Source organism: Urocampus carinirostris, chromosome 1 (assembly GCF_059441175.1).
Source record: "Urocampus carinirostris isolate Australia breed hairy pipefish chromosome 1, RoL_Ucar_1.0, whole genome shotgun sequence".
Taxonomy (NCBI): domain Eukaryota; kingdom Metazoa; phylum Chordata; class Actinopteri; order Syngnathiformes; family Syngnathidae; genus Urocampus; species Urocampus carinirostris.
Window position 1 is genome coordinate 9,224,227 of NC_142349.1, and position 112,643 is coordinate 9,336,869.

The 112,643-nt window shown below is 40.2% G+C and overlaps 7 protein-coding genes and 4 pseudogenes across 13 annotated transcripts; 6 read left to right on the forward strand and 5 right to left on the reverse strand.

The window, feature by feature from the left end:
• Positions 1-358: 358 nt before the first annotated feature.
• tufm (Tu translation elongation factor, mitochondrial) lies at positions 359-10,322 on the reverse strand. Its single transcript, XM_088323325.1, has 10 exons — positions 10,103-10,322; positions 9,146-9,192; positions 8,912-9,050; positions 8,584-8,750; positions 6,425-6,694; positions 6,206-6,338; positions 4,950-5,054; positions 2,879-3,030; positions 874-993; positions 359-772 (listed from the first exon to the last, which is right to left on the reverse strand). Exons 1-10 carry the CDS (start codon positions 10,137-10,139, stop codon positions 605-607), a joined length of 1,338 nt encoding a protein of 445 aa, XP_088179451.1. The 5' UTR covers positions 10,140-10,322; the 3' UTR covers positions 359-604.
• On the reverse strand, positions 9,647-9,763 carry LOC148373444 (U2 spliceosomal RNA; annotated as a pseudogene).
• A 3,501-nt stretch (positions 10,323-13,823) lies between the features above and the next one.
• hspbp1 (HSPA (heat shock 70kDa) binding protein, cytoplasmic cochaperone 1) lies at positions 13,824-28,182 on the forward strand. Its single transcript, XM_088353216.1, has 8 exons — positions 13,824-14,018; positions 16,755-16,878; positions 18,119-18,317; positions 18,398-18,622; positions 20,730-20,885; positions 21,725-21,821; positions 23,253-23,364; positions 27,779-28,182. Exons 2-8 carry the CDS (start codon positions 16,759-16,761, stop codon positions 27,857-27,859), a joined length of 990 nt encoding a protein of 329 aa, XP_088209342.1. The 5' UTR covers positions 13,824-14,018; positions 16,755-16,758; the 3' UTR covers positions 27,860-28,182.
• LOC148373446 (U2 spliceosomal RNA) lies at positions 19,432-19,548 on the forward strand (annotated as a pseudogene).
• On the forward strand, positions 19,709-19,865 carry LOC148373447 (U2 spliceosomal RNA; annotated as a pseudogene).
• Positions 28,183-32,025: 3,843 nt separating the features above from the next.
• On the reverse strand, positions 32,026-45,082 carry tmem86b (transmembrane protein 86B). Of its 5 annotated transcripts, XM_088323618.1 has the most exons (5): positions 44,935-45,082; positions 44,143-44,229; positions 33,951-34,040; positions 33,635-33,878; positions 32,026-32,632 (listed from the first exon to the last, which is right to left on the reverse strand). In XM_088323618.1, exons 3-5 carry the CDS (start codon positions 33,999-34,001, stop codon positions 32,184-32,186), a joined length of 744 nt encoding a protein of 247 aa, XP_088179744.1. In that variant the 5' UTR covers positions 34,002-34,040; positions 44,143-44,229; positions 44,935-45,082; the 3' UTR covers positions 32,026-32,183. The 5 variants fall into 5 exon arrangements, with proteins under 5 accessions (XP_088179744.1, XP_088179669.1, XP_088179817.1 ...); XM_088323543.1 differs by lacking the exon at positions 44,143-44,229; XM_088323691.1 differs by lacking the exon at positions 44,935-45,082 and having other exon boundaries at positions 44,143-44,341.
• aspdh (aspartate dehydrogenase domain containing) lies at positions 36,606-47,299 on the forward strand. Its single transcript, XM_088323439.1, has 8 exons — positions 36,606-36,687; positions 36,750-36,838; positions 36,940-37,084; positions 37,163-37,247; positions 38,489-38,638; positions 41,279-41,502; positions 43,056-43,195; positions 47,181-47,299. Exons 2-8 carry the CDS (start codon positions 36,784-36,786, stop codon positions 47,216-47,218), a joined length of 837 nt encoding a protein of 278 aa, XP_088179565.1. The 5' UTR covers positions 36,606-36,687; positions 36,750-36,783; the 3' UTR covers positions 47,219-47,299.
• A 1,504-nt stretch (positions 47,300-48,803) lies between these two features.
• LOC148373450 (U2 spliceosomal RNA) lies at positions 48,804-48,894 on the forward strand (annotated as a pseudogene).
• A 1,082-nt stretch (positions 48,895-49,976) lies between these two features.
• Positions 49,977-81,122, reverse strand: gys1 (glycogen synthase 1 (muscle)). Its single transcript, XM_088323956.1, has 16 exons — positions 80,950-81,122; positions 72,179-72,297; positions 71,919-72,100; positions 67,926-68,117; positions 65,936-66,121; positions 60,265-60,409; positions 56,838-56,955; positions 56,630-56,750; positions 56,429-56,535; positions 55,674-55,733; positions 55,399-55,591; positions 54,268-54,394; positions 54,088-54,183; positions 53,855-54,018; positions 53,709-53,789; positions 49,977-51,711 (listed from the first exon to the last, which is right to left on the reverse strand). The coding sequence occupies exons 2-16, from the start codon at positions 72,294-72,296 to the stop codon at positions 51,463-51,465; spliced, it is 2,139 nt and encodes a 712-aa protein (XP_088180082.1). The 5' UTR covers position 72,297; positions 80,950-81,122; the 3' UTR covers positions 49,977-51,462.
• Positions 81,123-82,714: 1,592 nt separating this feature from the next.
• Positions 82,715-84,519, reverse strand: znhit1 (zinc finger, HIT-type containing 1). Its single transcript, XM_088324068.1, has one exon. It carries the CDS (start codon positions 84,458-84,460, stop codon positions 83,990-83,992), a length of 471 nt encoding a protein of 156 aa, XP_088180194.1. The 5' UTR covers positions 84,461-84,519; the 3' UTR covers positions 82,715-83,989.
• A 3,797-nt stretch (positions 84,520-88,316) lies between these two features.
• On the forward strand, positions 88,317-104,524 carry pold1 (polymerase (DNA directed), delta 1, catalytic subunit). 3 transcript variants are annotated; one of them, XM_088353228.1, is made up of 27 exons: positions 88,317-88,414; positions 88,949-89,143; positions 89,221-89,334; positions 91,536-91,676; positions 91,756-91,881; positions 91,978-92,146; positions 92,446-92,560; positions 92,626-92,755; positions 93,392-93,558; positions 93,629-93,733; positions 94,633-94,773; positions 94,834-94,944; positions 95,022-95,213; positions 95,296-95,384; positions 96,642-96,758; positions 96,849-96,962; positions 97,048-97,195; positions 97,798-97,893; positions 97,975-98,112; positions 99,847-100,022; positions 100,097-100,249; positions 100,328-100,430; positions 101,460-101,592; positions 102,646-102,759; positions 102,836-102,888; positions 104,201-104,298; positions 104,366-104,524. In XM_088353228.1, exons 2-27 carry the CDS (start codon positions 88,957-88,959, stop codon positions 104,451-104,453), a joined length of 3,318 nt encoding a protein of 1,105 aa, XP_088209354.1. In that variant the 5' UTR covers positions 88,317-88,414; positions 88,949-88,956; the 3' UTR covers positions 104,454-104,524. The 3 variants fall into 3 exon arrangements, with proteins under 3 accessions (XP_088209354.1, XP_088209370.1, XP_088209361.1); XM_088353244.1 differs by having other exon boundaries at positions 88,323-88,409; XM_088353235.1 differs by lacking the exon at positions 88,317-88,414 and adding an exon at positions 88,442-88,587.
• The last annotated feature ends 8,119 nt before the right edge of the window (positions 104,525-112,643 follow it).

Genomic DNA, 112,643 nt, shown 5'->3' on the forward strand with positions numbered 1-112,643 from the left:
AGCCCGATCACGCCCGCCGCCTTTTCTCGCATTGCGCCGTGTGACGCCGCGTCCGCCGAACTCGCTCAGTCGCGCGGCCCGGGAGTGACCCCTGCCCCCCCCCTCTCCCGTCCCATCCCATCCAGCCGGCCGCCTTATCCCGCGTCCGCTGACGTTTCGCCGAAAAACCCCGCAAAAAGTGCCAATCTGCGAAGTAGCGACGCCCCTTCAAAAGAACAAAAACAAACAAAAAAAAATTGTTTTTCTTTTTAACCATTACAGACCGCGAAGCTCTGAAGCCGCGAACGTTGAACCGCGAAGTAGCGAGGTCCCACTGTATTGTGCTGTATAATGTTTTCGAAGAAGGAAAACTCATAACGAGAGTTGTTAAATACATTTTATTACACAGCTAACAGGGAGCCGTCTTGCGCGTTACCAAAATGACAGATTCGGTGACTTTACAAATATTTTTGTTTGGATGGAAAATTGCAACAAAATGGAGAATGCTGTGGGTCGTTTATCTTGCCATTTTGTACGAGGACAATATTTCATACAGATTTTACCTGCCCATAGACCCCGACCATGCGTGTCCAGCCCAGCCAATACCGGTTTTCCATTGAATTTCTTATGTGGTCCAATGATCTTCCTCTGTCATAGTAAGGATGTCTGTCACCAGGCCGGTGCCGATGGTTCTGTTGCCGTCTCGCAGCGTGAACCTCTGACCTTTTTCTAGGACCATCGGTTGTCGGAGGGTAAGGGTCAACGAGGTGTCCTCGCCCGGCATCACCATTTCCTGGTTGGAACAAAAATAGAGACAATTCAATTCAAATGTGCTTAATGGTCATCATGAAGTACAGCAGAGTGTTTAGTTTTCAAAATAATCAAGGGACACACCTTCTCAGAGGGAAGAGTGATCCTGCAGGCCATGTCCCATGTAAGGGAAAACATAACCGGCATGAAGTTGTTGACAAAGGGCTTGTGTCGTCCTCCTTCCTCTTTACTCAGAATATAAACCTGCAATAATCAAAGCATACATGACTTAGGCCAGCGTTTTTAAACCCGTAATGTACCGTGAGACTTTGTGTAGTGTGTTGTAGGAAATTAGGTAATTTGCCATTGTTCAGTATAAATGCTTTATTCAACTGATCACCCAAAGAACTAACATTCATCCATAGCAGTATACGGCAGCATATTACTATGTTTTTATACACTATTCAACTGCTCATGAGGTAGTGCAGTATATTAGATAACCAATTTTGTTTGAGAAAGGGGTTAAAGATTGCCAAGAGAAAAAAAAAAATCAGTAAAAAATCCTGGATACAATTTTGCTCATCTAATTTTTCATTTTATTTTTTTACCCCAAAAAAAGATAGAATATGGTTAATGTTTTTGTTCCATTGGCAGATCTTTTTATGTATCATTGTTATTTTTAGACGTAAACCAGAAGTAAAAATCTTGCACATAAATTTGATGATTTTTATTACAGCCGCTCCCTTACTTACGACCATTCAACTTACGAAAAGCGGGCGATACAATCATTTTTTTCGGGATGTCGAAAAATATCCGGACATTACTGTTAGTTAAATTCTGTATTGTGTGCACATTTTTCAGAGTACAGGACATTACTGTAGTGCTTCTTTCCGCCGCTACCTTCGTGTGGTGGCGCGGTGAGAGGTCACCCAACATCCACCCCAAAAGAGAAATCCACTTCGTCTTCCTAGGTCGTGTGTAAACATTCTATACTGCATCTCCAGTGCGCTAAGAACCAATTTTATTGTTTAATATCTCGTGCATCCATTTAATAAGATTGGTGTGAAGTGTAAAGAAGAGGCGAGCCGTTTCATTTTAAATGAAAGTGGAATATGGAAGCTTGATGCGGTTGAGAATATGGTCGCAATGCTTTTTTTTCCAGCCACTTTTTTACCACGGAGGACCTCTTGTAGCCCATCTTCCTAAAGTTAAACTTAACTTCATTTATCTTTATGGAGCATATTATTTTATGAAATGTTTATTTGTTAGTACGGAACAGTAAAGGTTACTTATACGAGCCTTGAACATACTTATAAAAACCTTGAACATACAAAATATAGCACTGAAGCAACTTACGGACAAATTCAACTTACAAACGATCATCTCATTCGTAAGTAGGGCAGTATCCAAATTACCTTATTTCGCCAAAAAAGGGGGAAAAATATCAGGAAATTATTTGGTTCAACTGTCGAAATTTTTTCGCTCATTTTAAGTAAAACTTTGTCATTTTTCCAGGAAAGCAAAAAGTAAAAATCGAGCACATGGTTATGCTAATTTCAATTGTTATTTCGTCCTAAAATTGAAAAAATTAGGAACGTAGTCAAAATTTATTTTGTTCCACTGGCAAATATTTTTTGTTAATTTAAAGCATTACTTTATTTATTATTGTATTCTTTTGCCAATATCTCCCAGAATCTGGCACATAATTTTGCTGAATTTAATTATTTTCTTATTTCAAATAAAATTGAAAATATAGGAACATACTAAAAACCTTTTTTTGTTCATCTGGAAGACGATTTTCTTCATTTAAATAATTATTTTGATTATTTTTCTGGAAAAGATGACAAAATCTTGCTTTTTTTTGACGATTATAATTATTATTGACCACAAATGTTTAAAAAGAATGGACTGTAAATTTAGGCAACATGAGAATTTGAGATTTAAAAAATTTAAATGATGAGGAGAATTAATTTTTGAAGATTTTAGACTGAAAACAAGTGTTGCATAGGCTTGAAAAAGGTTGGGAAACACTGCCTTTAATAGGCAGTCCAAGTGAGCGCGCGCATTGCTGGTGAAAATGGAGAACTGAAGAGTATCTGCATACAATATGTGTGTGTGTATCACTTGGGATTAGCTATATGATCCGAACCTGCGTCTTGACTTTTTGGTGTGGCTTAATGGATCCCGGCTTGCACATGATCATCCCTCTCTTCATTTCCTCCCTCTTCAGGCCTCGCACCAGAGCGCCCAGGTTGTCGCCGGCCTCGGCCCGCTCCAGAGACTTGTGGAACATCTCGATACCTGTGGGCGTAGGACAGCACCAGAATACTTTTAATCTCATCACAAAGTTTTTAGAACTGGAATTGTCTTTATTGTCATTTGATAAGTGATGATTTATAACAGGCAGCACGGCGGCGCAGTGGTTAGCACTTGTGCAGCACAGTTCATGTCATGGGAGCCTCCTGCGTGGGTTCAAATCCAGCACCAGACTTCCTGTGCGGAGTTTGTATGTTCTCCCCGTGCTTGCGTGGGTTTCCTCCGGGCACTCCGGTTTCCTCCCATGTTCCAAAAACATGCATTTCAGGTGAATTGGCCGGTCCAAATTGTCCCTAGGTGTGAATGAGCGAGTGAGTTGTCTGTCCCCGTGTGCCCTGCGATTGGCTGGCAACCAGTTCAGGGTGTCCCCTGCCACTGCCCGGAGATGGCTGGGATGGGCTCCAGCCCCCCGCGACCCTAATGAGGATAAGCGGTACGGCTAATGAGATGAGATGATTTATACCAGCTCAGTAGCCTAGATGGTAAGGCGCCCGCTTTGAGACTGGGAGGTCGGTGGTTCGCGCCCCGGCCGAGTCATTCCTAAGACTTAAAAAGTGGTCGGCGGCGCCCTCTGTTGGCTGCGGCTGCATCGGCTCGCTACAACGGGTCAGGTGCAATCGACATTTCGTTCTGTGTACATTGTTACACAGAATGACAATACAAGGAAATTATTATTATTATTATAACAGGCGTAGTAAAACGTTTTGAGTCGCGGACCGCATTGCGTTAAGACAAAATTGGGGTTTGAAAAAAAAAAACAGCTGATTGACACATATAATTTTTTTTCTATGCCAATCGTCTTAAATCTCATACTTTGGCAATACATGAGAAAAAAACGATAGCATGAGCCGTTGCATTTTTTCTTGTTTGAATCTATCCTGCACAAATTGGATTGTCTGTTTATAAAGGGTTTCATCCAACTGGTTTTAAAACACTCAAAATATACAAGTTAAAACATTCATTTAGGATATAAAAACTTAAATTAAAAGTACTAATAAAGTTGTATAATCCTTGTTTAAGCACTAAATTTGATCATTTGCCTTGAAAAACAACGCAATAGGGCTTAAGTGAAGTTTTATTGCATGAAAAAAAATATCTTGATAAACAAAATCATTAAAAAAAAAAAAAAAAAAAAAAGCAAGTAAAGAAAAATACAACGAGCAAGGGACACAACCCCCAAAAATCCAAGTGAGTGCAACTATATTGCATCAAACAACAACTTGTATTTTAGATAAAATAACATCATGATGGAAGTTTCCTCTGGTTGATAAATGGTAGTCAGTATAAAACACTTTCATTACTTGTGTTTTTTTTTTTCAATTTATTACTACCCATGTTTTTTGTTTATTACCTATGTTTCCCATTGATGGTGACTAAGTTTTACGTATTGTTACCCAACTCAACATCTATTGCTGCCTGGTCATCCTGGATGGGGGATTACTACTTGTGTGGTCACTTCTCAAAGTTTCCTATTTTCCTCATGCTGAGGTTTTTGAGTTTTTCCTTGCCCGCACGTCAGTTTCAGATCAGGTTATGCTGTAATTGTGGCCTGTAAAGTCCTTTGAGATATTATGTGATTAAGGGCTATACAAGTGAATGCAACTTTACTTTCTCATGCTTCTCTAAGCATCTTCTCGCAGGCCGGATTAGATCAATTGGCGGCGTAATCCGACCCATGGGCCGCAGTTTGCCAACCCCTTATTTATAAAGAGACTTGATGTGGAACCCCAAGATAAACATGTAATTAAAAAAACTTAAAAGAAAAAAATGTGTAAAAATAGGCAATATTTACAAGTTAGTACTTGTATAATGGCCTAAAATAAAGAGCTTGATGAGTTTAGGATGAAATAAAGCGTTCAAATCCAATTTGGGAACTTCAATGTGCTTCCCTTTCTCAGACTCACCTGTCACAACAGATTTGAAGCTGCGATTGTGACCCACAAACTCACAGTCGTCCCCTTTTTTAATGACTCCCCTCTCCATTGTGCCAGTCACCACCGTCCCCCTCCCTAAGCGTAAAAAATGAAATTAAAAAACATTAAAGATAGAATGGAAATAACTGACATCATATTTTAGTTAGTATAATAACACTAGATATTTTCTTCAAAAATATGTTCCGTGTATTAAGTACAACCCAATGCAATAAAAGCATTGTATCAAATATTTTTCTGTATGAGAAGTGGAGTATTTTTGCTGCATGAACATACAGTAGATGAAAACCTAACCACTGTACATGCAAAAACAGCCCAACATGAATGTTTTTGGAAGGTGGCTAAAACTAAGGGGAAGATACATGAAACATTATTAACAAACACCAAAAATACTGAAAAATACTGGTTGATACAAGAGCAGACAGACAGATTCCAAGCTGATAAGAAAGGGAAATAAGGATACTAAATCTAGATCTCATGAAGAATGTTTGCCGTGAATTAAAGAATACAAGAAAATTGAAAAGAAAGTTTGGGGTGTTTTTTTTCTTACTTCATGTGCTCAAGACTAGGCATTGGCCAGTTTGAGAGTCTGACAGTGTCCGAATATTATTAAGATTCACTTATTTTTACAACAAATATACACAGTGACCATATTGAAGATATTACTTGATTTTATATGCAACTTTAGTCATCACTATTTATTTTTAATCATATATTGTATTCCAAATAATTCTGAAAAAAGGTATTACTTTTATTTGAATATCCACCTAATACCTTTTTGTGACTTGGTTGGAAAAATACAAGAATCAACAAGACAAGACAAAAAAGTTGCACTGACTTGCGAAACATTGTTACTGCAAGGTGGCCCGTTTGTCTAATTCAGAGCTAAATCAAGCATCTATTAGATAGGAACCATAATTTGAGTATAAATATTCCTCAGTTACACTCTTAGTCTGTGGCATAACTCGAATTGATTGCAATGTCTGACTCTGCCCAGCGAGAGGTAAGGCTATGAACCCTTTGAAAAAAGAAAAAATTTCCAGCGCAATTCTATTTAAAAAATGAACACCCTCAAAGCAAGTCTATCCTGCTCAATAAAAAAGGAAAAACAGCGAAAAGATTTCCTCTAGTTCTGGATCAATTAAACTTCCAAACGGCTGATCATCGTGATTGACCTCAACTTAAATAAATAGCACCCCAGCCCAAGGTTTTTACTCCGTAATCCATACCAGGAATTGAATAAACTCCCTCAACAGGCAGAAGGAACGGCTTTTCCAGTTCTCTCTTTGGTAACGGGACGTAAGAATCCACTATCTCCAGCAGTTTCATGACCGCATTGATGCCAAGTTCTGGCTCCCGACCCTAACAAGAAGCATCACAAATATTGACTGAAGAATTTGAAGATTCCGGCATGTGATCAAATTCAGCTACGTGCTTCATTTACTCACCTCCAGAGCACAAAGGGCGGAGCCTATCACCACCGGCGCGTTGTCGCCATCGTAGCCGAGCTCCGTGAGAAGCTCCCGGATCTCCATCTCCACCAGCTCCACCATCTCCTTGTCCTCCACTACGTCGGCCTTGTTGATAAACACCACCACGTGCTCGACGCCGATCTGCCTCGCCAGAAGGAGGTGCTCCCGTGTTTGGGGCATCTGGCCGTCGGTAGCCGCCACCACCAGGATGCAGCCGTCCATCTGAGCTGTGCCGATGATCATGTTCTGAAAAAGAACATCTTCAAAATGTTACCACTAAAATCAATTTCATACCGCAAGCGTTTCCATTTTGAATTAGTGTTTGTCCTGTTCAAATAAAGACTTATTTTGTGGGGGGGGGTCATTTTTAATCTGACGATGAAATTACTGGTTTAATTAGGAAGGAATGCTCTATAATATCAGAAAATAAGGAGCCCCCTCCCTTATATTTAAAATGCGCTTTGCCGGTTTGTAAAATTAGTGAAAAGGGGATAATGGATGCAGCTGCACTGGTGCTGTCATTTTAGGCAGAATGAACAGAAAAGGGAGCCAACATGTATGGCACAAATATGCTCTCTGAGCCCTTGCTAGCAGAAATAGTCATAACAAAAGGATTGCAGTCAAAACAGTGCAGTTAATTTTAAGTGGGCAGTAATGGCACGCTTTTGCGGTCCAAACTGACAAAAATACGCTCTGCTAGCCCCTGCTGTCCGCAATAATTGACCCAGGATAATGGATCGCAGCTGAAACCTCGCATTTCATTTAAGGCGCGCTAGAACGGGAAAAACTCTTGACAAAAGTGCCTTCTGCCAGTCACCACTCACAGAAATATGGGATTGCAGAAACATTGGTGCTGTTCATTTTGGGGATAAAGAACAGAAAAAATAGCCACGCATGACAAACATTTGCACTCTCGACCCCTGCTCTAAGCATGAGTCTACTGGGGAAAATGGATCGCAGCCAATACAGTGCACGCACAATTGCACACTTTAACAGCCATAACCAAATAAAATCCCACCAATAAGATGAGAGAGGCCTGTAATTGCTTTTTTATCTAAAACCCGAAATAACGAGCGCACTTGATAATCTTAAACAGGTGGTAAATACGGCCAAACCGACGACTTGCCGGTTTCCAGGTTTGCCAATTAAAGGTTTTTTTGGGGTCCTTGGACCTTCAGTTCTAATTATTATAAACATATCACTCTCCCCAAGTGTAGTTCCAGCGGCTTTTAAGTCCGCTGTTATTAAATATACACTGAAACGACCCAACCTTGATCCAGAAAGCTTATGTAATTATAGACCAGCGTCAAACCTACCGTTTCTTTCTAAAGTACTTGAAAAAGTGGTGGCACAGCAGCGGAATGATTTTATATCAGAGAACTATCTTTTTGAATCAATGCAGTCAGGATTCAGGGCTAACCACTCTTCTGAGTTTTTCCTTGCCCTCGGGTTGGTTTTAGATCAGGGGAGGGTGTAATAATAGTCTGTACAATAACCTGTGCAGCCATCTCATCTCATCTCATCAGCCGTACCGCTTATCCTCATTAGGGTCGCGGGGGGGGGGGGCTGGAGCCCATCCCAGCCATCTCCGGGCAGTGGGCAGGGGACACCCTGAACTGGTTGCCAGCCAATCGCAGGGCACACAGGGACAGACAACTCATTCGCTCATTCACACCTAGGGACAATTTGGACCGGCCAATTCACCTGAAATGCATGTTTTTGGAACGTGGGAGGAAACCGGAGTGCCCGGAGGAAACCCACGCAAGCACGGGGAGAACATACAAACTCCGCACAGGATGTCTGGAGCTGGATTTGAACCCACGACAGGTTCCCATGACATGAACTGTGCCGCCGTGCCTGTGCAGCCATTTGAGACACTTAGTGATTAAGGGCTATACAAATACTTTACTCTATATAACACGCTACAGTGGGCATTTGCACGTCACACTGGGTATTTGTATATTGTATTCTTTTGGCTTTATTATTGTACTGTTCTCAGCTCAGGGATGCTGCTGGAAATGTGAATTTCCCTTAGGGGATGAATAAAGTATCTATCTATCTATCTATCTAATAAAAATAACTTGACTTAACACTTGTGGCTTGCCCTCTCCGACGGGTATAAAATAAAAGCTTACCTTGACGTAATCCGCATGGCCAGGGCAATCCGTGTGAGCGTAATGTCTGTTGGCTGTCGTATATTCAACATGAGAGGCGTTGATGGTAATTCCTCGGGCCTTCTCCTCTGGCGCATTGTCAATTTCCTCATATTTTTTAAAGTTGGCACCACCGGCATCGGACAGTACTGAGGATTTAAAGTATTAGGATGTGTTTATTGTTTATGGTTCAACTTTTATTAGAGGAAAAAAGATATCTACTAATTATTCCTTTAATTTCTATTAGAATTTTCGGACCTGCACTTTACTAACACATGCCAGCAAAATAATTGATGTTATGCACACTTACCTTTTGTAATAGCCGCAGTTAGCGTGGTCTTGCCATGATCGACGTGTCCAATGGTCCCGACGTTGACATGGGGCTTGTCTCTGCTGTAAGTCTTCTTAGCCTCTGCTGCAAAGGTCCGGTGACTCAGAGGTACAGCGCACTGTTACATCAAAGATTAATGATTACAATTGATAATAAATATACACAGTATTTGTTACATCTTCCCCATACAGAGTGTTTGGAGTGCAAACTCACTAGTTTAAATGAGCTTTGCAACAGGCTCGATGGGGTCAAATGAAGTGCTGGATACAAAAAACAACAAGAGATGAAATATTGTAAGCTAAACAAGTCAGTAAAACATAATATAATGTAGGTCTCATCATTGCAGGAGCAAAATGATACATTTATTCAGCCTTTTAGCAGAAAGCATTCGCGCATTTAACTCAAAGCAAACCTTAAAAAGTCATTGATAGTCCAAATACACTAAAACGTAAAGTATAGACTACTCGGAAGCCCAGGTCCTGTATAGGACCATTGTCTGACCAATTCAAAAAGCAAGTTCTTCTTTAGGGAGAAAATATTGAATGATATGGGGTTTGGGGGTTTTTAAGGGTTATTGTTCTATCTTCGTTATTCATTATCCATTATCTGTTATCGGTCAGTTCATAATACGCTACAAAGCCTAGGAGCCGGGACACATACTCTCAGTCAAAAGGCCAAGCTAAGGTCCTATCCCTAAAGCCTTGCTGCGATCATTGCGAATGCACCGTTCCCGGAGGTACTGCAATACCGGGCCGATGCGTGGAGTGGACAGAGCAAGCTCTTATTCCATCTCCGGATTGCAAAAATCAACTTAGCCAAAGGCCAAGCTAAGGACCTAGCATCAAAGCCTTTCTACGACCATTGTTAATGCACCGAAAGATTTATTCGAAATGAAGAGAAACTACGCTGACGGTGATCCATGTTCACCCCCTTGACGTCACGAGCACAATATTGAATGATATATTAAGTGTATTTAGCTGTGTTGTTAGCTTACATTCAGCGGAACGTGACCTTGCTCTGCTATGTATCTAGACAGCATCAATCCCATTTACTAATGTTTGCATTCACACACAAATTTTGCTCATGAACATACAAATAATATATAAATACAACATATAAATACAACTACGGTATAACCTCCTTTGACAATTTTAATAAAACACATTTTACCGGATACACAAGCACGCAGTCCCAAAAGCGCTGCCATGTTGGTCGGTCTGAATTTCCAAAGACGACCACTTTATCAAGATGTCATCTCAAGCACATCGTATACGTCGCTGGATTACGAACTACTTTTCTTCTACCCCTCTTTCTAGTTATAGTGTAGTCATTAAATACCTTTCACATTAAAAAAATAAAGTGGTATAGGCTACTCTTTCTGGTAGAAATTGTGTTTATTTAGAAAATATTGTCAAATGTTGGGCAACGTCGAACCTACAATTGCTCTCGTTTTAACTTTTACTCTCTGTGCGGTCCTGGTCCTTACGTCAGGAATTTACCCTAATGCTGCTAGTAGACCGCTCAACATTTTTTTTATAAACGCGAATCAATCGAAAACTAAACTAAAAACCCTCTCGTGAATCTTCCCTCAGAAACCCAAAACACCTAATAAACAGACACACACAAATGTTAAAGTACGATGAGAACGAGACAAATTGTACTGGAAAAAAATATGATAATGGCCAAAGACAGACTAATGTCGACCTATTAATTGCATACCCGTCAATCCCAAGTGACTATACAAAAACCATACATAACAATAATGAGTACAGGTCAAGCTAAAAAAAATGGTAACATATACTCCCCAAAAATACTCTTTTTGTGATTAACATGTGCAAAAATACTAAATGAGCACTGACAATGTTGAAAACAACTTCTCTTGTCCCTATTGTTTGGGTTCCATTTTTACGTGAAATATTCTTACAAGGACTGCAAGGTGAAATACACTTTTCTTGACATTTCCATGACTTGATTACACCTTTATACTCATCAATCCATTTCTCGAGACATTCTCCAGTTCTACAAGATGTAGATCTACTCGTTGTCTTTCTCTTTTTATGTCATGTTTCAAATAATGAGTCTTAAACGTTGTCCAAATCAGCGCCACAAATAATCACAGTAACAAGCCAATGCAAAGGTCACGTACCAGATATTTTAAACCAGGGGTTTCAAACTTATTTTTCTTGGGGGCTTTCGGAACGAGGGTCTGGGTGGTACGGGGCCAAATGAAAATCTCTGATAAATGCATTCCCCTGTTCTCTAATACAGTGATGCCTCGTACAAGGGTTAAGTCCCAAAGCGATCCAGTGATGGGCAAAATCAGTGAAATAGAAACTTTTATTTTTTATAATTTTTGTACGATTAAGTACTCTACAATGCGTTAAAATCAAAATACAAAACCTATTTACAGGAACAAGCATCCATTTTGTTAGATTGAAGGTATTATCACGATACCAAAATTGATAATCTGACTCCAAATTATTGGACATAAATTTACCTTTCAAACCGGTATAGACCTTAGCTTCACCTTTTCTAACAATTATGCGTGCTCGTTCTGTAAGAGAGAAGACCAAGAAACCAATAAAATTTTAATCCTAACAGCAAAGCACTAATACAGTATCGGGAGCTCGGCTCCCTCTCAATACAGTCTGTGCTTCCCTGTGGCCATCAGGGAGAGACACTTTTCCCCGATGAGCCCCTAATAGTTATCCATACAATAATCAAATCAAGACAGCAAAAACACGACCTACTCCTATTTTATTTTTTACATGACATTTGCAATCTGTTTATTAACATCTCTCACGTTCTCAGATGACACACTGTCTTGCGTACATGACTGTGTTGCAGTTCCGGGAAACTCTTTACCAACTGGATTCCCAGGAACGGGGATTCTTCGGTCAATCTTGGGTTCCCACCTCGTCAGTTCAAAAACAACTTTAGAACACCACTATTCAACCTATTTACAATACAGCTTTGAATTATTGAAAAACAGTTAGCATTAGCCCTATATGTCTGCACAAAATAAGTGCCATAAAAACCATAAAAAGTAGCATTGAATCACTGTATCCCCCCGCACAAAATAAGTCTTAAAAATAAAGTAAAATGCATTAGTGTCACAAACCAGAACGGACACAATTGCATGCGTTTCTCAGATTTCATTGAAGGAGAGTGACAGTAAGGCTTGCTTGATCCGAGGACTGGCGGAGTGCGGGATCGAGCAAGGCGGCGGTGACACTTATGTGTTGGAAGAAGGCAGGCGGGAATGGCTCGTCGTTTGACCAGGGCTGGAGATCAGAGGCGATGCAAAGTTCTTAATAGTGGTCGTAGGCAGGCGGCAGGCAAAACAGGCGTAGTCAGGTTCGGAAACGGGTCGAAAAACGGGAATCAGGCAGGAAACAGGTTTTAACAGGGACAAAGTCGGACGGTAACGCTCACTGAGTGAAACACAACAGCTCGCAACGATCTGACAAAGTTTGAACTGAAGTCGGGGGCTTAAGAAGGGTGGGGCCACCAATACGCTTGTCCGGGCTGTTGGTTATTGTCGTTGTTGTTGTTGAGTCACTCAAGGTGCCTAAGGTAATCCTTAGTAGCGCTAGACTCGCTTGTGGGAGGCTCCGTAGTTCTCCGAAGGAGAGGGGGCTGCGACTGTCCTGTGCCGCAAGGCCTGACGAGGTGTGACCCAAGCAAACCAAGCATACGAAGCCTCTGAAGTCCTTAGTACGTTCGGACAGGCCGGTGCATGATTTACGGAAGCCCCGTGGGCAGGTAGTACAGGTGATTGGGGTGTGGTCGCAGCGAATGGTTCGAAAGCACCACTGGCATTTGGACTGGGGGCCAGGGTTGCTCTCGATGTCGCCCACTCTAAGAAGAACAGAGAGAGGAGAGTAGAAGAGAGAGAAAGAGAGGGACAGATAGAACGAGAGAAAGACAGACAGAGTAAAATGCAAAAAGAGGAAAAGAGAGTGAGAGGTGGGGAGAGAGTAGGAAAGAGAGGGATAGAGAAAATGAGCGACAAGACTGTAAAGGGGGAAGAGAGAAAAGGAGAGACAAAGAAGGAGAGAGGACCAAGAAAGAAAGAGAGAGCGAGTCTGAGTGGATTGAGTTGGATTCGTAAGGCTCCCCCTCGAGAGAGCCCTTCGCAGGACACCACGAGAAGGTTCCTAGTCTTTGTCCTGCTCCGGGCTGTTGGCTCCAATCAAACTGCCACAGGTGTTCCAAATAGGGCAATTATGACAATTAGAATTTGTAAAAAAATAATTAAGTCAGTAACACGCTGTCTGTCAATGTTGAGGTTGGGCTCATCTCTGAAGAGCGGGATGGCACTTTACACAGAAAAACAACAGCAACCATTTGCTGAAGTTGCTATATCTGAGTCCGATCAGAAGGCATCTCTTGCTACCGTTAACCATGGAAACTAATACTATCTATTTCATATGAGGGGAACAAACCCCTGATACCCCCCACCCCTAAAAAATGCCTGGAGAGGAATGGGTGCTGCCAGACTGTACTTGCCCAAGACACACCACAGGAAAAGGTGCCCCGACAACACTTGCTAATAATGGATCCATGAACAAAGACATACTAAGAATAGGCATAATCTTAGAAAAATCAGACTTCTGAGTTATGGTGGAAAAGGCTCCACGGCTGTGTATTCAATCTTACCGGTATCTTGTAAATAGTTAAATGAGATTATGCAGTCTCCCAGTTCGTATTTCTAATATAGTATATAAAAGACAATACAATTGTATTGGTTAATGGGTGTGTGAATGTGAAAATAGAGACCAGATTTTATTAATGCGTGCGATTTCTTTACAAAAACAAAAAATTGAACTTTACCAGACCACACGGCGAATGCAAAAACTGTTGTCGGTCGAGCCGCCTAGCCATGCCTCACGGAGGCACTTGCGTTTTTACTTTTGCATTTACGGTAAAAGATGGCAGCTCACGCAACTCTCATGCGTCTGCTTTAGCTGGAACGTTCTCGCACTTATTCGACTCTTCTGGTTGGGAGAGGCGTCATCTTTCCTGCCATCATAAAACAGCCCGTCTTTACATTTCTTCTGTATAATTTCCTGATCGTTTGAATGTAAGTTGAATTTAATTGTTTTCTTGTTGCTCACGTAATCTTGCTGCTATGCTATGCTCACTGTACATAATTTTGTTGGTCCCTTAACTAGTGGTTCAGTGGAAGGGTGTTGCGCACAAATCCTGTACTATTATGCCGAAAATCTTTGAATACGATGAGAAAGGTCACCAGACTATGCACTACTTTTTGCCTCCAGGACGTTTAAAAGGAAGCTCCGTAATGCAGCAGCAATGGCTGGTAAATTAAATTATTTCTTAAAATGATTATAGTGTTTATTTTTCTCTAGTTATAATTTCATATATACACACCAACTAACTAGTATGACTTTGCTGCAATGCGATGGCATTTTGCAATTTGTATCCTAGATCACATGGAGATTGGGGTCTCCAACTGTGTCCACTAAGGACAGCTGAAGTGCCCGCGAACTTGTTCTGAAAATAGCCCACTAGTGCTGGGTCATTGTTATTTCCTGGTGAAATATTTTATTTTGTGGTTGACAGAGACTTTCTTACTGTACTTAAAAAAACCTGGTTGTAACATAGTAACAACATGGTAATAACATAATAAATTGTTGTTTTAGACATGGATATCAAACTGGGTGCATTTTGCGTTTATAATGACAAAAAGTAGCTCTCAGTTTGAAAAAAAGTTGGAAACGCCTGTCCTAGATACTGTAAGTAACATGTGCATAATGTATATGATTTAATCCAGGCATGTCAAACATACGGCCTGCCGTAAATTTCTGAGTATGTCAACAAAAAAAGAAGCAAGTCTCTAGCTCATTTCTTTAAAAGTTATGACTTATCTTTCATAAATACGAAACAAGTTCTCCCTCTCGCTGCTAGGCGGCAGAAAATGTGTAAAAGAGCTTACGTTCAACAAAGGTCCTATCCATGTTTGGGAATACTTTGTCGATAGGTGTTCTCTGTGATGAACAACAGTAAAACAAAGAAGCGCTCAAGGTTAAAAACTTGAATTGATATTGACGCACTTGTAAATGCAAAAACATGCCATTATTTCAGAAGCCAGCGGCAGAAGGGATGCAATAAGAAGGGGGAAACATGTGATGGAACAACATTTGTTTGAACATATTATTAAAAGTAAGATTTATGTGGTTTCAAAGACAATATTGGTCTGTATTTTCTCAGCCTGGTTGTTGTATCTTATGTTATTGCCCGCTTTCTGCTAAAACTCTTATTTTGTAATCTCTTCATTGCCACTTTGTCACTGATTTCACTTTTCAAATATCACTGTTTTTCTGCAATATGACATATTTACCTGAAATTTCAGACACGAATAACCAATAATTTACAAAGGAAAATCTTGAAAATGAACAAGGGTGCTCAAACTTTTTCATACAGTGTTCATTTTACCTCTGAAAAGTGATGGGGACTCGCATGCTCAAAAATCTATGGGTCCCAACAGAGATCTATGGGTCCCCAAAATTTAGTGTTATCGAGGTTGAAATTGTAAATCGGCTACAAATATGTAATATAAATCTATATATTCATTCCGTTTTAATCATCACAGTTTATTGGTAATACAAATCAGTTACCTCTTCAAGATTTTTCAGTTCACAACAATATTGTAAATTATACAAAATAATAGTGCTGAAATAATTATATAAATTTATATTTTCATTCAGTTTTAATCATCACAGTTGATTGGTAATACAAAGCAGTTATCGCTTCAGATTTTTCTGTTCACAATATTGTACATTATACAAAATACTGAAAATACTGCCATCCAATTAACTATCTTTAGCAGTGAAAGCATGGCCAAGTCTTCTTTTTGATGTCGTATCCGTTCATACTTGACTCTCTCTTCGTGCAACAACAGAATTTGCATAGCTAATTTGTGGTTTTCATTGTCGTTGTGTCCAATGTGCTTTTCTGAAAGTTCGTATTGCAAGATGATTTATGCAATCCAGTTTTTTTTGTCACGCTGGGTACACTCATCACAGAACATGTAGCCTCCATTATCATCCTCCTCATAGCGTAACCAGGAACATACTTTAGCCCATTTTGGCAGAAAAGTCCTTTTCTTGCTAGGTGTATTCTTTTATTTTCTTTCGTCGAATCGTTCGCTTCAACGCACGTGTTTTCCTTGCCTTCGCGATCTTCTGAAGAATTTCTCCACCGTTTTTTCGTGCCGGAATTATTGCCGTTGTTTTCACTTTCTGCATTATGTTTCGACTTATTACCGACACCGAAGAAATGACCAATTTTTTGTTGATTTGCACCCAATACCAACTGTTTTTACGGAGGGATAATTCTCTTTCACTCGACAACCACCAAAACAATTACGTCATCTCGAAACAACGAGATCTCGTTTGCTGAGATCAGCGCGAGACCAAAACAACAATGGCGGATCTGCCTGACGAAAAGTTTGGAGTACGGTAAATATTTGTTTAAAAAAAAAAAGAAAAAGTAATCGGGTAATAAGGACAATTTGGTGTCATAAAAGTTGCGTCCCAGGGACGCACGTTGATTTGACACAATGCATCCCCAGCAAAAATGATGCGTCTAGGACGCAGGGACGCGGGCAAACAAGAACACTGCATACAACTTTAACTCTGAGTCGATTGTGAACCGACTATGAAATAATTATAATCTGTTTTTAAACATGGACCTGCTGTAAATGCAGAATATATTCAATTATGTATTTATTCACGAGTGTATGTACTAGTACCTTGTTTTATTTAGACATAAATCAATCATATTTTGCCTCTTTAAGAAAAATGACAGAGGACAGACAAAACCGAAGATACCCCCAGAATCTTCAGGGGATCTTGCAGTTGGCAATGGATGCTGGCTCTGGTGCAGAGGGATCTTCTCCTGCGGAACCTATTTCAGAGGAGGTTGGTCTTAACAAAAGTTGATTTTGGAAGACTTTGGCCGTCCGAACAACTACATTTTCCACTTTGAAGATTTTGCAAGACAATGCGTTTCTTCAGTCAAATCCATGGTTAATCTTGGAGATACGAGATACTTAACCAGTAGAATTAGCTCAAGAGGTAGAGCGCTCGTCTTGGGAGCAAGAGGTTTCAGGTTCGATTCCTGGCTCCTTCGTGTTATGTCGAAGTGTCCTTGGGCAAGACACTGAATCCCTAACGCCACCGATAGCAGGTAGTTGCCTTGCATGGCTGACACTGCTTGGTTAGTTTGTAAAAGCGAAAAGTGTGAAGCATATGTAAAAAGCGCTTTGGGATGTCTTGCTATATAAATGCAGACCATTTACATTCAAATAATCAAAGAGGCGGCATACTGTTATAGCAGTAATCACTAGTGCAGCTCTATTGAAATTTATTACTGCAATTTACCATATCACCGATATGAGCACAGTATTACATGTAATGCCTTTATCAGTCCTTTGGTCTGTATACTCGCCAACACGATACTTAACTATAGTACAGCATCGAAACAACACGAGTTATTTTTAGTGTGATTAGATGACGGGCGGCAGCACGGCGCGCAGTGGTTAGCACGTGTGCGGCACAGTTCTGAGGTCATGAGGTCGAACCTCCTGTGTGGAGTTTGCATTTTCTCCCCGTGCTTGCGGGGATTCCTCCGGGCACTCCGGTTTCCTCCCACATTCCAAAAACATGCATGTCAGGTTAATTGGCCGGTCCAAATTGTCCCTAGGTGTGAATGAGCAAGTGAGTTGTCTGTCCCTGTGTGCCCTGCGACTGGCTGGCAACCAGTTCAGGGTGTCCCCTGCACCCCCTTCGACCCTACTGAGGATATGGGGTGCAGAAAATGGGTGGATGGATAGATGACGGGCAGATTTTTTTTTCTTATCAAACTCCTGTAATGTTACCATGCTTTGTGGGTGTTACTATTTTGCTGGGCCATTGCCTTTCATAACTAGTGTATTTTTGATTCAATAGTTTACAAGGGCACACATGATTTGGCTCTAAAAATGCCCCTGATTGATGCATTCAAATCTAAAATGTATAAAACCTCTTCCGGGGAATTATGCCCACAGATCCCTCTGAGACTGTCCATCCACCTGGATCCCACAAGATTCTATTCTATTATTTTTAACCAGCACAATAGTGCATTAATGTCTAACAGTGATTCTGTTTCCTTTTTCTTTAGCGGAGCGTGTGGCTAAGGGAGGCACTCGCAGATGCCTGTAAAGGGCAGATGGATGAAGTAGAACAGATGAAGCAATGCTTGGCTGTCTTGAACAAGGAGGAGGTTAACATAGAAGGGGATAGGGATGAGGATGAAGACGAGCGAGAGGCTGTCTTTGAGTTACTGTCAGATTTGTGTGAGAATCTCGACAATGCTCGAGGTGGGTATACTAATATGAATCGAGCGGGAGCGTATAAAGCAACAGACCGTAACCCAATTGTGTCTTCAAACTTTTCACAGACCTTATGGTCCTGGGAGGCCTGGATTTGTGCGTCTCCAAGTATTTGTGTCATGCGCAAAGTCGACTAAGGTGGAGCGCTGCTCAGCTGATTGGTACCTGTGCCCAGAACATGCCGCAAGTCCAGAATCACTTGCTCAAGATCAGCGCTTTGCCAAAGCTTCTACAGTTGACGGACTCAGACCCCCACCTCACAGTGAGAGTCAAAGCCCTTTTTGCTGTCTCATGTGAGTACCATGCATCAGTGGTGACTTGATTGCTCAATAGGGCTGCAACAATTAGTCAACATTGTTAACAAAAAAAACGATAATAAAATTAGTCGACAATGACTTATTGTTGCCGGACTCGTTTTTCTAACAGCATCCCTACATGAACGTAATCTTTGCTAAGAGTTGCTTGTGCGCAGTATGGTTTGGAGGGGTAACATAAGCCTAGAGAAATGGCGGCGTCAACATCTAGCACACAAACCAAAACTTTTCTTTGGAAGCATTTTAGCCTGGATATGGTGAAATAAAATGACTACTTTCGAAGTTTGCAAAGGAGCCTTTGCGATTAATGGCTGTAGCTCGGTGATAAACATTTAGAAAAGCATGTCAACAGTTGAATGAAACTGATAAAATTCAGGTAACGTTCAAGCCTATATGGTTTTCATAACATGCATTGAAAATGTTATACGCGTATATTTTCGCTATAAAAGAGCTTGAGCGTTATGCCAGACTATTCCTGACAAACATACTGTTAGCCCCTCAATGTGATCAATGATGCACTCAGTGTCTGATTAAGTCTTGTCGCCTATTTAACAACAAAAAACCATAAGTATAAACATTCGCACAAGAGCTACTGTTGGTCGTAACTCACACTGTTCACGTGCACACACAGACTAACTTCAAAGCACAAAATTTCAGCTTCTAGTAAGTGTCCCGGCTCCTAGGCTTTGTAGCGTATTAAGAACTGACCGATAACGGATAATGGATAATGAATAACGAAGATAGAACAATAACCCTTAAACCCCCCCCCCCTCTTTGATGCTAGGTCCTTAGCTTGGCCTTTGGTTAAGTTGATTTTTGCAATCCGGAGATGGAATAAGAGCTTGCTCTGTCCACTCCACGCATCGGCCCGGTATTGCAGTACCTCCGGGAACGGTGCATTCGCAATGATCGCAGCAAGGCTTTAGGGATAGGACTTTAGTTTGGCCTTTTGGCTGAGAGTAAGTGTCCCGGCTCCTAGGCTTTGTAGCGTATTATGAACTGACCGATAACAGATAATGGATAATGAATAACGAAGATAGAACAATAACCCTTAAAAACCCCAAAACCCCCCTCTCGGCCTTTTGGCTAAGATCGAGGAATTTACAGCATGGCCTATAATGTAGAATTGATTTTTGCAATCCGGAGTTGGAATAAGAGCTTGCTCTGTCCACTCCACGCATCGGCCCGGTATTGCAGTACCTCCAGGAACGGTGCCTTCGCAATGATCGCAGCAAGGCTTTAGGGCTAGGACCTTAGCTTAGCCTCTTGGCTGAGAGTAAGTGTCCCGGCTCCTAGGCTTTGTAGCGTATTATGAACTGACCGATAACGGATAATGAATAACAAAGATAGAACAATAACCCTTAAAAATCCATCCCTCTCTCGCCTCCCCACTCCCTCATGTCATGTCCTATCTTAAAGGGACTGTGTGTGAACACAAACAACAGAAGCAAAAGTAACAGACATGACAATACTTAAAATAAATGCATACAGTCCAAAGAATAAACATCAGTTGTTAAAACGTTGAAAAGGACATACATCAGTTGGTAAAAGCCTTTGATTTCAAACTGTTGAGAATCTATTTGTATTTTTTAGATATTTTGAGGTTGACCACTGAATACTACTTCACGAAATGCACGACATTTGTTTTGTTTACTGTGTGTTCTTTTGCTGCTAAAGAGCCTGTTCTTGGTTTTCAGGGATAAAAAATGTTTACTTGATTTCAATTTATTATTTATTTGCCTGTCCCTAAAAAATGAACAGAGGTTTAATTATGGATTTATGTCACTACTGACCGAGCACGGCACTTAATTGATTTTACATAGTGCTTTTTTTTTCTACACAAATTCACAGTATGTTTAATTAAAGATGCATTTTTCACTGGACACATTTTTCTTGTTAACATTATCATATTCCTCATAAATAATCAACTTCATGCTAAATTTAAACAAATAATAACAATTTTCTGAATATTTGAGTTATCGTTTTGAGTTTCTGTGACTAGACGACTATTGAAATGGTCACGAAATCAGTTGCAGCCCTATTGCTTAATGTAAAAATATGCAAATGTATTATGTCACGAATGCAGGTCTGGTCCGGGAGCAGGACGCAGGACTGGAGGCCTTTCTCTGCCATGACGGCTTCTCAGTTCTCATGAGGGGCATGCAATCAGAACACGAGAAGCTCCAGACAAAGTCAGCATTCCTCCTTCTCAGTCTTCTGACATCACACCCTGAACACAAAGGTACAAAACCCGATGAATCATTGTTGGCTGCCTTTTCTCCAAATAGGTCACCTAAAATTGTTGACAGGTCTCAAATATTCCATTTGTGAATATTGTTACCCTCTTGCGAAAATGGCACTACACCATTTGATCCCTCGACTACAAGGCGCCGTGTCTACACTACTCAATCCTCATACTCTGTGTCATTTGGAAGCGGAATGTAAACAAAACACTCACATCACTGCTCGTTATTGTAATGTAGGTGCAATTGCACTTCATTCTTTGGAATTGAAAAATATGAGTTCCCCAAGGTCAAACGCGCCAGTGCCCATCACGCCTTCCCCAGGGGCCTTCACAATTTTAGCACCACTGCACTACACAAATATTATTATCATATCAAAATGAATTTTATAAAATACTCATAGGTTGAAAATTTTGCATTTATTGTACTTAACTTGAGCCTCACCTAATGAGAGCTGACTTTTTTGTCCGCCATCTTGCTCTTATCGGTACTTAGAAACTTTTAAAAGGCTGGGCTAAAAAACAACAATTCAAAAGGTGTATTTTGATCACATTCAGTTTCCGTATTATGTATTTTCTTTTTGATATTTACCACTCATTTTCACTTGCATGACACAATACAGTGACTTCTAGTGGTCTAAAAATACTCAGTATTTCTTCAAAGGAATGACAAATTGCCATTAATTAAATGCAGTATTAAGGAAAAATGTTATGTTGTTATTTTGAGGTATTTCTTACCAGTCAAGGGAAATTACTTTTATGTATAAGTATCAAGGACCACTAAATAAAATGGTATCTGTCTAATACAACGTGTAATTTACTTTGTATTTTTCCCACAGACACAGTGGTCTCCATGGGGATGGTACAGCAGCTTGTCTCTGTGCTGCGTGCTCCTCACTCACCTTTTCACGAACACGTCCTTGGCGCCCTTTGCTGGTAAGACAGTTTGTAAAAGTCTTTCCTCAGCATATAACAGCCCATAGGAAATACAGTATTCCCTTGTTTTTCGCAGGGTTTGCGTTCCAAAAATGACCCGCAATACTCAAGACCTGCAAAATGAAAATATTTTTTTATTTGTTAGATACTCAAGAACAAACCCAATATTTGTTTAACAAATACAAATAGTGAACTTAATAAGCGTTTTTTTTTTTAATATTAACTTTTTACAGTCAGATTATATTTTTAAAAACGATACTGCTGTTTTATTGCACAACTCTGCATAGGATCTACAAGATACTTTTTGCCGTCATGTGGAAATTGTTGAAAACTGCATTTACCCTCCAGTCGGCAACCAAAACAGCCATATCAGTCCCCCCAAAAAAGCAAAAACTTAAGATCCTTACATAGGCCTTTTAAAAAAATTAAAAGCATATTGTAACCATCTATACAAATTGGAAAACGTTCAGGAACCATGTATTTTTCCCATTATAAAACATTTTTGAAAAAGCGCTGGATAGCCACAAGGGGGCGCACAAGAGCAACTTTAGCAGGTCAAGAAGTCCAAATTGGTGGCGATGGAAAGCATATTTTTGGTGCTTTTGTGGGTCCAGAGCATTTTGTTGACTTGATGGCTTTTGGAAAAACTTTAAAATGAAAAAGACTTGAGTTTACATAATGTAGGCAAAAAAAAGGTCTATCGACAAGGACCTACAACTTAGGGCAGCATTGGGTACAACTGGAATTGATCTCAACGCCAGTCATGGCTGGTTTGATAAATTCAAAAATAAGACTGCCTCTCTGACTCTGTGGTTTGACATTAGGGAGCGGTGAGTGCAGGTTACAAAGCCACGGAGGAGTTATGGCAGTGCTTCGCTTTAATATAATGGACGAAAGAACGTAAAAACAGCATGCTGAAAAAGTGTGTGTACATTCATGGAGCAACTTAATTTTAGGTGTACAGTAAGTGCTTACGCATTATCTACAGTCTCTTGTGTTCCGTCACTCTTACCGCACCCCTCGCATACACCGATATGTTAGCAAACGCCCACTCCCACCATGGTAATTGCTGCTAATAAACTCTCGCTTTATTTTGTTGATATCCTCTTACTTATGTTATTATTCTATTTTTAAGTTGAATTACTTTTTAAACTTGATTTAAGGGATCAATATTGTGTGCTTTATGGCTATTTAGGGTTAGCTTGGATGCTTTTGAAAACCCAGAACTGATTAATTAATTTTCAAGTATTTCACATTGGGAAAATTTGCTCATTACATGAGCAATTCGAGACATGAGTAGGATCTTGGAACGAATTAATCCCTTGTGTAGAATTTCCACCGTACTCCCTTTCAGGAGCTAAGTAACGTCATAACATTAAAAGAAAAGCAGTGTAAAAACACTAAATTTCTGTGCCTCTTGTATTTTCCCAGCTTGGTGGAAGACTGCATAAAGGGGATCAACGATTGCAGGGATCCGTCTCTCAAACTTAAAGAGTTACTGGAACGACGAGCCAGAGAGCTCCGAGGGAAAGAGGAAAGTCAGGTGGGGAGCGATTTGACTCAAAATTTTAACAGTGATTACGTTTACATGCAGGGATTAACCGCATTGGAATCGAAATACTGGATTTCTGGAACAATCTGAATGTATCATTTACATGCCTAAAGACAAACAAATATCTCTACATAGTGTTTTGCAGTATTTCGATCGCAAGGGCGGCATTTTGACGCTAATGGACTTACGTTGCTACATTTATTTTTGACATTTAATATAGATTATTTCATTTATGTCACTGTCGGGGATAGACATTATTAAAACTATTTAGTGGCTATATTTGCACAGATAAAATACATGTATATAGTTTAATCCTACATGATGGTGGAAGCAAAGACCACGTCCTTCTTGGCTGAGGTCCCGAACAGAGAGAGGGAGTGTTTATTAACGTCAGAGGAATAAGTACAGACAAGAACACGACTGCAAAATTAAAGAATACAAGATTGATAAAAGTACAAGAGATATAATTACACTCATTGTTGAAACGTTACTTTATGTGTGTGTTTGTATGAGAAACATTGTTTTTATATTTATAGGGACCAGAATTTTCCGCGGATCCGCGGATTTCCGCTGTTTTTGAACCCCAAAGGTCATTCCCGTAAATCGTCTAAATTCGATGAGAAAATATTTTGGGGGGGTGAGGTATGATACGTGACTGTTTCATCACCCCAAGTTAGCAGTTAGAGATCGCGAGAAAAATCGGCAAAAAGAAGCGCAGCGCATTAGATCTATAACACACAACAAATAGATCGACTCCTACCATTGGTCGATAGGTTCGCTGATAACCAATCAGCGGAGCTTTTGTTCAGAGCATTGGCTTTCTCAAACATGGCGCTCGTTCCGGTCTTTTCAAACGGTGAAATGAGTGTTTGAAAAAGTAAATATGAAAATACTAAGAAAAGAAGACGAGGCTTTTGTCTCCGAGATTGATAAAGGAATCAAGAATAAATTTAAGTGGTCATGGCTGGAGAAGACTGTCACAGACTGACATGTATTTTCTTTAAGCATGTTCAGTTTGTGCATTCTATTTTCAAATTAATGATGAATGGTTATTAATGTATATATTTTCATATATATTGTTGATTAGTAGCTAAATACAAGGTCCATGTTCATCATCAAAACACAACAACAATGGTGATGGTTGTAACATTGTAATCCCCCAATTGTTTTAAACATCTTAAAACTGAAAAAAATACATGGTTTCTGTTTTGTTGGATTTAATTCATTCTAGTGCAATTTTCACATAGCAAATAAGATAAATGCAGTTGGCTTCGGGTGGGTTTGCCCCCCTGAGCCCCCCACCGGGCTCCGCCCTGGACCTGGCCGGGGCCTGCGGCCCCTGGACCCTGGCTATTTCAGCTGAAAATGAAAATCTCCATTCTGATCCCTGTATTTAGTAATATAAAAACAAGCTAATTACCTTGAGACAGAAAATCAAGAGATTTACATTGAAAACCTGACAGTCACTCACACAAATTTAACAAAGCGCAATGTTTGTTTAAAAATGAAACAACGCTATTCTGTTTAACCTCACCTTGTCTCAGATGGATTGGTTCTAAATGCCGCTATCAAATTATGACATGACACAAGACAAGAATAGTTTTGAGAAATGTCCAAATTTCTCTGATGGGCACATTCAAAGGTGGGGTGCATCGTTTAAGGTCTCCTTAAAAAAGTTGAAAGTTAAATGTTTTCTCTATTAAGTATGTGTTAACAACAGAGTTTTGAGCCCTTATGCTTAATTTTCCAAACGTGCTTATCTGCTTTTATCATAGCTGTCTGGGTCAGAACACAATAGGTAGGAGGAATCGGGTTAGTCCTAAAGAGTGATGTGATGCTCGTCCTTGCGGGTCTTTTGTTGTTGCTTATATTTCTTAGTGTAGCGCAAAAAAATGTTATAAGAGGGCTTCTTCAAGTACAGTCCAAACGTCAACCCAAACCCCAAGAAAGATGAAAAAATGATTTTTTTTAGCACATCTAAGAAATGCGCGTACTTGCACACACATGAGCGAGCTGACAAAGGCTGCAATGATAACACAAACAAGGAGCTATAGATTTTTATTTTTTTACCAAACACACGCAATTTAGTTTTTTTTGATAACTTTCTCAAAAGTTTCAAGTATTACAGAAATAATCAATTTAATGACAAAATTGTAAATAGTTGATATACTGGCTGCTGAAAAATGGTTAACAGTCCTGTTGGTCGGTAAACTTTAGACTCGTAAACGTGCGGTTGAGGGCTTTGGAAAAGTTTATGATTCCAAAATATTAATAATCGTATACATAGAGGGGTTCAACTGACTTGAAAAACAATTGTAATTGAAAAAGCTCTGTGTGGCACAGATCTGAGGTCATGGGATCGAACCTTTCTGTGTGGAGTTTGCATGTTCTCCCTGTGCTTGTGTGGGTTTACTCCGGGCAATGGTTTGGATACTGACCTTAAAATACCCTTAGTAAATATATATTGTATAAAAAATTGTATACCGATACTATACATCCATCCAATGGCTTATCCTCAGTAGGGTCGCGGGGGTGCTGGAGCCCATCCCAGCCATGGGCAGGGGACACCCCGAACTGGTTGCCAGCTAGTCGCAGGGCACACAGAGACACACAATTCACTCAAGACAGCCAAGCATTGCTTCATCTGTTCTACTTCATCCATCTGCCCTTTACAGGCATCTGCTAGTGCCTCCCTTAGCCACACGCTCCGCTAAAGAAAAAGGAAACAGAATCACTGTTAGACATTAATGCACTATTGTGCTGGTTAAAAATAATAGAATAGAATCTTGTGGGATCCAGGTGGATGGACAGTCTCAGAGGGATCTGTGGGCATGCTTTCCCGGAAGAGGTTTTATACATTTTAGATTCGAACGCATCAATCAGGGGCATTTTTAGAGCCAAATCATGTGTGCCCTTGTAAACAATTGAATCATAAATACACTAGTTATGAAAGGCAATGGCCCAGCAAAATAGTCACACCCACAAAGCATGGTGACATTACAGGAGTTTAATAAGAAAAAAAAATCTGCCCGTCACCTATCCATCCACCCATTTTCTGCACTTCTTATCCTCAGTAGGGTCGAAGGGGGTGCAGGGGACACCCTGAACTGGTTGCCAGCCAGTCGCAGGGCACACAGGGACAGACAACTCACTTGCTCATTCACACCTAGGGACAATTTGGACCGTCCAACAATGTGACGTGCATATTTTTGGAATGTGAGAGGAAACCGGAGTGCCAGGAGGAAACCCATGCAAGCACAGGGAGAACATGCAAACTCCACACAGGAGGTTCGATCTCATGACCTCAGAACTGTGCCGCACAAGCGCTAACGACTGCCCCGCCGTGCTGCCCCGATACTATACATATTTTTAATAATTATTCTAAGAGGGTTCATATATCAACAATTTATTTCGGTATTAGATGTTACAGGAGAGGCTGCACGGCAGATGAGTTGTTAGCGGGTCTGCAGCACAGTGCTAAGGTCATGGCTTCAAATCCAGCTACCAGCCTTTCCATGCTGAGTTTGCATGTTCTTCCTGTGCATGGGTTGTTTTCCTCCAGGCATTCGGGTTTCCTCCCACATTCCAAAAACATGCATGTCAGGTTGATTGGTCGCTCCAAATTGTCCCTAGATCTGAGCGAGTGAGTTGTCCGTCTCTGTGTGCCCTGCGACTGGCTGGCAACCAGTTCATGGTGTCCCCTGCCCACTGCTTGGAGGTGCAGATAATGGCCGGCTAATGACTAGAAAAAGCTCATTTACAAGTTTGGTGATAACTTTTATCTTCTAAACACTGTTAAAAACTAAGATTGCTATTTAGGTACATATGCAGGGTTCCCACAGATCCTTGAAAAGCCTTAAGGCATTGAATTCATTGTTGTAGAAGTAAGGTCTAATTGGCGTCATAATGTTTTCAATCCGATTTTCAAGAGTCTTAAAATGTGAGCACATCCGGAAGATTTATATTTTTTCTGAACTCAAAAGATTTAGTACCATTTATTAATTGTGTTTTTTAATAATTCACAGATTTACAAAATCGTATGACCAAAATAACAGAACTATCAAAACAATACACATAAAAACTTTGGACCACGTTAAAGTGTACATTTAATGAGACGTTTTTCGTTATGGCTAAAAGCTGTGCCAGGTAATGTGTATGAGGAAAGATGTACTGTGTGCAAGAAAAATTTGTGGTTTTGTTTTGTTTGTTTCAGTGGTGGGTTTTTCTCGGCTTGGTCGTAAATTTAAACTCAAAGGGCATTAAAAAGTCTTAAAAATTATTGAAATTCACCGGCCCTAAGCCGTAGGAAGCCTGGTATGGCACATCTAGTATTTTTAATCTATTTGCTTCAGATGTGTGGCAAATGAGTTAACCCTGAACTCGCATGTTTTCTGTCTCGTTACAGGAAGAACTGGAATTCTGTGAGCGCTTGAGGGCAGCCTGTTTTTGTGGAATCCAGCCAGACGACCACGGGATGGATCGTTGACAACATGCTAACGGACATTCCGTGTCAGGAAATTATCTTTGTAAATGTTTGAACTGTCGTTTTTTTCCATGTCATTCAACATTATTCTTTGTAAGGATTAGTTTTGATAAAATTACCAAAAATTAAAATCGGCATCTTCATCTGACTTTCAAACTGTCTCACGATTCAGATGCTGTTTTAAGTAGATTACATCTTTTTTTGGACACTAATTATTGAAAAGATCATGACAAATTACATTTTTTACCCGGTTCACATAAACTACTTTTGCTTAACTGAATGGTATTCAGTGCCCTATAAAATGCAAATTAAATTATTCTGAAACACTTTTGGTATCATTTATTACTGTGTAACATTTACAATAAAACATATATTGTCTTGTCTTCAGGTGAAAAGTTCCTGTCACTTTGTTAAACCAAGGTAAGTCCAAATGACAATCCAGGCCCCAACTAAGATGAAAAAATAAGTTAATTCGAGCGAGTCTAAGAAATGCACATACTTGCCCATGCAGAGGCTGCGATGAAGACACAAGCCAGGAGATGGTAGACAGGAGTAAAAAAACGTCCAAAATATGTCCAGTTCATTTAACCCCTTCAGACTGTTGATAAGCGGACGTGTCTTCACTACTTCACCAGATACCGAAATACGTCATGCCACACAACATTGAAAAGCCTAAACTCTTGGGATTCAAGATATGATGACCGTTTTCAAAATGTACTTTATCGCAACAAACAACATACCAGAAAACTATAAAGCCGGCTTAGCTCACCAAAATGTTTCTCTTTTAGCTGATATAACGGTTCTTTGATACATGGTCTTGTTACATTTAGAATAGTCCAGTAAATCCAACGGTGTCAAATGTTCACTCCAAAACACATGATAATGCCGACAGATATGAAAAATAATCCACCTAAAAGATCCTTGTTGTAATCTGTCTTTTTCGCCATCATAATTTTATTTTGCAAATTTGTGAGATCATTACAAATATGGCCTCTGACCTTTGGATTTACTCCAATTTTCCAGTTTTTTTTTCACAGTCCTTAGCCTCCTATAGCCTATGAATGCCTGTATTGAGAAATCGGACATGACATACTTGGGCTTCAAAAATCTTCAGCCAATAGTGCCCCATTTAAATTATGATTGACACATTGTTTGGCCAATGAAATTCCCAACATATATTTATTTATATTTACATTGTGTATTCAAATCAGAGGCAAAATTAAATATGCGTTCTGGAACTCTGGATATTTTTCTTTTCACACGACTTTATTGAACAGGGAATTGCAAATCGGTGTTTGCCAATTAAGACATTTATTTCACTATATATTTCAGTTGTATAATCAAACGTTTACTACAATGTGTTTCCTATTTAAATGTAAAATTATTGTGTTTTTTTTTTTCTAACTCACTTTTTAACTCGGGTTACATCCTCCCCTCGTTTTTGAATGTACATCCTTGTCGTGTCTAAAATATCTTTATTTACAAAACCTTAAATGGGTTCAAAGCTTCCGTAAATGCCGTAGTTTAACCTTGAAATAAGGACCGCACTGCAGTTAAGGACGGGTTGTCCAGTCCTTGGTGGGCCAATCGCTTAGAGATGGAATCATCCTCAGAAACCTTAGTTGTGCCAGCTTTCATGGTCATGTCATTGAACGTTGACTTATTAAGATCTTTAGAAGTTTAAGTTAATCGGATCTTACCTCAGAGGTCAAGGTTTTATTCTGATTTAAGTCTTTTACATTGCATTCATTGTTGTCACAGCATGGCCTGTTGCAAATATATCCTGATCAGGCAAGATTTACTCTTCAGGTTGTATCTCGGGCAGTGACTGTCAAAATCTGATGAAGGGTTTCCTGTAATGGGTTCAGCCGATACTGGAAGTCTTGCTTACCTGTAGGTTTAGTCTTGTTGTTCGTTGAGGTCTGAGTGAAATGGGTTTCCACTACTGTCTTGATAATTGTAAAAATAGTTGGAGTCATGACAGTCAGACTCTGCTTCAGCTAAATTGTCTAAACTTCCTGATTGCAGACGTGTTTTAGTTGTCATGGTTAGTCTTTTGTTGCCTTTTCATCATTAATTGTCGCTGAAAAGAAACCTCATGGCAATACCAAATCCTGGCAAGGCGTTATTAGGGACCTTAGGGAGATCATTTACACATTAACATAAATATCCGATTCCCAGTTGTCAGCTAGTTTGTATTTCCCCTTAAGTTTAATATATTTGTCAAATCTGGCTTTATTGCGCTTAGCAGACATTCTTTCCATAGCTGTGGCTATATTGAAGCCTGACTCATGGTTTAATCTAAAGGGACAGTGTGTAACACTTTAATGTCTTCTAGTGGTACAAAAAACCTTCATTCACAAAAAAAAACGTTTTTTAATTATAGCAAAAAATACATGAACATTGAAAATGTTAATTTTTATTAATATTGGTAGAGAAATAAGTATTTCTTTCACATAGCGGAATCCATACCTAGTAGGGATTTTGTAGGGTTTATTGTTCTATATTCTTTATCAATTATCCATTATCGGTCAAATCATAATGCGCTACAAAGCCAAGTGGCCGAGACACTTGCTCTCAGCCAAGAGGCTGAGTCAAGGTCCTAGCCACAGAGCCAAGCAGCGATCATTGCGAATGCACCGTTCCCGGAGGTACTGCAATACCGGGCCAATGCGTGGAGTGGACAGAGCTTATCCCATCTCCCGATTGCAAAAATCAAATAGACAGTAAAGAATGCTAAAACCAGTCAAAAACTATAGAAATGATCCCTAAGAGTATATTATGCAAATTCAGAACCACAGTGGGGTTATGGGGTTATTAAGGGTTATTGTTCTATCTTCGTTATTCATTATCCATTATCCGTTATCGGTCAGTTCATAATACGCTACAAAGCCAAGGAGCCGGGACTCTTACTCTCAGCCAAAAGGCTAAGTTAAGGTCCTAGCCCTAAAGCCTTGCTGCGATCATTGCGAAAGCACCGTTCCCGGAGGTACTGCAATACCGGGCCGATGCGTGGAGTGGGCAGAGCAAGCTCTTATTCCATCTAGGTGATACTGCAAGATTGGGCCATATCGGTCAGTAGTACACAATCCTAGAACCACAATCGTCGTCGCCATGTTTGTCTGCATTAGACAATACAGTGCATTCTAGTGGTCAAATATTACACAATGTACCTTTGAGGTCACGAATATACTGAGAGTAGGAACTTGATGGATGGTCAACTTGAAAACAGGCGTGTACTAATGGCCGAACATGTACATGCTAGTGTGCCTTTTTGTTTTTTGTTGTTTTCAGTGTGCCTAACATATTAAGGAGAGTTCTGTCATAACATTCAACTGCATTGCCTCTTGGGTGATATGGTGTGGTCTGTATCTATTTAATACCAGCCATTTGACAAAGCTCTTTTATTGTGTGGCATCTAGGTCTGGTCCTTGATCACTAAGGAGACTTTCGGGAGACTTTCATTTTCCTCATCATCTCCGTCTCGCCCCGCCTGTCTCCTCATTCACGTTATTTTTTCATGGAGACACTTGAGGATCTGCAACACTTCACATCTGCAGACACTCTGGCAATGAGGGCATCACTGCCTCCTAGCGTAGTGGAGTTGCAATTTCACTTTTTTCTAGGACAGTAAAAAACAAAGTTCCCATTGTCAAATGAGACCCCTTTTGGAGGCGCACCCAACTACTTCAGAATCACTGCTTTAAAGCAACACTGCGTAATATTTTATGTGGCTGTCTTGTGTAGTGCAAGCAAAAACGAGTACAACGAGAACAATACAAACATTTTAAGTGTTATTATCATCCAGGAGATAATATATTAGGCAGTCGTGTGTTTTAAAAGTTGGGGTGAATCATTTGAGGTGTCCCTAAATAAGATGTTAGTCAAGTATTTTCTCTGTTAAGTATGTTTTAACAAAGCCCAACTGATTTCAAAGAGCCCTAATGCTATATTTTCCACTTCACCTATATGCTTTTCATCTTACTTTTAGCAAAGCTGGTTGGGGCAGAACACATCAGGTATAGGAATGGGTGATGGGAGTATTGCTGGAGAGTCACGTCATACTCGACCCGTGTTGTTTTTGTTTTGTTAATATTTGTTAGTGTAGCATAAAAATGCTGAAAGTGATAAGTGGCCTGCTTCAAATAAAGTCAAACCCAAACCCCCAAAAGGATGAAAAAAAGGAGTTTATTTGAGTGTATTATGCACGTACTTGCACGCACGTCATGAACGAGCTGACAGAGGTTGCAACGATGACACAAGCCAGGAGATGTGGGCCGCAAGTAAACAAATTCCAAATTCCGTCCAGCTCTTGCAGAAAAAAAATCTAAGCCCGCTTCCATTTCGCAAAATCATTTTTGCACTCCGCCGCTGTCATGTCTCCAACACTTATTAGTAGCTGTGCCGAGTAATAGGTCACCATGACAACAGTGTTGCCGTGTTGTACAGGCATGGCCTTAAACTGTTGCACAGCCAATGCAAGGTCAGACAGCACGAAGAACAAACTTCCCAAGACCGAGAAAGTGCGTCGGGTCCTGATGGCTAAAATAGCCATTAGCGTGATAAGAAAAATGTAGACCCCGACAGCAGGCGTTATGATCTCTGAGTTGGGGTCCTTCCGCAAAAACGGGAACAAGTAGGTGAAAAAACATCCCGCAGTCATGACCAGGATCAGATAGAGGAGGCTGGGCTTCCAGGAAGACACTTGGGCCTCGTAACGAGATGAGAGGAAGGTCAGCGAGTAGAGGAGATGAGCCAGGGCAAAGGCAGCCATACCTACAACAACAACATAAAATACCGCAGAGGTTACCAATCATTTAAGATATTGGTACTTGTTTTTTGCAGAAAATCTATATATTTCATCTGTACATTCCAGTTATTTTCCAAGATAATGTATTTTCAAGGCAGAAAATCTAGTTTTTGTCATTCTGAGCTGTGACATCATCGGAAGAACATGAGCACCCTTTGCGTGTGAACTAGTGGAGGCTAAGAGTGTTTTAGGCAAAGTGTTTTAGGACCAAGGCATTTAGTCAAAGGTGGATGCAGTATTGGTACAACAAAGGGAGAGCAGCCGGAAAGGGGCTAACTGGCAAAAAAAAACAAAAACAAGGAGAGTTGCCAACGGGGAAGTTAACTGGGACCGATCAATGAAAGATGGTCACAACCTTGGCGGAAATAGGCAAGGCTGGCCGACCAAAAACCAAGCGGTGAGTAGAAAGGCTAACTTGGAACAAACAAATAACAACGGCAACGGCTACGGCTATAAAGGGAAGCCAGCTGGGAATACACCAATGGGCATGGCAAAACCAATGCTAACGCCAGGCTAGCCGGCCAAACAATACACAGGGGGCAGTCAATGAGCGTTAACCGGAAACAAAACAGGAATGCCTTCCGCAGCTCCACAGGAGCTCGTTGTACAAAGTTATACCAACAGCAACACATGCGGCTAAAAACACATCCAAAAGGCCACAATCACCTGAGCGGTATGCAATCACTATTTACCACAATCGCTGTCTGTTTTTGGGACTGCCTCACATGTTGTGTTAATGCATTCCGCCATTTTGAAGGCGTTTTGTTCCTTCAATGACATCCCAGCTTTACAGCCAGATGGGTCATCTTTTGAAGATGCATTTCTCGAGTCCCCTAGAACATGGAATATTTTTCAACATATTTGCATAATTGTGGGGAGGAACACTGCACATTCTGTGCCTTATTGCTTAAAAGAAAATATTTAGGGGAATACCTTCAAAAGGTTAAAATCCCTCCAAAATGAATTACCGTGGAGGAAATGCTCAGGCCACACCAGGCAGTAGTCGCCCACGGCAGAAAGGACAAGTCCTCCGGCCACACCCAACACACTCCGACCTCCGTTCCAACTCAGCACCGCCAAGGCCAGCATGAGAGCCGGCACTGATTTGACGGCCGCCAACGTGATGGACGCGGGGGAATCTGAAGTACATAAGTGGAAGAAGGCGGCCGTGGCCAAGAAGAAAGGTGTGAGGGACAAGAAGAGGGCGCAGGACTGCAAGATAAGCAAATTAAGTTATTTCCAGGGTTGTAAAAATGAAAAAAGTGCCGACGAGAAAATATGTACCATATTTCTTCTCTGCCGTCTGTCGTAGGCATCGGTCTCAAGGATGTCCATGTTGTCCAGTGAGCAGAGTTCTACCTACTGTTTTGCGGCCTTCAGCGACCCCAACAAAAAAGTCCAAAATGAAAAAAGACTTTCTATAGTCCTGCAGTGCCTGTCAGACCGAAATCTGTCCACTGTCTGAGCGTGAACTTTAGACTGATCCTTGCCGTGATTATGCTGTGATTATCAACCTTCTCCCTGTTTTGAGTTATTGAGAAAGGAAATTTGACCTTTGACCTGTCCATGGGGGAATACATTGCTGATATCAACACGGTGCAAAGTTGAAGAGACTTGTTGCTTAAAATTATTGCCTGTTTTTTTAATATTAAAAAGGAGAGAGAAATATGTATGTGGGTCTGCCTGAAAAGTTTGAAGTCCATATCGGTCGACCTCAGCCAATCGCTCCCCTTATTGATGGTTGCAATAAATAAACTTGCAAACACAATGCAGGACCTAATTACTCACAGACAGACTATGTATAGGGGTTTCAGATCAGGAGGTGTTGTCATTGTTAGCTGTGCAGTCCTTTGAGACCTTTTGTGATTAAGGGCTTTACCAATACAGTAAATGTAACTTGTGACTTGACTTGACCATGTCAATTAAAATCAGTATTTGTGTAAACAATACACACGCAATATAAATACTTGATCATGGATAACATTTGCTAGTGCAGAGTTTTTCAACCAGTTGGTGCATATTTCTTTGCAGCCTATGAAATTATTGGTAATGAAATGCCTCAAGCCAACGGTGTCAAATGTGCATCCCCCCGGACTGATTTAATCCGGCCGGCAATGCTAAAAGAAGCACAAGAGAAAAATGAGCTTCCACTTGTGAAGCAGTGTCCTGTAGTTTTAAATATGTCCACTGGATGTTGCCAAAGCCACGCACCACTCCCAAAGCAAATTGTAGCTGTGTTTGCTGACTAACATTCATCAACCGAAGATCATTTGAGGAAATACCCTCCACAGTTGAAATAATAGTCGTGGACATGCTATTAAAGGCAATACGATTGCACCCGTGTGGTGCAAGGATTTTTCTCTTGATCACAGCATTTGCTACTAAAATACGCTTTTATATCCCCAGTGGTTAGAAATGATCAGATGATAGAGATTGAAAAATAGCTTAAAGAAGAAGTTTTAAAAAGCTTTAGCTCCTTTCTAAAATAGATATGAAATCTATGCGCATGGTTCTCAAATTAAGTACCGTACACATTTTCATTTGAAAAAAAGTAAAAAATACTTTCAAATCATTACATCACTTATTTAAATAATTTGCACTTAAATTAGTGTTTGTTTGTTATTTTCTAGTTTGCATGAGTTAAGTAAATTTTAGTGGAACTGAATTAATTCTCAATATGTTTTTTTGACAAATTCACATTTGATAATCACCACAAGGGATTGAATGTTAGCAAAGGAAAAACATTATTGAGTGGAAAAAAACTCAATAATCGTTTTTTACTGTCATGATTACTGATTAGCATCACCCGTGCCCGCTCATTTGGCACCAGCCGCTGTGGGCTACCTGATTGGTTCCCTGTCCCTTTTTTAGCCCAGTTCTGTCACTCTCCGGTTGTCAGTCCGTCAGCGAACCTCTGTTGTTACGAGGCAAGCATTTTGACCCTGACTCCCGCCTGTCCTTTTTTTGCACCTGTTTTTGCACCCGTCCGTTCCTGAACTCCCCGTTTGTCTCCGGGTCCAACCAGTTTTTGATTCTGACCACGTTTGCTCTCCCGTCCCGGCTTACGACCCGTTTTTGATCCCGACCACGTTTTTGCTCTTCTGTCCCGCCTATCGACCTGTTTTTCCGTCCTTGACACTGCCATCTCTCACTCCGGAAGATCCACTTCTGTATTCGGATCACAATTCGATTGCGTGAGCGGCTTGCTTCCCCGTCCAGCGAGCACTGGATCGCGGGCGCTGCCCTTCCTCTTTCTATTAATAAACTTGTGGTTAACGCTACGCATTTGGGTCCAGATTCCGTTCTGGTCGTGACATATACACTAATCGAATCTTACCTTCTGGATCATGATCTTAATTCAATTGTGAACCTCTGAAATATCCCCAGGCCCACAGGTAAGGCACACTTTTTATGCCATTAATTTAGTAGTCCAACCCCCGTGAGGGTGTTTTTCTCCTCTTCTCTGTGGTCCCTGATCTAAAATGAGTTTGTCACCCCTGCCTCAATCATTTACTTAATAAGAGCACTGCTTGGTTTGGATGATAGAGAGAATAAGACAAGAGTAGATGGGTTTTCATCCCGCCCTCACATTTTTACAAAATATCTAAAAAAGTAAAAGATGTCAAACTGTTGGAAACAGATGTTATGTTAAAAATACAGGAAAAATATAATCCTTCCCTGTAAAAATAAAGAACAAAAAGAAGCATCGTCAGCTGTTATTAAATAGAAAGAATTGAGTAGTTGCATTACAAACCCATGCAAATCAAAAAACAATATGTGAAAATAAAAACTCCCTTCTAAAAGTCTGAAACAGAAGTAATACATATAAACCAAAGCAGTTTTGTTACACTATAATACCTTAATCATTTGAAGGTATGGGTATTCAACTTGAATCGTCAACAAGCTAACAATAATTAACTTTGGCCTTTCCAGGTCAAACTTTGTACCATGCGCTCTCCCACAATTCCTATTTTTGGATTTGCTTCAGTTTGGGAGACTCAGAAAAGCTTTGTGACTATCGGTGAGTGGAGTTATAAACACTGATTCTGATATCATAAAAATGATGTTTGTTTAAATACGCAGGTGAATGTCCTGAACTCGGCGTCCATTTGGGAAAATGGCATCAAGGGCCCCTTCCCTGCGTGTTGGAGTTGTCGGATTTGGGCATCTAGGTGCCAAATTTCAACACTCTTTGCCATGCATGCTTTGCTCTATCTTTCAGGGTAATTGTATATGATGATGCCCCTGTCATCTTCATTTTGATGCCCCGCAGGTCAATATTTAGTGGAAAGAATCAATAAAGATAGCGCCAACGGCGGATTAACTTTGGCTTTTGTTTGGAACCGAAATCGTGAAAAGCTCAAAGGTTTTGTTCCAGATGAGCTGCTATTGGATAATCTGGCGTCGTTAGCAGAAAGGTGCACACATAAATATGAATTCCCCGGGAAATAGTCATCACCACAAAATGTCAGCATTATCTAACTGTTTTTTTCCAGGGAGTGTGACGTCATCGTGGAGGTGTGCCATCCTCAGGTGGTGAAAGAATTTGGGGTCCACTTCCTGTCTCACTCGCATCTTATGGTGAGATCTATTTCCTTTGAAGGGACAGTGTGTGTTTTTTTTCCCCTCTTAGTGGTAATAAAAACTGAATTAATTAGAAAATAACCCAATATTCAATTGAACTAGAATGCTCTGTTTGCCACCCGCATTGAGACACGAAACCATTTTTGGGTGGCATTACTTGGCCGCGTCATTTACCTTTAGGGTGACCTGCCAGATTGCTTGTAATATATCGTGATCCTGACCAAACTTGTTCCTGTCTTAGAGAGTAGAATGCATTTCTTGAAAGCTGCTGAGTCAGCAAAAACAAAGGTTTGTTTTGGGGGGATTTTTCACATCGAGGCTAACCTATCTGACTGCCTGTCAAATATGGTGTTGATATTCAATTTCATTCTGGGGGAGTGGAATGTCTTTCTGGGGAAAAAAATGCTGAGTCAGAAAAAAACAAAAGTGTTGAGTCGATTTTAGCCCACTTTTGCTGAAATATCGAATACCGGCTACTGAAGGGTGCCTGACTAATACAGGCTTCTTTCATTTAATGTTCATGAATTGGGAATTTATGTGCATGTTGAAAATTAAAGATTTTTTTTTTACAAAGCCATAACAGAATATGTTTTATTTATCTGGTCATATGAAATATATTAGTTAGCTTTTTAGCAAGTTCAATTAGGATCACTAGATTATATTGTTCCTTTTGGTCATTTTCAACATTCTGTCAGTCCGGTGCCTGGCTTTTAGCTGTTTTATTTGGCAATATCAGAAAGTTATGAATTACGTACCAATTTCCAAAACAGTAGGGTGCATCTGTTGAAAAGGCAAGGTTGTATTCAATCAGTGGATTTATAGTTCCCTCCAGTGGCGTTCAATTTGGATTAGGAAGGTTTTGTCACTGCTGAAATTTAGACTCACAAAAATCAGTCATATAGCAGATATTCTTAAACACCCCACATCTAAAAAATGTTACTTTACAACAGCTGTAATTTCTTTTTGTTCATGCATTATTTTTTATATTTATTTTTAAATATTTTTCCTGACAGCATTCTTTTTCTAAAGCTCAATAGTACTGCCAACTTTGCTTAACAGTCCAACTCCGGCTAATCGTTAGAATTTTAACCTCCATGTGAGTAGGCGGCTAAGAAAAGGGAAGACATAAATGAATAGATTTTAAAATCATAGATATTTTGTTTCAATCCCTTCATTGGGTTATTTTTCCCCATTAAATAGAGTTGTGTTTCAGTGTGTTGTGTTCCCACTTCCGGCAGGTTGGCTCCCCTTCCGCCCTCGCTGATCGGGACCTTAATGAGAAACTTCGTCAGGCAGCGCGGCAGAGTGGGAAAACCCTCTACATTCCTGGTGGTGCCTTATGGGGAGGTCAAGACATCCAGAGGCTCAACGATTGCGGGGCCTTGCAGGTAAAGCATTCAGGCCTGGATTCAGGGGAGTCCAAAATACAGTCTGTGGTGTAATATTTATTTCAGAAGAACGTTGCATGGACTTGGGCAGCACGGCGCGCAGTGGTTAGCGCGTGTGCAGCACAGTTCTGAGGTCATGAGGTCGAACCTCCCGTGTGGAGTTCGCTTGTTCTCCCCGTGCTTGTCTGGATTTCCTCCGAGCATATCCGGTTTTCTCCCATATTCCAAAAAATTGCATGTCAGGTTAGTTGGCCGGTCCAAATTGTCCCTGGGTGTGTATGAGCGAGCGAGTGACTTGTCTGTCTCTGTGTGCCCTGCGAATGGCTGGCAACCGGTTCAGGGTGTCCCCTACCCACTGCCCGAAGATTGCTCCAGCACCCCCGCGACCCTACTGAGGATAAGCGGTGCAGACAATTGATAGATGGGTTGCATGGACTTAAAGCAAAACTAGAAAAGGAGTTTTAAGTTGTTTGAACAAAAAAATACATTAATTAATAATAATTTGATTAAGAAATTACCGAATATTTTAAGGGAATGACAAAAATGTAAAGTATATATTTTTACGGCAGCCTAGTGGTTAGTGCATCTGCAGCACAGTTCTGACAAATATAATCCTCCTGTGCGAGTTTGCATGTTTCCCCGTGCTTGTGTGGGCTACCTCCAGGTACTCCGGTTCCCTCCCACATTCCAAAAACATGCATGTCAGGTTAATTGGCAGGTCTAAATTGTTGCTAGGTGTGAATGAGTGAGTGAGTCTCTGTGGGCCTAGCGACAGGCTGCCAACCATTTCGGGTGTCCCCTGCTGGGATTGGCGACCCCACTGAGGATAAGCGGTGCAGATGATGGATGGATGGATGGATTTTTAAAATATTAAAAAATATTCGTTAATTTGTCAATTTTCCACCCACAAAATGGTGCTGGAACCCTACCAGCTGACGTGGGCAATGGGCAGGGGACAACCTCGACTGGTTTCTAGCCTGTGGCAGACAGCTAGGTACAATTTGAACTCCCCAGTTGACCTGCCATTCGTGATTTTAGGATATGGGATGTAACAAACATTGAGGCATGAGGAGAGTATGTAAACTTCACGCAGAAAAGCCATTAATAGGAATTGACCCTCAGACCTCCGGGGTAGATGTGCTGAGACACCCTCTGTCACAATTGACAACTAAAGTAATAAAATTAACAAATATACATAGATTTCAAACCATGTATTAGATTTAAAAACAATGTAAATAATACAGGAGATCTTCAAATAAAATATTTACCAAATAATTAATTTTAAAGCAAAAGTCAACCAAACTAAATTACCATTACAAAAACATGTTTTATACTTACCCACTAGTCTAAATAAGATACAAAATCTACCTGCTTTATCCATCTCTGGAGGTGGTCATTTGACAAGTTTTGTCCATGGAAACTAACATCACAGTTGCTCAACCCTCAGCTAAAACCCCATGGTCTTTACTTGAGCTCTGGCCAACTTTGATGTTAGTTTCAGTTGATAGGAAGGTACAAAATAGAAGCTGCAAGATCACTTAAAACTTTTTTTCTCTAACTCATTTGCTACAAACGAGTGGTGGACCGCCAGGGCACCAAGGCCTTCTCTGCTGGGCTAAAAATATCAGAATCATGTGATTTTATATTGTCCATCGATACTTATTAATAATTCCAAATGTTCTGTCAGCAATCTTTCATTGCTTTTCCTCAGTAGCGCTGCTTCCGGATGTGTGCTTTCAAATTTAAGCATTCATTCGATCACATTTCAGCTATTACTTGTTGCTCTGCCCAGGGGCTCTCAGAAAATATCCTGAAGGCCCTGTATCCTTACACCAGTCTTCAAGAATGCTGTGGTTTAGCCAATAAGATTCCAGGTTTGCTTCAAAGCTCCTGCTAGTAGGCGTTGGTTAAACGTCACCGGTTTTACAAACTATTATTGGCTAAGTATAATTCACCAAAGCGATCGTGCCAACAGCTGTTAAACTTGAAGACACTTAGCAGCATAAGGGAATATATTGTTATGTTTAATGTAATATCGAAACATCAGACAAGCTTTTTGCAAGTAAGAGAAGGTTTGGTCTGCCACTTTCATCAAAGAAATAAGATCTTAAACCCGAGCCCAAGCCTAAAATGTCAATCATTCTCTTCGGGTCAGGTCGAGCTTCTCTCACGCTGATTTTTCTCTTTGTTATTATCCACCCCTCATTGTTCTTTTTTGTTGCCGGTTATACATTCTTGTTCAACTTAGATTTAATTTAAAAAGACAAGCTTCATGTGTGTGGTGTCAACTGACACTGAGGCAGGAGAGCCCAGCCAATTGAGCGCCATAGCAACCATGACACCTCGTTGCTGGCTAATTCAGACGGAACCTGAAGGCCTAGGTATAAAATGCAAGGCCCGCCATTTCTAAAAACTCAGTTTTATTCCAAATTTTAGTGAGGGTCTATACAACATATTATTGTTAGAATATTATTTGAGTTGACTTCCGCTTTACGGAAATTTGGGCAAAATGTGATGTATCAAAAGTACATTGGGGTGGCTGACTGGTTAGCACATTTGCCTCACAGTTCAGTGGTCCCAGGTTTGATTTCAGTCTCTGGCCAGAGTCAAAGATTAAAGGCTCCTTGTGTCTTGTCTTAGGCCTTATTCCTAAGAATGTCCAAGCATCCGTCCTGCTTTCGACTGACGGGGGATGTCCCCTACAAGTGGACAGAAGAGGAGGGCAGGCGAGTTCTATTGAGGGGCTCCGTGGCCGAGCTTTGTCCACTGGCCCCCAACAATGTCAACACCATGGCGGCAGCGGCTGTGGCTGCGGGGCAGCTCGGTTTTGACGGCGTCCAGGGAGAGATCGTCTCCGACACGGCGTGAGTCACCCTTGCAGTATTTTTTTTTTTTATCAAGTTGGTCTTCAGGTAATATAGGGGGTTTCTGACCTTTTTGAAGCTGAGCGCTACTTTTTGTTACTAATTAGCAGGAAGGGTCTAACAGTTTGATATGCAATTCTAAAATAACATGCTACCATATTTTTACTATGTTTTTACCAGGTTGTCTATATTAGAGGTTCATAAAATAGGCTTAGTCAACCACCAAACATCATGCCAAATAGAAATAACACTTCTGAGAAAATCACAATGACCCATGATATACAGGGTGTTTAAAAAAGGGATGTCCTTTGGGAAATAAATATCACAGAAACTACATCATTCAAGCTGAGGTGCGTCGTTGAGATGTCCTTAAACTTGGTGTAGCACGTTCAACGTTGGGTCAGAATTCAGTTTTGCAATGTCAAGGAAAATGATGAGACAATTTTGGATCATGTGAACTGAATACTATGCTTTAATTCAATGTTTCACAGTGACCAAGTCATGTGATCACACTGGGGCGTAAGCTTTGTTTTCTGAATGTGTGCTCGTGGGGCGTTATCTCACATCGGAGTTCGACGTGACAACTTCCCCCATGGGGCCAGCCAAACCGGGGCAAAAAGCTAGGACGCCAGAGAAACTGCAATTCAGTTTGACAGAGGCCAGCGAACTGACAAGAAGCAAAATAAAGTTATCTGAAGCCAACCAAACAAACAGCACAGAACCAAATCATGTCCCCCACGCAACAAAAAACGTTCTGACCCAGTCCCGGTTTATCAAGAAACCATAGAACCTTGCTGGCCAGCTTCTAAGCCTGATCGAGACAGTAGTCAACTGGTGGGACACAGCCAGTGAACTCAAAGAATTCTCCAGCCACTCACAGCCAACGACGGCTTTTAAGCACTGCATTGCATGGTCCTCGTTCCAACTTTAGCGTCCCTCACCGCACAACCGCCAGGACATCCTGACTGTGCTTTCATCGACCAATAAACACAGTATCTCATGGTACTAGGTATCGGTATTGGTGGGACGTAAGGGAGAATTCTATCAAGTTACAATAACGGAATAATTAGGCCATTGTTATATTCTATCTAATCGGTGCCAGCATCCGACTTCTATCTTTCTTTGTTTTATTTTTTTATTCTTGTTTTGTTTTGGGTTCTGTTCATGGTTCTTCTGTAGATGACTGGTAAAATTAAACTCCCAAAATCCGAAAGTGTTTGCGTCTTGATTAGAGTATATTGAACTATCAAAAACCGTAAAAAAAAAAGTTGTGTGTAGCCAATCCTTCAAATTATGAGACTGAAAAGGATTTTTATTCTGTTTCCCTAATATAATTATCTTATGATTTTTAACATTGATACTTTTTAAATTTCATTTGCCTTAATCATGTGCTTTCTGTGATATTTACATCACAGACGATATTGAATATTTTAAAACACCCTGTATTTTCAGAACCAGTCCGAGGGCTACTCAGGTGTTCTCAGGGGGCTACCTAGCGCCTGCGGGCACCACGTTGGAGATCCCTGATGTAATAAATCTTGTTGTTGGTCCAGGTTGCGAGACTATCACGTGGTGGAGGTGCAGGTTACGGGGCCTAATGGCTTCTCAGTGACGACAGTGAGGAGGAATCCCGCACGACTCGGCGCCGTAACCGGTCGTGCAACATATGACTCGTTTTGGAATAGTTTACTTGGTAAGTATTGGAAATGATCAGGGTTGACAATAAACCAAACACATAGTATCCATTTAATCTCGTCAACGTTGTGGGGTTGGGAACCTAAGGCTTTCAAGCCACATATGGGTCATTTCATGAGTACACCTGGCTCGGAGATGAAATAGAAAGTGCGCTCTAATACCTGTAATTTTCCTGGCAAGCCAAGAGACTGTAGGTAGAAGTTAGGTTCGCTCCAGTATATATAGGTCACAATTTTAACTACAGTTTACAGTCTGTGTCACACAGCAGACCCCATTTTGGCTGGAAATTGCTAAATAATATTTTATGCAGAAGCTCATTAAACAATCTATGTTAATTGTTGTGACACATTTTGATGAAAACCCACAGAAAAAACTATGAAAACCCCAAAACTCCAACAAAGCACTCTGAGCAGTAAGAAGTCATGCAGACAGTGCACACAGTTCTTCTCCGCTTGCCCAGCACCCTTTTCACCAAAAGTAAATACGTTGGTAACCTCATTTGCAGTATTTTGTCACATTTTTTACAAAATAACTTTGCCTGCACCTTGTTTTGAAACTATTATTCTGGTCAAAAATGTCAAGCGAGCCTCAACACTCTTAAGTAACTGCGGAAGGGAGACAAATTTGAAGTGGTATATTTATATCTATTTGGATCACAGGCTCTGGCATTATTATAATTTCATAGATTTCATCAAACACTCAAACATCACACAGTGAAATACAATGTGCTGAAGACTTAGATTTTGTTGTAGGAGCGGGTTCGGCAGTTTTGATTAATTTTGTCTTAAAATATTTGGTGTGGCTCTCTCTCAAAAAAAAAAAAGATAGTTTTGCTTTATAGCTCTTTAGGTCAAAATGGTTCCCGACCTCTAGTGTCTGGTGTTCGAACTTGAACGCAGCTTATTATTGTAACGGCTTTCCAAACCACGGTACCAATCAACTAACCTGCACGAGGCCATTGTAATTTAAATCCAGTCATTCTTCAAGATCCCCGCACATTTGCCATGATGGTGTAAAAGGATTCAAGAGTCACTAAAGAAAAAAAAACGCACGCAAAAGTGTGCTTGTTACAAGTATGTCCAAGTCTGTGCCTGCATCATCAAGGTTAGAAATATCGTCACTCACCTGTTAGCAAGGCAACGCAGGAAAATCTCTCAATCTCTGACCCCAAATGAAAATTGAAACAAGGCGGAATTCGATGGCCATATGCTTGTGAAACTACAGTAAGAACGTATTTCTTGGAACATAAATATTAGGAAATCTGTTTTTTTTCAACTAAGCTGACTTATTCATAAATGGTTAGCCTATGTAGGAGCATTTTATTGAAGTCACACATTTCCGATTTTATTGACTGTATTTCCGGTCTATAAGGGCGCACGTTTGAATTTTTGGCCCATTTTTCAGGTTTTGGTTCACTTTTTAAGGAAATCAGGCTTAGCCTGAGCCTGATGGTTTATTAGTGACGACAGTGAGGAAGAATCCAGCACGACTTGGTGCCGTAACCGGACTTACGACTTGTTTTGAAATAGTTTCCATGGTAAGTTTTCAAAACGATCAGGGTTGACATTAAACTTTGGTTTTTGAAACAGTACCGGTTTAATCTAGTAACTATTTTACGTAAAATAAATTCCACATGCATTGTTACTGCGAGTATTGCGTACCAATTCTGCTTTCAACATTCTTGATTGTAGCTAATTACCGTCACAACGTTCCAACACACAGCAGTGGTCAATTTACCTGCATGGCGCCATCGCAAATTAAATCCAGGCATTATTTATTCCAAACCTTGCACGCTCAGCATGATGTGGTGACAGGTTTCAAAGAGCTCCAAAGACGAAGAAAAAACACACACACAAAAGTGTGCTTGTGACAGGTAAGTCCAAGGCTGTGCTTGCATCATCAAGGTTATAAATATCTTCACTCACCTGTTAGCAAAACAACTCAACCCTCAGTCAAGATTGAAACAAGGTGGAATTTCACGGCTATTCATCAGGGTTATGTCAGGCTCTGCATCTCCCATGAGAACGCTTTCTTTGTTGAAAAGAAAATTCAATGGCCTCCTCCTTCCAGTTGTCCACGTTGCCGTCCTGGGGCCTACCTATCGGTATACCTATTGGCATACCTATTCCATCTCCTTCCATGTTCTACTCTGTCATTACAAATACATTTAGAATACTGGATGTGAGATGCTTCTGGGGTAGTCTGATTGTAATCCACGGTGTATAAGGCCACGGAAGCAGACAACGGATTAGCAAATTGGCTGAAAAATTCTTTAAAAATAATATTTGGCAAATTGAGCAACTTCCCCTACTGGCCAAACAGGAATCAATACATAAAAGGGCAGCCAGCCATGTTTTATCTATGGTTATAATCTGAATTGGCAGAAACTTCCAACTACAAATGTAGCCTGGGCTTGATTTACGCTAAATATTCAAAGTGATGAAGTACAAAGTGGGATACTGCAAGTCATTTAGGCCTTTTAAAAGTAACAAAACGAACCAATTTTTTACTGCAAACACAATTTGCTTTATTGTTTTGGTTGTAAATTAACTGCAACGACAAATTTACAAATGTCCAGGATTGAACCTCAAACAAATACAAAATAGAATATAGAAATGCTCAGAGGTACCTGAAACTTGGTAAAAGAAATGCTTTTTGTTTTTGTTAGCTGCAACAACAAACTAACAGCTCTTTTTCCTTTTTTCAGCACCTGAAAGGTATATCCTTCTTTTTTTGCGACATTGTGTCGTTTGTTGGATGCGCAGTCCACACTGCACGTCTGAACACAGATGTTTCTGGTGAAGCTCAGATTGAGAAGCTATAGGAAACTACTCTCTGTTAAGATATTTTTTTTGTAAATTTGCATATATTTGTTAGTATATATAAATAATTATACGTAGGGCCAGATAGGACCTATTTTTTAGCCCGGGAGTTTTCTACCCAAAGCCAGCCCACTTAACTATGGAGGAGAAATCTGAATGAATGGAACTGCAGCGAGCTCTTATGATGCAGGTTTCAAGTATACGTTGATAAGGTAACATAAAAGATTAAACCATTTTAAATCAAAATGAAAATGAAGAAAACTTAAGAAGGGGCCACACATGAGGTTTTAGTCACTGTACCTATTCCTTCATATCTCTTCTTGGATGACCAGACTGCAAAAGATGTTGCAAGGGCATCAATAGATAATCCACTGACTTCATCAACATTATTATTTTAAAGCAGTTTTAAAGAAAAGCTAACACAGCTCATGCAGAAATCAGCTACGCATTATTTGTTTCTTAATACTTTGAATAATCTTCATCGGCATTGATTAATTCAAATTAAACTCTTAAGCTCTCAATTAACCTGAAAAGAAGAACCCAGTTGTCTTGATTGCACTTTTGTACATTATCACGACGCTGACTGAGAATTTGAAGACAGTGAACCCTTGCTTTTACGCGGTTTACTTTTCACACTCTCACTACTTCACTGATTTACATAATGCATTTGTAAAACAGCTTGCCAAATTCTCGTTTTGTACATTCAAATTCTCTCGCAACTTTTTCTAAAACCCGTGTCGACAAAAGGTTTTGCATTGAAAAAAATATTTATTATGTTCCAGATAATTGGTAAGATATAGTGAAATAGAGACAAAATGCTTCAAAAACGAGAACAGATTTTTATTCCATTTTGGGAATTTGCAGACGTGATGTGCTTTGAATTTTCTCTTTTTATACTTCCTAAATAAAAATTTGAAATAGTGTAAGTCTATGCTTTTGGCTTGCCATGTTTGAGCACATCTTGGAAATACACAGGGCACAACTACTGTGCTCCCTTTTGGATGAACAAGCACAGTACTTACCGGTAATTGAAGTTTGTGAGTGATGTGAATGAAATCATCATATCACGCTTCCTTTTTGGAATGCAACCCTCGCAATAAACTAGGGTTCACTGAATTTACAAACACCTCATTTCAAACCGTGTTCATTTTTGCTTTTCAGTCTGCAAAGGTCACGGGGGGCGAGTTTATTTGTGCTGACTCAATGAAGGTCCAAGAAAACGTCCTGCAAGTGGAGGTGAACATATTGAGTCTCAATAAAACATATAATAAACAAACAAATGCATGGGTCGTTTGTAAACATTTAACAGATCCTCAAGATCACATCTGTCAAACTCCCGGCCCGCCGTGTAATCCCGGCACGCAAGACCATTTTACATTGCTGTATTGTTATTAATGGCCCGTCAATATGAACAACGCCGTCTCATCCCTGGACATCATATTCTGACGTCTAAGTCACTGTACCTATTCCTTCATATATGACGTATACTATTCTATATACCAGGAGTCGGGAACCTATGGCTCAGGGACAAATTTAATCGCATGCAAATTTTCTCCATCTCGTTCAAAACTTGAGCTATTGAATTCTGATCAGATACACGCAAAGCCAAACCAATTCTGAAATATCGAGCAGATCCTTTCAGAATATATAGGGCACGTTTTCACTACAGTTTACAGTCAAGGTGTCACACAAGAAAAACTTGTTTTGGCTGTACAACGCTAAAGAATCCTTTATATAAAAGTTCACTATATAATCTGTGTTCAGTGTTCAGATACTTTTTGATGAATCCACGGAACAAATTGTAAATACGCCAAAACACCGGAAGAGAACTTAAAGTTATTTGATTGGGTGGAGCTATGCAAAAAGTGCAAGCACTCCCTCCCATCTCTCACCCTACTCCGTCTGCACCAAAGGTAAGCACATCAGGCTCCCTGTTCTCAGAATGTTGTGACGATTTTACAAAATAATTTGTGTGGCATTTTCACATTTCTACTTTTGACAGGAGATATATTAATGAGAGCAAAATCTTTTGGGATATTTAATTTTCTTTTTAATATATACATTGACATAGGAGCAAATGAATTTGAATGTTATTTTAATGTTAAGTTGTTTAAGTTAAGTTCTAAGTTGTATAATTTAACAAGATATTTTTATTTACAGCAAAATAATAAATACTGTATAAGTGATTTAAGGTTTAAATTTAATATTCTTGTCTGTTTTTATTCGTATTTATGTTCCAAAAACATTCAGTTTAAGTGTGTTCAATAAATGTTTATCCTGGTTGGCCCGCGACCTTAAGTGTGTTTTGAATTTTGGCCCCTTGTGCAATTAAGTTTAACATCCCTGCTCTGGATCAAGGATATCAAACTCAGTTTGGCTCTGTGGCCGAAACCATACTAAACCAGACTAAGTTGTCAGGTTGGCCGGATCCATAAAAGAATGTCAGCTACAAATATTTAGCTTAAATTTTTCTGTACTACGCTTTATCATTCATTCTACATTAGTAGCCTACCCTACATATTATAATCACTGAAGACAAGAGATATTTTCTAAACACAACACATTTAGTCACAAACAATAGGAAATTGTTCTTTCATGTTTGGCATTGAATGTGTTAACTGTGTTAACAGTGAGTAAATGCAGTTTTACACCTGGACCAACTCACCACACTATACAAACTCAAGTTGGAGCTATGTAAAGAATACATTTTTTGCCTCAATTGTTGTGCTGCTTTGAAATAAACACCTCGGGGAAATGCCTATTAATTAGGATTTGGTGACGCATAACTGATTTTTGCAATCCGGAGATGGAATAAGAGCTTGCTCTGTCCACTACACGCATCGGCCCGGTATTGCAGTACCTCCGGGAACAGTGCATTCGCAATGATCGCAGCAAGGCTTTAAGGCTAGGACCTTAGCTTGGCCTTTTGGCTGAGAGTAAGAGTCCCGGCTCCTAGGCTTTGTAGCGTATTATGAACTGACCGATAACGGATAATGGATAATGAATCAAGAAGATAGAACAATAACCCTTAAACCCCCCCATCTTTTGTCTGACCACGATAGCAACCATGTCCCACCTTAGTCCCCAGCCAGTCCCCCCTCGGTGTCTTCGTAGTCCAGTTGCTCTCAGACCTAAACCCAGTGGTTCCATAAGTGCGGGACGAGACGCCATGTTTTTAGATGGACGCATAGAGTTGCAAATGTCTTTATGCTGGTACTAACACATTTAGTCCGCATGCAAGGCGGCAGTTTTTTACACATTTACTGCATTTATTTACAAAAAAATCATAACCTTTTGCAAAAATGACCAAGAGACGCACTTCTTTTTTTGGCATACTTAGAAATGTATAGAATGTTTTATTAAATCATCCAGCGTACCATGATTGATGTCCTGCTCTATATAAAATCGTTATTACATGGGCATATGGTGCAAGATTACATGCTTGTCAACGTATACGTTTTACCAGTATTTCCTTACCTTCCTTCATGTGAATTTCCCTTCGGGGATGAACAAAGTATCTATCTATCTATCTATCATTTTAAATTGCGTATGCTGTATAAAACATTTTGAACAAGGGAAATTAAATTAAAAAAAAAAAAAAAAAAAAGCAAAATACTGCACTGCTGCATATAAGCAACATTACATTTACTCCAAATGGGGAAAGAACTGAGAAATATGCTGAAAGAATTGTGTTGTTCATTTGTTAAATAAACTTGTTAACGAGAATTATCCTTGTTTTTATTCTACATAGTCCGTCTTTCTGTGAGTATGTGTTGCCGTGTTGTGTTTCTAAAGTTCTTGATTAGATGAATTGCAATCATTAAGAGGAGAAATTGGCTGAGGTTGACAGGTATGAGACTGGAAGAAATTATAAAACTCTTGCAAAATGCTTTACCATCTCCAATGTCATCCTCTCAGCTCGCCGCAGTTGGGCAAACACACTTGCAATCACTTGGACACATTCACATTTGGATTTTATTTTGTAATGCAGCAGTCTCACTCACCCTTTTCCCACTTAACAATAAATAATTGTCCATAAACGAGCTGAGAAGTGAGAGTGTGAGGTCTTTCACAGTAATCAGCAGAAAATGTGTTAAGGCTTGGAAATAATACTAAACACAAAAGTGTTGGAGGCCTCTGAGCTTAATGATGCAATTGTTTAGTGTTGTTTTTTGTCCACACTGCTGTTCCATAAGAAACAAGGCATTTTCAAAGACAGAAAACGTGCTACAGTTGAATGTGAGCAGCACAACGAGCTGGGAGCTTCACAGCAAAGCATGTTATGTCTTTGTTTCAATTGAACAAAAAAGGAATGGTACCCCCTACAAGTCAACAATACTCAAGACATGAACGTAAGAACAAAACAAAAAACACAATTACTAATTCATGTTATCTTATCATTAAAGAGAAGTCAACCATAACAATTTCCACCGCTGATCCAAAACACCATATTCAGATTTTTAGATTTAGTTATTATATATAAATTCTTATTTTTAAATTTTGTTATGTTTCCTCACAGATATACATTTTTTTATCGTGTAATGGGAGATCATCAAAATAAATCCCTTTTCAACCAAGACAGTGGCCATTTTGTCCTTTCTGTGTTCTTTGAAAATGAGATCATAGTGGCTCAGGTAACAGACAAATCCCTGCTCACCGTTTTTCTTGATTGGTCATTACCCGAACAACTCGTATCGTCATTTTCATTTAGTATCAAATTAGGTGAACATGCAGTCTAAGCAAAAACCGGGATGTAAATTATTATGGATGCACTAAAAACTGTAGAGAATGAATAGATGTTATTAACACCCAAGCGAAGAAATGTATAAAAAAATTGCATATTTGTAAGACAAATTTATTTTCCATAGAACTTATTTTTATCATTTAATCGCCCTGTTTTATTTGAGGTCGGTAAAAATAGTCAACACTGTTGTTTTGGAAAAAAACAAAACAAAAACAAAACGTTTTAGTTCCTAAGATAAAACTTAGTAGTGTGGTTCATACTAAGACCAAAACGTCAATGCTTTGGCTTTTACTGATCACAAAAATGGTCACTTGCAGGTGGATTTTACTGACGTTTTAGAAAGATGATTATTAATGATTTATTTAGACAAATGAGAATGCACAGAACCCATTATTTTTTTTAAAAATCAGGCCGGTTGATTTCCTTTTTAATCCAGTGTGAGTAAAATGCTGCAAGTATGAGTCAGTATGTTTTTTGTTTATTTTTAGAACTATCTGGGAAGCCCTTTAATCACTCTGATCCTTCTTTCAATGCTGTAATGTTTTATATAAGAAATATATATATATCTTTAAATAGTTTTATATACTTTATTCATATAGTTTATCTATACGCTTTCACTATATATTAGAAGTTTTCTCAGAATACGGGGCAATTATTAGTCATTAGAATTCTCCATTTGTCCTGGTGTGTTTGCGTGCGTCAGTTTTTCTCGCTTTCAGCCCCATTGCCATTCCCATTGGCCCTAGAGACAGCCGAAATCTTGTTTTTAAACGGTAAGGTGAAGGGCTGGCGAATGTTCACTCGGTCCTTTTCCGCCTCCAGATCTTCGTCGTAGCGTTCGTCATCTTCGTCGTTGTCTTCCACGTCGCTGTGGTGAGGAGACGAGTGGCGGGAGAGGGAAGGAGATGGCGGCACGGAGGCTGGGCGGGGATAACGGAAACCGGACGTCTGCGGGAAAACAGGGGTTCAGACTCATCGGAGAATATAGGATGGGTTAGTCAAAGATTGAGAAGATTACCATAATTTTGGGACTAAAAGGCGCATTGGATTATAAGGCTTGAGAAAAAAAAAAAAAAAAAAAAAAAAAAAAAAAAAGTCTTTTGTCATATATCTTTCATATATCATGACTATAAAGTGCATAAAATTAGGACTACTCTAAGAGCTACCATGTTTGAGTGTTCCTTCGTGTCTAACCCTTGGGCTATGATTAATCAATCGAGGGAGTCGAACTCTGATCACAGCAGTGTGGGCGCCGACACTACTACTAGATTACCAGTGGTACGGATGGCATATCACACTTCGTTTACTCAGGGGCATATTATTATTATTTTTTTTACATTGTATTTATTTTGCATAGTGTTTTCTAATAGGATGGCATAATTGTAACCTGTGCAGTCCTTTGAGACATCTTGTGACTAAGGGCAATGCAATTTGAGAATGCCTTGAACTCGCATATATCCCGAATAATTACAGCCGGCTAGATAAAGCCGCGCCACTGATTTTCATCGTAGTTCGGCAAATGTGCGACCGATGAAGCCAAAATGCGCTGGCCGGACTAGTTCAAGCTCTGCTTAATCTGTTAACACGGATTTCTTTAATACACTTTTGTACAATTCTCCCTATTGGTAATCAAGCCCCAAATCACTGCAACACACTCGCTATAGTAACGTCGTCACATCGATCAGTGCGCCGAGAGATTAAAAATACAAACTCACAAAATAGATCACCAAAATGTGTTGGTGTTTGTCCCGAGGTGTCGGAGAGACCCAAACGCGAGGCAAAAGGGATGTGGCCTAACCCCACGAGAAGGAACGTTTATTTAAACAGGCACAAAAACAGTTGCCGGTGGGAAGGGGGTGTTGGATCGGGATTGCAGACGAGGTGCTCCTGAAAGGGAGGCTTGTGAGGGAAACCAGAGAGGGGGTTTTGGGGTGAAGAAAAATCTTGAGGTAAGAATTTGGGAATACCAATAAGGACGATTGTGGGACAAGGAGGGAACCGGAGGAGGAATTCTTGGAGTGGCGAAAACTGGAACGTGAAAGGCAAAGGTTTGACTTTTTGGAGGGTGAATGGCTTCAGGAATCAAAACATTTGAAAGGTTTCAGGAATCCAGGACTGTTCAGCAAAGAAAGGAGGGAGTCCGGGGTATTTAAAGTGGAGCTGGCTGTCAAATTGAAAACACCGGGCAGAGGAAGATTAAAGTGGATTGAAAAATGGGGAAGAGCAGCTATCTTTTGGGGAATAGCGGGACTGCAGGAAACAAACAGTAACCGTGTTCTAGTTATCGATGTAGGGTTTACATGAACTGCAATAATCGATTTTAGCAATTATCATCGTTCGAGTTTGTTTACGTTCTAATCTATGAATCACAACGTATGGGCTGCAGTTGGCCGTTCTCCACCCATATTGGCTAGAAACAGAAATGTGGTTTGTTTTGTTAATCGCTTTATCTTCCACAGGCAGTGATCCTCCCTTTTGAAGTAACAGTTGCACTGCCCAACAGGCAATCACTCCTACCTGCGCGAACGACACTGATTTTAATACAAACGCATCACCTCGAACACCTCTCCTGATACCCCTCAAAAATGTTATAATGTTATATGTTATACTTTGTTTAAATACTTTTCGTTTCTTCTGTCTTTTGCAGCGTTATTGACGCATAGGTGAAGAAGTGGCGACTGATCAACCTATCAGAATACACTATGAAAATCAATGTTTCTAGCACAATGAGTGAAAATAGTGTGATGACGAGATAAGCTTAAATGCCCTGTAGTAAGCCGTCCATTGGAGGTCTCGTGGTAAAGTGTTGGCACACTCAAGATCACACTTATATATAAGTATATAAGGCACCATCAGGTTACAAGGCCCACTTTCGAAAACCTGGCTAATTACCAGATTTAAGTGTGCCTTGTAGTCCACAAAATACAGTAATTGAGTTAACTTACTGAGGTGGGGTCTTGAGGTTCATACAGGAAGGTGTCAGGGAAAGCTTTAGCTAATGCCATATGACGTGCCGCCACATAATACTGGTGCAGGTACAAAATACAGGATTACTTTCAAGATGATCACATCACAAAAAAGAAGCTCATACCCTTCCAAGATATCTCCAGTCCAAGAGATCACTCAGTCGCTCCGTGCGGTTCCTCTGGATGATCCTCTGGCGCCGACTCTGCTTACAGAACTGGAACAGGAAGGAGGTAAGCTGGTTACACGATTCGTCCACCCCCCGAAACCGTCGGTCCAGGATGTAAATCCCTACAAAGGCAAAAGGTGTAAGAGTTTGTACTGTGTTTTTATTTATTCCAAATTGGCAAAAAAATACACCATAAGCTGAGGGATCTGCTATGTGTTCCTCCATGAAACAACCGAAGCCTGACAGATTTGTGGAGATGGACGGAATTCCCATGACGGTGCATTCAGCTGAAAACGACACAATGTAGTTGAGACAGTATTTCATATATATTATCTCATATTTTATTCAGACTAGCAGCAGCAGGGACCAACCTGGTGTGTAGCCCCACGGTTCATAGTACGAAGGGAAGACCCCTAGGTGGCATCCTCTTACAAACTCTTCGTAATCCATCGGAAGCAGAGGAGACGTCGAGGACAGGAACTCTGGGTGGAAAATAATCTGAATGGAAACATGAGAAATGTTTGAACCTTAAGCATATTCCACGCTTTCACAAAGCCCACATTACATACAAAGTATTAGAAATATTTTTGATTACATTTTTCCCATAAAAATGAAACATCCTACAACATCAGCATTAATTGAATGCATCATGACAACAATGCTAGCACACAAATTTAAATGTAATCTAAACTTATCAAATCTAAAGTCTGAAACGGCTTAACCGATTTTTGTGAAAATTTGTACTTATGGCTTCTGGGAGTGCTTTTAGCTAGGTTTTGTGTCATGGCACCCCCAATAAATACCAACGAAATAGATAGATACATCTGCTTTCCTGTACAGGCGGTTATAGAACTGCATAAGGACATGCAGCACTTTGGCACTCCCTAGCAGCTCCCTGGCATTTTTTTTCAAAAAACCATGGCCCCAACAAGCTCGTCCAAGTAAAATGCCCAGAAACGCCGGGCTATTATGCCTATGAGCACTAAGGCCCATTTATACTTGCGGTGTGCAGATGACAACACAAATGTGATTTCTTATCATACTTCTACTGGAGAACGTGTCAAATTTCAAATGCACAGCAGTTTCTTTCCAAGTCGGACAGTTATCTAATTACTGATTGCTGTGGCAGTGGAATGTTCTTTTCTCATATGATTGCGGAATTGCAAAAACAATCATTTGTGAATTTAAAAATTAAATCATTTTCCCATTTGTGGGATGTTAGTTTGTCTATTTTATCTATTTCTGCAATATTTGATCTGGTTTCTCAGGTTAAATAGGAAAATCGTCATCCATAAAGCAAGAAAAATTACACAGGAAATGGTAGATTTTTCTTTTTTTAAAAGAGAAAAAAAATCTATCAGGATTAGAAGATAATCAGAACAACATTCAAGCAGCCAGGTAAGGTCAACTTGGAATTAAATGTATTTCAAAATAATCAAAACTATTGAGACAGTTCTTGTGTAGGATGACGGCCACATGGAGGTTGTGCTGACTAAACACACCTTGACACGGTCAGCGGAACTGTTGAAAAGACCGATGCGGCGCACAGAATTGAGGATGGGGTCGCCACTGTCCTCCAGCATGTTGTGGGTGCAGACCGGAGGCTGGCACTGTCGTTGCGTGGCGAAGATGGCACGCTTCATCATGGTGAAGTCTTCTTTGTCCAGCATCTTTGACACATCTGGCAGCTGGCCACTAAGGAAAGGAGATAAAAATTAACAGAGAAAACGTGACTTGTTCCTTACGAGGTAGGAACTTGTGAAAGCAGGTAACTTACACCAGCAGAGACTCGTAAAGTTTTTTTCCAAAGCGCTCCTTCACAGTATGAGCTGTATCCCTGTCAGTGACAAGAAAAAAGATGTACCTTGATATATGATATTCAAAACTTATCCTATGCAGAGGTCCCTCTACATATGAGCCACTCTATATATGAGAATTTCAGTATACGATATGTCTTTTGAGAAAAAAGCTTGTCAAGAAAATCCAAGTTTTAAGACTTTCCAGATACTAAATAGTCGAGTGCTCGAGACCACTCAGCGACACCATCAGCTAGTCCCAGTAGGTGTGTGCAATTCCCACCCTACAGATCCGATCCTGAATTTGTGTGTTTGGTTTCTTTTCTCAGGCTCTGTCATGCTTCCTCATGCTTCCTCACTCTTCCACCACCACCACCACCACGAATACACCTCAGTTGGCAACCACCAGTTCCTCTATTGTCATGCTCAAAATAAACTTACATTTTGTTTTGTCCGATTTATCTCAGAGTATTTTTATGTTAAGTTACTATTTGAATGTGTTTTAGCGATCAAGAAGATGTGCTTTATAGGTTCTAAGAGTTTACATGGATCATTTTGGGAGGCTGGGAATGGATTGATTGGTTTTCAAACATTTTTTATGGAAGAAATTACTTCCAGAAACAAGAAATTCGAAATGATAGCTCGACCCAGGAAATAATTTATGTCATATGTAGAGGGGCCACTGTATATGTGATGACCTAGTGACCTAAAACTTTGTCTCAAACTGCACACTCACCATAATTGCTTCCTAACTGCTTGACCCTTCAAAGTCTCCACATTGAAATTGTTGGTCCGAGCTGGCATGATGAAAAACGCAATAACAGTCACGTCACTGTGATTGACCTGCCAGAAGAATTTCATAAAATATGCGCAGCTTTTCACACCATGAGTTAGATCATTTCCTATAGCACCAACACTTTATTTCCTAAACACATACTCTGAGCAGATAGTTGAGTCTGGCCAAGGACTCCAAGAAGATGTCAGCCCCTTTGTTGGAGAATTCATACCTTCCAGCAATGAAGAGGAACAAACACTTATCCAGGTTGAAGTCGAGGTGCCTGTTAATCAAGACAATTCAATTTCGAGTTAAATTCAAGAGCTTGATATCCAAAATGTTGGATTCACTGTGCTGCTAAAGTTCTGACCCGTAAAAGTGTCCCCTGACAAACTCCTGAATTCGATTTTTGCTCTGCGCGTGGAGGTTCTGAAATTCGTGCACGGCCGAAAACTTTTTCACATTGAGTCCATTGGGAGTGACGATATCTGTATGGTAGGGGACAAAAAACATTAAAATGCCTTTCAATGATTTTGAATTCCTGCTAGTGTACATTCAAGACTACAGGGAAATGGGATGTTTAATATTAGGTTTGCTGCGGCTCAATATCCGTCTGTGAAAATATACCATGACTGATAAATAAATCTAAATTAAATTTTTAGCCATACAATTTGTATTTACTTACTAAACACAATCACAACGTATTAGCAGATGAATTTAGGGGTGCTCAATACCAATTACCATATTTTCCTAACTGGAACGCTCACCCATAGACCCCAAATTTGCCAGAAATTCTAAGGTGCACATCACAAGCTGATGCGCTTAAATAGACCAGAAAATTGTTTTAATTAATTGGAAATACATAGTTAAAATGAAATACGGTAACCATTTAATTCCATGAGACTCATAGTCCTTTTCACTTTATATACGACAAATATTTCACGAAAGAAAGTTTTTGGGGTGTGGCTTACAATTCTGTCCACCCTATATATATATATATATATATATATATATATGTATATATATATATATATATATATATATATACATAAATATTTCACATGGGCGGCGCAGTGGTTAGCGCTTGTGCGGCACAGTTCATGTCTCGGGAACCTGTCGTGGGTTCAAATCCAGCTCCAGACTTCCTGTGCGGAGTTTGTATGTTCTCCCTGTGCTTGCGTGGGTTTCCTCCGGGCACTCCGGTTTCCTCCCACATTCCAAAAACATGCATTTCAGGTGAATTGGCCGGTCTAAATTGTCCCTAGGTGTGAATGAGCTGTCTGTCCCTGTGTGCCCTGTGACTGGCTGGCAACCAGTTCAGGGTGTCCCCTGCCCACTGCCTGGAGATGGCTGGGATGGGCTCCAGCCCCCCCGCGACCCTAATGAGGATAAGCGGTATGGCTAATGAGATGAGATGAAATATTTCACATGAATCTATTTTTGATAGTACGCCTTATAATCTGGTGCATTTTATAGCCCATAAAATACAGTATTTCTTAAACGCATCTCTTGAATCGTCAGATGCCAATAAAGATAGTGAGTAAAATTTCTTTCCTAAAATTGACTTATAATTATATCCATCCATCCATCCATCCATTATCTGAACCGCTTATCCTCAGTAGGGTCGCGAGGGTGCTGGAGCCCATCCCAGCTATCTTCGGGCAGTGGGCAGGGGACACCGCAGGGCAAACAGGGACAGACAATTCGCTCGCTCATTCACACCTAGGGACAATTTGGACTGGCCAATTCACCTAACATGCATGTCTTTGGAATGTGGGAGGAAACCGGAGTGCCCGGAAGAAACCCACGCAAGCACGGGGAGAACATGCAAACTCCACACAGGGGGTTCGATTTCATGACCTCAGAACTGTGCCACACACACGTTAACCACTGCCGTGCCTTGCTTATAATGATATATATATTATATAAACATCGGAGCCATATACAACAGTATTGGCTAGATTCAACAACACATTCACATTTTTGACTGTTTCTGGGAGATTGATACAGAGGAGGGGATTCCCAGCCCCCTCACTCAGCCCAACTGATGTTTTGCAACATCTCGTTGGGAGTCATTAGGTGACCAAACAACCCTTAATGCCTAGCGCCAAGCAGGGGTCTCAGGTATGACCCGGCAGAGGCTTGAACCAGCAACCTCCGAGTCTCGAGGCGGGCGCTCTACCCCCCGAGCTGGTACTTATAATTAAATGTCGTTAAATTCTAACACAATATTCTTGCTATGATCTCAATTCTAGTTCCTAATTGTAAAATGACCATAATATAAAGAACTAACTCCAACCCTAACTTCTGAGACGGTCCTGTAGATACAAAAAAAGCAGAAACACAACATAATTCACATTTCCAAGCAGTTCAACATCTATTCTCCATATTGACTGTACCAATCACTACTTAAGTCCTCCTATATATTCAATTTTTTAGTAATCCCTAATCTCAAACCAAATGTCTACTACACAATCATCAATCATCTTTTCTGTGTCCACTGAAAACCCCACTTGAAGCAAGCATATTTGGCTTCTCATTTAAAGTAGAAAAGTGGAAGAGAAACATATTTTTCTGCTTCTCTGCCATTCCTTGACTATAAAGGAGCTACAGAACGCTTTGAAATGTTCTTGGAGAAATTGACATATCATTTGATGATAAATACCTTTTGTTTTTGTTTTTTTAGTCTGGAAAACATTCAAGCAATAATGACAGGGCCTTAAATAATACAAGCAGATAAACCCCACTCAAAATCCAAGTATATTCAATAGTACATCCATAAGTGTGCACCTCTTATCTAAGCAAACTTTTCGGTGACACAGCCTTATTGGAAAAAAAACACAGAATATTCCTTGCAACCTGCCTTAAGTGCCTTAGAAAAAGAAGCAGAGTAATTTGATCTCACACCACTTGAAGTGTGCGGTCTGAAGTTCACCTGAACAGTATTGCGAGTAATAGGTTACAAAGGAATGCGATTACTTTTCTCTATAAAGTGTACTGTAATGCGTTATTGATAAAATGTTGTAACTCTAATGCCGTTACAACACGGTGCGTTACTCCGTTACTTTTCAAAAGACCGACACAACGTTTCTTCTACATTCATGCACTAACATACACATCATTTCTCCCTACTGATATTCTGATATTCTTCCAACCGTAGATACTCACATCTATGTCGTATTTACAACTATAAAAAAAATACTGAAATAAGGGAATCAGCTTATATGCACAGATTTAGTTGTCACGAGTAGCGAATGGTAAGCAGCTTGTGGGGAGGGGGCGTGGCTTATAAACGAACTATGATATCAATGGGGCAAACGTCAGTACACAATTTACGATAAAGAGATATGAATCTTGGTCTATTAAATTGTAAGATTATTTTTACAACAAAAAAAGAAACCGTTATTAAAACTACCCAGAAACCGAGAAGGAAATATTCGAGTTGTTTGAAGACTAAATGGTCAAGTCGTGTCTCAACTCTTGGTCTGCAAGCGCTCGAGATTGCACAAGCCAGGAAACATGCATGCCTCACCACAGGTTGGTGTACGCGTATTTTAAAATCCATTTTGTTATATTGTTACTATTGATCAGTTTTAAGGGGTCTGCTTCGATGCGAGTATTTACGGTCATTTGTAACTAGTTACTTTCAGAGTAACTGGCTACTTCTTGGTGTGAGTAGTCTCGGGGTAATGCAATTCCTTTGTAAATTAAGTAACTAGTAACAGTAGATGATTATTTTTTTTCAGTAACATGTCCAACTCTGTACCTGAGTGACAGGTGAGTCAGGCCTCACAAACCTGGTTTTCTTTTGAGCAAGTTTTCGGCCTCGATGGAAGTGATCTGGGACACGGTGGTAAAGACGTGCGCACAGTGAGCAGCCGCCCGCTCCAAACAGTAACGGTGGTAGATCTGTCGGTCACCAGCTTCCTTGTCGACGTTGAACTGAAGCCAACAAGTAAGAAAAAAAGTTGTTGTTTTTTTCATTTATTGTCTGTAGAGCAACTAAGCCCAGCACAAAAATGACTATTCCACACCTCTTTCCCCCATGCTATTTTTTTCTTTCTTTTCCACAAACATAAACTCAGCAGTTACAGTTGCCCAGTTCAAATAACTCAGAACTTTGGAACGGATGGAACGACTGAGCCCCCTTTTGGACAGTTCCGGGACGTACTAATTCGCCATGTACCTTAATGGAATCTGATAACATGAAGTTTTGAATCTAAATAAAACATCCGAGGCTATGTATTGATAAAATAATGTTCTCACCGTACGTAATTATGTCATTTGGAGGGGCATTCTCAAGTACAGAACATTACGCAAAGATCTCACTTCTTTGGCTTTCTAACAAGTTTAGCAATTTCAAACACTGTCATCTGGTACTTGTGATATCAGATATCTGAGACCACGCCCAAAGAGGCATGATCCAGCCGAGCATCACTAGTCCATATAAAAATAATTTCCTGAGCGATAGCCGCTCTCTATTCTCCTGCCTGGCTGGTTCGTTTCACACGACGTGCACTGCGGCCCTGACATCAATCAGCACGTGGACCATACGTTGCGACCATCCGGAGTATGAGACCAAATCTCTCCACAACAACAAGTAAGGTGACGGCTTCAAATTTAACTCTATGTTTGCTGGTTCTTGGGAATGAGCAGTTCTTTTCTGTACAAGGAAATCTCCCCAAATCGACTAGCATTATAGCGAGAAACTTCCTTTTTGTGCTAGTAACTTCCAGACTTTCAGTGGTCGAAAATTCCCTTAATCTCAGGCACCCCCCCTCACCCCCTTTTTTTGTCTTAACGTTGATTCTCTGTGTTACTAAATTCTGTAGCCTGGGATTGAGTGGCAGCTGTTTCCGGCAGACCCCTGTGCGTCTGAGCAGCACTATTTAGTGGCCGCACTGCTCACCCCAATTGGGGAAAGGCCTAGAAAAGGTGGCCTAAAGATTGCCCACTCAGCACAGTACCCGGACAGGAAACCGCGCCTGTCGGGACATTCCACTATGCGGTCGAAAAACAATAGCATTTAGAATTGCAGCATGGAACATAAGGACACTCCTGGATACCAGTCTGGACAGACCACAGCGCAGAACAGCACTCATTGCCAACGAGCTGAAGCGATATAATGTGGATGTGGCAGCGCTCAGCGAGACCAGACTCCTTGAGGAAGGCTCACTCAATGAAGAGGGGGAGGGTTATACATTCTTTTGGAAGGGATACCCCATGGGCGGACACCATCTTCACGGAGTTGGTTTTGCAATTAAGAACACCCTACTGCTGAAGCTCACAGAGTCACCAGTGGGTGTCAGTGAAAGACTAATGACTCTTCGCATCCCACTTGCAAAATGCAGACATGTCACATTAGTTAGTGCCTATGCACCAACACTGCCATCGAATGATGAAGAGAAGGATCGCTTCTACCAGGAACTCGATGACATCCTCAGTCACATCCCGAGGAATGACAAAATCATGCTGCTTGGTGATTTCAATGCAAGAGTCGGAAAGAACTTGCAAAACTGAGATTGTGTGATAGGTGCCCATGGCATTGGAAAAGTTAATTCCAATGGCATGAGACTTCTTAGTCTGTGCGCGGAACATAACCTTACCATCACAAACACCATCTTCCAACAAAAGAATAAATATAAGGCATCCTGGATGCATCCCAGGTCCAAACACTGGCATCTGATCGACTACGCGATCGTGAGGAGGGCTGACCTGAAGGACGTGCTCATTACAAGAGCTATGCGTGGGGCAGACTGTTGGACCGACCACCGCATGATTCTGACAAAGGTCAGAATGCATGTCCGGCCCCTAGCACGTCAGGGTGGTTCAAAGAGGAAGACACTCAACTGTGCCAAACTCTCCAGTAGCGACACCCTTGACAACTTCCGTTGCTCTCTAGCAGAGAGGCTGGCAAACATTGAGCAGCTGGTCATGTCAGAGGCTGGGATGGATGAGAAGTGGACCTATATATCTACCACCCTCTTTGACACTGCAGCCCAAACCGTTGGTTTTAAAACTAAAAAACACCAGGACTGGTTTGACCAGAATGCCGGAGAGATCTCAACCCTCCTGGACAGAATGCACAAGGCACACAGAGCCACCCTGAACAACCCACAATCTCAATTCCATAAAAAGCTATGGCAAGCCCTTCGTTCCGAGGCCCAGAGAACGCTCAGAAAACTGCAAAATGAGTGGTGGATCTCAAAAGCCAATGAAATCCAGTCTCACGCTGATAGAAGCGATATGCACAGTTTCTATGATGCAGTAAAAACCATCTATGGCCCCAGACACTGCTCACTGGCACCTGTTAGATCTGCTGATGGAACATCTCTAATCAAGGATCAGGCTATGATAGTGGAGCGGTGGGCTGAGCATTTCAACACCCTGCTCAACCAGCCCACCCCAGTGGACCCAACTGTCCTTTCAGAACTCCCTGAACATCCTACATTGCCAGACCTCGACCTCCCGCCAACTTTCAATGAAATCCTGCATGCAGTCAAAACCCTGAAAAACAATAAATCCCCTGGACCTGACAACATCCCAGCTGAACTTCTCAAGGTAGGAGGCTACCTCTGTACACGGACACTGTTTCAATATATTTCAGAGGTGTGGAGACGAGAGTGTGTCCCGCAACTGTGGAAAGATGCGAACATTGTGATCATCTTTAAGAATAAAGGAGATAAATCCATCTGCTCCAACAGTAGGGGTATCTCTTTGTTGGCCACTGCTGGAAAGGTCCTTGCCAAGGTCATGCTCCGCAGACTCATCTCTAAAATATCGGAACGCGTCATCCCAGAGTCACAGTGTGGTTTTCGACAGGACAGAGGAACAGTCGACATGGTCTTTGTGACACGTCAGCTCCAAGAGAAATGCCGGGAGCAGCACAAGGACTTGTTCATCGCCTTTGTCGATCTTTCAAAGGCATTTGACACAGTGAACAGGGACCTACTGTGGCAAGTCCTGAAGAGATTTGGGTGTCCACCCAAGTTTCTCACCATTCTTGCACAGTTCCATTCAGGGATGACGGCCAGAGTGGTAGTTGGAAGACACAGCTCAGAGCCCTTTGGCGTCGAAACTGGAGTGAGGCAAGGCTGTGTGCTGGCTCCAGTTCTCTTCAACATCTTCCTCGTCTGTGTTACAACACTGCTACGTAGAAGGATGGAGGAGCAGGCTGGAGTTACCATCAACTTCAGGGCTGATGGTAACCTGTTTAACATCAGGAGGCTACAGGCAACTACCAAACTGACTTCAGAGACCATCATTGAGCTACAGTATGCTGATGACTGTGCCCTGGTTGCCCATACACCGGAGGCTCTGCAAAACATTCTCTCGGCAGCTGTAACTGCATACACCAGAATGGGACTGACGATCAACACCCAGAAGACAGAGGTACTCTGTCAGTCCAGTGCTGACCTCTTACCAAACCCAATAACCCTCACAGCAGCAGGGCAACACCTGCTCATGGTGTCCACCTTTAAATATCTGGGGAGCATAGTGTCTGACACCTGCTCATTGGATGATGAGATCCAGAGCCGTCTCAAGCAAGCATCAGCATCTTTCGGTCGACTAAGGATAAGGGTCTTTCAAAACAACAACCTTAGACTCCACACCAAAATGCTGGTCTACAGAGCTGTATGCATCACGACATTACTGTATGGATGTGAGGCATGGACTATCTACAGCCGCCATCTGAAGAGCCTCGAGACCTTCCATGTAAGATGTCTTCAGAAGATCCTTGGCATCACATGGAGGGACAGAGTGCCGCACACAGAGGTGTTGGAGAGGGCAGGCAGCTGCAGCATGGAATCCATTATGGCCCAACGCCAACTTAGGTGGCTGGGGCATGTTGTTCGAATGCCCAGCCACAGACTGCCACGCCGTATCCTCTATGGTCAGTTACATCTAGGCCAACGCAGTGCTGGTGGGCAGAAGAAGCGGTTCAAAGACCAAATGAAGAACATCCTGAAGAGATGTCGGATAAACCCCTCCTCACTGTAGGAACTTGCTTCCTGCCGAGACCTCTGGCGCTCCCACTGTTCACATGGAGTGGATTACATGGAGGAACAGCGCATGCAACACCGTGCAGCAAAGCGTGCAAAGAGACATGCTCGCCAGGCCACCCCTGCTCCCCCCAGCACCCCCTTCACATGCTCTGTCTGTAACCGCATCTGTGGATCCAGGATCGGACTCTTCAAACATCAGCAGACTCACAATTAAAAGAAGATGGTCATCATCGAATCGATGGACAACCCCAAGCATAGCTCTGCCCATTCGTACCTCTCATCCAATCAAATTGCTTGGGGTGCTTTGCTGGAGTTTTGGGGTGTTTTGCAGTGGGTTTTCATCATAAAGTGTCTCCACAGTATGTACAGAAAGAGTGGGGTCTGTTGGTGTAACACTGTGAGTGTAAACCATAGTTGAAACTGTACACTGTGTATACTGGACCGAAATCAAGACTAGACTCTGTGTTGTCCCAGCTTCGCAAGTGCCGAAATCGGTGTTGTAAATTGCTGTACAAGTGTTAATTGCTCGAGTCCTGTTTATCTCCAAGCCAGATGTACTCGTGAGCCATAAGTTCCCGACCCCTGGTCTAGTAGTTAGAATTTTAAAGTATATATTCCACACAAACTGATTTAAAAATTTGCATCCTGTGTTGAAGGCTTGAAATTTGGTGGCAACATGAGAGCCCAAACTTTCATAAAATTACTACAATAAATGATGGGTCTTTGTCTTTAAAACAATATAAAAAATATATAAAAGATGGTGATAACTGATTTGTAATTTTTTTTCAATTAATATTTTTCTTGATTGTTGAAAGAAATCATCAAAACTGCTCTGTTTTAGCCAAAATGTCTTTACAACTGCCTTTTTATTTGACAATATTTTATTTTTGCTTCAAAATCGAATAAGCAGATCAATTCACCGGTAATCACCTATTCACAAGGGATACCCCAGCAAATCTCTTATCAATAATTTTCAGACTGGATTAATGTTTAAATTTCCTGAACTCTGTCTGATTATATGACATCAAGGAGAGTGCAGTTTTGCTTTGCAGCAACACAAGGCTGTAATGTGTCAGAATTTCTATTTGATACATTGTGAAGCGGTTATGTTATAATGTGCATTCTGATAACAATGTTTTCACATAAACAGGCAAATCTGTTACTAAAATATATTTAGAATTATCGTATAATTTTTCTCTGGTGTATAATATAATTTGCACTTGCCATTTTCTGGTTGACTTGGTCAACTTCTCTACCCAAACACTAAAAAAATAGTAATTATGATAGAGCAAAAAATTCATTTTAAAAATGGAAGTAATTAAACGACTAGGTTTTCACACTAGTTAATATCTAGAGGTAGCTTTGAGGTTCAAAAAGGTTGGTGAAGCCTTTTTTGTAGTTTTTGTCAAAATGCAACAAATCTGCTCCTGTGACATCCAAACATCAATTTCCAAACACAAACCTCAGAGAGTTTGTTGTAGAAGTCAACGTTTCCAGCGCACAAGTAGCGTCCTAGGAGCGTGGCGTGTGTGGTAAAGATGGTTGCTATAGGTAATTGCCTATGTCGACACAACACTAAGCCCAGGCCGGCCAGCCACTCGTGGAAATGGGCTACCACGTGAGGCGTCTCCTCGCACTGTGCCGCATACTGTAGAAAACAGGACCAAAAAAAAAATCGCTTAGTGCATTTTTACGAGCATTTGGCGATTTTTGGGTGAAATTCGATATGTACGTGAGATTGTTCACATTTCAAACTAAATGATACTTGTGACTAAATGTGATCTCCTGTGACTTTTAAGCGTCTCTTGTTTAATTGCAATCATATCCTGCTTGCGTGAAAGAGGATGCAATGCATTGTAAGCGGAAGTTCTCATGAATGCAAACGCCGTAGAATATCTAGCAATTCAAAAAGGTATTGTGCTACCGGAGGCTGAAGAGAGTTGCCCCCCCAAAGTATGAATTAAATCCAAAACCTCACTTTTGTGTTTTCATCCGCTGTGGTGTGTTTATTTCTATGCAGAATATTGAAACTGAGCAGTTACAGTCTCTTTAATTTCAAAGTTGGCGTGCATGGCTTAAGGCACAGGTGTCAAAGAGGCGGCCCGCGGGCCAGATCAGGCCCGCTAAGGGATTGAGTCCGGCCCGCGAGACGACACTCAGAGAAGCGCAAGAGAAAAACAAGCTGCAGGTTGAAATAGGTCAACGTGATGTTGCCAAAGCCAGGTGCCTCGAACAAAGACACTGTACTTGTATCTCTCTCTCTCTCTTTCTCTTTCTTTCTCTCTCTTTCTCTTTCTTTATCTCTCTTTCTTTCCCTCTCTCTCCTTCTTTCTCTCTCTCTCTCTTTCTCTCTTTCTCTATTTCTTTCTTTCTTTCTCTCTCTTTCTTTCTTTCTCTTTTTCTTTCTTTCCCTCTCTTTCTCTCTTTCTCTCTCTTTCTCTTTCTTTCTTTCTTTCTCTCTTTCTCTTTCTTTCTTTCCCTCTTTCTTCCTTCCCTTTTCTCCCAGTGTCTCTGTCTTTTTCACTCTCTGTGTCTCTTATTTTTTTCTTTCTCTTTAATCTACTAGTCCGGCCCCCGACAGAATATTTGTTCTATCGTGTGGCCCTCGAGTTCAAATGAGTTTGACACCCCTGGCTTAAGGTGTCCTTAAAAAGTTTGAAATAATATATTTCCTTTCTTCATTAAGTATGGATTAACAATGCCCAACGGAGTTCAAAGCGCAGTTATGTACTTTTTTTCAGCCACATTTATCTGCTTTTATCTTACATTTATCATTGCGCTGAAGGGAAGAAGGCAGGGGGGTTAGTGCTGACAGAATGATATCACGTGCAGGGTTTTCTTTAATTGTAAGATGAAAATAATGGAAGAAAGAAAAGGGACTGTTTCAATTACAGTCCAAATGCAAACCCAAACATAAAAAAAAGATGAGAAAGGAAGAGTTTATTCGAGTGCATCTAAGAATTTCACATACTTACATGCGCAACAAAAAGGAGCTGCAATTGTTATTACAGCCAGAAGATGACATAAGCAAGTAGAATATTATGAAATTACATACACCTCCTTTAAGTGCACAGTATGTTCTTGCGCCTCATCTAAAGTCATGCAGCGTCATTACTCCTAAAATCCCCCCCTCACTTCTGCACTACACTGCAGCGACTCCCTCATAATAAACTTGCATTCTGTTAATTTCTTATTTACCTTATAACTATTTTTATTGTTTAATTACTATTTCAATGTGTTTTTAGTGATCAGTAAGGTGTGTTATATAGCTTGGGTTCACTTTGATCCTTTTGGGGGGTTGGGAATGGGTCAAAGGGTTTATTTATACTTCATTTTGTGAAAAGTCACTCGCAATTTGAGCTATGAGCATTATCCTGAAAGGGATAAAGCTCCGATGAAGAGGTATCACTGTATTCTTTTGACAACTTCGGTTCACAGTTTTGAAGCCTGACCTCTCCCAGGAGCCAAGCGGTCAAGAAGCCAAAGAGCACGGCATCGTTGGCCTCACGGTCAAACCACGGAACACCGATGTCGCAGAGATCCCACAGTTCCGTCTTCCACGTGTCCAGAGACCAAGCGGTGAAACCCACATCGATGAGCACCACGTAGGGGCTACCTTCGATCAGCCAGCGACCAAAGTAGATCTGCAAAAAGGTAAATGGAAATCAAGTGGTACATTTATTCATGGTGAAATCTGTTTTGTGATAGAGTTTGTAAAACCTATATTTTTCTGTCTTTGGATATGAATGAACAGACCGGACTTTGGTTTTGAAAGTATCAAATTGCGAGCTGCATGAAGAACAATCATTTGAACTCACTTGACAATCAGCAGCAGTTTTGCAATGAGTGAACATAATAATTACATCTTCTGCTTTTAAACAAATATATAGCATCAGTCAAACTTTAGACAGTGTATTAATTTTAGTGGCACCAAAAAACCTTTCAGTATAAAAAAAATTAACACTAGGCAAAGTTACATGAACTATCATACCAATGATATTTTGTACAAAAAACTATAGGTTGAGAAATTAGTATTTCATTGACAGAGTGGAATACCTACCCAGAGGTCGCCGCCATGTTTGTCTGGCATCTTGCTGCTACGCTGTGCTCTTGGCACTGCTTTTTGTTTGTAATTGACAATAGAGTGCCATCTCGTGGTCAAATATTACACACTGGTGCTTTATATTTACTATACATTTACAATTAATTTATGTTTTTTTGATACAATTTAAAGGTCTCATTTTTTACTCTATTCTACATCTTAAAACTCCTGCTAATTGTGTAAAAGACATGTTTTTGACCTGCCTATATTGTAATTTTGAACATACATGTTATTACAATGCATAGTGAGACAAAAAACTGGTTGAAAACAGCTTGTTTTGGGGCATGTCACTTGTATGATTATGAATTGAAGTTAATAAACATAGCCCATTTCTTACTTCAGAAGAGGTAATTTTCTTCTCGGACGTTAGCCGAGTGCTAATGTTGTGATACAAACTCCTGGGTCAGTAGGAGAAAGCAGTCCAGGATTAAAGTCTGATCTTATATTCGACCTGCCTCATAAAAACTTGGACTAATTCCAAAAATGACACAAAATTAACTTGTAATGAAAAAAATTACCAACAGAATGATAACATTTTTCTTGAAAAAATAACGTCTTTTCCTTATTTTACAGTTGTACTCGAGTTTACTCACATGTTTGCAGTGTACCATAATCTAATGTGTATACTGTGATACATGCATTGTGTTTATTTAAAAGAAAGTCTTCAAAGCAAAAAAGGAACTTAAAAAATGCATACTGTTACTGTCACCTGAAAAACAATAAATAAATTAACTAAATTATCTCCCCGGAAGGATAAAAACTTCTGAACTATAAAAACATTTGGCATTTTGTCATGATTTGTCATCATTACTGATTTGGGGCACCTGCGGCTGCACCGTTGGCGCCAACAGCCGCGGGACTTGATTGGCTGTTGGACTCTTTTTAAACTCCCGTCTTTCGAAAGGAACCCGTTAGACCGTCTGCGAACCTATGCTCTCAGCTACGCAAGCTTTTGTACTCTCCGACATTATCCTGCCCTGTTTTCCTGCCTAATACCTGTTGCCGACCTTTTTCTGGACCCATTTCTGCTTTTGCTCCTCTGTCCCGGCCATCGACCTCTTTTGCCCTGTTTCCTGCTTGATACCAGTTGCCGACCTCTTTTCTTTTCAGCTACCCGTGACAGACTGTCATCGGATCGTGGATGCAAGCACTGCTCTCTTTCTTAATAAAAACTGAGTAAAACGAACGCTATTGGGTCCCGTCTCCGTTCCTGGTTTGTGACACATTTTTTTGTAGCTCAGCACTTACTAGTATCCGGATGGATTAAGTTTAGAGGAAACCTCGCCCTATCTTGCAATCTTAAATTGTTTTGCTCTGCATCTTCGTCGCACGCCTCTAAAACATATGGTGGACATTAGTTCGCTCGTTTGTCCGCTGTAAACTCTTAAAAGTCACATATAGTTCTTGTTTATCATCGTGTTATTTTTCTTGTATATTTTTGCATAGACAAAGGCAGTGACGTGCGGCAAGGTTCAACGTCTGGTGAGGCACAGATCTAAAAATAAACGAACCTACATCTTATTCATCATTTGAATGGCAGAGCAAGAAGAAAGCAATATAAAAACTTAAGTATAAAAAAGTTTTTTTCTCATGTTATCGATGCTCTGCTCCTTTTGAATAAAGGCATCAATAGACGGATAATCCTACATTATGAAATAAAGTTTGTGCAACAAGAAAGAAATTTGTGGATGGCTTGCTGTTAACTCGCCAATACTATTACTAATTTGCTTATTTGGGGCTAAGCTTAGCGCAATACAAGAACATTTTGTGTCGCTATCTGCCTTTTTCATGAAGCAAAATAATTGCATGTCTCACTCTGGATCCACAGACACTTAGCACAGTAATGTTACATCCTAATTGTATTAATAATGTTTATAATTGAATATGAAAATTCACCTTTTGAAAAATAAAAACAGAAGAACGGATGAGAATGAGAAAGAAAATTTAATATAACCATTTAATAGATTTGTCGTTTTATATTTCCATGATGACAGGATAGGCAGAGCCTCTCATGCATCCTCCGACTGCAAGTCACTGGTCATAAGAGGGCTTTCTTTGTTTACACACTGTTGTGTTACACAGAAGTGAAACTCAAACAGTGTGATAGGGCTCTTATTTTGTCTTGGCAGTCAAAGCAATCTGCTCGGTGGTTCCATTCAGGCTCATTTAAAAATAACGCGTTAAAAGGCAACCACCAGTCAGTCATAGCTACAAAGCACAAAGCCCGTGTTTAAAGGTCGTGTTGGAGAGAAGAGAATCTCATACAACCTCTAACCTTTCTGAGGGAATGTCATGAGACTTTGGAAGCGAGAATGGGACAGGTTCCAATTCCCGCATGTGTGTGTGTTATGCAAAGGTAAGATCTTTAACCTAAACCCGACCCAGAATATGTCAATCATTACAGCGTTAATATTTTCCCGTCAACTGTTTAAAAAATCCGTCAATGATGGAAAATTGTTGGTTAATGTAACCTCCACAGAAACAGAAATAAAGAAGATGTACATTTAAACATCTTGGAGCAGTCATATTAGAAGAGGGGTCAGAACCAGAAATCATGGCCTGGATCGCTCAAACCACAGCCAGACTTGCCAGACTTAAACCCACCTGGAGGGGCAAGAACATAGCAGTGAAATCAAAGATCAGACCCATGCCAGCGCAGGTCCCTTCCTTTACACTTGTGAGACATGGACTTTCACAGCAAAGCTGGAAAGAAAAATCCTGGGTGTGGAGATGCAATGCTAAAGGAATCTTCTAGGCATTAGCTACATAGCCCATGTGACAAAAGAAACTGTGCTACACAATCAAAGGGCACATTGGACTCTGCGAGGAACGGTTGTCAACTGTGTGCAGACAAAAATTGTAGGGGTATGGTCACATCACATGTTCATCAGGACTGGCCAAGATCATTCTCAAGGGCACAGTCCATGGGGGGAGGAGGAGAGGACAAAAAAGAACCATTAAGGAATGGCGCAAACGTTGCCACAACACAAAATCAGGCAAGGAACCATCAGCAGGAGAGAGAGCTGTCCAGATTTACGTCCTCAATGGTGCTCCAATGACCCAGGTGGTTAAGGAATCCGAGAATTATGAAATAAACAGTCTTGTTTAACTTGGATTTTGTTACAAAAGACATGCTTTAATTTGTTATCATATATCACCTCCGCTTCTTCCAAGTCCTCACAAGTAAAATATAAAATTTGGGGTTTTCTTTAGACTTTGTCCTGTTATTTGTTGGGTTTGGGCTGAGTCATCCTTTAATACCCACAGGCCTGGGTCATGCTGGATTTTTTTTTAAGCCCGATATTACTCCTGGTGTTGTGCTTGTGTGGCAGTGATACTTTACCTTACACCCACTGGCATTCATCTTGTCAATGGTCCTCTTAAGAGCGGGGTTGGTGGGCTCTATGAGCTCCACCTGCGTTCGCACGTTGCTCTCCACGTAAGGGCCCACAAGGAAGTAGTTCTCGCCCCATTCCTCAGAAGTCAGACGGGCTTTGGTCTGGATGACCGTGTAGATGCCTCCAACTAGACGTATTCCCAAGCAAAACAAAGAAGGTCAACTAACATGTTTCTGTCTGTACGCTCCTCCTGAAGACCACTTACCTTTATTAGCGACCTCCCAAGCGATTTCAAAGAGGACAGCATCCTCCAAGTCAAAATCCTCGTCCCACTCCTCCAGCCCAGGGAGGGATGTGACAGACAAGCTGCGAGCCAGCGGCATACTGGGGAAAAAACACATCGCTCAAATTCATTTGAGTGCAGTATGAAAATTTGAAAATTAAGCAACCAATTTCAAACCCTCATTAAGAGTCACATGAAACTGATGTCTACAATAGGTAAACAACTTTTAAAAAATCGCATAGGAGTACAAAGCAATTTTCAAAATTTAAAGCTTATAAACAGTTATTTATGTAAATGTAAAAGTACCCTTACTAAATACAAATTCTAAAGGGATTGACTGATACATAATTTGCTAATTTTTAAATAAAAGTCATTTTTAATAACTAGAAAAAATAGACGAAGTATTAATAATAATGATAATAATACTCAAAAAGAAGATTAATTATGTGCGGGTCATATAATTATCCTTTCACTAAAAAGGATGTACTGTATTTAAAGAGTACTAGTGGTATTGCGAAAGAATAATCTTTGTATTGACATCATGTGAGCAATATTTTTACTGGTAATGGTCTAGGCCAGGTCTCGGGGAATCTTTTTAACCTAAGTTGCCATAATAGCAATTTTTTTTGTTTTTTTGAGAGCGCCACTGCAAATATTTTAAGACAAAATTCAGCAAAACCACCAAACCCGCTCTCCAGACAAAAGCTAATTTTTCAACGCATTTTCTTGAAAAAAAAAAAAGATTGACATTTTTGTGAGTTCCAAGACATAATAGGCACAGGTGAGGCCATCTGTGGTGATCTTCATCGACTTTTTTTAAGTAAGAAATAGAAGGGAGCATTTATGTTATCCCCGAATGCCAGTTCTTTTTTACACTTTGCAAATATCTGTAAACTCCAGGTTGCACAGGAAACAGTCAAGAGAAGCCACTAACTTCCTGCATTGTCTTGCACCAGCTAGGTTTAGCGAGAGAATACAAATTGCACAAATCAGGATTGACCAAGTTGCTTTTGAAAGTCTGCATATGCTAATTGGTGACATACCATTTTGCATTCGAGAGGAAATGTTTGTCAAGAGATAATGACGCCTCAAACAAAACCGAAAAAAGTGGCCTTGCCCTAGAGGGTTTACATCAAGTGACATACGATCTTGGGTCAATAACAAGAATTTAAATACCCTAGTGAATCATTGGCAGACCGTCCGGAACACTGTGTGTCCCATTGAACTTGTAGCTTTTTATCTTATCTCATTCTTTAGTTATGAAATTATGATTCAGTCTATAATAGCAGTCATAATTAAATGAGAGTTTATTGGACACACAACTAAACCTTGTGAATCCTTATCCAGAGCCAATCCCAGCTGACATTGGACGAAAGCTGCCGGCCAATCACTGGGCACAAAGCGTTTAGAGCTAGGGTCTCAAATTAAATGTTCCAGGGGGTCACTGGGGCTCTGTTCCGAGTGTGGGCCGCATCAGGTTTTTCACAAGCTCTGATAAAAAAAAACCTTACGCTGTTCCCAAATATCTTCTTTTTTCTTCTTCAGAAAATATGACGGAAAAATATATTTAAGGGTTAATAACCCCCTTGCTCCTTTGCACTTAGTACTGTACAGCCTCAATGCATTGCGGGTTTAAAAATATTCATTTAAAAATGTTAAAAATATTAAACACAAATCAAGCCTCGCTGCCTGTTTACAGTCGGTTCACAATCACAGACCACATTTCTTTTGAATGGGACTGCGCCATTTTGGCCCTCCTAAAATGAACTCAACTGTGCCAGAATTCCATAACCCCTGGACGACTATTCCTGAGGCGGGGGCCGGGAATAAATTTGTGCCGCTCCTGTGCAAATTTTTGCACATCGGGGTTCTGGTCCCCATTAACCCTGATAAATGAGCGATTAAACACATAGAAAATACAACAAATAATATAGTTGGTGAGTAGAGGTTTGAAATTTTTGTAGAAGCAAGCAATAGACTAAATATCAAAAACTTTGAAAACTGAGTGCAAACAGACAGGCCTTATGCTAGCTAATATTTTTTCTACCTTAACGCTCATTCTAGAGAACAAAGAGTCCTTTGGTGGAAATTTCGAGCCCTGCCTCTAACTATGATGACTACAGACGCTGCCCTACTTACGAACGAGATAGGTCCTGGACGATCGTCCGTGAGTTGAATTTTTTTCGTAGTTTTCTTCTGTGCTATATTTTGTATATTTAGGGTTTGTATAAGTATGTTTAAGGCTTGAATAAGTAACCTGTATTGTTTTGTATTAAAAAAATGAACATTTCTTTAAATAATAAGCTCTGTATATATAAATAAAGTTGAGTTTAACTTACTTTTGGAAGATGCACTTCAACAGGTTCCGTGGCAAAAAGTGGCAAAAAAAAAAGCGTTCCGACCATTTTCTCAAACGCATCAAGCTTTCTTATTCCACTTTAATTTCAAAAGAAACGGCTTGCCTCTTATATACACCAACCACATTGAATGGATGCACGAGTTATTAAACAATAAATACGTCAAAGCTCTAGCGATACAGTGCACTTCGTATGTTTACACACAAACTAGGTAGTAGAAGCCGGATTCCTTCTTTGGGGTGGATGCTGGGTGACCTCTCACAGCGCCACACGCTGGTAGCAGCGAAAAGAAGAACCACAGTAATGTCCTGTACTCGGAAAAAAGGTGCACACGATACAAAATCTAAATTACAGCAATCTCCAGAAATTTTTCGACATCCCGAAATTTTTTTCGTATCTACCGTTTTACGTAAGTCAAATGGTCGAAAGTAAGGGAGCGTCTGAATTCATTATAATTATTTAGCACAGAGGTAGCGGGCTGCACCAAAATTGTACTCTCATATTAAGGCAGGGGTCTCAAACTATCATCTTGCAGGCCACAGTTGGCCCTCGGCTGTGTGTTTGAATAACGCTGCACAATGGCACTACCAGTCAGACTACCCTAGTACTTACTGCTAAAACATCAACTCATTATCCAATGTTGACTGTATCAGGAAGATTTTTTTTGTCTTGCGGATTATATGTTAACAGAATGTAAACACCAACTTATCTCCCTGGTCTGCACAGATACGATATCACTAAAGATTTCAACTAAAGGCGCCACCACAACAACAATCTCAAAAGTAAACGGTTTCCTCCCCACCGGACCCTGCTTGTTTGCAATACATATTGACTTTTGTTGCATTTGTGGGGCCAACTTATATGACCAGGTTTAGTATTACAATGAATGTGCTGGCTTCAGCATACAGTGTGAAGGACTTTCCTGCACTTGTAGCGTTTTACAAAAGAGAGTCTTGTTCAAGTGATGTTCAATGGCACGCAAGAAAAAAATGAATAGACTCATTTGTCATTTATATAAAGTACATTAGTTTTCGTGGGGACATGCTAAACAAATTCTAATAGGTAATGTTGGTTAGTCTTTTAATGTTAGTGCAATAAAAATAACCCTTTGGTTGTTGTCGGGTTTTTTTTTGCTTGAAAGCCTTTTTAAGTGAGGTCTATTTGTTTGTATGCATTTAATGCTGAAGAGGGAACAAAAAAGATTTTCTTAAAGGGACAGTATTATTTGACCACTTAATGTCACTAGAAAACTAGTACTATAAAGCACAAAGAAGAATACAAACTATATGGACTAAAAAAGACCAAAATGCACCATTTTACATCTCATTTTTTGCTCATCATTTTTGCAGCAAGATGTCAGTTATGTAAACTCCCTTTACGTGAGGTTTCTATTACGTAAAATTAATGCTAAATTCTCTTTTTTTTTAAATGCATGTGGGGATTTTTTTCAATGAATGAAGCCATTTTTTTTTACTACTGCAAAGCTCTAAATAATACAGTACACACTGTCCTTTTAATAATATCCGGAATTTAGTCCAAACACCTCTGATTAATATTGCAAACCATCCCTGTCATGTGGGGAAAAAAACATATCTTAATGTTTGTTATGTTTTACTTTTTCGCCTTTATGGACTGTTAACAGTGTAAATATTGTATATTTAAAGCGTATGTTTACAGTGTAAGAATCCATAAAACCATGAAAGGTCTAGACTGAGCCCAAAACAACTTAAAAGGAGCTTTAAGGCATTTGGAACACGGTTTCTCTCTGCTGCCATCTCCTGGCTTGTATTAACTTTGCAGCCTTAGTCAGCTCATTCATGTAGCATTGTAGCACATGGAAGTACGTGCATTGTTTTAAATGCGCTTGAATAAACTATTCTTTTTTCGTCATTCATCGGGTTTGGGTTGGTGCTTTGACTACTTGAAGCTGGCCTTTTCTTACTTTCGTCATTTTCATGCTACACAGACAAATGACCAAAAAACAGCTCTACCAAAAGTGGGAAAAAAGGTTTTTAAACATTCTTTTGCAATTAAAGCTTGTCATGCTACTTGTGAAGAACAAATGTGCATTGTATTGCCCTATAAGTGGAGAACCAACACGCACCAAAGGAAAATAAAAGAGCTCAGGCGCAATCGGTTTTCCCACATTAAGTTCACCGCGCCACCATTGTGTCTGTGTGTGCATATTTGAGTGTGAGAGAGCATTTTACAGAGCAACTTGGGAATGCAGCCAGGAGAAGCCCTTTGACCATCTCAGATTGGATACAGACAAAACTCCAAACATCGACGCATGGTATGCTCCATCCCCCACCTCAGCCGTACTTCTAAGCCAGGGGTCTCAAACTCATTTGAATTGGAGGCCGCTGAAGCTAGGATGGGTGAGGTTGGGCCAAATGGGGATTTTCTCCAAAACAGTGCTGATGAAAACATTCTGCTGTTTCTAAAGAGACAGTGTTTCTTATTTGTCCACTAGATATTGCTGCAATGCGTAGGCAACCAAAAACGAGTTTAAGGAAAATCACTAACGACGGAGACTAAGTGAGCAAAAAGTATCTTTTCTGCTATTTTTTACCCAGCTTTTCTCAGAAAAAGACCGTATTTTAAAAAAAGAATAATAAAATAGGGAAGAAGTAACAAGAGAGAGAAGCAAAATGAATGAAAACGGGAATAAAAAGAAAAGTAAAGGAAAATAAGGCAAAAAAAATGGAGAGGGAGAAAAAGAAGACAGAAAATAAAGACATAAAATCTGAAATAAAAAACAATTATGAGCAGCACGGCGGCGCAGTGGTTAGCGCGTGTGCGGCACAGTTCTAAGGTCTTTAGAACCTCCTGTGTGGGTTCAAATCCAGCTACCGGACTTACTGTGTGGAGTTTGTATGTTCTCCCCGTGCTTGCGTGGGTTTCCTCCAAGCATTCCGGTTTCCTCCCACATTCCAAAGACATGCATTTCAGGTGGATTGGCCGGTCCAAATTGTCCCTAGGTGTGAATGAGCGAGCGAGTTGTCTGTCCCTGTGTGCCCTGCGATTGGCTGGCAACCAGTTCAGGGTGTCCCCTGCCCACTGCCCGATGATTGCTGGGATGGGCTCCAGCACCCCTGCGACCCTACTGAGGATAAGCAGTGCAGCTAATGAGATGAGAGATGAAACAATTATGAAAATAATGCATTTTTCTCTCTTTTTCTTTTCCATTTTTCTCTTTTCAGTTTTTTTCCCAATTTTTTTCTTTTCAAAAGTAATAAGGTGTGTTTTGGTCCCTTTGAGTCTCCATATTTTGTTTTCTTCTGTCGTGCTTTTAGCACTCGTTTTAGGTGACACGGCAGAATACAGCGACATCTAGTGGGAAAATAATTCACACGATCCTTTTAACTTTCACATTAAGACGAATGCCTCAAACTATCATCCTGGGAATTGCATACGAGTGTGAGGCCCTTGCTCTAAGCGTTCTAAATAGAAACCATTGTTTTTGCGGTCTTATCAGGAAGAAAACAAGCGGGGGGGGTCGCAAAAGAGGGAGGCTTAAATTACCTCGAAGCAACTATAACAAATTTTTGCACCCTACTTGCCCGAAGTATTTGAATTAAATTGTCAAAGTGAGAACTAAAAGATAAACGCAGATGTAAATCAACTACAAACTTGATTTATTTTAATGGAATTCCAAATGTAAAGTTAGGACATGCTAGGCGTAGTAAAAAATTGGCTGGCTAATGTCGGATACATGCTGGAGTTGTGTTAGCCATACAAAAGGGCAAACAGTATTCAATAGAGTGCGCTTTTTGAAAATGATCTCTTACAATCTCACCTTTAAATAGATGGTGGCTGTCTTTAAAGGAACATTAGTAATAAGGTAGTGCGAGGCAGAATTACATATTTAAAAGGTGAAGATTTCATTTCTACACTTTATCAAAAAGGAACGTATAAAGGACTCCATTGACACAAACATATCAGTCAAACCTAATGTTGGAAGCACGACAATAAATCAACCGGAAAATAAATACATTTGTTTTGTAACCTATTAATTGTTTCAATACGTCTCATCTCATCTCATCTGCTGCACCGCTTATCCTCAGTAGGGTCGCGGGGTGTTTCAATACATTTTGAATTAAAAGTTACCTACATACTATCAATACAACCCCCAGAAAAATACAGATAACTAGTTTCAAAAGTTTTTCTTTGAAAGTGTAATTAGAAACAAATTTGTAAACATTTTAAAGAGCATCTCTTTCAAGAATTGAGAGATTTTACACAACTAATCAAAAAAGACGTCCATTAATAATTAAAAGACTTGTATATCGCAGCCCTAAACTAAATCCTGTTCAATTGCTTTCTTTGAAATGCCATTAATTTAAAAGGGACAGTGTGTACTATTTGACCACTAGATGTCGCTGTATTTACAATGAAACCCGAAGAGAACTAACCACTCAATCTTTGTCCAGCCCTTCACAAGGTATTTGGGGGTTACCTGTAGCAGCAAGGTGGCGAACAATGTCAGCTACCGCTAGGTGAGCCTCACGTCATGTAAAATACAAATTTCTCGACTTACGAGCAGATAAAAAACACAGGTCTATAGGCGGATATTTGCTTATTATTGAAGTCAATATATTGGATGGATGAATGAAGTTTTTACTATGGCCAAGAGGTGCTGAGTAATACACAATGTTCCTTTAATGAACACAATTGAAAAGTCATTGTGCCTCCCAAAAAAGGTATTCATTTATGGAAAGATTTGGATAATGACCTTAAAATACCCTTAATAAATATAGATTGCAAAAATGATATACCGGTACTATACATATTTTCAATAATTTTTCTCAAGACGATTCATATATCAACAGTTTATTTCGGTATTAGATGTTATAGGAGAGGCAGCACGACAGATGAGTGATTAGTGTGTCTGCAGCACAGTTCTAATGTCATGGGTTCAAATCCAGCTACCAGCCTTCCCGTGGAGAGTTTGCATGTTCTCCCTGTGCTTGTGTGAGTTTCCTCCGTGCACTCGGGTTTCCTCCCAAATTCCAAAAACATGCATGTCAAGTTAATTGGCCGGTGCAAATAGTCCCTAGGTGTGAATGAGCGGGTGAGTTGTCTGTCTCTGTGTGCCCTGCGACTGGCTGGCAACCAGATTAGGGTGTCCCCTGCCCATTGCCTGAAGATAGCTGGATCCAGATTCCCCGTGACTGAGGATAAATGGTGCAAATAATGAATGGATGGATGTTATAAGAGTCCCTAGCAGTGTAATTGCAAGTCTGAATTGTAATTTTTTTTTCCAATTTCCCTTTGTTGGGTAGTGATCTCTACCGCTTTGTAATGTGCATGAGATAATGGAGAGCCGATAATGAGTAACTTAAGGCAGCGCTACAATATTCAATACGCAGACATGACTTATTAGAAAGATCCCAAGCATTTACGTTCCTCATTAGAATTTGAGTTCATTTTCTACAAAAGTACTAGCAGAACTTGGTTGTGTCCCCGCTCTAGCTCTTAGTAATGTTCAAGAGGCACCAAAAAGACTTGATGATGAGCCACTTTTAGCCAGGCTCCAATATTCAATCAGCTGATACAACTTGTTAGAAGGATCCAAAGCATTTATGTCTCTCCGTCTCTCTAGATTGATAGAGATAGATAGAGAAATACAGAGATAGAGAGATAGAGAGATAGAGAGATAGAGAGATAGAGAGATAGATAGATAGATAGATAGATGGATAGATATAGAGGTTTTGTATACAAATGATTTATGGTCTGGTATATCAAAAAAACAGCAACCAAATGATGAAGGTGTCGTATCTGAGTCACATCAGGAGGCTTTTCAATACTACATTAGCTGTTAGTTGTGGGAAATCAAACCCCTATCCCCAAAAATGGCCTGTAAAGTGATGGGCGACACCAGGCTGTACATGCCCAAGAGACACCACAGGAATTGGGGCCCCAACGACCCAGAGAGGTAGGTGATGCGTGAAAAAGGAAAATCGAGGGGGCGGGGGTGGAGACTACTAAAATACACTGTAAATTAAATAACTCGTAACTAATTATATTTTTCCTCGGAACGCACCCCACAATTCTAGCAACACATCTTCAACATCCTCATTATGACCTTGTCAACTTGTTGTCCAATTGTTTTAGTAGAGATATAGGGCCCACAGAGAATAGAATAACCAAACTCGAATATTCTTGCATATCCGCTGTATAAATGAAACAGCAGAAATGGGGAACTTCAGCACTTGCCAAATGTTGTGACGTGCCGATGCACATTTGATGGGGAAAACGTGACCACTTTCGCTGATTGCAACGCGACAGCCGAAACACGCAAAGGACACCGCGGAGTTGACGCACGCCAGCATCCGAAAAACGACTTTTTCACTATTTCCCTTTTTACAAAGTCAAAAAAGGACGTCTACTCACCCTTCGGCTTGAACTTCAAGTGGTCAGGCCACACATTGCCAGCTGTCGCAGTCAGTCGAGGAAAACAGAGGCAAAAGGGGGCGTTAGCTTTTAGGCTAAATGTCATCCACTCACATTGGCTACGTGCGTTTCTACGCACACGTCAGGGATGGGTTGTGTATGACACCGCTGTGAACGGTAGGTCCGCGAACGCAACACACATTATTCATGGCCTTCACTGACACAGGCTTGCATTGACTCCACCTCCACCACTGACGTAATTTAATAGTGGGCGTCTCCTTACGGAGTAGGGTGCCGTGGAGTCAATGCTCGCGTTTTAAACCTCGCTGACAAAGAATGATTTAAAATATCCAAAATTACATGTTTCCTATCAAATTATTGATAAAGAGAAGTATTGTACCGTGTCAGCTCTTCTGGAGACTTTGTGCTTCTAACAACATCTCACTCCTCGGTGACCTCCTACATATACATGGACTTTTTGCACAATGGAGGACTATCTATCTATTGATTCTTTTATTCAAAATGAGAAATATACATACCTGTCAACCTGTAAGGTTTTGCCGCACAAAGTACGTTTTTATGCCTTTTAACACGAGTACGACGTACAAGGAAATCTGTACGAAAAAAACGCAAATTTGTCAATGATGGGTACCATCCGGTATACACCGACTATCACGAAACGGCAAATCAATCAAGTCAAAGGAGTTCGCTGCGGAAGTTTCTATCTCGGTATTGTTTTTTTCGTTGCAAACGAAGCGAGCGGTTTGATGCTACTGTGCGCATGCGTCTGCCACCTGGGGATTTCCCATCATGTATAATTCCGGAAAAAAAATGATGTACGATTATTTTGTATTTTGCACGGAAAATACGACAGTTTGTACGGGCATGGAGCCATGGAGGTTGACAGGTATGAATATGTAACCCAGTCTCTAACATGGTGACCACCGACACCCCTAAGGACAGCTGAGGTGCCCTTGGACCTGTTCTGACAAATGCTTACCAGTTTTGGATCGTTTTTTTTCCTAGTAAAATGTTTTTTTTGTGATTGAGTCTGTTTAACCCTACTTCCAAAAACGGGAAAGAAGTCGCCAGCTTTGAGAGTGGTTCGAAATAAAAGCGTCAAAGAAACGCCTCCCACAGTTGAAAGTTCACTTCATTACTGTAAATCACAGAAATGTGCGCTCTCAATTCTTAACAAACTTGCTTTTACACTTCTATGCAGCCTTGCTTCATCTGCATCATGTAATAGTTTTTTTCAACAGCAAGTGAAGTCCTCTGCAAAAAAGAAACCACCACGGTCCCCCCAAAAATATATGCATATTTTTATTATAAATAAATAAGCACTTTATTGTACTTCGTTATTTCACCTTTTCACCCGTTACATAAGCACAAAGTAACAAACAATTAGTAACACTCTCTTACTCTTTTAATGCACTCTTTATTTTTTACATGAGAGCATATTTTACAACCCCCAGTTTTATTGCATGCACCAAGCATGTAATACATTTTTCTATCCACATGAAGGCGCAGTCGAGAAAATGTATCTTCTTGAAGCCCTTACGTGTGTATGGAGCATTTCCCTGCATGGCTTCACTGCTTTATGGGACTTCAAATAGCCATCACTAACATAGACTTAATCAACCACTAATACATCTGCATATTTGTCACAAATGTATGTTTTTTTTAATTTATATCTTTAACATTTTTTAATTTGGAAATATGTTTTAATATTTAAGTTGTAGTTAATGAATCTTATGATTATCCATACATTAGAATGTATCTTCTTATTTACTTAATGTTTTATTCACTTGATGTCTCCATGTATCCATTCATATTGTCGTTATACAGTCTCTACATTGTTCTAAGTGGTGTTCTGATCTACTGTCAGGAGGGCGGCCTTGAGTAAGTCTGTGGTTTCCACAAGTCTTATCAAATCACCTGCATGTTTCAGTCTGGACAAAAGAGGGGTATTTTTCCATTGACTTATGTGTCATTTTTGCCATAGCCTGCCATATTCCATCCCTCGGTATATAAATGACAGTCAACCACTTTGAAATAGCACTTGGGAAACCATCAGAGCCTTGTTATTTACTCATAAGCCCAAAATATTCAGTTCGTTTTTTATGCATTTTATTGAGAGAGAAAAAAACCTCAATGGAACTGCTCAACTCAAGAGCTAAGTGATTAACATACATTTTAGCCAACATTTTTGAAGACTTTATCATGCATTTAAAAGACACTGATCATGACAATGAATCATCATGCCAGTTGGAAATACAATTTCCTAGACTACAAGTATTGTGACGACACGTCACTGGTGAGCTATTTCCAGAATCAATCACAGACTCCTCAGGTATTCTGGGGATTCTACCCGAAAATCCCAGCATTACAGTGTATAGCATGTGGAGGGAAATAAAAATTAAATCACTACATTTACAAGATTTGTGTACAGCAAAATTCCAATTTATTGATCAAACCACGATAGCTGTAAATCATTTGACTTAACTCACTAGAAACATTTTGAAAATGTCTTCTGAAAGCCGCTGTCTTTCACATAGTTGACCCAAAAAATAAAACGACACATGTTTGCTTCAAGTCATTAACAAAATAATTAAATGTGTATGTAAACAACATAATGTTCAATTCCACTATATAATTTCCCGTGAAGAATGTCATCGTGCCTCATGCAGATTACAACGATGTCATGCTCGAAAGTCCTCGAACCTTTCAACAACATAGTGAACAGCAAAATTTGAAGTACCCTTTCTACAAAGCCGAATGCTCCCTTTCTTGTGTTAAATTTTACGGAATCTCTTTGTCGTTTAATGTTGCTGAGGGGCATGAAGTCCTTTCAAAATATTTTTCGTGAGCAAAAGTTGAATTGAAGGGCTTCAAAATGATTGGCGAACTGGAATTGAGCAATTCCGTCTTGGACAGTACAGTGGATGACAAAAAAAACTAGAAACCCATGGCTAAGTCAGGTTTCCATTCAAGTTCCTTCACTTGAAGAGCAGTTCCCATGGATACGAAGCAGCGTCCATCACAGCGTCCACTTGAGACACCTCGTTTCTCGGTGTGTAGTCAGACACTTGACACAGCAGTAGCGCCCCCCACAGGTCGTGCACGTGTAATTCGAAGGGAAGCCGCAAACGCAGCAAAAATGGCGTGGAGGCAGCGACGAGGGAGGCGCGAGTGCCGAAAGGTAGTTGGGTTCGGGTTTGTCCGCTAAGTTCTCCTCCTCGAGAAGCGCCGTGAAGTTTTTCCTGAAGCGCAACTTGAAGTGGTCACCGCGCGTCTTCCGCTTCTTCTTCTCGGGCTCCTCCGTTTCGCTAAAGGCGGGTAGACGGGCTGTCAGACCGGGCGGGGGGAGCGAACTCAGAGGGTCGTCCTGGAAGTTGTCTTTCTCCAAAGCTTCGAGCTGCCGACTCAACCTCCTATGCCGAGTGGCGTCGTCCAGAACTCTCCGCTGGCCTGCTTCCACACGGGCCGAGCTCTTCTTCTCCAGCACCATCTTTTAATTTTGTTTGCGGATGCTGCTTTGATTAGTATCGTTTTCCCTTCCGGTCTTGCGCAGTGGAGATTTGACCTTTTTAAATCTTGATCAGACAAACCGCATGAACACCTTCGTGCAAAATTTCACTGCCATGTTCCAAAATACCAGATATTACAATTAAACAAACATGCCGAATGGTAAACAGATGTGTTACTTAAGAAATGCCAAAATCTTAACAAATAGTTTTAATGGCTATTTGGTCGTTGGGGTGTTAATTTGAATTGAATTGTCTATTTTCATTGAGGTAGTGAAACCCGTGCAACGAGATTAAACGTGGGACTTCAGGGTAAATATTCAGTAAAGAAAAAAAAGATTGACTCTTAGGATAAAAGGCAGAAAAAATATCAAATAATTTCAACGTGACTGGCCTTAGTTATAATAATAGTGCAATGTATGTTCATGAAAAAGTCAAGTCATGTTTATTTGTATAGCCCTTTATCACAAAGAGTCTCAAAGGGCTGCACGTATCAAAGACTATTGCAAACTGTTATTACAGACTATTAACCTCTATTAGGGCAAATTATACACATACAGTATTATCAACATAAAGTATAGGCTATTGATATGCTATAGAGTAGAATTGTGTTTTAAACTTAGATTTAAACATTTCCACTGAGGTTTTAGATCAAATCTCAGGGAGAAGAGCATTCCTAAAATAGTGCGTCGTACCAGTAGTCAGTGTTGGGCACGTTGCTTTAAAAAAGTACCGGGTAATTTATCGTAAATACTCACTACATCTTCCAAAAAGTAACTGGGTAAGTAACTGAATTATTCTATAGTAAAAATAACTGGTTACCAGGGAAAGTAACTATTTCCATTACTTTAAAAAAAGAAGTGGTTGTATGTCAATGATTTTGAAATTCTCACAGGTTCAAACTCCTCTACAACTTGTTGGTCTGGACACAGTATGCACTGCAAGGGTCTTAGTGTGCTCTTTAAAATATGTCTGCTCTTTTGACAAGTTTATTTTGTCCTTACCATTGTTGGCACTTGCCCTTACGTTGTCAATATATTCTTGTAATTAGATTGTCCATTTTTTTATTTTTGCCAATGCTGGTAGTGAATTCCGTTATAACTGCTGACGAATATGAGATGATTATATACTGGACTGTCTCAGAAAATTAGAATATTGTGATAAAGTTCTTTATTTTCTGTAATGCAATTAAAAAAACAAAAATGTCATACATTCTGGATTCATTACACATCAACTGAACTATTTCAAGCCTTTTATTATTTTAATATTGCTGAATTTGGCTTACAGCTTAAGAAAACTCAAAAATCCTATCTCAAAATATTAGAATATCATAAAAAAGTATACAAGTAGGCTATTCAACTAATCACCTGAATCATCTAATTAACTCGAAACACCTTGCGAGGTTTCCTGAGCCTTAAAAACACTCAGCTTGGTTCAGTAAACTAAATCACAAGTACGGGGAAGACTGCTGATCTGACTGCTGTCCAGAGGACCATCATTGATACCCTCCATCAGGAGGGTAAGACACAAAAATAAATTTCTCAAAGAGCAGGCTGTTCACAGAGTGCAGTTTCAAAGCATATCCACAAAAAGTCTGTTGGAAGGGAAAAATGTGGCCGGAAACGCTGCACAACCAAGAGAGATGACCGCAGCCTTAACAAAATTGAGAAGAAGAGCCGCTTCCAGAATTTGGGGGAGTTTCAAAGACAGTGGGCTGAAGCTGGAGTCCAGGTATCAAAAGCCACAGTTCACAGACGTGTCCGGGAAATGGGCTACAATAGCCGTATTCCCATGGTCAAGCCACTTCTGAACTCAAGACAACGGAAGAAGCGTCTGACTTGGGCTATGGAGAAGAAGCACTGGACAGTTGCAGAGTGGTCCAAAGTCCTCTTTTCAGACGAAAGCAAGTTTTGCATTTCATTTGGAAGTCAAGGCGCCAGAGTCTGGAGAAAGGCTGGAGAGGAGCAAAATCCAAGTTGCTTGAAATCCAGTGTGAAGTTCCCACAGTCAGCAATGGTTTGGGGAGCCATGTCAGCTGCTGGTGTTGGTCCACTGTGTTTCATCAAGTCCAGAGTAAATGCAACTGTGTACCAAGAGATTTTAGAGCACTACATGCTTCCATCTGCTGAAAAGCTCTATGGAGATGAGGATTTCATTTTCCAGCATGATCTGGCACCTGCCCACAGTGCCAAAACCACCAGTAACTGGTGCACTGACCACGGCATCACTGTCCTTGATTGGCCTGCTAATTCCCCTGACCTGAACCCCATCGAGAATTTGTGGGGTATAGTTAAGAAGAAGATGAAAGACACCAGACCTACAAATGCAAATGAGCTGAAGGCCGCTATCGAAGCATCCTGGGCATCAATAACACCTCAGCAATGCCACAGGCTGATTGCCTCCATGCCACGCCGGATTGATGCAGTAATCCGTGCAAAAGGATTCCCAACCAAGTACTGAGTGCATCAATGGACATTTTCAAATGTTTGATTTAGTTTTGCTGTTATAAAATTATTTTTTTACTTGGTCTGAGGAAGTATTCTAATATTTTGAGATAGGATTTTTGAGTTTTTTCAGCTGTAAGCCAAAATCAGCAATATTCAAATAATAAAAGGCTTGAGTGTTGTGGCCTGGAGCCCATCCCAGGCATCTACGGGCACTGGGCAGGGGACACCCTAAACTGGTTGCCAGCCAGTTGCAGGGCACACAGAGACAGATAACGCACTCAGTCATTCACACCTAGGACCATTTCTTTGGAATGTGGGAGGAAACCGGAGTGCTCGGAGGTAACCCATAAAGTATCTATCGCTCTCTCTCTCTCTCTCTCTCTCTCTCTCTCTCTCTCTCTCTCTGTCTATCTCAGGCACAGGGAGAACATGTAAACTCCACACAGGGGGGCTGGGATCGAACCCTGGACCTCTGCACCGTGTGTCTGTGCACCCGCCGTGCCGCCAATGTTTACCTATATCTAAAGATTTAACCGAAAACAAATCCATTGATAACATTTTAAAAAGTGTGTTTACATTTCTTATAATTTTTAATAAAATGATATTTATTACTTTTGATCATTCTTGTTTTGTATGATTAGTCCAAATGTAATATGATATCTGTAAAGTAGTAATAAAAGTAAAGATGAGAGGAGCGATCCAGAACCTTTGTATCATTGGACATGAGAATAACATATGGTCAGTGGTGTCAGGGACAGTGCTACAAAATGAGCAGATGTTATCTTCATTCTAAAAACATTATTTTAAAAATTCTGTTGATGGATAAATATTCATAATTTATAATGTGTGTTTCTTTAATTTAAGGTAATTTAAAATACATGGTTCTCAAGCCACTTATCACAGTGTCATCAAATTTCCTATAAGTTCTATTTTTGTTTTACATATCAAAGAATTTAAATCTTGTTAGGCATTGTCTTATGAAGTCATTAAGAAATTTGCTGTCAAGAATTGACATCCCCTAGAAGAGGTGAAGGTACAGTATGTGGAGGTTTATTTGTTGATATATCGGATTTACAGCTGTAATAGAGACAAATTCATTTGGTTTGGCATTTATTAATGTGTTGAAATGTGTTTTGGATGGATTGAAGTCTCACTTGCATTTAGAATTTTCATCACTTAATGTTCCATCATTATCTATAGAGGACCAAGAGTAAGGAGAAACAAGAGTGCGGTTATTCAATCAATACAACTAACATTCATATAATAATTAAAAAATGGCCTTAAAACTAAAATTAAATTGATAAAAATTGCCTTTTAAAGTAAAAACGTACCGTAGTTTAAATGGCATTTTATGGCCCCGCCTACTCATGACACTAGTTCCACTTCCTTGCAGGATGGGCGGGGCTATAGACCGGAAGTTGGTTTCCGCGCTCTTGCGCCGAATTAAACAAGAGTGGCGGGAGTCAAGCTGGACTGTTGAGAAGAAGTAAGGTAAATTGAAACGATTTCATCGTCGTTAAGTTAACTACACATTCGATGAACGTTAGTCATTAGAATAGTCCGGAAATGTTTTGGTTTTATTGACAATGATTCATTTTGATCCTTACTTAGCTCGTCTTAGCACGCTGTTGTATAAAACTGAAACATCTAACACCTGAAACAAGGTAGTGATCTGCTAATTAAAGTCGATGCTATAAAAAGATCGAAAATACTAACAACTTGTATAAATTATTCATGATTGCATTATATCAATTAACTGTCACCACAGCTAAACATAATTTCAGTTTCCTCAACATATCCCATATGATGGGGCATTCATTACAGTATTTTATTTTTGCTGTGGCATTATATTGTTATGTCAGTTGAATAAACAAAGTTATTTTGCTCATAGAAGGTTGTGAACGTTCTATAGTTTTTAATTGCAACCGTTGCCTGTCACAAATAAAACAAATGAAGTACATGATGTGGTTGAAGAAGTTTTTGTCGATCATTCACTTGGAGTTGAAGTTTGTTGTTGTTTTACAGGTGTAGTCATGGATTATAAAAAGCGCAATGGTGCACCTTTGACGGGTGGCTTTTCTCAAGCAAAACGAAACAAGGCGGGTGGAGAATGGCAAGACAGTCCATCCCACTTTGAGGAAGAGTTGTCCATGTTTGATGATGTGGACATGGACTCGGAAGAACTGGAGGGGCAAGCCGGACATAATGTCATTCCTGTCGGTATGTTAAAGGTTTCGCTTCTGAATTTTCCATTTGACGCCATGCTTGAATTGACAGCTCCAACATTTTTGTGACAGGTGAGCTATTTTCGGCAGACCTGAACCCTCGTTGGCACAGGCCGGTTGCCCCGCCACTCAACCCAACGTCTGACCCGATGGTGTTTCAACAGATTGACTTGGACTATTATTTAGGTACACTCTACTACAGATTGAGGATTTATAAATTAGCTATATAGAGAATGTGTTTTTATTTTTACCACAGGATTCTCTAATTGGCAAAGCTGTTATTTTCAAAGCGTCTACATCCTCTGAGCTCATAAAACCGAAGCAAGAGGTCACACTAAACAATTGAATTGTCTCTTGTCATTTATATCAAGGTTGAGAAACATTGTATGCAACGAGACATGGCGCTCCAGGATAAACGTGTAATCAAAACATTAATGAGGGAAAAAAAGATAAAAGACTGATGGAATTAATTGACAAAACTATTTACAACGTTGTGCTTAAACATTGACCTAAGTTATAATAGTGCATCGTAACAATGATGGAATGAAAAGTAGTGCATTTAGCATCACAAACATTCCAATACACTCACTAAAACGACTTCATAAACAACACATTGGCCAATTCTGTCACTGTTTATTCTCCCGTTTGAAAATGTTACGCTAACTTTTCAACACCATTTAAGCAAAAACTACTTATCAATGTGCTCACTAAAAGCTGTGGACTCCTTTAACTAATCCTAACCACCTTGGAAATGTATACTGTACCTTAAGATTAATGTGGATGACTAGCTAAATCACCACAACAAACAAGCCAATCATTATAACTACTACATCTTATGCATAGTTTTAAACCATAGAAAAAGTCCTTTGGTTTACTTGAAATGTCTTTTTATGTTCACTATTTTTCACTAGGTAGGTTTGATTTTTCACACATCTCATTGTAATGTGTGTACAGTGACTATATTCCATTTTGAACTTTAAACTATAATAGCATCATCTCAACTCCAATAAAAATGAGCATTTTTTTAAATATCAATTCATGGCATTGTTTTTTTTCTTTTTAGTTTTAACTAAGATATATATATCAGAGACCGGGAACCTTTTTGACTCAGATTTATTTCGGTGAGAGCCAGACCATATATTTCAAGACATAATTCAACAAACAGCCAAACCCGATCTCCAGACAAAAGCTAAGTTTTCAGTGTGTTTTAGTTCACTGTATAAAGTTTGATGATTTTATAAAATATATATAATGGTAATAATACTAGAGCCTGCGCCCTGAGCCTATTTTATAGATCTCAATAGTCGACACTTTTGAACATTCGTCATGCACATCTTTGATCATTTGTCATAACTCGCGCAAATTATACGCAAGAAAATCTGTCCAGGAAATGGTACAAGGCAGACTTCACACTCACATGTGTATTCTGATGCATCTGATTGTCTAAGAGACACGGGATAAAATCCAAATGACATTTCTTTTTATTAGCCTCAAAGGTGGAAAACCGCTCCTGTCGCTAATGGTAGAAACACTTTGTTGCATGCCCTAGCCTAAATGTGTTTAAAAAGTTAATTTGATCTCCAAACCAGATGTAGTCCTGAAAACAACCACACCTGCCTCGCGAGTCATTTTTGGGATCCATTATTATGGAAAGAAAAGGAAATCAAACAAAATCACAATGAAATGAGATGTGCTCCCTCTCAAACACAATTGGGACGGCGCCCACTGACTGAACAGGAAGAAGAAATCAGATTAAGATCTACTTTATTGTCATTCTAGTACACGTGTATACAGAACGAAATGTCGATACATCTGACCCGCAGAGTTTCCTTGAATGTACAGATATAAATAAAATGTTTTATTGGGTTGGAGTATTTAGTACTAATAATATACTAAATAATTATGGCTATGTATAGTATTTTATAGTAGTGCAAATAGTGCAAGAGGAGCAGCTAACCAGATGTGCAAAATGGGCAGTCAGGTAAACAAGTCGGGTAAACAGTAACAATAACACTGTAAGTACAATAGTGCAGAGAAACAGATGTGCAAGGAGTGGCTAGGCATCATCACTATCTACTGTTAAGGAGTGTATCTTACCCTCCGCGTTTTTATTTTTAACATTATTTTGCCATGGCAATGTAAAGAAGGGGGGGGGATGAGGGGGGGGGGGGGGGGGGGGGGGGGGGACCGCGACCCTACAGTCTTATTTCTAATATTGTTCACAGTAATGGAGGAAAATCATTGCTTGTGTGTGTGTGTGTGTTTTTATAAAACTATGACAAGGCACTCACATGTCAAATCTAAATATCAAGTAAATATAAAAGTGCAACTTGTTTATTTGTCCAAAAATGGCTACCTTGACTGACTTGCATTGTGCTCTCCTGCAGGCGCGGCTGTGGCAGGCATGCCCGGGCAGTCGGAAGGAAAAGTGCCCATCATCCGGATGTTCGGAGTGACTGACAGCGGAAACAGTGTGTGCTGCCACGTTCACGGCTTCGCTCCTTACTTTTATGTCCCGGCCCCGAAGGGTGAATACTTGTGTTCGTCTATTTTTATAAAAACATTGCGTTCCCCCCTGAAATGTGTTCTTTTGCTCTACGGGAAAAGGATTCACCTCGGATTACTTGGGTGATTTTAAAAGGGAACTCAACTCGGCCGTGTTGAAGGACATGCGTTCCAATAAAGACAACGTCTCAATCACTGTTCTGGCTGTGGACATTACCCGCAAAGAAAGTGAGCATGCCAAAGCCACAAAATGCTGAACCAATACTGAGAGCAATTTAGTGATGACTGTCAGGCTTCAAGCATGTTTGTTTTCCATTTATTTAGATATGTACGGTTTCCACGGCAATCAAAGTGCTGATTTCTTGCGGATTACCATGGCGATGCCCCGTCTCATCGCTCCCGCCAAGCGGCTGCTGGAGCAGGGCTTGAAGTTTGCATCGTTTCCTGTCCATTGCTACCAATCGTTTGAAGCTAACATCGATTTTGAAATCAGGTGGGTTATGAGTGGACGTCTTATGGATTCATCATGCGTATGCCTACTAGTTTTGAGGTTTGGGGTTGACACATTTTAGTCTTCAAAATTCATATTAGAGCCAGAACTTTCCCTCACCCTTAATGTTCACAGTGCTGCGTGTATTCAGTATAACAGACAAGTGGTACAGAAAATATATGTATAAAGTTTTGAAATAACCAGGATATGTAGAACCTGTGAAGACTATTTTTTCAGTAAAAACAAATAGTTTAATAGAATCTTAGCAAGTTGTATTCATTGTCAGTGTTTTGTATTGCCAGATTCATGGTGGACTGTGATGTGGTTGGATGTTGCTGGATTGAACTTCCCAAAAGCCGGTATAGAGTTCGTGAAGAAAATACTGCAGCAGAAATGCATTCAAAGCATCCCAACAAGGTCCTTTGCTTTTATGTGGTTCTAGGGGGCTTTTTACTGATAAAGTATACTTCTTTTCCCTTTAGGAATCTTTATGTCAGTATGAAGTGGATGTGGCTTGGAACGACTTGATAAGTCACCCAGCTGAAGGAGAGTGGCAGAGGATCGCACCGCTCCGTGTCCTCAGTTTTGACATTGAATGTGCTGGAAGAAAAGGTACTTTTTACTAATTTCGAAAATATTCTGGTTAAAAATTTAGTCATAAAAATATGTTCCAGCTGTATTCAATTCTGGGCTTATTAAAATGAAAGGCACAATGAAACTCAAAGAAGGAAATAAAGCGCATGAATCAAGAATTTTGGTTTGTTAAGTTCAAACTTTAGTTGACACTCAAAAGAAGGCAACAAGACATCAAAGAATTTTGATCTCACAAGGAGGACCAGGGGAGGAGCTTTCAGATAAGAGTATTTTTTTCCCGTCTTAAACCCCTTGTCCAAGCCCCCTCTTTTTATCAAATCTTCAAAGTTACAAAAACGGATGAGTCCTAAAGGGTGTGGCGTCAAAGAACAGCAACATGATTGGCCGATAGCAACAATGATGTAACAGTCAAAACAACGAACAGTGAGTCTAAGGAACTGGCATCCTATGAAATATCCTTTTGCATTTATGCAATATGAAAACAGAGAAAACTTATAAGACCTCATCAAAAATCTACAATCTTAACAAGCATCTCGTTTCGTGCGTGTGTTTTTTTTTTTTTTTAATCACAATCTCATTAAACCCTGACGATTTTACAATCTTCATACTGCCCACTCCTAACTACATTATAATACATGTCCTTGGCTCCTTCAGGCATCTTCCCCGAAGCTGATAAAGACCCCGTGATTCAGATCGCGTCCATGGTACAGCGACAGGGAGAGACGGAGCCCTTCATCCGCACGGTCTTCACGCTGCAGTCGTGCGCCAGCATCGTGGGCTCGCAGATTTTGTGCTTCACTCAAGAAAAGCAGCTTCTGCAGGCGAGTACCGTTTCACCGAGCGCCAGCACACCTTCGGCAACCCGCTTCATGACATTTTCTTTCTGAGCAGAGCTGGGCAGAATTTTTGAGAACCGTCGACGCAGACATCATCACAGGATACAACATCCAGAACTTTGATTTTCCCTACTTGCTGAACCGGGCTGCAGCTTTAAAGGTTTTGACACCTTTGATTGGCCTCAATTAGAGCTGGAAAAAAACGCAAAATAATTTTAACATTTAAAAAAATAACTTTTAGTCTGCTTGGTTTGAATAAAAAAATAAATCACATTTAGGAGTTTATATGAATGTCTAAATTAGATGCTGATTATGAATGTCTGCTGCTCTTGAATTGTTATATGCAAATTTTATTTTGTTTTTAAGTGGAAAATACTGGTTTGGGTTATTTACAAGACACTGTTGCAACATTTACTAGCTACGTAATTTTGGTGAGGCAAAAGTTATAACAGATTTTATTTAGCATAAGTTAAGAACGTAAAGTTTGTTGAAACTTATTTACCCTTAATTTAAACGTTTTCCCCAGGTTCCTTTTTTTAACCCCCAAATCGAACTTTCTTTAAAAGGGACAGTGTGTACTTTACCACTGGATGTTGTATTACGTCATGCAACTGAAAAGTATTCGGGTCCAGCCTCTTATGTTTTTTTTTTTTTCTGGTACCCATAGCAGCAAGATTGCAGACTATTATGTCAGCTCCTTGTATGTGAGGCTCACGTTATGGGGAAAAAAGGCAAATTTCTATATTTAATAATAAAAAAATGTATGTTCATATGATCATTCACATATTTTTGGTCCAATATGGCTTGTTCGACATTTGAGTTGCCAAGCCCTGGGCTAAACAGTCCTGAACATAGTAGCTCTTGGTCATAAATAAATTTCTACAGTATACAGTACTTTTATTTGTAAAACTAATGTTTGGGCCTGTAAAAATATTTTATTTTGGTTTTTTTTTCAATCAACTGTAGAGTATTTAAAAGTATACAAAATTTAAAAAATAAATCAATGTTTGGAGAATACCGCGCAGCCATAACTTTAACGCAGCCCTCGTTGGTGCACAGGTTAATCTGTTCCCGTATTTGGGCCGTGTGAGAGGGATCAAGTCGGTGTTGCGAGAGCTCAATTTTCAAAGCAAGCAGATGGGCCGCAGGGAGAACAAGATCATCAACATGGAGGGCCGCGTTCAGTTTGATCTGTTGCAGGTCGGTGTCACATTGCACTCGTTTCAGTCCAGAAAAGAAAAACAATTCTTTGCATTTTAGGTTCTTCTCAGGGACTACAAACTGCGCTCCTATACACTGAATGCTGTGAGTTTCCACTTCCTGCAAGAACAGAAGGAAGACGTGCAGCACTCTATCATCACAGATCTTCAAGTAACGCACTCGCACGCTTGCATATTCGCTTCCCCTTGTACGGCTCCACGAACACAAACTTCTCTGATCCACCTCAGAACGGCAACGAACAGACGCGGCGGCGGTTGGCCGTGTATTGCCTGAAAGACGCATTCCTGCCTCTGCGGCTGCTGCAGAAGCTAATGTGTGTCATCAATTACATGGAGATGGCCCGAGTGACCGGAGTGCCTCTCACATACTTGCTGTCCAGAGGGCAGCAGATCAAAGTTGTGTCCCAACTGCTGCGGCAGGTAAGACACACAATCGGAAAATGCACCAATAACTGTTACTGATCTTTCAATTGGAAATGTTTGTTTTTTGCCCATGTTTAAGGCTGCCAAGCAGGACCTGGTCATGCCAGTTGTGAGGTCGCAGGGAGGAGAAGATTACACAGGAGCCACTGTTATTGAGCCAGAGAAAGGGTACTTGCTTGCCATTTCACCAAATATATACCATATATATACCATTTCCCACACTACAAGGCGGAGCCCCCCAAAAAAGGTCTTTTGGCAAATATTTTTCACACATTAGGCACACCGGACTATAAAGCGCTATAAATTAAGACTAGTAAGACGAGTGAGAGCTACCGTGCTTTTTCGTGTATAACTGTAGGGGACTGTATACACTTACTGCATACAAAAGTGCAATGAAATATTTAGATTTTAGGTGGGGCCACAGCAAATATTTTGAGACAAAAATCAACAAAACCGGTAAACCCACTCTCTAGACAAAATCTTATTATTCCGCATATTTTATTTCACTGTCGGACACTTGACAATTTGATAAAAATATATGAAATAAGAATAATGCCAACAAAAATACCACTTTAAACTTGTCTCCCTCCCACAATTACTTAAGATCCTTGAGGTTAATTATGACCTAAATTTTTTTCATAGATAATGCTTTAAAAAAAAAAAAAAAAAGTTTTTTTCTTTCGTTTTTCATTATGAAGGTTCTCAACTATGAACTTGGATTATAGAGTATGTGTATGGACTGGATTTATTTACTACTTCCCCCAGATTTTTATTTTTAAGAGAGGGTCCAACTTTGTAAATACATTTCGTAAAAAGACATTACATTTTATAATATTTATTATATTTTTCCTAGATTTCACACATAAATCAATATTGATTTTTATAACATTTTATTTTTTTAACCGCCTTTGCCACTCAGTACCAATAGATAATTCTTCTTTTTTGCTGTTTAGACATATTCAAATTGTAGTATAAGTTGTGAATTCTGATTTTAAGAGAAACCAACGAGGTTTTATATTAAGATAAACCAACATTTTGACTTCAATAATTAGCCAAACTAGTCTGTAATGCTAGTGTCTGGATTGCTAACGTCAAATACCCTATGTTTGTGTGCTGGAAAAGTCAGACAAGACTAGGCAAGTTAATGAGAAGTAAAATGATGCATTTGAGTCGCCATAGTTTGCATTCTCTGTGCTTGGTAGCCCTTACCTTTTGCTACACTACACAATATAGCGAAATCCAGTTGCCAATCATTACTCAGTGTCCCTTTAAAGGCAGTTAGTTTTGTAATAATTCTGTTTCAGCATCCTCTGATGGCTAGTTTAGTCATGCAATTTTGTTTTAATTAGGTATGTTTTTGCCGTTTCTGTGATGATACTTGTAAAAAATAACGTGCTTTTTTTGTGATTTGCATTTGTTTCTCAGTTATTACAGCGTCCCCATTGCCACCTTGGATTTTTCATCCTTGTATCCCTCCATCATGATGGCTCACAACCTATGCTACACCACCTTGCTGCAGAAAGGTTCGGTCGATAAACTGGGGTGAGTTTACTCAACTGCTTGCCATATGTCCAAAAAAAGACCCTCTTGTAGTTGTATAGTGACCTGTGATTGTTGGTTTTTGCAATGTAGATTGTCACCAGCGGACTTCATCAAGACCCCCACTGGTGATCACTTTGTGAAGAGTTCTGTGAGGAAAGGCCTCCTACCCGAAATCCTGGAGAACTTGCTGTCGGCCAGGAAGAGGTCAGAATTGCAACTCTTGGCGTGCGGTTTTATAAAGCGGCGTGAAACCTTTGCACCATTTTTTGGGGGGTCTCACTCATTGCAGGGCTAAAGCGGAGCTGAAGAAGGAGACGGACCCTTTTAAGAAGCAGGTGCTGGATGGCCGACAGCTAGCCCTCAAAATCAGCGCTAACTCCGTCTACGGTTTTACGGGCGCTCAGGTGGGCAAGTTGCCGTGCTTGGAGATCTCGCAGGTGAGCGTACGACTTTATCACATTTTTGACTCTTCTTCTTCCTCTTCGAGAACATGTCATGCAGAAAAAAATGAGACGAGAATATAAACCTGTTTCTGTGTGTTCCAACTTAGATTCATTAATGTCTGTAGCATTTGCAGTGATTTGGAACAAAACGTCAAATTGTTACCTTTCAAAAGAGACCAAAACTGAATATTTTTTTAAAAGCTTTCAACAGCATTCAATTTATTTACGGTACTTCTTTGATCGGGATCGTCTACTAACTATCCTCACTAGCGGATTCACGAACTTAGGCTGGGCTAAATGAATGTTATATGACAAGTTTTTTTTTGTTTTTGTTTGGGGTTTTTTGTGTTTTTTTACTTATAGGGGTCCTCTCAACCAATGTGCACACAATGTGGATTCGTTCTTTGTCTTTTTGCCAAAATATGTCACCAGTTAGATACTACTCCAGTAAGAGATGAGATTCTGACAGGAAACAATTCCTCTTGAGTCATCTTTTTTGCCCAACGCCTTACTTTTGTGTTGAATCAAAGAGAAACTGAAATGCGTGTGTGAGACGATTGCTTCCAGGGTGTTTATTTTTTCTTTTTCACATGTAGAGCGTGACCGGGTTCGGAAGGCAAATGATCGAGGAAACCAAGAGACTGGTGGAGTCCAAGTACATTATTTCCAATGGTTACCAAGGCGACGCCAAGGTGTAAAACCCCTCATCCTCTGGTTTTCTTTCACATGATCTGATCTTGATCTTGCTGACCTTAATTTCTCCTACTTCACAGGTCATCTATGGCGACACCGATTCTGTCATGGTAAAGCTGGGCGTTGCTACGGTGCAGGAGGCCATGGACATCGGCAAAGAGGCCGCCGCGTGGGTGTCGTCCCATTTTGTCGCCCCCATCAAGTTGGAGTTTGAAAAGGTAAGGTTTTCTTCAGATAGACCGGTGTTTCCCAACCATTTCGGAGTTGAGGCACACTCATTAAAAAATAAATCTCAAGATGCATCGTCTTTAAAAAATGTTTCAAAATAAAAAATCAATTCATATTATTCAGGGTTCCCGCAGATCCTTTAGGTCTTAAACAATTGAATTCATCATTGTAAAAATAAGGCCTCAATTTGCATTAAAATGTCTTAAATCCAGTATTCAAAATGTTAACATAGTCATACGATTTATATTTGTTTGAACTAAAACGTTTTGGTAATATTTATCAAATCGTCTTGGGAATGTTTAAATTTCATGAGTAATGGCCATCCGAATTGACCAAAAGCTGTGCCGTGTAATGTGTATGAGGCACAATGTTTTGTGTCTAAGTAATATTTGTGTTTTTTCAAATTGGTTTGTTTAAATTGTGGGGTTTTTTTGGGCAGATTTAGTCTTAAATTGAATTTCAAAAGGCATTATAAAGTCTTAAAAAGTCTTGAATTTAACTTGCCTTAAGCTGTAGGAATCCTGTTATTGTTTTTTTTAATCCAAGATTAATTTTCCGTATATGGCACACCAGATTCGCAACCCGGTTTCAAATCCCTTTGCATCCAATGTTTTGCAAATTTGGTCAGCAATGTTTTTCGATTATGAAGTAACGCACATGTTAAAATACTGAATGCATTTTCAATCTCATCCACCGTATCTTTGTATTTTGTCGCCCTCATCAACTGATAACTGTGTTATGAGGCGCACTTTCAATTTTCTGGCCAATTTGAGGTTTTTAGGTGCGCCTTGTAGGCTGGAACATACGGTCTGTTACCTAAATTGATAGTATAAAGTTTTTCTTATTTTTTATTTTTTTTTTAATCATCTGTGGTAAGCATTGCTTGGAACGTAACAGAGGTTACTCATTTTGGTTGATTAATTTGTTGTAATTTGGGAATCTACTATAAGTTACTATATATTTTTCACCGGTTTTCACATTTTTCCTATATTTTTTATATTGTTGTTCTAGGAAAATACCAAATGATACTTAAAATAAACTAAAATTAGCTGTTAGTGCAACAAATAATTTTTTTAACTTATGTTTTTGTAAAATGGATAAATAAAATCAGCAAAATGATGTTCAATATTTTTACTTTATCCATTATTTTTCTGCAGCACAATCTCTTCATCAAAAAAGTTCTTGAATGTATTTACTTGACCACTAGAAGAATGCAAAGATACTGAAAAATAGCATGCTCTTTGTGAGAACTCGGGAGGAGAAGACGGGATTTATTTTAACAAAGGCTGTCTTTTTGTAACAAAATCTAAATTAAACAAGGCTGTATAGCTATTTAAATCTTAAATATTTCCATGTCTGCAAAGGTTACATTATAGTTTTCCATCATTTGTGTTTTTTTTAAGAGTTGCTGGGAAAATTTTAAGGCCCTCTGTTATTTTGACACGTTTAAAATTGGGCCATAAACCACAACAGCACTTTTAGAGTTTTTTCAATAGTCGCCTTTTTTAGGTTAGTATTCACAGATGGTTTTAGTATACATTTGTATAAATGTATATTTATTTATTTATAAAAAGTCAGCGAGAGAGAAACACAGCCTCACCTGAACATAATGACTGAAATTGGGGTCGGGCTCGAGACTCGCGCTTGGTCTTAAGACCTTACCCCTTGTCTACTGATTATTTAAACCTAATCATTGATATGTTCTGCGTTGGTCATCTTTGCAGGTCTATTTTCCATATTTGCTGATCAACAAAAAACGCTATGCGGGCCTCTACTTCTCCTCAAACGCAAACGTGCATGACAAGATGGACTGCAAAGGCATCGAAACGGTCCGCAGGGACAACTGCCCCCTCGTGGCCAACCTAATTAACACTTGCCTGCAGAAAATCCTCATCGACAGGTACGTTCGACACGCATCGACCCGAGGAATTCGATCTTGTTTTGTGAAGGTGCCCATCTTTCTTGCATCTTCAGGGACCCCCAAGGCGCAGTGGGTCACGCAAAAGAGGTCATTTCGGACCTGCTGTGCAACCGCATCGACATCAGCCAGTTGGTCATCACAAAGGAGCTGACGCGGACGGCGCAGGAATACGCCGGCAAGCAAGCTCACGTGGAGCTGGCCGAGAGGTTCGAAAGAACAACTTGTTTTTTACCCCGACAAGCTCTCGTCACTGAGGACCGCCTACCGTTGTGTGTACTCGGCAGGATGAGGAAACGAGACGCGGGCAGCGCTCCCAATTTGGGCGATCGGGTACCGTACGTCATCGTCAGGGCCTCCAAAGGAGCGGCGGCGTACATGAAGTCAGAGGTCTGCTCTCTGTCAGGTTTACTTTATACTCTAAAAACAGCAAGGTCAAAATAAAGAAAGAACAAAGGAGGCCATAAAGTGGAGGGATCCATAACTTGGGATACTTTTAATCAAACTTTGTTTTTTCTTTTGTATATAATGACAAGTCACTTATTTTTTTACACTGGAAATAGCCCACTTATAAAATTTGTGACAGTGGTGGTGTAGTAATATAAGAACAATTTATCTTAGACTGAGCACATAGTTTTGCAGGTTTGAATATTATTTTTCTCCATCTAGGTGTTTCTTCTAACACCTGTTATGAGTAAAATATGGGGGAAAAACGTAAAATGAGGAAAAGGGTCTGCCTCCGCCCTGTCATTATTTATTATTCTAATTTTAAGTGTTATTATAGTAGGGAAAAGCAAGGCCAAACTGTTTTTTTTCTATATTTACTAAGAAAGCAAATATGTGAAATAAGATAAATAATACTTGAAGTAAACAAAATTGTCTCCCCATTCAACAATCTTTTTTTTTTTTTTTTTTTTTGCAGTGTACAGCCCAATTAATGGGGATGTTACCAACAAAATGACTCGGATTCAACTCATTTATTAAAGTAAATCAAAGAGGAAAGTAATGTACTTGTTAGGTTTTTGTATTCTACCAGATTTCTTTTAGGTTGTCAATAGATACATTAATGGAATTTGTATGGAGCAGGGTTCTCTAGCGTGGTGGTCTAAAAATAGCTCACCACTGAGGTGGGTCATAGTGATTTTCTTGTAAAATATGTGTTTTAGTTGTTGACTGAGTATTTACCCTTATTTCCAAAAATAACATAGTAATAACATAAGTTGTTGTTAGAGAAACTCGTAACAAATTGGCTGCCCTTTGCACTAGTAACAAAAATCGACTCCATAATATCCCAAGTGGTGGATCAGTTCACTATTGACCCAAATTGGGTTATTTTTATCCCAACTGATATTTTCAATTGGGTTTTCAGTCATACCCTAAAGAGCTAATACCATTGTTTTATGTCTCATTACTTGATAGGACCCTATCTATGTGCTGGAAAACAACATTCCCATTGACACACAACACTACCTGGACCAGCAGCTGTCCAAGCCCCTGCTGAGAATATTCGAGCCCATTTTGGGGGAGAGCAAAGCAGAAAACGTCCTACTCAGTCAGTGATTTTTTTTTCCCCCCCTCCTTTTTCTTAAACTTACAGTATATACTCGCATACAAGCCAACCCCAATGAACTACTTCAAAATAGCCACATACTAAAAGAAATATGTTCCCAAAATAATAGTGTACCTCAAACACAAAAAGTGTTTAAATATGTAGCTAAAGATGACTATACCTGCACTAAAAATAAAACCATTTACTGTACCTTTATACAGCGCTTAAACGGCAGACATTCGTACACCGTTTTTGTATTTCGCAGTAATTTCCTTCTTCGACTCGATTGTTGTCGAGTTTTCCACATTTCGTTATCGCTAACTTTCTTGGGACTAGTGATTTGTTTTTTCTCCCTTACACTTATTGTACATTCTCTCATATAAGCCTACAGCGATATGAGAGGACCACATGAAGCTACTTTAAAGTAGTCGGATACTAAAAGAAATACATTCTCAAAATATGAATTAGATGTGTACCTAAACAACTACAGTAATTTAACTGCGTAGACAATAATTAGATATTAGTGATGAATTTAAAAATAAAACTATTTAAACCATTTACTGTACCTTTATGTAGCGCATTGATGGCCGACAACGGTACACCGTTTTTGTCTTTTGCAATAATTTCCTTCCCTTGACTCGTTGTAAGTTTTCCACTTATCACTAACTTTCTTGGGACTAGTTATTATCAACAAAGGTAGGCAATAAAACAAATTAAATTACATAAAAGGAAGATGTGGTCCCTCTCTAACACAATTGTGACAGCGCAGATTGACTGAGCAGTAAGATGAGATCAGGCTATGCCAGATCAAAAATGAAGGCTAAGACACTGGGCCAGGTAAAATCTGACTTTTGAGGATTGAGCTTGGCGGAACTTAACGGAGTTCGACTTGGGTGGCCATGCCTTTCTTAAGCCCGCTGTGTTCATTTTGTTTGATGCACCTATAAGCCCTAATTTCATTATTTTTATGGCTCTAAATTTGACTTGTATGCAGGCATATACGGTACTTGGTTCTATTGTTGATCGTGAATGATCAACAGTAACTTTTGCTCACAGAGGGTGACCACACACGCTGTAAAACGGTGCTGACGTCCAAGGTAGGCGGCTTAATGGCATTTGCACAGAAGAGGAGTACTTGTATTGGCTGCAAGGCCGTACTCAAGACAGACGGTGGGTGCACGCGCTGCCCGTCCAACGGTTTGCCAATCGGCTTTCCAGATCTGAATTGTATCATGTGCAATTGCAGCCGCTGTCTGCGATTTCTGTAAGAAGAAAGAGTCGGAATTGTACCAAAAAGAGGTGAGTCAGCACATGGAGGCAATGTTCCTTCTACGCTTCCAGGGATCTGAGCAATCGCACAAACTTTGAGCGTAGCTTGGAACATCTATCCTAAGTGTGGCAACCAAATGATTAATTAGCAAACATTTCCAAAACCTGAGATCAAATTAAGTTGTGTTCTGCTAGCTTCACTAGTTAGAATTTCACATTTGGATGAATCATTAATATTGGAAAGGTCGCACGGCCCACACACATCAGTTGTTTTTACAACAGCTACCACATGAGATTTTCGGTTTTTGTAAAAAGTATATTTTGTTACATAATACTAATGTTTTGTGGATTTATTTAGTTGGTTGCACAATACAGAACTTTATTTAAACACACTATTTAGTGGAAGCACAATGTTGGCATAAAATTTGACCGTTACATTCGAATAATTTGCAAATTATTTGAATGTAACACAAGAGCCCAAAAACGAGGCTTTCTTCTGTTTTTTTTTTACCTTTTTTTCTTCCGTTTCATTTTTCCTGGCTTTTTACTTCTTGCCTATTTCTTCACTGTTCTCTAGTTTCCTCTTTTCCCTTTTGATACTTTCTTTTTTTCTTTCCCTTTTTGCCTGTTTTTTCTTGTTGTCTTATGGCTTCTTTTCTTTTAGTCTTTCACCTGTTTTTGCTTTATTCCCCCCCCCCCTTTTTAAGTAATTTTGTCCATAGTTTCACCTAGCTCCCGTGTTATTTTCGATTGTTCTCGATTGTTCTCAGCTCAGGGATGCTGCTGGAAATGTGAATTTCCCTTAGGGGATGAATAAAGTATCTATCTATCTATCTATCTAATAATTTGGTAATACATGGATTAAAGCAACAGAAAACAATCTGAAGTCATTTGGGTGCCAAAATATCCCGTATTTTATTATTATTATTATTATTTTTAAATTTGTAAGCAGAGCCGAAAGAGCCTCTTCCCTAAAATGCAGACTGAGACTTGCACTGCAACATTGACGTAGTCACGAAGATAAGAAAGGTCACGTAGCTACGTAGACTAACTGTGCTGGTGATAATTAAAGTAAACCACACTTGTCCCTATAGTTTGTTTTAGAGATTTAAAATAATACAATAATAAAAAACCTTTGTAAAAAGCAAACTGCCACCCAATTGTAAGCCCTGGTTTTTCTGGTTAGGATAGCTTTTCTTTTGTGGTGAGAAGGTCTGCGCAGTGTGCAATTGCTCACCCACACAATTCAGAGGGAACATTGCTTGGGGGAGAAGATTGCTTAGGGCAGACACTCTCAAAAGTCCTGGTCACTATTTGTTTTTAAATGGTCTGGAATCCTCAGATTTTCCATTTGAACACTCTGGAGGAGCGCTTCTCCAGACTGTGGACTCAGTGTCAGCGTTGCCAAGGGTCCCTTCATGAAGACGTCCTCTGCACCAGGTACAGTAAGTCATTTCGACAATGCGCAAGCCCGTGACCTGAAGTGTCGTGCTATGCTCCTCCTCAGCCGTGACTGTCCCATCTTCTACATGAGGAAGAAGGTTCAAAAAGATCTGGATGATCAGAGCAAGCTAGTGGGCCGTTTTGGATGGTGAACCGATCACTTCTGGTTTCCAAATCACTATTTTTGTATTTTGTTATATGAATAAAATTATAGGAAACATGTTATACGTATTATTCATTCTAAACATCATTGAAATGTTATCGAGTCCAGATTTAAATAGACGTTAAGTATTACTTAGTGCCCCCTAGTGGTTAAAAAAACATTAATGACAATATTGATTTGAATAAGCCAAAATACTATCATTTAGGCAGACATTTTTTTAAATAGTCACGGGTCAAAAAATTGTATTTATTTAACGTAACCTGAGTTTCATCTAAGGATGACTGGGTGGTTAGTACGCAGCCCCAAGGTTTTTGAGGTTTAGGGTTCAATTCCAGCTTCTGCAGTCTCTCCATGTGGAGTTTGCATGTTCTACAGCTGGGTTCTTCACACATTCCTAAAAACTTGCATGTCCCTAAGTGTGAATGTGCATGTGAGTTGTCTGTCCATGTGTGCCCTGCGACTGACTGGCAAACCAGTTCAAGGTATCCCCTGCCCACTGCCCAAAGATAGCTGGCCCCAGCACACCTACAACCCTAGTGAGGATAAGGGATGCAGATAATGAATGGGCGAGCTTCACCTGGGGGGAGCAGACATGAATGGCCACCATTCTGCTCATCCAGGTACCCCCTAAAACAAAAATCTTGGCAATAAAGGAGAAATGGTGCACTTTGGCCACTTCAAGTCTCCATAATTTGCATTCTATTTTTTTCCTTGTGCTTTGTGACACTCTTTTTCAGTCGTACAATAAAACTATCAAATCTATGATAAATTTAATCTAACATTTTTTTTACTTTCACACAGTGGTGGGCCATCTCCAAGGCCTCTGCTCGCCTAAAAATATTTGAATCATGTGTTAAATATTCCATGTTTAAATCATAATTATAAATAATTCCAAATAGTCTGTTAGCTTCCCTGTGTTGCTTTTCCCCTGGTTTTACTGCTTCCAAATGTGTGTTTTCATAATTAGGCATTTAACCAATCACATTTAAGCCATTGCTTGTTGCCAGGGTCAGAAATCTACCCAGAGGCCTCCACAATCAAATCTGCAAGCCCGGTAGCATAAAGTGTCCCTGAAGCTTTTACCTTAGCAATCAGATTTGAGAACAATCAGATTTCGAGATCGGGAAGCCAGGCATTTTCATAAAACCAAGACATTGTCTGCAACAGACTGAAGAACTTGGTGCAAATTTGATGGCCTGAAGTAGGCTTTTTATCAGAACTTCAGTTGTACTCGTAGTATCGACAAGACCTGCTACTTGTGGATGGACTGCTGATGAAAGGATGCAGACTCGTTTTACCGGTCCTCTTGAAAGTGGAAATGCTGAACAGAAGTAATGAAGGTCACCAGGGCATCACAAATGTATTGTCAGAGCACAACCGTCCGTATGGTGGGCAAGTCTATCAAAGATAAAACAAAGTGAAATACTGCACAATACTGTTGACAGCCAGGCCACGGCAACGGGTGGGAGTTCATATGTACAGCGTGGTTGCGTTGATGGTGGACGCATCAGGTTAGCACTGCTCGTTCTATGCGTTTATACTGTCATTGGCGTCGGTTTTAAGAGTATTGTTAATTATTAATTTTACAATTCTAACCATTTTAACATAGTTAGAAGTAAAGCAGCCGAGTCCTGCCATGGCCGGGCATTATACCGGCGGGCGGAGATAGATAGATAGATAGATAGATAGATACTTTATTCATCCCCTAAGGGAAATTCACATTTCCAGCAGCATCCCTGAGCTGAGAACAATACAATAATAAAGCCAAAAGAATACAATATACAGATACCCAGTGTGACGTGCAAATGCCCACTTTAGCATGTTATATAGAGTAACTAAATAGTGCTACACAGAACACATAATGCAGTAAGATTCGGTAATATCCAATGTAGGTGGTGTGGTTTAATGTGGGCCTTTACTCTGCGGGGGGGACGTAACTGCGTGAGATTCTTGCTCAAAGATGTTGTGGCAATTTCGGAGGGAATGTCAAGGATGGATTTTATTAACAAGTTTGTTGAAAAGGTTCTGAAGTTTAAAAAGGAGGAGGTACATGCTGTCATAAAAATGACTTCTGGCAAAGGCTTTGATGTGAGTTTTGAAACGGCAGCTCTTTATCAAGAGTTTTGGAATCGCTTTGAGGGAGTGAGGTCCCAGTTTTCAGGATTTACAGTGGAGAAGCTGACTGATAATGCTAACAAGATTGTCATTGTTAGAATGTTTAGTGAAATAATCAGTGCTGATGACGTCTGTTATTGGTTGAGTAGATACTGCTCAGTAAAAGGCCAGGCTATGAAGGTGAGGTGTGAGAAAGGCTATTGGACTGGTGCCTGGAGGGTACCAGTCCAACTACGGCAAGATCCTCAGGGCTTTCAGGGACTGAAACAAATCCCGTCGACTATATTCCTGGGGGAAAACCGTGGCTTTATCCACTATCAAGGGCAACCGAAACTCTGTCGCAAATGTGGTGAGCATAGGCATCTGGCTGAGGTATGTGATCGAATTTTTTGTGGAAAGTGCAGAACAATTGGACATTCCTTTGAGGAATGTATCAATAGCAGAAAATGCAATCTCTGTGGAGAAACGAATCACCTCTTTAGAAACTGCCCGAATTCGTTTGCTAACAAATTGAAAGCTAGGAAGGCAGTTAACAAAGACAACAAAGACAATGAAATGATGTCAGACAACATAGATAATGAAATGAATAAATGTCACAAAGACAATGAAATGAATAAAGATAACAAAGACAATGAAATTAATAAAGTCATGGAAATACAAAATGAAAATGAACAAGAAATTAATGAAGTTATAGAAATACCCAATGAAGATGAAAAGGAAATGAATAAAGTTATGGAAATACCCAATGACATTGATCAAGAAATGCACAAAGAAATTGGACAAGACAAACAAATTGAAAAAAACAAATGTACCTACCAAAACCCCTGGAGGAGAGACCAGAGAATCAAAATTGAAACAGGAAGAACCTGGAAATTCTAATTCGATTTCTCATAAAATACCTGAATTTAGACATGACAAACGAATAGAAAAAGCAACTGCCAATCCGAAAACACATATTAATCAGGAAGGGCCTGGAAGAGAGTCCAAATTAGCAAATTTGTTTGCTACGCCATTGCCGGGATTTGGAGAAGACAAACAAATCGAAAAGGCGAATGACTCTCCAAAAACCCATACGGGCACTGGAAAGAGGGGTAAAAGTAAGACAAAATTGGGAGTGGTGAAAAAACCAGAAACTAAGACAAGAGATTTAGAAGAAAGCCAATTGCCGGTGAATAAGCCCACAAGGGAACTGTATGAAGTTGAGACGGAGGAAGTCGGAGAGGGAAAAAATCTGACCCTTTGTGGGCAGGGAAGTAAGAGACCCCTTGATAGGTCCTCTGGCTCACCCCCTAACCCAGAAAAAAGGGGAAGACCTGGAACCACAGACAGAGAGTCAGAGGGTCCCAGAGTTTTCCCCGGTGAGTCTCAAAATGAGGTACTACTCTTAAGTGATGTGTCTGACACAGGTGACACTCTCGATGATCTTGATGATCACCAAAGAATGGACTCAGATCCCCCGGTTTTGTCTAACTAGTTTAAATACTTTAACAACAATTATGAACATTACATTCTCTACTATCAATGTGAGAAGTGTGAGATCAAAGGTTAAGGCTCACAGTGTTTTATCGTTCTTAAAAACTATCAGAACAGATGTGTTTTTACTACAGGAATGCTGCATCCCCTTTCTAAAAAATTATAAACAGTGGGAAGAGATTTGGCCATATCCGTCATTATGGAGTGGCTCGAATGAAAACCGTAACGATGGGGTAGCCATTTTAATAAACAACCCTCAACTCATCATAAAGGGGAGTACTGTGATTAGAGACGGACACGCAATCTTAGCAAGACTTTCTTATATAGGGAATGATTTTAACCTCATTAACATATACGGCCATGCCGACAGACAACTCAGGTACGAACTTTTAGAGGACATCCAGTCGCATATGCTAGGCCATCAACCACTAATCGTGGGAGGAGATTTTAATTGCATCCTAAGTAGGAAGGATAGAAAGAGGAACGATGAGGAGTTTAAAGTAGATAAAACATCAACTTTATTACAAGACATGTGCCGGACATTTAAACTGGTGGACTGTTTCAAATCCATACATCCAGGAGAGGAGGGCTTCACCTGGTTCAGTAGTGACAATGCCAGAGCCTCTCGAATAGACTACATATTAGTCACACACAAGGGGTTTAGCACAGAGTGATGCAAGATTAATTCCTGTTTTTTTTTTCGGATCACTTGCTACTGTCCTGCTCTCTCTCATTCCCTTCAGGTATGACTGTTGGGAAGGGTTTGTGGAAGTTAAACTGCTCTCTGCTGGAGGATGAAGCTCTAGTCGCACAATACAGAGAGCTGTACAAAGACTGGCAGACCCTTCAAGACTCGTATGATTCACGAGCAGAATGGTGGGAAGTGACAAAGAAACGAACACAGACCTTTTTTAAAAATGCAGGGAAAAACAAGAAACTTAAAGAGAGGAAACCCATGTCGGGTCTACAAAGAAGACTCCAACGCTATTTCATCCTAACAGAAAAGGGGATGGACTTTAATGATGAAATCAAAGAGACCAAACAAGAACTAAACGCTTTGGCGGAAATAAAGAGTAAAGGCATCATAATAAGAAGCAGAGAGAGAGAAATAGAAGAAGGGGAAAAATGTACACGCTACTTTTTAAAAAAAATTATGAGCAAAAATGAGGGGCTTTTTAAACTTCAAAACGAGAACGGGCAAATAACAAAGGAAAATAGTGAAATAACCAGATTGGTCGAAGACTACTACAAAAAATTATTTGAAAAGAAAGAAACACATGAGAATGAAATGGGGCATGTATTGGATCATATTTCAAGATCAGTGCGTCAAGACCCCTTTTTAACATCGGACTTTACCCAAGAACAACTGAATGATTGCATAAAAGCTATGAAAAAAGGCAAATCACCCGGGGAGGACGGACTCAACCTCGAATTTTACCGGACTTTTTGGGATATTTTAGCACCAGATCTGATTACGGTTTTTAACGAATTTTCCAGTCGAGACAATATGCCAGACAGTTTCAGAATAGGGATAGTTACTCTATTGCACAAAAAAGGAGACAAAATTGACTTAAAAAACTGGCGACCTATAACACTTTTAAACGTGGACTGTAAAATTTTCAGCAAGCTTCTAGCGACACGAATGTCTGTAGTCTTGGGAGACTTGGTTGATCCAGACCAAACCTGTGCCATTGTGGGAAGGAAGATCAGCGACAGTCTCATGCTGATCCGTGACACCATTTGTTATGCAAGAGACAGAAACATGCGACTAGCGGTCCTAAACCTAGACTTTGAAAAAGCCTTTGATCGATTCTCGCACCAATACCTCTTCAGGGTATTGCAAAAATGTGGTTTTCCCCAAAAATACATCAAGTGGGTAGGACTGCTATACCGAGACATCTACAGCAAATTCATGATTAACGGGAATTTATCGGAAGCAATCGAGATCAACTGCGGTGTACGTCAAGGTTGCCCTATGTCTCCCCTTCTCTATGTTCTTTGCATTGAACCTTTGGCACAAATGTTAAGAAAAGATAGATTTGTCGAAGGCATCAATATCCCAGGAAGTGGGGGACAAATTACCAAGTGTGTTTTGTACATGGATGATTTTAATATTTTATGTACTGACCGCGCATCTGTTGGAAGAGCCCTTGACTTGACTGACCTGTTTGGGAGGGCGTCTGGGTCAAGGCTAAATAGAGAAAAATCACAAGTGAAGTTTTATGGAATGTGGAAAGAGACAGAAAAGGCAGGACTCCCGCTGACGGTGTTAAAGACAGACCAGAAAATCCTAGGGATAAAATTCAATGCGGATGGAGGAGGCGAGACCAACTGGGATGACGTGACAAGGAAAGTTAAGCAAAAACTTGTTTTTTGGTCACTAAGAAAACTGACAATAGAGGGGAAGGTCCTAATCATCAAAGCGATCATCCTCCCAATGCTTTTGTCAATCAGTTTAATTTTTATGCCTAAAAGAAACGTGCTGTTACAACTGGACCGAGCCATCTTTCGCTTTGTCTGGGGCTCAAAGTGGGAAAGGATAAAAAGAGATACAATGAAAAAGAAAAAGGAAAAAGGGGGGAAAGGAGTGCCTGACCTCCAGCTTTTCCTGGGAAGCAAATATGTCTCTCTCCACTTCCAAAACGCTGTGGGCCCACCCAACAACCCGAAAAGTCAAGCAATGACCCGGTTTTGGATGGGCTCATATTTGCGGAAGCTAAAGCTTGTACCAAACAATCGTTTGATTCCAGTTTCGTTTAACTTGCCACCAACACATCTCTTTATTCGGGCTTTTTTGAAGAAGTTTGATTTGGAAACACAAGAATGTCACACTTTACAAAACCACAGGGCCCTTATTGCTATTGTGCAAGGGCGAGCTACAGTAAGCCCTGTGCGGGGGCTTGCGTTTGGCGAATCCACAACGGTTTGGAGCAACGTCAATCATCCTGCCCTCCCAAACAGACTACGAGACTTGTCATGGATGGTGGCTCATGAAGTTCTCCCAGTCAGAGCCGTAATGCACCACCGAGGAATGTCAGCGACTTCGACGTGCCCTCGACCTGGCTGTGGCGCCCAGGAGTCGGTGAGGCACGTTTTTTGTGAGTGCAGCACTGCCCAGGTCTTGTGGACAATGGCCGAACAACTAGGAAAGTTCCCGGACTTGCCAGCAGGAGAGGTCCCTGATGCACAGTACGTGCTTTACGGGGTGAGTCGGTCGAGGAGGCCTCGGAACGACTTTGCCAGGGACTGGCTCACTCTCGCCGCCATCAAGGACGCCATCTGGACCTCCAGAAACCTGCTGGTATGGAGGTGCAGGCAGATCCCCCCCGTGGCTGTGCTCCAAATGGCTGCAGATACCATACAATCTGCGAGCGGCGGGCCTAGGACGCAGCCATAAAGAAGACTCGTCTGCACCCACCCGGAGGGGGGAGCCGGAGCTACACTGTACTGTGGGAGTCCCGGCAGCAACGGCCTGGGTTGTGGAACCCAGAAGGGAGAGGACCCACGCAGAAGGGAAAGGACCCACACAGAGGACTGGAAGAATGCTGCTTGGGAGGGTGGGATGGCAGAGCTATGCCCTTGCACAATAGTATTGCCTTTTACACGCTGGTTAACTACTGTTAAAAGAAAATAACTCTGAAATTGTTTAATTGATGTTGAAAATGTCAGGAAAAAATGTTAAAACGTCATATTGTCAGATATAAAAAAATTGTGAATATGCTTGATGGCTGTGTTTTGCTGCTGTTGGTGTCGGTGGATTTGTTCAGACCGAGGACAATCGACTTTGGCCTGGACGGATCTATTGACACTAACAAAGATGTTATATAATGAAATTGTGAATATGTTTGATTGCTAATAAGATTTTTGAGAAGGTTTGTTCAAACCTCACTTTGTGTTTGCTGTTAAAAACGTAATATTGGAATATAATATTGTGAATGTGCTTAATTGCTGTTGAGATTGTCATGATTGTTTTTGGTTTTTAGTGTCAATAAATTTGTTAAAACCAAAAAAAATGTTAAAGCGGAAATCAACTCGGTACCTGGTGGTAGTGGACTACTTTTCCCACTACATAGAAGTAGCTAACTTCACTTCTACTATATGGCCTCTGTGATTGAGAAGCTCAAGACTATCTTCGCACATCAAGGTGTCGGTAGCTCTGGTCACACTTTGCCAAAGTGTATGACTTTAAAAAGGGGACCAGAAGCCCCTGGTATCCTCGGGGAAACTCCGAAGCTAAAAGAGATGTTTGGACATTCAAATCTCTCCTGAGGGAGAAGAGCCACTAATGGCCTTCATAGCTTACAGATTCATACTTTTGGCACAACGCGCTTTGCAGGAGGCACAGCTTCTAATGGGTAGAAAAATCAAAATAACCCTGTTTGTCAACAGAACTTGGAACCGAGGTGGCTCGACCTATACGTTTTTAAAAAGAAAGATCAACAAATGAAGAAGCAAGATCCTATTTGAATCAAACACACCATGCACAGCATAGCTGTGACCAGGACAGAAAATCTGGGTGAAGAACACTGCGCAATTTGGAGTCATCACAGGCCTAGCTGAGGCACCATGGTCCTACAACATAAAGATGCAC

Bases quoted from the DNA above. Each gene is read 5' to 3' on its own strand.
- tufm (XM_088323325.1), bottom strand. From the start codon at position 10,139: ATGGCAGCGCTTTTGGGACTGCGTGCTTGTGTATCCG. The intron at 6,695-8,583 runs GTAAGCTTTTAT...GTTCTTTTTCAG, and splicing joins GCCATGCGGATTACGTCAAG to AACATGATCATCGGCACAGC. The intron at 994-2,878 runs GTTCGGATCATA...TGATTATTGCAG, and splicing joins ACCAAAAAGTCAAGACGCAG to GTTTATATTCTGAGTAAAGA.
- hspbp1 (XM_088353216.1), top strand. From the start codon at position 16,759: ATGACAGAGGACAGACAAAACCGAAGATACCCCCAGAATCTTCAGGGG. The intron at 18,318-18,397 runs GTGGGTATACTA...AACTTTTCACAG, and splicing joins GAATCTCGACAATGCTCGAG to ACCTTATGGTCCTGGGAGGC. The intron at 23,365-27,778 runs GTGGGGAGCGAT...GTCTCGTTACAG, and splicing joins GAGGGAAAGAGGAAAGTCAG to GAAGAACTGGAATTCTGTGA.
- tmem86b (XM_088323543.1), bottom strand. From the start codon at position 34,001: ATGGACATCCTTGAGACCGATGCCTACGACAGACGGCAGAGAAGAAAT. The intron at 33,879-33,950 runs GTACATATTTTC...CTTATCTTGCAG, and splicing joins GACGGCAGAGAAGAAATATG to TCCTGCGCCCTCTTCTTGTC. The intron at 32,633-33,634 runs GTAATTCATTTT...TTGTTGTTGTAG, and splicing joins GCCTGAGCATTTCCTCCACG to GTATGGCTGCCTTTGCCCTG.
- aspdh (XM_088323439.1), top strand. From the start codon at position 36,784: ATGGCATCAAGGGCCCCTTCCCTGCGTGTTGGAGTTGTCGGATTTGGG. The intron at 36,839-36,939 runs GTGCCAAATTTC...GATGCCCCGCAG, and splicing joins TGTCGGATTTGGGCATCTAG to GTCAATATTTAGTGGAAAGA. The intron at 43,196-47,180 runs GTAAGTATTGGA...TTTGCTTTTCAG, and splicing joins GTTTTGGAATAGTTTACTTG to TCTGCAAAGGTCACGGGGGG.
- gys1 (XM_088323956.1), bottom strand. From the start codon at position 72,296: ATGCCGCTGGCTCGCAGCTTGTCTGTCACATCCCTCCCTGGGCTGGAG. The intron at 56,956-60,264 runs GTTTGTGAGGCC...CCTACCATACAG, and splicing joins CTTGCTCAAAAGAAAACCAG to ATATCGTCACTCCCAATGGA. The intron at 53,790-53,854 runs GTATGAGCTTCT...TACCTGCACCAG, and splicing joins ACTGGAGATATCTTGGAAGG to TATTATGTGGCGGCACGTCA.
- znhit1 (XM_088324068.1), bottom strand. From the start codon at position 84,460: ATGGTGCTGGAGAAGAAGAGCTCGGCCCGTGTGGAAGCAGGCCAGCGG.
- pold1 (XM_088353228.1), top strand. From the start codon at position 88,957: ATGGATTATAAAAAGCGCAATGGTGCACCTTTGACGGGTGGCTTTTCT. The intron at 89,144-89,220 runs GTATGTTAAAGG...TTTTTGTGACAG, and splicing joins ACATAATGTCATTCCTGTCG to GTGAGCTATTTTCGGCAGAC. The intron at 92,561-92,625 runs GTCCTTTGCTTT...TTTTCCCTTTAG, and splicing joins ATTCAAAGCATCCCAACAAG to GAATCTTTATGTCAGTATGA.